Source organism: Pristiophorus japonicus, chromosome 1 (assembly GCF_044704955.1).
Source record: "Pristiophorus japonicus isolate sPriJap1 chromosome 1, sPriJap1.hap1, whole genome shotgun sequence".
Lineage (NCBI taxonomy): Eukaryota > Metazoa > Chordata > Chondrichthyes > Pristiophoridae > Pristiophorus > Pristiophorus japonicus.
The window spans coordinates 412,925,710-413,069,888 of record NC_091977.1 but is presented as its reverse complement, the minus strand read 5'-3'; positions in this window follow the sequence as shown (position 1 = coordinate 413,069,888).

Genomic DNA, 144,179 nt, shown 5'->3' with positions numbered 1-144,179 from the left:
CATGCTAAAACCTCCCCACTAAATCCCCTAATGCTTGGTTGGGACACACAGCACCCTTTCACACTATGCGGTGGTCTTAAAGATGTGTCGGCTGGGATAAATGCTCACCAATTACCCCTCTGGCTTACTCGCTGCTTCTCCAAATGAGGCATATCTTCTGGTTCTGTACCAATCTGTGGTATTCCAGTCCAGTTTCAAGGTCAGCTTTCCAGTCAAAATAGCGAGGCTCTCTTTGCTCGTAGATGGTGTTTCTTCTCTCCGTCCCAGACGGAGTGATCAGTCCTTGTGTGCTAAACGACACAAGCAGGCACAGAAGAGGGGAGAGAGAGAGAGAGAAATGGCAGCCTAAACCTGTCACTCTTATACCTACCAAATGCTTCTTCTCGTGCCAAAAGTTCACCTGTCCTTCGCCTGAGGCAACTAAGAAAACAAAATCATGTCTTTGGCCTGTTCCTTTGTTACTGGGCTGTTTCCTGGATAAGGCTCCAACCGTCTGGGTAGTCAAAAAGATTTCCTTTGTGTCTTGAGCGCCGACCAATTTTCTTGATGGGTTCCCATTACATGACAAAGGGTCCTCCAATAGGTTCCTTCCTGCGATGCTTTCCTGCATTCAGCCATCGACCCATCCCTGCCCACCTGATGTGTATTCCTGTGGAACATTTTTGGACCTGTCCCAAGTCATGCTGTTCTGCTCCTCTGCAGTAACAGAAAATGTGTCCAAAAGCAAAGTCCAAAACTTAAAGTCCAAACGTTTATGCTTTTGCTGTCAATGTTTTCGTGAAATTCTTATACCTCTTGGAACTGGACTTCCAGCCACAGAGCAGGGTGACAATGGTGCTGTCAGTGGCCATCAAGGTGACCATGGTCCTGCATTTTTTTGTCAGTGGATCCTTCCAGGCTGGAACATGCGACATAGCAAACATCTTGCAGTTCATCATCCATTGCTGCATCCAAATGCTCATAGATGCTCTGTACGCAAGGAAAGGGGTCTTCATTGTCTTTTCTCTAAACAGAAGCAGGAGCTAACTCACATGGCTTTGCCAGGAAAGCAGGTTTCCTCATGGTGCAGGGAGTCATCAACTGCACACACATGGTTTTGCGAATGCCGCATGTCAATGGTGAGATGTACCATAACCTCAAAAGGTACCACACACTTAATGTGAAGTCAGTGCGTCAACACGCCCTGGATCCAGGTCCTCAGGGCAAAACTTCTGGTAGTGACCACTTTGGCTATATGCTCCCACTGCCTTCTCATTTTATGTCTAGAGGGCCTGCTGGTCCCCTGCGGGTAGAGAACCTCCTTTCTGCCCCCCTGCACTAAGGCCTCTAGAGTTGCGTCCGAGAGCCTTGGTGCCCTTTCTCTGTCCTGTTGAGTCATTATTCACTCACATTGGCCTTCACAAGCATTTCCAGAAACTGCTGAATGCAGAATGCACCTCATCTTTAAGAGGTGCAGACTGCCTTTAAGAAGTGGAAGCTAGCTTTAAATAGGGCTAGCCTCATACAAACTTCAGCTCCATGCTGAGCACTCAGCTGCTCAGCAGCACATTGACTACTGGGTTGAGTGCAGCAATGATGGTAATTAGCAGGCAGTACAAAGGTTGCATGCTGCCTGCATTACTTTGAATGGGCACAGGACAATCGCGCATCGCGCCTAATCGAATTTTTAGCCCAGTGCCTCTCAGTTCATGAGTCTCAGCTTCAGCAAAGTGCACCACATTAGGATTCACAAATCTGGTTAATATTGTTTTAACCAAAGCATGGCTTTTTTCTTATACATAAATCACCTGGAAATTTTCAGCATAAAAATATATATTGTCTTGCTGTAGGTCACTCACTGCAAGGTCGAAGACAGATAAGCTCAATTCAAAAACCACACAACTACTTGGCATTTAGACATTAGCGAAATGTTTTACTTTTTCAACTTTAGCAGAGCTATTAAAATAGGCCTATAAGGATGAAATGGTTGTGGCATCATTCAGCAGCCTGCTGAAAACTGAACACTTTGTGCTGCAATTTTTGATGACAGTAAGACTAGTCTTTGTATATCACCTTTCACAATCTTTACATTGTCCCAAATGATTTGCAACCAATTAAGTACTTTGAAGTGTAGTTGCTATTATAGAAAATGTGGCAGCCAATTTGCACACAGCAAAGTCCCACAAAGAGCAATGAGATAATGATCAGATAATCTATTTTAGTGGTGTTGGTTGAGAGATAAATATTGGCCAAGAAATCGGAAAGAACTCCCCTACAAATAGTATCAGATAATCTTTTGCAATTGACATCTGCAGCTCCCAGAATTTGGCCCGAGGCCAAGTTTTGGATGAGACTTGGGTCTCTGGCTTCTGGCGGCATTCCATGTGCATTGCCTATTTCAAGCCCAAAAACAGATCAAAACTAATTTCCTGCCCTCTGTGTTAATAAGTTCTCCTGCTCTCTGTTCTTAATCTCTTACATTTAATCGTATCTATGGCCCTTCAACTACTGGAATCAGTCTGATTCTATCTATCCTGTCTCATTCTTTCGTAATTTTAAACATTTCAATCATATTGTCCTGTAATCTGTGTTGTTTGAACGAGAAATATTTTTTCAAGCCTTATTTGTTATTCCACATACCAGGCACCATTTTACTGAATCTCTGTGTAATTTTGCTATAGATTCAATAAGCACCCTACAGTGTGGAACCCAATACTGCAGACAGTACTCTAACTGAGTTTAAAAAAAAAGATTTAATATATGCTCATCATTATTTCTTGGCTTGGCTCCGTGGTCGCACTCTCGTTTCTGAGTCAGAAAGTTTTGGGGACAAGTCCCACTCAATGACTTGAGTGCATAATGTAAACTGACACTTTGGAGCAGTACTGAGTGAGTTAAAAGCCCATGGAACCCAAGGCAAAGTGGCACGTTGGATCCAAAATTGGCTCAGAGGCAGGAAGTAAAGGGTAATGGTATTTTTGTGACTGAAAGGCTGTTTCCAGTAGGGATCCGCAGGGCTCAGTACAAGGTCCCTTGCTTTTCTGTGGTATATATCAATGATTTAGACTTGAATGTAGGGGGTATGATTAAGAAGTTTGCAGATGATACAAAAATTGCTCATGTGGTTGATAATGAAGAAGAAAGCTGTAGACTGCAGGAAAATATTAATGGGCTAATCAGTGGGGCAGAACAGTGGCGAATGGAATTCAATCCGGAGAAGATTTGGATCAAAGTGTCCTCTTTGGATCTGGGCATGGTGCTGGAGGATTGGAGGACTGTTAATGTAGTACCCTTGTTTAAGAAGGGAGAAAGGGATAGGCCGAGTAATTACAGGCCTGTCAGCCTAACCTCAGTGGTAGGAAAATTATTGGAAAAAATCCTGAAAGACAGAATAAATATGCATTTGGAAAGGCAATGATTAATTAGGAACAATCAGCACGGATTTGTTAAGGGAAGATTGTGTTTGACAAACCTGATTGAATTTTTTGAGGAGGTAACCAAGAGGGTCGATGAGGGTAGTGCGTATGATGTAGTATATATGGACTTTAGCAAGGCTTTTGATAAGGTCCCGCATGGTAGACTGGTCATGAAGGTTAAAGTCCATGGGATACAGGGCAAAGTGGCAAGTTGGATCCAAAATTGGCTTGGAGGTAGGAAGCAAAGGGTAATGATTGATGGATGTTTTTGTGACTGGAAGGATGTTTCCAGTGGGGTTCCGCAGGGCTCAGTACTGGGGCCCTTGCTTTTTGTGGTGTATATCAATGATTTAGATTTGAATATAGGGAATATGATTAAGAAGTTTGTAGACAACACCAAAATTGGCTGTGTGGCTGATAATGAAGAGGAAAGTCATGGACTGCAGGAGGATAACAATCTACTGGTCAGGTGGGCAGAGCAGTGGCAAATGGAATTTAATTCAGAGAAGTGTGAGATGATGCACTTGGGGAGGGCTAATAAGGAAAGGGTATACACATTAAGTGGTCGGCCACTTAATAGTATAGATGAACAAAGGGACCTTGGAGTGCTTGTCCACAGATCCCTGAAAGTAGCAGGCCAGGTGGATAAGGTTGTTAAGAAGACATATGGAATGCTTGCCTTTATTGGCCAAGGCATAGAATATAAGAGCAGGGAGGTTATGCTTAAATTGTATAATACTTTGGTTAGGCCACAGCTGGAGTACTGTGTGCAGTTTTGGTCATCGTATTATAGGAAGGATGCGATTGCACTAGAGAGGGTGCAGAGAAGATTTTCTTGGATGCTGCCTGGAATGGAGAATCTTAGTTATGAGGATAGATTGGATAGGCTGGGTTTGTTCTCATTGGAACAGAGGAGGTTGAGAGGAGACCTCACTGAGGTGTACAAAATATTGAGGGGCCTGGACATCGTGGATACTAAGGATTATTGCCATTGGTGGAGGGGTCTATTATGAGGGGACATAGTTTTAAGGTGGTCGGTGGAAGGTTTAGAGGGGATTTGAGGGGTGGGGGCTTCTTTACGCAGAGGGTTGTGGGTATCTGGAACTTGCTGTCTGGAAGAGTGGTGGATGCAGAAACCCTCCCCACTTTTAAGAGATGGTTGGATGGGCACTTGAAATGCAGTAAACTGCAGGGTTACAGACCTAGAGCTGGTAATTGGGATTAGACTGGATGACCTTTTGTTGGACAGCGCAGATATAATGGTAAGTACTGCAGGGAATAGAATACGGCCAGGGTGATCTCCTGGACTAGTTTCGATCGCCTGGATGGGTTGGAGAGGAATTTTCCCAGATTTTTTCTCCCTAAATTAGCCTGGGTTTCTATCTGGTTTTTGCCTCTCCCAGGAGATCACATGGCTCCGCTGGGGGGTGGAGTATAGAATGTTTTCAGTATCAGGGATGTCACAGTTGTGTGAGGCGGACTGGTTGGGCTGGGTGCTCTTTGCATTTCTGTCATTGTTCATAGGTTTATATGTAACTTTTAGGGCTGCTGACCAAGGGCCGTGCGGCTCTTTGTCGGTCGTCGCAGACACGGTGGGCCGAAATGGCCTCCTTCTGCGCTGTAAATTTTTATGTTTCTATGTTTCTAAGTGTGAGGTAATACATTTGGGGAGAGCTAACAAGACAAGGGAATACACAATAAATGGTAGGGCGCTGATAAGGGTAGAGGAACAGAGGGACATTGGAGTGCAGGTCCACAGATCTCTGAAGTTTGCAGGACAGGTAGATAAGGTGGTTAAGAAGACATACAGAATACTTGCCTTTATTAACCAAGGCATAGAATATAAGAGCAGGGAGGTTTTGCTTGAACTGTATAAAACACTGGTTAGGCCACAGCTAGTGATGGTAGTACTGGTGACCACATTATAGGAAAGATGTAATTGCACTAAAGCGGGTACAGAGGAGATTTACGAGGATGTTGCCTGGACTGGAGAATTTTGGCTATGAGGAAAGATTGGATTGTCTGGGCTTGTTTTCTTTGAAACAGAGGAGGTTAAGGGGAGACCTTATTGAGGTGTATAAAATTATGAGGGGCCTCGATAGTGTGGATATGAAGGACCTGTTTAACTTAGCAGAGAGGTCAATAACCAGGGGACATAGATTTAAAATAGTTGTTAGGAGGTTTAGAGAGGATTTGAGAAGATTTTTTTTCATGCATAGTGTGGTGGGCGTCTGGAACTCACTGCCAGAAAGGGTGTTAGAGGCAGAAACCCTTACCACTTTTAAAAAGTACTTGGATATGCACTCGAAGTGCTGTAACCTACAAGGCTACGGACCAAGAACTGGGAAATGGGATTAGGCAGGATAGCTCTTTGTTGGACGGCATAGACACGGTGGATCGAATAGCCTCCTTTTGTGCTGGAAATTTCTATGATTCTATGATTCTACGATCTTGAACTGTGGAAGGTGCCGTCTTTCATTTGAGACTTTAAACTGAGGCTTCCGTCTACCCTGTCAGGTGGGCATTAAAGGTCCTATGGCGTTATTCAGAGAAAAACAGGGGAGTCCTCCCCATTCCTCTTGCTAACATTTATCCCTCAACCAACCTCACAAAAAAGTAGATAATCTGGTCATTATTTAATTGCTGTTCATGGGACTTTGCTGTACAACACTTCAGTGACAATGCTTCAAAAATACTTAATCTGTTGAAAAGTACTTTGGGATGTCCTAAGGCTCTGAATGGCTATATAAATGTAAGTTCTTTCTTTTACCTCTTGGCTTTACTTTCCAGCTTTATTTGTTACCAGTAATGGAGAAAGATTTACTCTGTCTGCTTGTTGTTGGAAAATCATTAAGATTTTTTATACTTATGCTTGCAATATTGTCATAAATAACCCACAGCGAAAATCCTCCCAAGCACATTTACAAATTTGCTACTAAAAATGAACAGAGGAAATCTTCCCTATTTGGTTCCCAACACTTTGTGTGTACTAATTGTTATGTTTTGATAGCATCTCTAAAGTAAACAAGATCCTCTGTTATAAAGTAGTTACTATAATCAAAATCTAATGGTTTCATGGTATTAAATGAGCTCCTTATTTTATTTGCATTATCAGATATAATCATCAGTACAGCCAATAGAAAATTCACTGTTTGCAGTAAAGCAAGTAGACTTGTATTTCCAAATTCCTGCAGAACATTTATTTCCAATTTATATCCAAGCTCTTAAATATTCTGCTTCTGAATTATTTGCAGATTTTTCAACAAATCTTTAATGCCTCCTGCAGTGCAAACCATGTTTTCTGAAAATTGCTAAATGTTAATGTTAAAGACCTTAACGTTATTCATCTTGTTAAGTTATAAACTGAAAGACAAAAGCATGTTGTAAATGGCTATTGCATAATAAATCAGTAGTTTTTAAAAGCGTCAATATATACACTTTGTGCTGTACATAATGATGAACTGTTGCACCAGTCAGGAACTATTGAGCAGGTTTAATGCTCAGAATAGATTCGTTTGGAAAAAGAACCATAAATTGAAAGCGACATTCTGTTTAGTCATCAATTGTATTAGATATTTTCTAAGGATTTCTTACACAGAGCAAATGGCAATATGATCATGCATCATTAGAATGGGATACTTTTAACATCTGTCAGCAGCAAATGGGATATAATCACAATGCAGAGCTGAAAAGAGAGTAGGGAGCTGCTTGAAGCAAAGCACCTGCAACAATCAATGCTGTGACCATGCCTTATTTCTCTGCCAATGCTTTATTTGCTAATATTAGTAGATATTATTTTCTACCACTGTCTAGTAGTTTTTTTTCACAAACTGACATATCCAAGTCTTTGGAAAAGCTCCTAAGTGCAATTTTTAAAGGTTTTTGTTAGTAAATGAATTCACCACTACTGATAGAGTTCTATTAAATCCAGACAAAGACTCCTCTTTGCTGGTTGTCAACATATGCGGGGAAAGAACACTATTTTGTGACATTATTAGTTGTGCCCTCAGTCTCAAATCAATTATGCCATAAAAGTTTCAAGTTTTTGGGCTAGATTTTCCATTATTTTGGCATGCATAATGCCCACTTAACATCCATTTTAATGCTGAAATGAGGTGTGACGCCCATATATCGTGCATTTAGCCACAAAATGGAAACTGATGCCCATTTTTCAGACACTTATCACCGAGCGTTACGTTCGACATGTACGTAACACCGGGAAAAAATAATACCGCCCGCCCACTTGTTTTGGGCGGAATCATCAGAATGGGTGAAACCAACGCCCATAATATCGCCCAGCGTTACATTCGGCACGTAATTAACGCCAAGATTCGATAATACTGACTGCCCACTTCATTTTGTCGTAAAGATCACATTTGCCGAAACTAACGCCCAAGTATATCGCCCAGCATCACGTTCACCCCTCGCACACATCTCGCCCACGATATTGCTCACCCAAAACACCGCTCTGAAAAAGTTGAACTGCTCTGAACTAATCACAACAATGTGGACGCCATTTTGTAAATCGCAGGTCGTTTCATTGAAAAGGCTGCTTCAACTTCAGGGGAGTTTGGATTGACTCTGGAGTTCTTCGCAGGTGAAGTGACAATCTTTTCAGACTGTGGACGATTGGGTTTTACTGTAGGTGGTTTTCAGTGTTGAAATTTATTGCTTTTGAACAATCGGCATTATACTTTAATTGGAATGGGGCCAGCCATTTCTCAGCCTGCATCGATTACTACGCAGATGCTGCAGAGTGCAGATGGCACAACATCTAATGCACAGCATTATGTGCCCATTCTAAGATGTACCAGACTGAGGAGGAGGTCCAGACCACACACACCCCGCACTTACAGGGAGAAGCGGTCTTACCTCGACTTATCCGAGAACACCTGCCTTCGGAGACTGCGCTTCCACAAAGTGGTGATCAGTGAAATATGCCAGCTCATCAGAGCAGATCTGCAGCCTGCCAGCACCTTCAGAACATCACTGTCCATCGAGGTCAAGATCACCGCGGCACTGTCGTTCTACACGTCCGGTTCCTTTCGGGCCTCCGCGGTCGACATTTCCCCTCTGTCTCACCATGCCACACATCGCTGCATTAGACAGGTCACGGAGGCCCTACACGCATAGGATGGACTTTATCAGCTTCCCCATTACCACGGAGGCTCAGACTGACAGGGCTGGAGCATTCTATTGCATTGCTAATTTCCCCAGGGTGCAGGGAGCAATACAGTGTACTCACATCGCCATGCGGGCACCTTCTCAGGACCCAGAGTTTTTTCACAACAGAAAAGGATTTCACTCCCTGAAGGTCCAACCAGTTGTCAACCACAACCAGATAATTATCGCAGTGAATGCCAAATGTCCGGGCAGCTTTGATGAGATTTACATCCTGCGTGAAAGCTCTGTCTCTGACATGTTTACCAGTCAGCTACAAGGACAATGCTGGATGCCTGGTGACAAACGATATGGCCGAGCCACCTGGCTGATGACTCCCCTGCGTGACACCTACACCAAGGCCGAGAAGCGATACAACAAGAGCCACAGAGCCACACGCAATGTGGTTCAGAAAACAATTAGTGTGCTTAAGCAGTGCTTTAGATGCCTGGAACACTCAGGAGAGGAGCTAAAATACTACCCTGAGCAAATAGTTCAATTCGTGGTCGTGTGCTCCATGCTGCCCAACTGGCTATCAGGAGGGGACAAGAATTACCAGAAGGGACTGATGGTCCACCTCAGGAGAGAGAGGAAGAGGAGGACGAGGGGTTGGACACTGAGCTCGGGCCAGACAATCAGGCTGACTATGCAACCATGTCCATGCCCCCCTCCAGACTGCAGGAAAGGGCCTGTGGTGGCTACATAGCTGCAAGACTCTTACGTCAGGAGCTGATAAATGAACGATTTGCCTGAATAAACATTGCTGTTATTGACAAAGCTGACACACTGCTGTGTGTGTGCAACTCAGACATCAATGGTGGGCATCATCTTGGTGCCAGTTAAAGTTTATGTTGATTCAAGCTAAGTTTTATTTAAACCTTTCATGTTAAGGAATCACCAGTATGTAACGGTCCAGCTATCTGAGACAATGCGCAACAAGGATATGTTGAATAAAAAACATTGAATATGACCATTGGTCTGAAATCATAAGTATCACGGGCAAAAACACCCCATCCCCACCCCAATTTTTTGAATATTAACATCAATCAAATGGTCAAAATGTCCAACAGCACAGAAGAAAAATGCAAACCAACAAGGTGGCCCCCTTCCCCCAAACATTACAATAAATTGCATACACCGAGATGGAGATATAACAAAGCCATTGTTATAAATGTGGACTTGTACTTACTCTATATAGCCACTAGAGGGGTCATAGCCTGGAGTCCCAAGGGATCCCATAATCCCTTGGGAGCACAGGTATTTAAGGAGGCTTCACAGGTTGGAGAGGCACTCTGGAGACCTGCAATAAAACACTAAAGCCACACTTTACTTTGAGCTCACAATGTTCAGTCTGACTCTTTCTCCATACACAACAACTGGTGATAAGATACAGATAATAAACCCAAAGATGCAGAGAACAGTGGCATCCTGGAGAAATTTTCGGAGAGAGAGGATTGGGAAACTTTTGTGGAGCGACTCGACCAATACTTCGTGGCCAACGAGCTAGATGGAGAAGAGAACGCTGCCAAACGAAGGACAATCCTCCTCACCCTCTGTGGGGCACCAACGTATGTCCTCATGAAGAATCTGCTCACTCCAGCGAAACCCACGGAGAAATCGGACGACGATTTGTGCACATTGGTCCGAGAGCATTTGAACCCGAAGGAAAGCGTTCTGATGGCGAGGTACCGGTTCTACACCTACAAAAGGTCTGAAGGCCAGGAAGTGGTGAGTTATGTCGCCGAGCTAAGACGCCTTGCAGGACATTGCGAATTTGAAGGACATTTGGAGCACATGCTCAGAGACTTTTTCGTATTTGGCATTGGCTACGAAACCATACTTTGCAAACTTTTGATTGTAGAGACCCCAACCTTGAGTAAGGCCATATCGATAGCCCAGGCGTTCATTGCCAGCAGTGACAATATGAAGCAAATCTCTCAGCACACAAGTGCTGCTACAAGTACTGTGAACAAAGTGATGTTGTTTTTGAATCATAACATACAGGGCAGGTCACACATACCTGCAGTTGCACGTCCGCAGATGACTCAGGGTCCACCATCAAGGGTGATGAATGCAAGGCCATGAACACCTTGTTGGCGCTGCGGGGGTGATCATCCTTTCCATTCATGCCGATTCAAAGAATATGTTTGCAAGGACTGTGGAACAATGGGACACCTCCAACAAGTATGCAGGTGAGTTGCAAAGCCTGTTAAACCTGCAAACCACCATGTTGCAGAGGAGGACAGATCCACGGAGAATCATGATGAACCAGACCCTCAGATAGAAGAGGCAGAGGTACATGGGTGCACACATTCACCACGAATTGTCCCCCGATAATGCTGAATGTTGAATTAAATGGACTCCAAGTGTCAATAGAGCTGGACACGGGCGCGAGCCAGTCCATCATGGGCAAAAAGGTTGTGGTGCAACAAGGCCTGAAGGCCAGTCTTAACTCCAGTTCACATGAAACTAAGAGCTTACACTAAAGAACTGATTCAGCGCACAAGCTACCACTCTGGGTGGTACCAGGCGATGGTCCCGTGCTGCTCAGCAGGAGCTGGCTGGGAAAGATACGCTGGGCTTTTTCTTTGCAAATAAATTTGAAAGGACATTACTGTGGAGGTACAGGGAGGTAATCCTCTCTCTCTCTATATATATATATATATATGTATACACACAAAAAAAGCTATTGCTTTTATTTATCTATCCAAAAGGAGCAATTTTAATTTCTTCTAGCCTGCAAGAAATCTGTCATGTTGAATTCCCCAGCCAGTAAAGGATTAACCTGGTGAGATATGTGATGGGAGCATTTCAGGCAGTTTTCATCACATTGCTTTTTTCACACTACTGGATGGTGATTCTGATAGTTCGGCAAAATATAAAGTTCAATATCAAGCTGGAGTAAAGCTTCAGACAGCACCGAGTATTTAAATTATGTTTCACTGGAAATGCAGGTTAATAGTGCAGCTTGAGAAAATACTATTAGCACAGTATTTATCTTTAACATGTTTGATAGATTCCGTACATTGCAGCATGAATACTAATTAAAAAAATATCTGGCAAATAAGAAAATTACTGAAGCAGCAAATTAAAACTAACGTGATACAGTAGCAATTTTCATAGGAACAGGAGTCGGCCATTCAGCCCCTCGAGCGTACTTCGCCATTCAATTAGATTATGGCTGATCTGAACCTCAATCTATTTACCCATCTTTTCCCCATATCACTTGATACTCTTACCCAATAAAATTCCATCAATCTCAATTTCAATTGATACAGCATTCACAGCATTTTGGAGGAGAGTCTTCCAGATTTCCACGACCCTTTGTCTGAAAAAGTGCCTCCTGATTTCACCCTTAAATGTTCTAGCTCTAATTTTAAGATTATACCCTCTTGTTCTGGATCCCCTCACCAGAGCAAGTAGTTTCTTTGTATTTATCCTATCGAATACCTCTATCGTTTTAAATACCTCAATTAGATCACTTCTGAACATAGAAACATAGAAAATAGGTGCAGGAGTAGGCCATTTGGCTCTTCGAGCCTGCACCACGATTCAATAAGACCATGGCTGATCATCACCTCAGTACCCCTTTCCTGCTTTCTCTCCATACCCCTTGATCCCTTTAGCCGTAAGGGCCATATCTAACTCTCTCTTTAATATATCCAATGAACTGGCATCAACAACTCTCTGCGGTAGAGAATTCCACAGGTTAACAACTCTCTGAGTGAAGAAGTTTCTCCTCAAATCGGTCCTAAATGGCTTACCCCTGATCCTTAGACTGTGTCCCCTGGTTCTGGACTTCCCCAACATCGGGAACATTCTTCCTGCATCTAACCTGTCCAGTCCCGTCAGAATTTTATATGTTTCTATGAGATCCTCTCTCATCCTTCTAAACTCCAGTGAATACAGGCCCAGTCGATCCAGTCTCTCCTCATATGTCAGTCCTGCCATCCCGGGAATCAGTCTGGTGAACCTTCGCTGCACTCCCTCAAAAGCAAGAACATCCTTCCTCAGATTAGGAGACCAAAACTGAACACAATATTCCAGGTGAGGCCTCACCAAGGCCCTGTACAAATGCAGTAAGACCTCCCTGCTCCTATACTCAAATCCCCTAGCTATGAAGACCAACATACCATTTGCCTTCTTCACCGCCTGCTGTACCTGCATGCCAACTTTCAATGACTGATGTACCATGATACCCAGGTTTTGTTGCACCTCCCCTTTTCCTAATCTGCCTCCATTCAGATAATATTCTGCATTTGTGTTTTTGCCACCAAAGTGGATAACCTCACATTTATCCACATTGTTCTGCATCTGCCATGCATTTGCCCATTCACCTAACCTGTCCAAGTCACCCTGCAGCTTCTTAGCATCCTCCTCACAGCTCACACCGCCACCAAGCTTAGTGTCATCTGCAAACTTGGAGATATTACATTCAATTCCTTCATCTAAATCATTGATGTACATTGAAAATAGCTGGGGCCCCAGCACTGAGCCCTGCGACACCCCACTAGTCACTGCCTGCCATTCTGAAAAGGTCCCGTTTATCCCGACTCTCTACTTCCTGTCTGCCAACCAGTTCTCTATCCATGTCAATACATTAACCCCAACACCACGTGCTTTAATTTTGCACACCAATCTCGTGTGTGAGACCTTGTCAAAAGCCTTTTGAAAGTCCAAATACACCACATCCACTGGTTCTCCCCTGTCTACTCTACTAGTTACATCCTCAAAAAATTCTCGAAGATTTATCAAGCATGATTTCCCTTTCATAAATCCATGCTGACTTGGACCGATCCTGTCACTGCTTTCCAAATGCGCTGCTATTTCATCCTGAATGATTGATTCCAACATTTTCCCCACTACTGATATCAGGCTAACCGGTCTATAATTACCCATTTTCTCGCTCCCTCCTTTCTTAAAAAATGGTGTTACATTAGCTACCCTCCAGTCTATAGGAACTGATCCAGAGTCGATAGACTGCTGGAAAATTATCATCAATGCATCCACTATTTCTAGGCCACTTCCTTAAGTACTCTGGGATGCAGACTATCAGGCCCTGAGGATTTATCGGCCTTCAATCCCATCAATTTCCCGAACACAATTTCCCGCCTAATAAGGATTTCCTTCAGTTCCTCCTTCTCACTAGACCCTCGGTCCCCTAGTATTTCTGGAAGGTTATTTGTGTCTTCCTTTGTGAAGACAGAACCAAAGTATTTGTTCAATTGGTCTGCCATTTCTTTGTTTCCCATTATAAATTCACCTGATTCTGACTGCAAGGGACCTACATTTGCCTTCACTAATCTTTTTCTCTTCACATATCTATAGAAGCTTTTGTAGTCAGTTTTTATGTTCCCAGCAAGCTTCCTCTCATACTTTATTTTCCCCCTCCTAATTAAACCCTTTGTCCTCCTCTGCTGAATTCTAAATTTCTCCCAGTCCCCAGGTTTGCTGCTTTTTCTGGCCAATTTATATGCCTCTTCCTTGGATTTAACACTATCCTTAATTTCCCTTGTTAGCCACGGTTGAGCCACCTTCCCCGTTTTATTTTTGCTTCTGATCGGGATGTACAATTGTTGAAGTTCATCCATGTGATCTTTAAATGTCTGCCATTGCCTGTCCATCGTGAACCCTTTAAGTATCATTCACCAGTCTATTCTAGCCAATTCACGTCTCATACCATCGAAGTTGCCTTTCCCTAAGTTCAGGACCCTAGTCTCTGAATTAACTGTGTCACTCTCCATCTTAATAAAGAATTCTACCATATTATGGTCCCTCTTCCCCAAGGGGCCTCGCACAACAAGATTGCTAATTAGTCCTTTCTCATTACACAACACCCAGTCTAGGATGGCCAGCTCTCTAGTTGGCTCCTCGATATATTGGTCTAGAAAACCATCCCTAATACACTCCAGGAAATCCTCCTCCACCATATTGCTACCAGTTTGGTTAGCCCAATCAATATGTAGATTAAAGTCATCCATGATAACTGCTGTACCCTTATTGTATGCATCCCTAATTTCTTGTTTAATGCTGTCCCCAACCTCACTACCTCGAAACTCAAGAGAATACAAGACAACTTTTCAATTCCAACCTTCTTGAGGAAAAGATCAACATTCCATTTTCTTTTTCGATACCTTTTTGTAATTGTGCACTAGCTTTTAGCGATATCTGTCCATCCTAAACCTCTTTGCTCCTCCACAGTTCCTAGTCTCTCATCATTAAGAAAATATTCCGATTTGCTATTTTTGGATCCAATGTGGATGACCTCATGCTTCCTCACATTGCACTTTATCCTCTCATTTAAACAGTCCATATCCTTTTATAATTTCCTGCTCATATCTACACAACTTACTATATGTCCTACATAGTGTCATTTGTAAACAATGCTCTATTTTTTCATCTAAATCATCAATATATATGGTGATAAACTGAGACCCCTGGGGAACACCTCTTGCCACATCCCACCAATCAGTGCATATTCCCTTCATCCCTATTCTCGGTCTTCTACCTCCGAACCAATCACTGACCTTCAGTTCCGTGCGCTCAGATTTTCACTTGCAGTTACTCACTCTTCAGCGTCGACAGACCCAGTACGTTACCTTCATGGGTGTTCATTACCAACCAGTAGCATGTTTAGTGCTGGGCTCAGCCCTGCCATCAGACTAATGAACAGGCAGCATGAATTTTGCGTGATGCCTGCACTACTATCACATGCACAGGCAGATCGTGCATCGCAATCCCTGCGCTCGTTTTTGTGCCTTATCCAATTAACTTCTCATAAGCAGCAAATTAAACTGCTATGATTTAGACATTGTAGCATTTTCTGGGGTGGTAAGTGAAGGATTTCAGTACTACGTATATGTGTACAGAACCTTAATACTTACGAGCCAGAATATCATCCCCTAAAATATGGAATATTCTGTGTATTAAATGTAAATTATTTGGAGCCTGATGTTTCATTGCTTTCCTATTCCCGCTGTTTTTGTAAACAGTGGTGTATTTGAAAAGCATCCAAAATCTTTCTTGCTGTCTTCATCTGATGAATAATGCACAGGTGGAGTAGAGATTAGACAAGAGTTCTAAGGCTCCCACTGACTGGAGAGAAAAGTAACCTTAATGAGTCTGAAGGTATCATTATGCAAATGTAAGAGAGGGTGACTATTATCTCAAAATGCACCTTGTAAAGTCTCAGACTAAACTAGATCATGACAAGTAGTTTCACAGCTGTCTAAAACCAATTTTCAAATACACAGGGGATCGTCACTTATTGCTTTCACTTATTGCACTTGGCAATAGATGTCAGTAATATTGTAAAGGCCTGTTAAAGGGGCACCAGCTTATTGAAGAAATGTTTTGCAAACCTGTTTTGTTTATGTACAAACAGTGCAATGTTGTGGTCAACCATTTCAGTGTGATGTACATTGTTTATGATTGTATAAACCCAAGTAGAAACTGAGTTGCTCAGGCTTTGAGGGCCAGGTTGTCAGGGGTTGCAGCTGCATATTGTCCACAGACCTAAATTTGGACATCGAGGTTTAAAGTTAACACTGGAGAGAAGACTACTTATTCTCCCTACATTTTAGGTCAATTAATGGAAGTATTTTGGATAAAGAGGTGAGTTTTGATACAATGAAGGATAGCTCCAAAAAGTAGATTCTACAATGCTAATTAACAGCCTGGGGGGCTAAATTCAACAGCCCCCAAATATGGACGTGGGATCATGATGCGTGATTAACCCACACCTGTTCAATGTGATGCAGGCAGCATGTTAATTTCATGCTGCCTGCTCATTTCAATGATTTCAACATGTAGCCAGCACTAACCGTGCTGTTCATTGGCTGCACGCATCAGCAGGGGGCCCAAAATTGTGAGAGGCTTGAACCAGTTAAAGCTAGCCTGCATTGCTTAAAGCCAGCCTGCAACTCTTACAGGGGAGGTGCATTGTGGTTGGATTAGAAGGTGGAAGTTGTTCTACAACTGATTCTTACCTGGAAAACACACAATAATGGCACAACATGAGAGACAGCGGGCTCTAAGATTTTCAAATGCTGTATTGCAGGCATTGGTGGAGGATAAGGATGTACTGTATCCACAGGGTGCCAGGAGTTTCTCCAGATACACGTTCAGAAGGCAGTATGAGCAGATAGCCTTGGTGATCACTGCTAGGAGTCAAGACCGAGGACCTGGGTGCATTGCTGCAAGAAGTTTAATGACCGCACACGAGTGGTCATGGTCAGTGAAATGCATTTTCAAATGCCATATCCTACAAACTGCACCACTAACCTCAGCCACTAGCCTCAGCCACTGCTCAATACACCACACACTATCACTCACCTACCAACAATCTCCAATCAGGACTGATACCTAACATTCACAACTTCACCTTCATACACTTAGCACTGCTGCAAACCTCACACCCACATCTCACAGCTTGCACACACTGCCCACTATTCAACCATGACAGCCACATCACCCAAACAGATTGCACAATGCTCACTGACACACATCCCTCTTGCAGAACAAAGTGGCACACATCCCGAGGCAGCAGCAGCTAATTGCTATGGGATAGGCATGCTTACATGTCCTTTCCCCCATGGAGGAGATGAGGCTGGCCATTATTGGAATGGCCATTGCTGAGGCTGTGGCCAGCAGTGGGGCTAAACCCATAGAAAATGATCGTATCCTTATACCTAATCCTACTTCTCACATTCTACTTAGCCCTCATCCCACAAGCTGCAGATGGTGTAAGAATGCACCTTTTGCTTCCCCCCTCCCCTCACCACAACCCTAACTTTGTGCCTTTCTCCTTTCAGATACCCAAGAACTGCAAACTGGCCAGGCAGTGGTGGAAGAACAGGAAGATAGTGACGATGTAGCAACACCATCACTTGATATCACACTCACAGCCACCAGCTCAGATACTGACCCTGTGTTTAATTTAGAGGATAGCACAGAGGCTGCAGCCACAACTGCAACTCAGAGCAGGGTGAGGACCGCATTGGCAGTGACTGTGAAAGTGACCGTGGCAATGAACTTTTATGCGTCTGGCTCATTCCAGGCTGGAGCTGGGGATATTTGCCACATTTTGCAGTTTGTTGTCCATTGTTGCATAAGGAAGGTCATTGAGGCTTTCTATTCAAAGAAAGCTGATTACATTTCATTCTCTCTTGCCAGAGAGCAGCAGGCGGAGCAAGCACATGGCTTTGCTAGGATTGCAGGCATCCCCATGGTGCAGGGTTCACATGTTCAGCTGTGCGAGCTTAAGAGAGGGTATTAGCTGGAGAGTTGAGCTCCAAAATGGCAGCGCTGGTGTCAAATCCATGTTGCACGCTGATTGACGTCACAATCTGCCTACTCTGCATACTTCTGACAGATTCTCACTGCGCCTGTGTTAACGCCCTCACCAATATGTGCGCACATGTATTGAACACCATTTTGGCACCCGTAGCGGCCAACCAATGGGTGCTACCGATCTGAATTTTGCAACCCTTTACATCTACTGATAGCTCATTGTCATTAGAATGATTATAGCTTAAAATAATATCATTCATTATGCTGTTCGAATGTCTGTGCAGAGTGTGGATTCCAATTATTCTACTTTAATTGACCTTTTCCAGTCTGTCAACAGCTCTAATATAATTCAGGTATTATGGATTAAATATCTTCACTGATAGTTATATGGAAATTACTGACAATGACTGTTTTGAATCTTCATCGTACACTGAGCTAAGGGACTTGGTGGCAGGAAAATATTTTGTAGTCACTAATTGCAAACAGACATACTGTAGAAATTTCCCATGTTTGCCTTTGATGTATTGTTAATTTTTTCTTTCTTTCTCTGCCTTGGTAATTGCTAGAATACAGCCCCTTGCAACCAGATGGGTACATTGACATAATTATTAATTTATTCAGGAAGATCAATAAAGTGCAGGTAATAACTGATTCAAACCGATCCAGCTGAACGGAAGACAGGGTAAATTGAAGCAAAATGCTATTCTACTTTCCGTTGATTTGACAGCAGATCCTTGAGTGGGATTTCTTATTAAATTTTCAGGCTGAGATCTAAAATCTCACTGAGACACTGCAAGAAACTGACTTCTGCATCAATAATTATATAATTTCTGGCTTACTCATGCGGCAGCTTAAAAAAACATATAAGTCAGATGTCACCAGTCCTATCATTCTTAATATAATGTATTGACAGATAAGATAGACTCAATGGATATTTTCCACACAGAATCACAGATACATGTACAAATGATGAGTTTTGTAACTGACATCTGGCTGAAAATATTAGACAAGCTCAACCAGTTTCACAGCTTTATCACAAGCTTTTAAATAGTGAACTGCCCCAACATAAGTATTAAATGCCCTAGTGCCCTGCATACTGTGTAAACTTGTTTTGTCTTGGCGATGGATGAATAGAACAAGAACTTGAACTCAAAATTCTGTGGGGTGGAGAGGAGGTGTGGGGAAGCGGGGTGGCAGAAGGGGTGGCATGAGGCTCAAACAAACAGATTGATCCAGTCTGACTTTTTTGCTGGTTACACTCAGATTTGAGGACATTTTTGTTTCCAAAGTCAAATATTACCACAATTGTGCAGTCACAGTGCACACACTTGGAAATAATTCTATACTGTAATTTTTTGCTCCAGCACTTTCCAAAGCAAGAAGTGACAGGCTCAGTTTAGGTTTCAGTTCAAGTGAACAAAAGGAGACAAAAAAAAACAAAAGCCGGGTAGAAATTGTACTTTGTGGCACCTGTTTTACAAGCATAAAATAAGCATTTTGAGGGCCAATTTCATAGACTAACATGCTACATTCCAACGACATGTGAAAGATATCTGAGCCAAAATTGGGCCAGTCAATTTTTCAGGTGCCTGGCAGCTGCCTTAAACAGACAATAAAATCTTCAAATCACTCCACGGCCTCACCTTTCCCTATGTCTGTAACCTCCAAGGTCTCTGCGCTTTTCGAATTCAGAATTTTTGTGCATCCCCCATTTTCATCTCTCCACCATTACAACTGTGCCATCAGCTGCCGAGGCCCTAAGCTCTTGAATGCCCTCCTTAAACCTCTCTGCCTTTGTACATCTCCCTCCTCCTTTAAGACACTCCTTAAAACCTAACTCTTTGACCACCTGTCTTAATATCTCCTGATGTGGCTCGGGGTCAAATTTTATAGCACTCCTGTGAAGTGCCTTGGGATGTTTTAACACATTAAAGGCATAATATAAAGTTGTTGTTTTGCGACCCATTACATATGTAAATGAAGGGCCCAACGCCCATTTTAGGACCCATTGGGCAGCACAGAGCAGGCACCGGGTCTGATTCCAATCAAACCTCTGACCCCCGACCCCCCAACCCCAAGTTGCCGCTACACCTCTCCTGCGAATGTACATTCAGATTTTTTAAATGGACAAGTTGCCTGTGGAGCTGCACAGGCACTGCCACTTATCAATTAATAGTCATCATCATCATAATAGGCAGTCCCTCGGAATTGAGGAAGACTTGCTTCCACTCTTAGAATGAGTCCTTAGGTGGCTGAACAGTCCAATACGGGATCCACCGTCCCTGCCACAGGTGGGACAGACAGTTGTTGAGGGTAAGGGAGGGTGGGACAGGTTTGCCGTGCGTTCCTTCCGCTGCCTGCACCTGTTTTCTGCATGCTCTCGGCGATGAGACTCAAGGTGCTCAGCGCCCTTTCAGATGCACTTCCTCTACTCAGGGCGGACTTTGGCCAGGGACTCCCAAGTGTTAGTGAGGATGTGGCACTTTATCAGGGAGGCTTTGAGGGTGTCCTTGTAACGTTTCCTCTGCCCACCCTTGTCTCGTTTGCCATGAAGGAGTTCCGAGTAGAGCGCTTGTTTGGAAGTCTCGTGTCTGGCATGCGGATAATGTGGCCTGCCCAGTGGAGCTGATCAAGTGTGGTCCGTACTTCAATGCTGGGGATGTTGGCCTGGTTGAGGACGCTAATGTTGGTGCGTTTGTCCTCCCAGGGGATTTGTAGGATCTTGCGGAGGCATCGTTGATGGTATTTCTCCAACAACTTGAGGTGTCTACTGTACATGATCCATGTCTCTGAGCCATTAGGGAGGGCGGGTATTACTACAGCTCTGTAGACCATGAGCTTCGTGGTAGATTTGAGGGCCTGGTCTTCGAACACTCTTTTCTTCAGGCAGCTGAAGGCTACACTGGCGCACTGGAGGCGGTGTTGAATCTCCTCATCAATGCCTGCTTTTGTTGATAAGGGGCTCCCGAGGTATGGGAAATAGTCCGCGTTGTCCAGGGCTGCGCCGTGGATCTTGATGACTGGGGGGCAGTGCTGTGCGGCGAGGACAGGCTGGTGGAGGACCTTTGTCTTATGGATGTTTAGCTTGAGGCCCATGCTTTTATATGCCTCAGTAAATACATCGACTATATCCTGGAGTTCAGCCTCTGAATGTGCGCAAAGATCATGTCCATTGTGCCCGTAGGGGAGAAATCCACACTGTGACTCCAGGAAGAGCTCCTTGGCAACAGGAAGATGATGGTTGAGGAGGACTCTAGCGACAACTTTCCCAGTGGCTGATAGCAGGGAGATTCCTCTGTAGTTGCCGCAGTCGGACTTGTCCCCTTTTTAAAAGATGGTCACGATCACTGCATCTCTGAGATCTCCCGGCATGCTCTCCTCCCTCTAGATGAGAAGAGATGAGGCCATGTATCCGCGCTAACAGCGCCTCTCCGCCATACTTTAGTGCCTCAGCAGGGATTCCATCCGCTCCCGTAGCCTTGTTGTTCTGTAGCTGTCTTATGGCTTTTCCTACCTCGAGTGACGTTGGGGTTTCACTGAGGTGGTGGCGGGTCGCATGCTGAGGGATGGAGTCGAGAACACTCGAGTCAAATGCAGAGTCTCGATTGAGGAGATCTTCGAAGTGCTCATTCCAGTAGGTCCTGACTGCCTCGGTGTCCTTGCTGAGTGTTTCCCCATTCTTGGCCAGCAGTGCGGTGGGGCCTTGGGAGTTTGGACCATAGGTGGTCTTGACTGCGATGAAGACTCCTCGCACATCATGGCTGTTGGCCAGTTGTTGTATCTCCTCTGCTTTCTTCATCCACCTGTTCTTTAGATCCCGGATTTTTTGTTGTACCTCAGCCTTGAGCCACCTGTAATGTTGCTTTGCTGCTCCCGAGTTGGGTTGTTGCTTAAGGCTCAGAAATGCTTTACGCTTGCGATCTATTAGTTCTTGGATCTGCTGATCATTCTCATCAAACCAGTCCTGGTGTTTTCTGGTTGAGTGACCAAGTGTTGGAGCTAGGTTGATGTCAATGATGGATCGGATTAGGCGGTGGTCCGTCCAACAGTCGTCAGCTCCTGTCATGGCATGGGTGATGTGCACATCCTTGCAATCCCTGGCTCGGACGATGACATAGTCGAGCAGGTGCTAGTGTTTGGAGCGAGGGTGTTTCCATGATGCCTTGTATTTGTCCCTCTGTCGGAACAAGGTGTTGATGATGAGAAGTTCATGTTCTAGACATTTTGTCAGGAGTAGGGTACCGCTGGAGTTGGCTTTCCCTACCCTCTCTCTGCCAATTACGCCTCCCCAGAGGGCAATGTCTTTGCCAACCCTGGCGTTGAAGTCACCTAGGAGGGTCAGTTTGTTGCCCACGGGGACGCAGGACAGGGATTTTTTGAGGTTGGGGTAAAAACACTCTTTGGTCTCATCCATTGTATTGATGACTGTGGCTCATTGGTTCCGGGATAGGGTAAGACGAAGAGTCATCAGGTATTCGTTAACCCTGCAGGGGGAGTCTTTGATGCGGTCAACCTGCTCGCTTTTGATGGCGAAGCCGACTTCGTGAAGGCGGTGTTCTTCCTCTGGTTTCCCTTTCCAGAAAAAGGTGTAACCTCCACCTTGTTCCTTGAGCTGGCCTTCCCCTGTCCACTGGGTCTCGCTTAGGGCGATGATGTTGATGCCAAAGCGTTTAAGTTCCTGGGCAACTATGGCGGAGCAGTGTTCCGGCCTGTCACTGTTGGAATTGTCCATGAGGGTTCTGACATTCCAGGTACCGAACTTCATGTTAACGGAGTGGAAGATGCCTGTGCATGAGTTCTTTTAACGTGGGGTGGACCGGCCACCACACAGGCTTAGCTGAGCAAGGTCTTGGTCAAGTGACAAGGGGGTCCAAGACGACTGGATTCCAGGCACTACTGTATGAGCCTAGTTGCCTATGGCGAGATGTTGGCCGCAAGCTTGGCGCCGAGAGGCGCTCTTGATGGTAGGTGGTCCGAGGCTTGGTTGGGGGCAGATATTAGGAAGGTCAGCTGTCCGCTGGAGTTCTGAGTGTGAGGTCAGCAAGGAGTGGGAGGGTGAAAGTGTCATAGCCGTGATGCTCACCAGTAGAAGAGGCCAGGTCACCAGTGGGGAAGGAGACGTCCAGCCGTCGACGAGGAAAGGCCCGATTGCCGCTGGAGGGATGAAGGCCCGCCGCAGGAAGGAGGGGTGATGTCCCGATCGCCTGGTTGGAGGCTCACCTGCTCACCGGGCGTCGTTGTGAGTAACCCGGTTTCAAATTGCAGCAGGTAATCAGGAAGGCGAATGGAATGTTGGCCTTCATTGCGAGAGGGATGGAGTACAAAAGCAGGGAGGTCCTGCTGCAACTGTATAGGGTATTGGTGAGGCCGCACCTGGAGTACTTGCGTGCAGTTTTGGTCACCTTATTTAAGGAAGGATATACTAGCTTTGGAGGGGGTACAGAGACGATTCACTGGGCTGATTCCCGAGATGAGGATATATTGAGTAGATTGATAGCTATGAAAAACAATGATGATAGATTGAGTAGACTTATGATGATAGATTGAGTAGACTGGGTCTTTACTCGTTGGAGTTCAGAAGGATGAGGGGTGATCTTATCGAAACATTTAAAATAATGAAAGGGATAGACAAGATAGAGGCAGAGAGGTTGTTTCCACTGGTCGGGGAGACTAGAACTAGGGGGCACAGCCTCAAAATACGGGGGAGCCAATTTAAAATCGAGTTGAGAGGAATTTCTTCTCCCAGAGGGTTGTGAATCTGTGGAATTCTCTGCCCAAGGAAGCAGTTGAGGCTAGCTCATTGAATGTATTCAAGTCACAGATAGATAGATTTTTAACCAATAAGGGAATTAAGGGTTACGGGGAGCGGGCGGGTAAGTGGAGCTGAGTCCACGGCCAGATCAGCCATGATCTTGTTGAATGGCGGAGCAGGCTCGAGGAGCTAGATGGCCTACTCCTGTTCTTAATTCTTATGTTCTTATGTTCTTAAATGACTGAAAATGATGCTAATAAAACACACCAAACTATTTTCTAGTTAGATTCGGGTACAGTATTCAATTCCTTCGTAAAAATTTTTAAAAGAATATAATTCTTGAAAGTCCCTCCATATTGTTTAAAAGTTTCTTCCGAAGTTTTAAAAGTTTTCCCAAGTTGTTTAAAAGTTTAGCCTGGGATGCGTTGGAACTGTCAATTTTGACAGTTCGCAAGTGCCGGATTTCAGCGTTTGCGTTGCGCGCGCCTTTACCCAGAACTTGCTTGGCCTCTTTGGGCATGTGCGCATATCATACATACCTGGAGAGGCTGTAATTTCAGGGCCATTGTTTTTCATAGCAGTTTGTTACAACTGAGTGGCTTGCTGGACCATTTCAGATTCACCCACATTACTGTGGATCTGGAATCACATATAGGTCAGATCAGGTAAGGACAGCAGATTTCCTTCCCTAAAGAACATTCAGTGTACATGATAGGTTTTATGACAATCCGTAAGTTTCATAGGCTCCAAGTTTCGACATGATTTGCTCCTGATTTTTAGGAGCAACTGGTGTAGAACGGAGTATCTTAGAAATCGGAATTCTCGCCATTTAGTTTGCTCCAGTTCTAGTCAGTTAGAACAGTTTCACTTTGGAACAGAATTTTTTTTTCAAAAGGGGGCATGTCATAGAAACATAGAAACAAAGAAAATAGGTGCAGGAGCAGGCCATTCAGCCCTTCTAGCCTGCACCGCCATTCAATGAGTTCATGGCTGAACATGAAACTTCAGTACCCCCTTCCTGCTTTCTCGCCATACCCCTTGATCCCCCGAGTAGTAAGGACTTCATCTAACTCCCTTTTGAATATAAGTCCGGCCACTTACGCCTGTTTTCAAAGTTTCGTCAGTGAAAACTTACTCCAAACTAACTTAGAATGGAGTAAGTGAAGATTTTTGTACGCTCGAAAAAACCTTGTCTACACTTTAGAAAATCAGGCGTAGGTTACAAATCAGGCGTTGGGAATGGGGGGAGGGGGGTTTAAAGGGAAGTTTACAAACATTAAACACCTCAGATTTACAAATAAAGAGCCATCATCAATAATAAATGATAAAAACATCAATAAATCAACCAATAAATCAATCAAAAAAAATTAATGAAAATTTTTTTTTTTTAAATCAATAAATAAAACATTTTCTATTTACCGACTGCAGCACCGGGAGCCCTCCAACAGCATGCTGGGATGCCCCTCCCCCCAGTGTGTCTCAGTCAGTGTCTCTATCTCTCTGTCTGTCTGTCTGTGTCTCTCATTCTTGTCTGTGTTTCTGACAGCGAGGGGAGGGGGAGGAGGGGGGGAGGGGGAGGAGGGGTGGAGGGGGAGGGATGGGGGAGAAGGGGGAGGGATGGGGGAGAAGGGGGAGGGATGGGGGAGAAGGGGAGGGTGGGAGGGATGGGGAGAAGGGGGAGGGATGGGGGAGAAGGGGAGGGATGGGGGAGAAGGGGAGGGTGGGAGGGATGGGGAGAAGGGGGAGGGATGGGGGAGAAGGGGAGGGGGAGGGAGGGGGAGAAGGGGGGAGGGGGAGGAGAAGGGGGGGGAGGGGGAGGAGAAGGGGAGGGGGAGGAGAAGGGGGGAGGGGGAGAAGTGGGGGAAAGAGATGTGGGGGAAAGGAGATGGGGGAAAAGGAGATTGGGGGGAAAGGAGATGGGGGGAAGGAGATGGGGGGGGAAGGAGCAGGGGGAGGGAGGCTGAACGGGCCGGGCCCGAGACTTCGGGCAGGGCCCGTCCCCAGCACGAGATTTACAGGTAGGTGGCGTTGGGTCGGGTCGGGGGGAGCGCGGGTCAGGGCAGTGGTGGGAGGGAGGTCGGTTCAGTTCGGGTCGGGGGGAGGGAGGGAGAGGGAGGTCAGGTCGGGGGGAGGGAGTCGGGTCGGGTCGGGTCCGGGGGCGGGGGGTGGGGGGGAAGCGGGAGTCAGTGTCGGGGTCGGGTCCGGTCCGGAGGCGGGGGGGCGGGAAGAGGGAGTTGGGTCGGGAGGAAGCAGGAGCTGGCCGTGGGAGGAGCCTTATGCACGCAGCCCCAGTGAGGCCATTCGGCCAGGGCTATCGGGGCTGCGTGCTTCGGGTCCCTCCCACACAGTTTCGGGTGCCTGGAGCTACTGCACAGGGACCTGGCTCCGCCCCCTACAGCTTGTGCTGCACTGCGCCGAGGGCCAGAGGACCAGCAGGGAGCCGGAGAATCTGAAAGTTTTTTTTAGGCGCACTTTGTGGCGCGAAAAACAGGCGTTCAGGTCGGGACTGCGCCGTTCTAGGCGCGGCTCGAAACTTGGGCCCATGGTTACCATTACTGATACTAGCTTTATATTATTCCAGATTTATATAATTAACTGCGTGGTGGAATTTGAACTCATGTCTCTGGATCATTAGTCCAGGCCTCTGGATTACTAGTCCTATAACATAACCCCAATGCTACTTTTCCCTTACCTTTTTCTGGATGCAATTGTGAAAAAAAGTGGGTGCAGAATCAGAGCTGTTACGCCCATTGTGTCCCCCTCCTGCACTGCCTCAGTGTTTGCTCTGGTCTCAAAATTATACTGCACCTGAACCAGATCTTGCCATTTAAATGTGATTAAAATTTCATTCGAACATAAGACATTCAATAAGATCATGGCTGATCATCAACCTCAACTCCACTTTCCCGCCCGAACACCAGATCCCTTGATTCCCCTGGACTCCAAAAATCTCTGGGGCTAAAATTCATCACACTACCGCCGAGCTACCTACCACCCAAAAATCCCAGTTTGGTAAAAAAAAACACCTACCACTGGCCTGCCACCCAACTACTGCCCAGCGGTAAATTCATCAGAGGAGTACAGCTGGCGATAGTCCATACTGCCCGCCCACGGGAAAATCCCCCAAAATGCCAGTTTCACCACTAAGATCGGCTAAGATCCATTTACCGCCCTCCAGAAAGATCTCAATTTTAGCCGATCTTGATTTATGACGGTCAATTTTGTACACAGTAAGATTCCACAAACAGCAAGTGAGATAAATGACTCGTTAATCTGTTTTTAGTGGTGGTGTTTGAGGGAGGAAAGACAACATATTTGACAATGCAGCTCCCTTACTACATTACTGAAGTGTCACTTGAGATTATATGCTGGAATGGGGTTTGAAGCCATAACCTTCTGACTCCAGGGCAACAGTCTTACCTACTCAGCATATTTAACATTAAATTAAAGACGTGAAACTGCATTTAACTAGATAACAGTACCACTTAGGCAACAGTTTGTCCACACTGAATTTGGATTATATATATTTAATGTAAATGTTCCAATTAGTATTTCTCTCTTTAAAAGATGATGGTGTTCAACTAGTGACTTCATACTGGCAGGCAACTCTTATTGATTTCTCTCATGGCAAAGATTCACTTAATCATGTTGTAATATCTTTTTACAAATGTATGATGTTGACAGCTACTTTGCCACTAGTGAAGAAATCAACCCTAACCCCAACCCTAACCCTTTGAGTAGCTCGCCATTTGTTTTTGCACATTCTCTAATAACTTCCCATACAGTGCCTTAGAGTAAATCTATTCCACGTATGTTAACAAACTTGACTATTTTTCCTGGCTGTGCTCTATGCATTGAATTGTCCGCATAATGATCTGTGAATTGAAGGGAAACACCAGTACTGACAGTGTTATATATGTGGACTTGTATTTACTCTGTACAGCCACCAGAGGGCTCATCCCCTGGAGTCCCAAGGGATCCCATAATCCCTTGGGAGCACAGGTATTTAAGGAGGCTTCACAGGTTGGAGAGGCACTCTGGAGACCTGCACTAAAACACTAAGGTCACACTTTACTTTGCGCTCACAGTGTTCAGTCTGACTCTTTCTCCATATACAACAAATAGCAACGAGATACCGATAGCGAACCCAAAGATGCAGAGAACAGTGGGCATCCTGGAGAAATTCTCAGAGGAAGATGATTGGGAAACTTTTGTGGAGCGACTCGACCAATATTTTGTGGACAACGAGCTAGATGGGGAAGAGAGCACTGCCAAACAAAGGGCGATCCTCCTCACCGTCTGTGGGGCACCAACATATGGCCTCATGAAGAATCTGCTCACTCCAGCGAAACCCACAGAGAAATCGTACAACGATTTGTGCACACTGATCCGAGAGCATTTGAACCCGAAGGAAAGCATTCTGACGGCGATATACCCGTTCTACACCTGCAAAAGGTCTGAAGGCCAGGAAGTGCCAAGTTATGTTGTCGAGCTAAGATGCCTTGCAGGACATTGCGAATTTGAAGGACATTTGGAGCACATGCTCAGAGACGTTTTCATACTTGGCATTGGCCACGATACCATACTTCTCAAACTTTCAACTGTAGAGATCCCAACCTTGAGTAAGGTCATAGCGATAGCCCAGGTGTTCATTGCCACCAGTGACAATGCGAAGCAAATGTCTCAGCACACAAGTGCTGCTACAAGCACTGTGAACAAAGTGATGTTGTTTTTGAATGGTGACGTACAGGGCAGGTCACACATACCTGCAGCTGCACATCCGCGGATGACTCAGAGTCCACCATCAAGGGTGATGAATGCAAGGCCATTAACATCTTGTTGGCACTGCAGGGGTGATTATCGTTTACATTCATGCCGATTCAAAGAGTACATTTGCAAGGGCTATGGAACAATGGAACACCTCCGAGTGTACAGGCGAGCTGCAAAGCCTGTTAAACCTGCAAACCACCATGTTGCAGAGGAGGACAGATCCATGGAGGATCACGATGAACCAGAGCCTCAGATAGAGGAGGCAGAGGTACATGGGGTGCACACATCACCACGAATTGACCCCGAAAATGCTGAATGTTAAACTAAATGGACTCCCGGTGTAAATGGAGCTGGACACGGGCGCGAGCCAGTCCAGCATGGGCAAAAAGACTTTCGAAAGGTTGTGGTGCAACAAGGCCTCAAGGCCAGTCTTAACTCCAGTTCGCACAAAACTAAGAATTTACACTAAAGAACTGATTCTTGTAATCGGCAGTGCTACCGTAAAGGTCTTCGACGATGGAGTGGTGCACAAGCTACCACTCTGGGTGGTACCGGGCGATGGTCCCATGCTGCTCGACAGGAGCTGGCTGGGAAAGATACGCTGGAACTGGGACGACGTCCGAGCGCTATCGCTCGCTGATGACACTTCATGTGCCCAGGTCTTAAACAAATTTCCTTCGCTGTTCAAACCAGCCATCGGGAAATTCCAAGGAGTAAAAGTGCAGATCCACCTAATTCCAGGGGCACGACCCATTCATCACAAGGCGAGAGCAGTACCGTACATGATGAGAGAAAGGGTAGAGATCGAACTAAACTGGCTGCAAACAGAGGGCATCATTTCACCGATCGAGTTCAGCGAGTGGGCCAGTCCTATTGTCCCAGTCCTCAAGGGAGACGGCACCGTCAGAATCTTTGGCGATTACAAAGTAACTATCAATCGTTTCTCCCTGCAGGACCAATACCCACTACCAAAGGCCGATGACCTCTTTGCAACGCTGGCGGGAGGAAAGACATTTACGAAGCTGGATCATACTTCAGCCTCCATGACGCAGGAACTGGAGGAATTATCGAAGGCCCTCGCCTGCATCAACATGCACAAAGGTCTTTTTGTTAATAACAGATGCCCGTTTGGAATCCGATCAGCGGCGACAATATTCCAGAGAAACATGGAAAGTTTACTGAAGTTGGTCCCGCACACCGTGGTCTTCCAGGACGACATCTTGGTCACAGGTCAGAACACAGTCGAGCATCTGCAGAACCTGGAGGAGGTTCTTAGTTGACTCAACCATGTGGAGCTCAGGTTAAAATGCTCAAAGTGCGTTTTCCTGGCACCTGGAAGTGGAGTTCTTGGGAAGGAGGATTGCAGCTGACGGCATCAGGCCCACTAATGCGAAGACTGAAGCAATGGGAATGCACCGAGGCCACAGAACGTGACGGAGCTGCAATCATTTCTGGGACTCTTGAACTGCTTTGGTAACTTCGTACTGGGTCTGATCACCCTGCTAGAACCACTGCATGTCTTACTACGAAAAGGGGGCGAATGGGTTTGGGGCAAAAGCCAAGAAAATGCCTTTGTAAAAGCGAGAAAGTTGTTATGCTCAAACAAATTACTTGTATGAATGATCCATTTAAGTGTTTGGTACTAGCATGTGATACGTCGTCATATGGCGTCGGGTATGTATTGCAACAAGCTAATGATTTCGGGAAACTGCAACCTGTTGCTTATGCATCCAGGAGTCTGTCTTAGGCTGAGAGAGCCTACAGCATGATTGAAAAAGAAGCGTTAGCTTGTGTCTATGGGGTAAAGAAAATGCATCAATACCTGTTTGGGCTAAAATTTGAATTGGAAACTGACCATAAGCCACTTATATCCCTGTTTTCACGAGAGTAAAGGGATAAATACCAACGCATTGGCCCACATACAGAAATGGGCACTCACGTTGTCTGCATACAACTACGCCATCCGCCACAGGCCAGGCACAGAAAACCGCGCCGATGCTCTCAGTAGGCTGCCATTGCCCACCACGGGGGTGGAAATGGCGCAGCCCGCAGGTCTATCCATGGTTATGGAAGCATTTGAGAGTGAGCAATCACCTGTCACTGCCCGGTAGATCAAAACCTGGACAAGCCAGGACCCCTTATTATCTCTAGTCAAAAGCCGTGTGCTTCACAGGAGCTGGTCCAGTGTCCCATGGGAAATGCAAGAAGAGATAAAGCCGTTCCAGCGGCACAAAGATGAAACGTCTATACAGGCAGACTGCCTTCTGTGGGACAATTGAGTAGTGATCCCCAAGAAGGGCAGAGACACTTTCATCAATGACCTCCACAGTACCCACCCAGGCATCGTAATGATGAAAGCAATAGCCAGATCCCACGTGTGGTGGCACGGTATCTATGCGGACTTAGATTCCTGCATTCACAGATGTAATACATGCTCGCAGTTAAGCAATGCACCCAGGGAGGCGCCACTAAGTTTATGGTCTTGGCCCTCCAAACCATGGTCTAGGGTACACGTCGACTATGCAGACCCGTTTTTGGGTAAAATGTTCCTTGTGGTTGTAGATGCGTACTCCAAGTGGATTGAATGTGAGATAATGTCGGCTAGCATGTCCGCTGCCACGACTGAAAGCCTGCAGGCCATGTTTGCCACTCACGGCTTACCCGATGTCCAGGTGAGCGACAATGGGCCATGTTTTAACAGTGTTGAGTTCAAAGAATTCATGACCCGTAATGGGATCAAACATGTCACATCTGCCCCGTTTAAACCAGCGTCCAATGGTCAGGCAGAGAGAGCAGTGCAAACCATCAAGCAAGGCTTGAAGAGGGTAATTGAAAACTCACTGCAGACTCGTCTATCCCGAGTCCTGCTTAGCTACCACATGAGACCTCACTCGCTCACTGGGATCCCATTTGCTGAACTGCTCATGAAAAGAGCACTTAAGATAAGGCTCTCGTTAGTTCACCCTGATCTACATGAACAGGTAGAGAGCAGACGGCTTCAACAAAGTGCATACCATGATAGCGCAAATGTGTTACGTGAGATTGAAATCAATGATCCTGTATTTGTATTAAATTATGGACAAGGTCCCAAGTGGCTTCCCGGCAATGTTGTGGCCAAAGAGGGGAGCAGGGTGTTTCGGGTAAAACTTTAAAATGGATTCATTCACTGGAAACACTTGGACCAAATCAAACTCAGATTCACGGACTATCCTGAGCAACCCACCTTGGACCCTACCTTTTTTGATCCCCCAACTTACACACCCTGGCAACCGGCATCACTGTTGACCATGAAGCAGAACCCATCATCCACAGCAGCCCTGCAGGGCCCAACACACCAGGCAGCCCAGCAAGGCCAACTGCACAGCAGCCCAGCGAGGGACCAACAAATGATTCAACAAAACCAGCTTTCACACCGAGACGATCAACCAGGGCAAGAAGGGCCCCAGATCGACTCACATTGTAAATAGTTACACTATTGACATTGGGGCGGGGCGGGGAGGGAAGTGTTATATATGTGACTTATATTTACTCTGTACAGCCACCAAAGGGTTCATCCCCTGGAGTCCCAAGGGATCCCATAATCCCTTGGGAGCACAGGTATTTAAGGAGTCCTCACAGGTTGGAGAGGCACTCTGGAGACCTGCAATAAAAGACTAAGGTCACACTTTACGTTGAGCTCACAGTGTTCAGTCTGACTCTTTATCCATACACAACAGACAGAATTTATGTCCGCCAATAATTTAAGTAGCACATTCACTTTTCTTTTATATTCCACTGCAGTAGTGGGATGAAAGGCCTGGCACTGTAGCATTTGCAGAGTTACATCCACTCCTGCTGTGATGTGAAATGCCAGTTTTTAAAAATTAAACATAGAAACATAGAAAATAGGTGCAGGAGTAGGCCATTCGGCCCTTCAAGCCTGCACCTCCATTCAATAAGATCATGGCTGATCATTCCCTCAGTACCCCTTTCCTGCTTTCTCTCCATACCCCTTGATCCCCTTAGCCGTAAGGGCCATATCTAACTTCCTCTTGAATATATTCAATGAACTGGCATCAACAACTCTCTGCGGCAGGGAATTCCACAGGTTAACAACTCTCTGAGTGAAAAAGTTTCTCCTCATCTCAGTCCTAAATGGCCTACCCCTTATCCTAAGTCTATGTTCCCTGGTTCTGGACTTCCCCAACATCGGGAACATTCTTCCCGCATCTAACCTGTCCAGTCCCGTCAGAATCTTATACGTTTCCAGGAGATCCCCTCTCATCCTTCTAAACTCCAGTGAATAAAGGCCCAGTTGATCCAGTCTCCTCATATGTCAGTCCAGCCATCCCTTGATTGCAATAAGGCAAGCGGCCACTACAATTCACTTTCTCACAATTGTATTCTAATGCTTTAAAGTAACAAAGGAGTAAGTGTGTGAGACCAACACCATTAACAGGCAGGCAGAGTCAGCATGGATTTAAGAAGGGGAAGTCATGTTTGACAAATTTGAGGATGTAACGAACAGGGTGGATAAAGGGGAACCAGTGGATGTGGTGCATTTGGACTTCCAGAAGGCTTTTGACAAGGTGCCACATAAAAGGTTGCAGCACAAGATAAAAGTTCACAGGGTTGGGGGTAATATATTAGCATGGATAGAGGATTGGCTAACTAACAGAGAACAGAGAGTCAGGATAAATGGTTCACTCTTTTGTTGGCAACCAGTAACTAGTGGGGTGCCTCAGGGATCAGTGCTGGGACCCCAACTATTTACAATCTAGATTAACGACTTGGAAGAAGGGACTGAGTGTAACATAGCCAAATTTGCTGATGATACAAAGATGGGAGGAAAAGCAATGTGTGAGGAAGACACAAAAAATCTGCAAAGGGACATAGACAGGCTAAGTGAATGGGCAAAAATTTGGCAGATGGATTACAATGTTGGAAAATATGAGGTTATGCACCTTGGCAGAAAAAAATCAAAGAGCAAGTTATTATTTAAATGGAGAAAGATTGCAAAGTGCCGCAGTACAGCAGGACCTGGGGGTACTTGTGCCTGAAACAGAAAAGGATAGTTTGCAGGTACAGCAAGTGATCAGGAAGGCCAATGGTATCTTGGCCTTTATTGCAAAGGGGATGGAGTATAAAAGCAGGGAAGTCATACTACAGCTATATAAGGTATTGGTGAGGCCTCACCTGGAATACTGCATGCAGTTTTGGTTTCCATATTTACGAAAGGCTATACTTGCTTTGGAGGCAGTTCAGAGAAGCTTCACTAGGTTGATTCCGGGGATGAAGGGGTTAACTTATGAGGAAAGGTTGAGTAGGTTGGGCCTTTACTCATTGGAATTCAAAAGAATGAGAGTTGATCTTCGAAATGTATGAGATTATGAGGGGACTTGACAATGTGGATGCAGAGAGGATGTTTCCACTGACAGGGGAGACTAGAACTAGAGGGCATGATCTTAGAATAAGGGGCCGCCCATTTAAAACAGAGATGAGGAGAAATTACTTCTCTGAGGGTTGTAAATCTGTGGAATTCGCTGCCTCAGAGAGCTGTGGAAGCTGGGACATTGAATAAATTTAAGACAGAAATAGACAGTTTCTTAAACGATAAGGGGATAAGGGGTTATGGGGAGTGGGTAGGAAAGTGGAGCTGAGTCCATGATCAGATCAGCCATGATCTTATTGAATGGCGGAGCGGGCTCAAGGGGTCATATGGCCTACTCGTGTTCTGACTTCTTATGTTCTTATGTAACAGGACACTGTGTGGCTGGTTTGATTTGATAGTTGAGGGAAGCTATCATCTCATGTTCCTCTGCAGCACTTCAAATTAATACATCAGACGTGAAGCTCTTTGGGCTGTCCTGAGGATGTACAAGGCATTATATAAATACAGATCCTTCAAATGAATCGTTGTCGAGGTGGAAGTCACTCCCGAGCTTTTCTGTGCATCCGCGGCTGACCACTCAGCCCCGATCGCAGGAAAAGTGAGTTCAGCATTGAAAAAAAACCACAAGAAAAAAAATCCCAAATCTCGCGCAATGCGCAGTACACGGCCTCCGAGCTTTCCCGAGTTGAGAGGCCTGTACCTACCGCCGACTCCAGCTACCACCTGCGACTGCTCACTGCCTCCCGCTGCCTGCTGCTCCCACTCCCGCCGAGAAAACTGGGATGAATCTCCCGCCCAATCAGCCCCAGCAGTAGCGGGCAGTAAAAAGCAAGGACCACCCGGATACCGCCCCATGTTACAAGTTTCATCTCTGCCTTAGATATTCTCTCGGGTACAGCAGCATTGGTCACTTCTGTTTTACTTTCAGGATTGTGCCAATTATACAATAGTGTAACCCAGGGTGTAACAATTGTACCCTTTTGTGATCTGAACTTGATATCGTATCTGAAAAGCTTTTGTAAGATGAAGCCAGATGAAGCCAGATATGAATTGTTAAACTGCTTTATTTTACAGACACACACATTTCTCTACATTATACTCCTTCTGCCATCTTACTGCCCACTCATTTAATCTAATTATATCCCTTTGCAGATGCTTTGTGTTCTCCCACCTAGCTTTGTATCGTCAGCCAGCTTGGATACATTACACTTGGTCCCTTCATCTAGGCCATTAATATAGATTGTAAATAGCTGAGGCCCCAGCACTGATCCTTGCGGCACCCCATTAGTTACAGCTTGCTAACCTCAAAAGGACCTGTTTATCCCTACTCTCTTTTCCGTCCATTAACCAATCCGCTATCCATTCTAATATATTACCTCCAATCCTATGGACCCTTATCATGTATGTGGCATCTTATCAAATGCCTTTTGGAAATCCAAATATCCTACATCCACTGGTTTCCCTTTATCTGCCCTGCTAGTTACATCCTCAAAAGACTTGAATAAATTTGTCAAACATGATTTTCCTTTCCTAAAACCATATTGTCTCTGCCTAATCATGTTATGATTTTCTAAATGCCCTGATACCATTTCCTGAACAATGGATTCCAATATTTTCCCGACGACTGATGTCAGGCTAACTGGCATGTAGGTCCTTGTTTTCTCTCTCCCTCTTTTCTTGAATAGCAGTGTTACATTTGCTACCTTTCAATCCGTTGGGACCATTCTAGAATCAAGGGAATTTCGAAGATCAGAACCAGTGCATCCACTATCTCTTCAGCCACCTTTTTTAGAACCCCAGGATGTAGGCCGTTAGGTCCAGGGGATTTGTCGGCTTTTAGTTCCATTAGTTTCTCTAGTACTTTTTTTCTACTTATATTAATTACATTAAGTTCCTCACCCTCATTAGACCCTTGGTTCCCCACCATTTCAGGTATGCATTTTACATCTTCACTGTGAAGACAGATACAAAATGTTTGTTTAACGTTTCTGCCATTTCCTTATTCCCCATAATAATTTCTCCTGTCTCAGCCTCTGAGAGACCAATGTTTATTTTTGCTACTCTCTTCTGTTTTAGATACTGTTAGAAGCTCTTACAATCTGTTTTTATATTTCTTGCTAGTTTTCTCTCATATTCTATTTTTATCAATTTTTTGGTCATCCTTTGCTGGCTATTGAAACTCTCCCAATCCTTAGGTTTACTACTAGCCTTCACAACATTATAGGCTTCTTCTTTCAATCTAATGCTATCCTTAACTTCTTTAGTTAGCCACAGATGGATAACTTTTCCCGTGGAATTTTTGTTTCTCAATGGAATGTATTTTTGTTGAGAATTATGAAATATTTCTTTAAATGCTAGCCACTGCTTATCTACTGCCATACCTTTTGATCTATTTTTCTAATCTACCTGAGCCAACTCGCCCTTCATACCTGGGTAATTTGCTTTATTTAAGTTTAAGATTCTAGTTTCGGCCTTAGGCAAGTCACTCTCAAACGTAATGTGAAACTCTATCGTATTGTGATCACTCTGTCCCAGAGGATCCCTTACTATGAGATTACTACTTAACCCTGTCTCATTACACAAAACAAGATTTAAAATAGCCTGTTTCCTGGTTGATTCCATGACATAATGTTCTAGGAAATTATTCTATATGCAAGCACTCTCTTAATAACTCCATGAGGTAGGGGTATAGCACTTGAACTGTACAGTCCTTTATTGCAGCTCCTAGAGTGAGGACACCAAGAGGTGAGTTCCCTTTTATACTTGGTTATTTGCAGTGTACAGGTGACCCTTAGGTCACCAGCAGCAGCATCCTCTGGTGTGCAGGTATGATATATACAGGGTGAAGATACATTCAGGTCTAGTGTTATAGTACATCATTGACATGCATACATAACAACACTCCCCCCTAAGCCTTTCCCAAGTCCTTATTGCCATGACATGGGGAGGTGATCAGTAGTGGGCTGTGGGAGGTTGTGGTGAGGGTTGTGTGGGTGCCAGGTGTGATCCCTATGCTTATGGCTGCATTTATCCATTTCCCCCCCCTCACACAAAGACCATGTGGGTGTCACTGTTGGAGGATTCCTCAGTGGTGGAGCCAGTGTAATGGGTAAGGTACATACATTGTAGAATGGGTAGGTGGTGGCGTTTGGTGGTAGGCAGGGCCACAGGGTGGTGTGGGCTCCTTGTCCTCCATTGGTGGTGGAAGTCTGGTCATCCCAGGTTCTGCCGGGAAAGCTGGAGGGTACTGGCCTCTCGTTCCTAATACTGGCCCTGGTGGCCAGGGGGTGTAGGGCCGATCTGAGGCAGGTTCCCAGTGGTGGTGGCTGTGCTGCCCATTGACCACTGTCCCTGCAGTGGGTCTGCTCCCACTGGGTGTGTGTGAGCCCTTCCTGGGGCATCACATTGGTCCCGAAAGCACAGGCTACACGGTCAGGTAACCCGCTGGACCTTGGGGTCTCCCATGGAGGATTTCCTCTGACATTGACATTATACTTGTAGAACCTGGTGTCATTTATCATTCTACCTTTAGCATGCATGACACATTGGCTCCGATCGCAACTAGCCGACTAAACATTGTTATCTCTCTTCACATTTTCACATTTTGCACTTACAACACTTTCTTGTGTATCGGTATCTCTGTACAGGTTTACATTTATCACATTAGCATTTCTGGCATCACTATTCAACGGTACAAGCTTGTTACTTACATCACTTTTTGAAGTATTCATTACATTTTTTCCATTAGCTTTTCCGGCATCACCATTTAACATTACATTTGTATACTTGCATTCATTTACTGCACTTTTAACTTTAATATCACTGGCATCGCTGTGCCTAGAGTGGAACTGTCCCTTTAATTGTTTTGGGTTGCCCATCTCCTTTAAGAGGGCCTTGCAATCTTTACCCCAATCCGGTTCACCGCTCGGTTCCGGGTATTGCTCTTTCAACTCTAGTGGTCTGACCATGGCCATCTTGATTCCAGGTTCTTTGCCTCGTGGTGTGGGCGTCATCTTCTCTTTCTCCGCGAGGTAGGCTGCGGTGATCCTTTACTCCCCAGGTTCTGCCACAGACGCTGGGAATCTATATCTTTTACACCGATCTTCTTCCCTTGGAGTTCTGCCATGGCCCGGAAGGTCAGGTCTGGTCGTTCGGGTTGGATCATCTCGCTGCAGTGTTGTGCAGTCTGTGTTGTCGCCATGCAGTCGAGCTGAACGGTAGGATTTCTAGGTGCTACAATGGATCCAAGTTTGGGGCCACGTGGGATGTCGATCGCTGGGGCCCGGAGGCCGTCGTCACTCTGACTGATTTGGACTTGCTTCATCCAACTTCTTCCCAGCAGCATTGGACCATCACCAGCAACGATCCATAAGGGGAGCTTGTACATCGCACTGCTATGGGACACCTGGACGTCTATGCTGCCAACGACTGGAATGGTGCCATTTGTGTAGGTGAGCAGTTTTATCTGGATTGGGGACAGTTTTGGTCATTCGGCGGGATTGTACCAGAGTTTCTCAAAGGCCGTCTGATTCATCAATGACTGACTCGCCCCTGTGTCGATCTCCATCGAAACTGGAACCCTGTTGATTTCCACTTCCATCTTCCATGGGGATCTCTCGGTGGAGCAGGTATATATTCCGTACTCCTCTTCCAGGGGCTGAACAGCTTCATCTTCATCAGTGCCAGAGCTCAGGTGATCGGCCAACTCTTCAGCGACTCGGTGAGTAAAACTTTTTCTACACGTTCGCTGAAGGTGACCTTTCACATTGCAGCCTTTGCAGGTATAGTTTTTGTATCGGCACTGGTAACCAAGTATAAAAGGGAGCTCACCCTTTGGTGTCCTCACTCTAGGAGCTGCAATACAGTCAATACAGTTCAAGTGCTATACCCCTGCTCATGGAGTCATTAAGAGAATGCTTGTATATACAATAACTGGCGACGAGGTTACGAATTTCCACGCACAACATGTCTAATCTAAGCAACTTAGATTAGACATGTTGTGCATGGAAATTCGTTACCTGCAGTGTACAGGTAACTCTTAGGTCTCCAGCAGCAGCACCCTCTGGTGTACAGGTATGGTATATACAGGGTGAAGGTACATTCAGGTCTAGTGTTACAGTACATCATTGACATGCATACATAACAGAAATTGTCCCGAATGTATTCCATGAACTCATCCTCCAGACTACCTTTGCAAATTTGATTTGTCCAGTCTATATGGAAATTAAAGTCCACCACGATTATTGCATTACCTTTGTTACAAGCTCCTACTATTTCCTGATTATTATTCTGTCCAATGGTATAGCTACTTTTACGGGACCGATATATTACTCCTGTTATATATATAAACCTATTAATACCATGTTTAACCACCAGAGGGCTCATCCCCTGGAGTCCCAAGGGATCCCACAATCCCTTGGGAGCACCTGTACATAAGGAAGCCTCACAGGCTGGAGAGACACTCTGAGATCTGTAATAAAGGACTACGGTCACACGTTACTTTCAGCTTACAGTATCTGGTCAGATTCTTTATTCAAGACATAACAACTCCTACCAGGGTTTTTTGTGTCTTGTTATTCCTTATCTCCAGCTATACTAATTCTACTTCCTGATCTTGTAAGATAAAACTTATCTGCATATTGTGATAGTGTTTTAATAATGCTTTTGTTTAATTATTATATGATAAAATTAACTAAAATGTGGGCAAGCTTAGCTAACCATGGTAAAAACTGAAAAGCAATGCATAATGTTAAATTAAGCCAATATTGTGTTGTCTGCTGTAATGTGCTGTAGCAATGAGAATATTCTGTTCTGTTAGAACCCAGGATGTAGTCAAGGACAGAACGTTAATTAAACATGAAATAAAACAAAGGTCTACAACATATTTCTTATCTCTAAAGTTAAGTAATATGAGATTGTCTGTGTAGAAGTTCTCAGAGAAAAACATCCCCTTCTGCAAAAAAGGAGGGTAGCGAGATAACATTTTGAAGGTTGGGGGACGTTTGCGTTAATAACGAGAGCATTGTAGTGACATGAGGCCCAGACAGCTGCAAACTATCACAGCACTTGAAAGGAGAATAAAGGTATAAGAGGAGCAGCTATTGAACCCTGAAGGCGGCACGAACACAGAGGAACACTGGAAACATAGAAACATAGAAAATAGGTGCAGGAATAGGCCATTCGGCCCTTCGAGCCTGCACCATCATTCAATAAGATCATGGCTGATCATTCGCCTCAGTACCCCTTTCCTGCTTTCTCTCCATACCCCTTGATTCCTTTAGACGTAAGGGCCATATCTAACTCCCTCTTGAATATATCCAATGAACTGGCATCAACAACTCTCTGCGGCAGGGAATTCCACAGGTTAACAACTCTCTGAGTGAAGAAGTTTCTCCTCAATCTCAGTCCTAAATGGTCTACCGCTTATCCTTAGACTGTGTCCCCTGGTTCTGGACTTCCCCAACATTGGGAACATTCTTCCTGTATCTAACCTGTCCAGACCCGTCAGAATTTTATATGTTTCTATGAGATCCCCTCTCATCCTTCTAAACTCCAGTGAATACAGGCCCAGTCGATCCAGTCTCTCTTCATATGTCAATCTCGGGAATCAGTCTGGTAAACCTTCGTTGCACTCCCTCAATAGCAAGAACGTCCTTCCTCAGATTAGGGGACAAAAACTGAACACAATATTCCAGTTGAAGCCTCATCAAGGCCCTGTACAACTGCAGTAAGACCTCACTGCTCTTATACTCAAATCCCCTAGCTATGAAGACCAACATACCATTTGCCTTCTTCACCGCCTGCTGTACCTGCATGCCAACTTTCAATGTCTGATATATCATGACACCCAGGTCTCATTGCACCTCCCCTTTTCCTAATCTGCCGCCATTCAGATAATATTCTGCCTTCATAATTTTGACACCAAAGTGGATAATCTCACATTTATCCACATTATACTGCATCTGCCATGCATTTGCCTACTCACCTAACCTGTCCAAGTCACCATGCAGCTTCATAGCGTGCTCCTCACAGCTCACACCGCCACACTGCTTAGTGTCATCTGCAAACTTGGAGATATTAAACTCAATTCCTTCATCTAAATCATTAACATATTCTAAATAGCTGGGGTCCCAGCACTGAGCCCTGCGGCACCCCACTAGTCACTGCCTGCCATTCTGAAAAGGACCCATTTATTCCGAGTCTCTGCTTGCTGTCTGCCAACCAGTTCTCTATCCACGTCAGTACGTTAACCCCAATACCACGCGCTTTAATTTTGCACACCAATCTCTTGTGTGGGATCTTGTCAAAAGCTTTTTGAAAGACTGGAGGAGAACTGCACTCAACAGAACACAGCAAAAGACAGCGCCACAGTCACTCAGCAGGCTCCCGTTGAGGTTTCAAGGAACAGTATGTCGATTATCTTCTTTGTACTGGAAGTAAACCACTTAATAAAATTTGTTGTGCTTATTTACAATATACTTGTACTCAGCGTGGTTTGTTGTGGTCACAAACTAGTCTCTTCTGTCGGATCAATTAGATCTTATAATCTTCTGAGCCAAGATCCTTTCTCTCTACTGTCCTTATGTCATCCTTTATTATCAGGGCTAACCCCCCCACACCCCTTTCCATTCTGCCTGTATTTGCGAAACGTCAAGTATCCTGGAACATTTAGTTCCCAACCTTGGTCACCACGTCTCTGTTATGGCTATTAAATTAAATCCATTTATCTCTATTTGTGCCACTAGTTCATTTATCTTGATAAGAAAGCTTCATGCATTCAGATAAAGAGCCTTTAATTTAATTTTTTTTCATTATTCCCTGTTACCCTTCCTGTCACTGCTTATTTTTACCCCAAATCGTTACATTGCTCTATTGCATTGATCTTCCTCTTTAGATTTCTAAATTTTCCCTCACCTGACCCCTACCTCCATTTTTCAGTTTCAAGCCCTATCGACAGCCTTAGTTATTCAATTCGCCAGGATGCTGGTCCCAGCCCGGTTTATGTGGAGCCCATCCCGACAGAACAGCTCCCTCTTTCCCCAGTACTGGCGCCAGTGCCCCATGAATTGAAACCCCTTCTTCCCGCACCACTCTTTGAATCATGCGTTTAACTCTCTGATCTAAGATTATTACCCTTGAGGTTCTGCTTAATAAATTAGACCCTAGCTCCTCAAACTCCATCAGCAGAACCTCATTTTTAGTTCTACCTATGTCATTGAATTATAGAATTTTACACAATGGAAGGAAGCCATTTCGGCCCATCGTGTCCAGCCAGCCAACAAAGAGCTATCCAGCCTAAACCTTTCCAGCTCTTGGTCCGTGGCCCTGTAGGTTACAGCACTTCGATTGCACCTCCAAGCACTTTTTAAATGTGATGAGGGTTTCTGCCTCTACCATCCTTTCAGGCAGTGAGTTGCAGACCTCCACCACCCTCTGGGTGAAGAGATTTCCCCTCAAATCCCCTCTAAACCTCCTATTGGTTTCTACATGGACCATGACAACTGGATCCTTCCCCTCCCACACCAAGTTCTTCTCCAGCCGCGAGGAGATATCCTTAACCCTGGCACCGGACAGGCAACACAACCTCCGGAACTCCCTGTCGCAGCTGCAGAGAACAGTATCCACCCCTGTGACTATACTGACCCTACCACTACCACACTCCATACCTTTTCCCCCCACTTGGATAGCCCCCTGTACCACTGTGCTGTGGTCTGTTTGCCCATCCTCCCTGCAGTCCTTTTCCTCATCCATACGTGTTGGACAGGGTCAAGGGCTGAAGCCCCTCCATCACTGCATCCTGGGTCCCCATACCTTCCTGACTCACAGTCACACCCTCCTGTCCCTGACCATTGCTTAACTCTAAAGTACTATTTAACCTTAAGAGTGTTACTGCCTCCTGGAGCAAAGTGTCGAGGTAACTCTTCCCCCTCCCTGATGCATCGCAATGTCTGCAGCTCGTACTCCAGCTCAACAATTCTGAGCCATAGTTCCTCGAGTTGCAGACACTTACTGCAGATGTGGTTGCTCAGGATCATGATGCTCTCCATCAACTTCCACATGCTGCAGTTATGCCACATCACTTGTCCTTCCATCTCTAATAATTAATTAGTTAATTTTGATGTTACATTTTCATTTCAATCTAATCACTGATTGGTCTAGCTCAGGAAAACAATTTATTCATCTGGTTGTTCATAAAAATTAAACTATCAGCTTATGAAAAGCTCATTATTTCCATTATTCGCCTTGGGGTTATTCTCATGCAATTATCACCAAAACCTCCCCTGCCACTACAGCTCTCCTTGTATCTCACACAAATGCTCTGTGTGAAATTATTTCTTTGCTAAAGTTCTTAAGACACTGTGTGAGTCATATTCATAGACTGCTCACATTATTGGCTTTTTAAATATCTTTAAAGACTTACAAATATGGTAGCATGAAAAGTTACAATAGGAAAGGCTTGTCTCTTCTTATCCTCTGGAGTTGCGGTAAACTCTCTTACCTTTTCTCCTGTGACAAGACAAATGTTAATGCATTTGCAATAAGATCCTGCATTTTTAGCTTCAAACAGCTTTACAGTGGTAAAGCCTGGTCCAAGTGTTGCATCACAGGTGGCATAAAAGCATGGTAACACCAGAGTATAAGGCTGGAAACAAAGATGGTTTCTGTTGAGGGAACACTTCAGAGACTGGACCTCATCCGGGTGAAATGCACCCGCGCTGTCTCAGTTGCTTTTCAACCGAGACCACCTCTGGTTCTTCGAATGAGCCGAGTCGGGTAGGTCTTAATTCAACAACACGTCTTTATTTCTCGAGCATGTGCACAGGAGAGGTATGGTTATCTACCACCACTTTCTCAATCAAATACAATTCTGCTACCAGTTATATAGGGATTACATTGTGTTTGTTCTGGGAGGTTTCATGTGCATACAGATACTATCTTTAAGTTTATAAGTTTATGGTGCACACATCATCATCATAGGCAGTCCCTCGGAATCGAGAAAGACTTCTTCCACTCTTAAAATGAGCCCTTAGGTGGCTGAACAGTCCAATACGAGAACCACAGACCCTGTCACAGATGGGACAGACAGTCGTTGAGGGAAGCGGTGGGTGGGACAGATTTGTCGTATGCTCTTTCTGCTGCCTGCACTTGATTTCTGCATGCTCTCGGTGATGAGACTCGAGGGGCTCAGCAACCTCCCGGATGCAATTCCTCCACTTACAGTGCTCTTTGGCCAGGGACTCCCAGGTGTCAGTGGGGATGTTGCCCTTTATCAGGGAGGCTTTGAGGGTGTCCTTGTAATGTTTCCTCTGCTCACCTTTGGCTCATTTGCCGTGAAGGAATTCTGAGTAGAGCGCTTGCTTTGGGAGTCTCGTGTCTGGCATGCGGACAACGTGGCCTGCCCAGCGGAGCTGATCAAGTGTGGTCAGTGCTACAATGCTGGGGATGTTGGCCTGGTCGAGGACACTAATGTTGGTGCATCTGTTCTCCCAGGGGATTTGTAGGATCTTGCGGAGACATCGTTAGTGGTATTTCTCCAGCAACTTGAGGTGTCTACTGTACATGGTCCATGTCTCTGAGCCATACAGGAGGGCGGGTATTACTACAACCCTGTAGACCATGAGCTCGGTGGTAGAGCTTGATGGTAGCCACACAATGACTTTGATGATTCATGGACCCTGTAATCAGGGGTCTATTAGTTGGTTTCCCTGCACAATGAAAGTCTCCCTCCCATACTTATCATGAGTTGTGTAATCTGTTCTCCCTATCGGTGCATGTCTCCTATCCTAACCTTTTCCTAACTGCCTCACTTATTTAATTGTAATGCGTTTAGCAGCTGGTTTCTCTACACTATCATTGAAGATCACGCCAAAAGCTTTTCTCTGGTGTTCCAGATTTATTTACCTAAGGCATCTTTTTAATCTGCCTTTGTGTCTTACATTTAGCTTACTTGACATATTTTCCCATCATTCTCTTCTTAAAGCTATGCACCAGGAGTCGGGAGCAGCGTCGAGGAGGTGCGTGGAGAGGCCTATAAAAGGCCGTGAGGTCGGACGATGCGTCGCTGAGTCGGGAGCAGTGTCGAGGAAGTGCGTCGCTAAGGCGTGCTTGTGCAGCTACAGGGAGAAGGCAAAAAAGAAGTAGAAAGAAATAGAAAAGTGACGTCACAGTGATTGGTAAGTAGTTTTTTTCTTTTTTCGCTTCTATATCAGTGAGTAACTTTTAACACTGTTGTTGCCAATTTAAGTTAATCTAAGGGTTAAGTCATGGCAGGAGAGCTCGGACATGTGTTATGCTCCTCCTGTACTATGTGGGAAATCAGGGACGCCTCCGGTGTCCCTGACGACTACGTGTGCGGGAAGTGTATCCGCCTCCAGCTCCTGACGGAATTGGAGCTGAAGGTGGATTCACTCTGGAGTATCCACGATGCTGAGAATGACGTGAATAGCACATTTAGTGAGTTGGTCTTACAGCCAGAGAGGGAATGGAAGACCAACAGGAAGAGCAGTGCCAGGAAGGTAGTGCAGGGATCCCCTGCGGTTATCCCCCTGCAAAACAGATACACTGCTTTGGGTACTGTTGAGGAGGATGACTCATCAGGGGGGAGCAGCAGCAGCCAAGTTCATGGCACCGTGGCTGGCTCTGCTACACAGAAAGTCAGGAAAAAGAATGGGAGAGCGATAGTGATAGGGGATTCAATTGTAAGGGGAATAGATAGGCGTTTCTGCGGCCGCAACTGAGACTCCAGGATGGTATGTTGCATCCCTGGTGCAAGGGTCATGGATGTCTCGGAGCAGGTGCAGGACATTCTGAAAAAGGAGGGTGAACAGCCAGTTGTCGTGGTGCACATTGGTACCAACGATACAGGTAAAAAATGGGATGAGGTCCTACGAGATGAATTTAAGGAGCTAAGAGCTAAATTAAAAAGTAGGACCTCAAAAGTAGTAATCTCGGGATTGCTATCAATGCCACGTGCTAGTCAGAGTAGGAATCGCAGGATAGCTCAGATGAATACGTGGCTTGAGCAGTGGTGCAGCAGGGAGTGATTCAAATTCCTGGGGCATTGGAACCGGTTCTGGGGGAGGTGGGACCAGTACAAACCGGACGGTCTGCACCTAGGCAGGACCGGAACCAATGTCCTAGGAGGAGTGTTTGCTAGTGCTGTTGGGGAGGAGTTAAGCTAATATGGCAGGGGGATGGGAACCAATGCAGGGAGACAGAGGGAAACAAATTGGAGACAGAAGCAAAAGACAGAAAGGAGATGAGTATAAGTGGAGGGCAGAGAAACCCAAGGCAAAAAACAAAAAGGGCTACTTTGCAGCAAAATTCTAAAGGGTCTAAGTGTGTTAAAAAGGCAAGCCTGAAGGCTCTGTGCCTGAATGCGAGGAGTATCCGGAATAAGGTGGACAAATTAACTGTGCAGAAAGCAGTTAAAGGCTATGATGTGGTTGGCATCACGGAGACATGGCTCCAGGGTGACCAAGGCTGGGAACTCAACATCCAAGGGTGCTCAACATTTAGGAAGGATAGACAGAAAGGAAAAGGAGGCGGGGTGGCGTTGCTGGTTAAAGAGGAAATTAAGGCAATTATAAGGAAAGACATTAGCTTGGATGATGTGGAATCGGTAGGGGTGGAACTGCGGAATACCAAGGGGCAGAAAACGTTAGTGGGAGTTGTGTACAGACCTCCAAACAGTAGTAGTGATGTTGGGGAGGGCATCAAACAGGAAATAGGGGTGCATGCAATAAAGGTGCAGCAGTTATCATGGGTGACTTTAATATGCATAAGATTGGGCTAACCAAACTGGAAACAATGCGGTGGAGGAGGATTTCCTGGCGTGCATAAGGGATGGTTTTTTAGACCAATATGTCGAGGAACCAACTAGGGGGGAGGCCACCTTAAACTGGGTGTTGTGTAATGAGAGAAGATTAATTAGCAATCGCATTGTGCGAGGCCGCTTGGGGAAGAGTGCCCATAATATGGTGGAATTCTACATTAGGATGGAGAATGAAGCAGTTAATTCAAAGACCATGGTCCAGAACTTAAAGAAGGGTAACTTTGAAGGTATGAGGCGTGAATTGGCTAGGATAGATTGGTGAATGATGCTTAACGGGTTGACAGTGGATGGGAAATGGCAGACATTTAGAGACCGCATAGATGAATTACAACAATTGTACATCCCTGTCTGGCGTAAAAATAAAAAAGGGAAGATGGCTCAACCGTGGCTATCAAGGGAAATCAGGGATAGTATTAAAGCCAAGGAAGTGGCATACAAATTGGCCAGAAATAGCAGCGAACCCGGGGACTGGGAGAAATTTAGAACTCAGCAGAGGAGGACAAAGGGTTTGATTAGGGCAGGGAAAATAGAGTACAAGAGGAAGCTTGCAGGGAACATTAAAATGGGCTGCAAAAGCTTCTATAGATATGTAAAGAGAAAAAGGTTAGTAAAGACAAACGTAGGTCTCCTGCAGTCAGAATCATGGGAAGTCATAACTGGGAACAAAGAAATGGCAGACCAATTGAACAAGTACTTTGGTTCGGTATTCGCTAAGGAGGACACAAATAACCTTCCGGATATAAAAGGGGTCAGAGGGTCTAGTAAGAAGGAGGAACAGAGGGAAATCCTTATTAGTCGGGAAACTGTGTTGGGGAAATTGATGGGACTGAAGGCCGATAAATCCTCAGGGCCTGATGGTCTGCATCCCAGAGTACTTAAGGAGGTGGCCTTGGAAATAGCGGATGCATTGACAGTCATTTTCCAATATTCCATAGACTTTGGATCAGTTACTATGGAGTGGAGGGTAGCCAATGTAATCCCACTTTTTAAAAAAGGAGGGAGAGAGAAAACAAGGAATTATAGACCGATCAGCCTGACATCGGTAGTGGGTAAAATGATGGAATCAATTATTAAGGATGTCATAGTAGTGCATTTGGAAAGAGGTGACATGATAGGTCCAAGTCAGCATGGATTTGTGAAAGGGAAATCATGCTTGACAAATCTTCTGGAATTTTTTGAGGATGTTTCCAGTAGAGTGGACAAGGGAGAACCAGTTGATGTGGTATATTTGGACTTTCAGAAGGCTTTCGACAAGGTCCCACACAAGAGATTAATGTGCAAAGTTAAAGCACATAGGATTGGGGGTTATGTGCTGACGTGGATTGAGAACTGGTTGGCAGACAGCAAGCAAAGAGTAGGAGTAAATGGATACTTTTCAGAATGGTAGTCAGTGACTAGTAGGCAAGGTTCTGTGCTGGGGCCCCAGCTGTTTACATTGTACATCAATGATTTAGACGAGGGGATTAAATGTAGTATCTCCAAATTTGCGGATGACACTAAGTTGGGTGGCAGTGTGAACTGCGAGGAGGATGCTATGAGGCTGCAGAGTGACTTGGATAGGTTAGGTGAGTGGGCAAATGCATGGCAGATGAAGTATAATGTGGATAAATGTGAGGTTATCCACTTTGGTGGTAAAAACAGAGAGACAGACTATTATCTGAATGGTGACAGATTAGGAAAAGGGGAGGTGTAACGAGACCTGGGTGTCATGGTACATCAGTCATTGAAGGTTGGCATGCAGGTACAGCAGACGGTTAAGAAAGCAAATGGCATGTTGGCCTTCATAGCAAGGGGATTTGAGTACAGGGGCAGGGAGGTGTTACTACAGTTGTACAGGGCCTTGGTGAGGCCACACCTGGAGTATTGTGTACAGTTTTGGTCTCCTAACTTGAGGAAGGACGTTCTTGCTGTTGAGGGAGTGTAGCGAAGGTTCACCAGACTGATTCCCGGGATGGCGGGACTGACATATCAAGAAAGACTGGATCTATTGGGCTTGTATTCACTGGAGTTCAGACGAATGAGAGGGTATCTCATAGAAACGTTTAAAATTCTGACGGGTTTAGACAGGGTAGATGCAGGAAGAATGTTCCCAATGTTGGGGAAGTCCAGAACCAGGGGTCACAGCCTAAGGATAAGGGGTAAACCATTTAGGACCAAGATGAGGAGAAACTTCTTCACCCAGAGAGTGGTGAACCTGTGGAATTCTCTACCACAGAAAGTTGTTGAGGCCAATTCACTAAATGTATTCAAAAAGGAGTTAGATGTAGTCCTTACTACAAGGGGGATCAAGGGGTATGGCAAGAAAGCAGGAATGGGGTACTGAAGTTGCATGTTCAGCAATGAACTCATTGAATGGCAGTGCAGGCTTGAAGGGCCGAATGGCCTACTCCTGCACCTATTTTCTATGTTTCTATGTTTCACCCACTAATTCTTACCCCAACAAGTCCCCTTTTTTGGCCATAGCAAACTCCTGTTTACACACGGTGCCAAAATTACGCTGTATTTTCCTTTCGGGCCATGGTGATCAGTCGGGCCTATCCAGTGCCATACATCCAACTCCATTACTCCTCCGGGCTGATACCCTGGTATTACTGCTAACTCTATTACTCTTACGGGCTGATACCGTGTTATTACTGCTAACTCTAACCTTTCCCACTTATTTACACATGGCGAATACACTGTCTCTATACCAACGAGATTTCCTCTAGGGCTCCCTTCTCCTTCCCTTGGGTTATCGTCTTGGTTCTCAGGGAAATTGCCTTTTCCTATTGTCGAGCTTTTTGCTGTTTCTGTAATATATGAGTTATACAAAGGAGATACACCGCAACCGGCATCTGAATTACCACTAGCACTTGAGATATTGTTCTTATCCACGGATGAATCTGCACGTTTACCCAAATCGCTACACTGCTCTATTGCATTGAAGTTCCTCTTTAAATTTCTAAATGTCCCCTCATCTGACCCCTCCCCCCATTTTTCAGTTTAAAGCCCATACGTCATCCCACCACGTTGTGGTCTTGATGTTCCTTATCTCATCTCCGATGTCCTCATTCTGTTGTTGAGAATCCATGATTTTCCTTCGCAATTCGACCAATTCTTCTGGTAGAATGGGTATTTTGTACCCGAAAGTTGATGTACTTAGAGAGTTCTCCTTCGATTTCTTCTGACGCCTGGATCGATACGGATTGTCGCTTGTGGATATCGATCAGCTCTTCTTGTTCAATCCTCACTGGTATTTCCGGGATAAAACAAAACATTGGGCTCTGGACCTTACACGTCCGATCTGCGTATTCAAAAGTTTTCTGGTTAGTGGTCACACAGTATTCTCCCATGTCCACATATGCGGCCCAAGTGTGCGAGAGGTGGGCCTCAATTGTTTCCATAATACATTTTATTTATCTTTCTGTTACATTAAATCCACATGCTGCCCTTGGGTCGAAACTTATTTTATGGGGGCAAATCGTTATTCCCTGGCGAGTAGTACACCCTTCCAACTTAGTCTCTATCAGACTGTCTGCATATTCCACTGCGTAAGGTAATATCTCATGGTACATTATATGAGTCTTGTCCCTAATAATCCCTATATTTTGAACACCATATATTTTCCGAGGTAGTGTTTCTGGTACAATTACTGGTATTGCCAATATCAATCCTAACACATTCCCACCATTCATTTACATTCAGTTAAGGTTCCGCACCATTCCTCTGAGTTGGCAGCCCAGGATTACTTTTCCCTGACGAGACAAGTTGGCCAGTTGCTCATTACTGATCCACAAGGGTACCTCACCCTTCTGTATTCGGGCTACGTTTTCCCTGGTCTGTTCTATCACTCAATTTCCATACGTGCCACACATGTCATTTCGTGTGGCTTTATCAGAGGCTTCATGATCCTCTTTCTGTTACTGAGGGAAACATCCACTCAAATTCGAAACTTAAAATGTTCTTAAAATTTAAAAAATACTTAAAATGGTTATATTCAACTCTACAAATGGTGTTGCTTTCTGAAGTCTTGTGCAGAGAGTTACCTTCCTTTTTCCACATTTTAAAAGTTACATTACATTCTATATTCCACGCATAAAAATAGCTTACACATTACAATGATTCTGTATTCCTCGCATAATAGCAGTCCCACTTTTTTTCTCCCCTGGTTACCCATTCTTGAAATTAGTCAGAAATTTTAATTTTTTTAAATACCAATATGTGAGTGCCTCATGTCCAGAACTAGAGGTTTCTCACACAATTTAAGCCAACCAGCATTTCACCGTGGCCATAATAAAAGTCTGGTTTTAACAAGTTAATTAACCTCAATAACTCCAATTAATTCAAACCAATATCAAACTAAGCAGTGCCAGTTGAAAAAAAACTAGACTTACTAAGACAAAATTTCCACGTGCCCTTTAAAAAACTTTGAACATTCTTCCTGAAAACATCAAAGGTTTTTACACAGGCTTTCACACACAACACATTTCATGACTTCTCAAACATCCATAGTAGCAAATTCTATTTTTTTTCTCACGGCACAAAAATTAGAAGCTTAAGTGTCGGTTTCACCTACTTCGACTCATAGAAATGCTTTTCTATTTTTTTCGTCTCTTAAACAGTTTACTGCCGTAAACACAATGCTTCCCTGCCATGCTTTGTACTCCCTTTTGGATCCCACAGGGTCTTTCTGCCCACCTTGTTTCACTGCAATGATCAATCCCCACATTACTCTTCCTCCCCCAAGGTTTTGTTGCACAATCTCACAAAAAGCTTTAATCTTTTGACTTCGGGTGCGTCCCTGAGCATTCGTCCAAGTCCCATTTCTCAGGGCTGCTGGTAACGCCTCCCAAGTTGTTTTCAGTCACATATTATTAATTATTCCATGCACATCCATATTATGCAGTTGTACTGCGGACTCCAAGTTAATCCAGAAGTCCCTATTGGGCGAATCCCTTGCCAACTTTCCCAGTCTCTTCAATACCAATATTTTTTCAGACGGAGAGAACGGATGATACTCTCCTACTACGTATGGGGCTGCATTGTCTTTTGCAGAACTCACCTCATCACTACCGGGACTGCTCTTAATGGGGGCGCGCCATTCTCTCCTTCTTCCTGGGGAACGCTAGACTTAACCTTATATTCCTCCTCATTGTATCCGGGTGGCTCTTCCTCCCTTATTTGCCATTCAAATTTACCACCTTTATTTTTCTGTACCATCTGATCTATCTGATCTTTCAACTGCTCTACTTCTTGTTCCAATTGATTTATTCGTGCCTCCTTTTCTTTTGATTCTATCCTTAAATCCTGTCTCTGTGTTTTTAACAGTGTCCGCGCCTTACTGGACTCAATGGTTTCTTTAGTGGCTTCTCTCAGACACTTGGCAGTGTATTCATAACACTGGCACAAGATTATTTTGATGGCATCGCCCTTGATGCTACCTTCCTTTAGCTGATCCCAAAATGCTCTATGTAGGGATGGTGTCCAGTCCGGATCCCAACCCAACTTCTTCATTTTAGTCTCGATCTTCTCATACTCATTTTTAGGGTCTTGGTTAGACTTTCATCCCCCTTACCGTTATCCTTTTCTGCCATTTTGCCCTGCCAGTTTAACTCTACCATGCCTGGTGCCTTTTTACACCCAAGTAAGTGCGTCCACTTACTGCCTGAGTGACTGCCTTCCCCGACCATTCTTATCCTATATTTCCATAGTGTGTCCAAACCTAACAAACACTCATTTAGGCTCTAGTAAGTATTCAAAAATGACTACTTACCCCCAATGATCTGTCCGCTCAGGTCGTCAGCTTATAATTCCTGCCAACTACGCCATCTGTTGAGGCAACATCTGAGAGACAGGACCTCGTCCGGTTGAAATGCACCTGCGCTGTCTCAGTTGCTTTTCAACAGAGACCACCTCTGGTTCTTCTAATGAGTCGAGTCGGGTAGGTCTTAATTCAACAACAGGTCTTTATTTCTCGAGCATGTGCACAGGAGAGGTATGGTTGTCTACCACCATCTTCTCAATCAAATACAATTCTGCTACCAGTTATATAGGGATTACATTGTGTTTGTTCTGGGAGATTTTGTGTGCATACAGACAGATACTGTCTTTAAGTTAATAAGCACACAATGGCTTTGATGGTTCATGGGCCCTATAATCAGGGGTCTATTCACTGGTTTCCCTGCACAATGAAAGTCTTCTTCCCATCCTTATCGCGAATTGTGTTATATGTTATCCCTGTCTGTGCATGTTTCCTTTCCTAAGCTTTTCCTAACTGCCTTGTTTATTTAATTGGAATGTGTTTAGCAGCTGGTTTCTCTACACAATCATTGAAGATCACTCCACAAGCTTTTCTCTGGTGTATCTGTGGATCCTTCCCTGCTGACCAGTCTGTTTTCAACAGATTTATTTACCGAAGGTATTCTTTTAATCTGCCTTTGTGTCTTACATTTAGCTTAATTGACATATTTTTCCATCCTTCTCTTCTTAAAGCTATGCACCCACCAATTCTTACCCCAACAGTTTCACTGGTTAGACAGTGTGAGCAGTGGTTAGAAAATTGCAAATTTGTCTGTTTGATTACTTTACCCCTGCTCTGAACTGGTTGTCTGTCAGTGGTTTGACAACTTCATTCTATGTGCAAGTCAAAATAATTGTTAATGGGTAGCATATAATATTCCTGGTTTCTTACACTGCAAATGCATTGTGCTAATCTCACTTATTTGTGATGGACATTAAAGGTTGACCAGGTTCTTGCCTTAAAGCTGCACTCTTCACATATTTTCTACCATATCATTTCAAATGATGGACATAGCTTCCAGAGCTCCATTTTCATTGAATTTAATTGAACAGGATGAAGAAGAACAAAGAAGAGATACCAACAATGTTATATGGCACCTGATGCAGACTGGTAGCATTGCCAGTATGTCATCAACTATATTTACAGCCCCAGGAATAGGTATCTGGCAATGAATGAGGAGAGCTGTCTCTGCAAATTTGAGTTCAGCAAGAGGGCAGCTACAAAGCTGTGCTATTAAGTTCAGTGAAACCTGCAGCCAAACTGGCAGTCAAGGTGACTACAATTTTTTTTCTATCATACTGTAGGCTCTTTCTGCTTCAGACAAACTTTTGGATGCATACGCGACAGGTTGAAGTTTCCCCAACTCATTGGCTTGTTGTAACACACAACCAATTCCATATGACAATGCGTCACAGGCCAAAACTAAACGTTTACATGGGTCATAATGTACCAGAAGCTTGTTCAAACAAAGCAGATTGGTGGCTTTCTCGAAAGCTCTGTCTTGCAATGTGCCCCACACCCAGTTGTTACCTTTTCTCAATAGCATTTTCAGTGGTTCAAGAATGGTGCGCACTTTAGGTAGGAAGTTACCAAAGTAGTTGAGTAGATCGAGGAACGAACGCAGCTCCATCACGTTCTGCAGCTTGGGTGCATTCTTGATGGCTTTGGTTTTCACGTCAGTAGGTCTGATGCCATCAGTGGCGATTTTCCTCCCGAGGAGTTCGACCTCCGGAGCCATGAAGATGCACTTCGAGCATTTAAGTCTGAGTCCCATTCTGTCCAAACGCAGTAGAACCTCTTCCAGGTTATTCAGATGTTCCTTGAAGTCACAACCAGTGATCAGGATATCATCTTGGAACATGACAGTTCTGGAAACAGACTTCAGTAGACTTTCCATATTCCTCTGGAATATTGCTGCAGCCGAGCGAATTCCAAACAGGCACCTGTGGTAAATAAACAGTCCTTTGTGCGTGTTAATGCATGCAAGTCTCTTCAATGTCTCGACTAACTCCTGTGTCATATAGGCCGAAGTCAAGTCCAGTTTTGTGAACGACTTCCCTTTGGCTAGCGTCGCAAACAAGTCATCAGCCTTCGGTAATGGGTACTGATCTTGTTTCAAAACCCTGTTGATCGTAGCCTTGTAGTCTCCACAGATTCTGACTGTGCCATCACTTTTCAGCACAGGAATAATGGGGCTGGCCCATTCATTAAATTCAACCGGTGATATGATCCCTTCACGCTGGAGTCTGTCCAGTTCAATTTTTGACCTCCTCCCTCATCATATACGGCACTGCCCGAGCTTTACGATGGATGGGTCTTGCATCTGAGTCCACGTGGATCTGCACCTTGGCTCCAGTGAAGTTGCCGATACCTGGTTCAAACAGCGAGGGAACTTGCTCAATACTTGGGCACATGTATCTTCCTCCGATGATAACGCCTTTATATCGTTTCAGTCGCATCTGATTTTCTCCAACCAGCTTCTGCCAAGCAGCGTTGGGCCATTGCCTGGAACAATCCACGGCGGTAACTCGTGAACGGCACCATTATACGATACATTCATTTGTGCACTGCCAATCACCTTTATCAATTCTTTGGTGTATGTACGCAGCTTGGCATTAACAGGGCTCAGCATGGGCCTCACAGTCTTAGTATACCACAGCTTATTAAATGCCCTCTCGTTCATGATTGATTGACTTGCCCCTGTGTGCAGTTCTATCGATACCGGTATCCCGTTAAACTTCACATTAATCAAAATTGGTTTACTCTTGGATATGAAAGAGTCTATACACTTTCTCCTCTGACATCTCGGATTGCGTATCTGGATCGCGCTAGTCTGACTCTCATCCTCCACGTGGTGTGTCACAGCTCGCTTGCTCATCTGCGGACACTTGCGCTGGAGATGCCCCACTCTCAGACAACCTTTGCAACTATATTGCTTAAATCAGCATTGTTGGTGCCGATGATATCCCCCACAATGCCAACACGGAGAAGTTGAATACATTCCCTCTGGTGGACTTTGGGCAGCCACAGGTTCCGCAAATGCAGTCGGATAGGCCCTGCCATGTGCCGCTCTGTCGAACGCCGAATCAATCGCATTTACAGTCCTTGCCGAGGTTCGGTTTTTCACCGATATTTGCTTTAAACTTCTGTCCGTCATCATACATGATTGAGCGATCTGGATGGCCCTTTTTAAATCCAACTCCTCCACCGCCAGAGGTTTGCGCAGGATCACCTTGTGGTTGATACCGATAACAAAGAAGTCCCGCAGCATGTCTGCCAACACCGTTCCGAACTTGCACGGTCCCGCTAGACGTCTCAGGTCGGCTACGAATTCCGCCGCGCTCTGGCCCTCCGATCGAATGTGTGTATCTCGAGATGATGATGCCGTCGTCTGGCTTGAAGTGCTCCAGTACCAATGTACACAACTCCTCGTATGTTTTCTCTGTTGGATCACTAGGCATGAGTAGATTCTTTATCAGACTGTAGATCTTTGAACCGCACACAGTGAGGAACATGGCCCGGCGCCGGTCTGCATCGTTGACTCCCTTCATTTTGTTGGCCACAAAGTACTGGTTCAAATGGCTCACAAAGTCTTCCCAATCTTCTCCCTCCACGAATCGCTCTAAAAATCTAATCGTGCTCATTTTGCAAACAAGGTTCTTGTATTCTCGTCGCCAAATGTTGTGTATGCAATAAAGGTTCAAACTGAGTACTGTTTAACTGAACAAAGTACAACCTTGTTTTTACTTTATTATGGCCCAAAGTGCCTGACTCACAAAATGGCTGGCCTTTTATATCAGAGCATCACCATGTACGTGCTGCTCAGTGGCCTCCAACAATGACACCATCTGGTGGCTACAAACAGCATGTACATACACGACACTAATGGACAAAACGGCGAGCAGGCGCTAAGTTTTTGCGCCACCGCAAAACCATTGCTGAAGCTTTCGGCCGGGCACTAGTTCTTCAATGCCCCGTTTAACACCGAAAAACACCTTTTTGTGCCCCGCCGAGGCACCAGATGGGGTGCAAATTAGCAGAAAATCCAACCTCATGCCTCTATTTATGAAGCCCAGTATCTGTATACTTTTTAACCGCTTTCTCAACCTGCCCTGCCACATTCAACGATTTGTGCACATATATCCCCAGGTCTCTCTGTTCATACACCCCTTTTAGGATTTTACCCTTTAATTTATCTTGCCTCTCCTCATTCTTCCTTCCAAAATATATCACTTTGCAATTTTCTGCGTAAAATTTCATCTGCCACATGTCTGCCCAGTTCACCAGCCTGTCTATTTTGTCTTGAAGTCTATCACTATAAGTGCTGAAACTTTGGAAAATTGCTGTCCAATTCATTTTACTGCACCTGAAAGTATTTGTAAAGCCTGCAGTAGTACTGTTAGTACTAAGGGAAGCTGTTTAATTTATTCTGCAACCACCCAGTCAATAAAATGGGTGTCCCAATTTGAATACCCTTATATTTAGCATCTGTGGAGGAGAAGGAGGAAGGGGAGGCAGATTCTGAGGCGGTTGACAAGCAGAGAAAGTACTACAGAAGTGACTTCTATGTGATTCCCCAGTGAAAGAAGTAAGGGTTGGAAATTCGATCTGCTGCTGCCCCTCCAAGCGCCCAGAAGGGGTGACAATGGCGGCGGAAAGTGTCATGTATGTAACCTTCATGTAACAACACTGCATACTATATACACCTAAGAAATGCACACCTTGACCACATGGGGTGAACTTGTGGGAGACACTCCTAGCTTGGTCTTTCAGGTATAAAAGGGAGAGCTCCACCCACCTTCATCACTTCAGTGCTGGCTAATAAAGGTTACTGGTCACAGAGTGACCTTCTCTGAAGTATGGGCCTCATGTGCATTTATGCTGTATAGTAAGGACATATTATTGGCGACGAGAAACTGGGATTTAAACCATGCAAGCATGGCCACTAGCAGCACAGACGAGAGGTACTGTGTTGGTGATGATTGGGACGATTTTATTGAGAGACTACAGCAAAGTTTCGTCACCAAGGTTAGCTGAGATGAACTGGAAATGGGGGGATGTGCACGCCATGTCATCTGTGGAGCGAAGTTCATGCTCAAAGATCCTACAGAAATTTGAGTCATTATTTCAACCTGGTGTCGGGACTTTCAAAGGTACCAAAGTTGAGATACGCATCACCCCGGACGCCAGACCAGTGCACCATAAAGCCAGAGCTGTGCCGTATGTGAGAGTGAGTTGGACAGGTTGCTAAGAGAGGGCTTAATTTCACCCGTTGAATTCAGCAACTGGGCAGGCCCCATCATCCCTGTCCTAAAAACGGATGGCTCAGTCAGGATCTGTGGCGACTACAAGGCCACTATCAACCGAGTGTCACTACAAGACCCGCTTCCGAGAGCGGAGGATCTTTTTGCCACGCTGGCAGGCGGCAAGCTGTTCACCAAATTGGATCTCACTTCGGCCTACATGACCCAGGAACTGGCCTACAACACACGTGTCCGTTTGGCATTCATTCAGCAGCCGCTATCTTTCAAAGGAACATGGAAAGCCTGCTCAAATCCATCCCCGGAACAATCATATTTCAGGACGACATCCTTATCACAGGTCGAGACACTGAGGAACACCTCCACAACCTGGAGGAGGTACTACGCCGACTGGACCGGGTAGGCCTGCAACTAAAGAAGTCCAAGTGTGTATTTTTGGCCCCAGAGGTCGTGTTTTTGGGCAGGAGGGTTGCCGCAGACGGGATCCGGCCTACCGAATCCAAAACGGAGGCGATTCATCGTGCGCCCATGCCCGGCAACACATCGGCGTTGCCTTCATTTCTGGGACTCTTGAACTATTTCGGGAACTTTCGGCCGAACTTAAGCACATTGTTGGAGCCGCTACACGTGCTCCTGCATAAGGGTTGCGATTGGTTTTGGGGGGACTATCAGAAATGAGCTTGCAATCGGGCGCGGAACCTGCTTTGTTCTAATAAGCTGTTGACCCTGTACAACCCCTGTAAGAAATTGGTTTTGACATGTGATGCACCATCCTATGGGGTTGGGTGCGTGTTGCAACAGAGCAATGATGAGGGCCAACTCCAACCTGTGGCTTATGCTGCCAGGTCGCTCTCCCAAGCAGAACGGGGATATGGGATGGTTGAAAAGGAAGCACTCGCATGTGTCTACGGGGTGAAAAAGATGCACCACTACCTTTTTGGCAGAAGGTTCGAGTTAGAAACGGACCACAAGCCATTAACATCCCTTTCGTCAGACAGCAAAGCTGTCAATGCCAAGGCGTCAGCTCGCATACAGCGATGGGCTCTCATGTTGGCTGCGCATGACTACACCATACGGCACCGGCCAGACACCGAAAATTGCGCTGACGCGCTCAGCAGGCTTCCACTGGCCACCACTGAGGGGGCAGCGGAGCAAAGTGCTGAGATGGTCATGTCTGTCGATGCTTTTGACAGCGCAGGCTCCCACATCACAGCCTGCCAGATCAAAATCTGGACCAACAGAGATACCCTCCTATCCTTGATTAAGAAATGTGTCCTGACTGGGGATTGGGCGCCCGCACACGGAACATGCTCTGAGGAGGTCAGACCGTTTCACAGACGGATGGATGAGCTCTCCATCCAAGCCAACTGCCTACTATGGGGCAGCTGGGTTGTCATGACCCAGAAGGGAAGGGAAGCATTCATCAGGGAACTCCACAGCGAGCATCCAGGCATCGTGCTAATGAAGGCCATTGCCCGGTCACATGTATGGTGGCCGGGAATTGACTCAGACCTGGAACACTGTGTTCATAGGTGCACGACGTGTGCCCAGCTGGGCAATGCCCCCAAGAAGGCCCCACTCAGCCCATGGCCCTGGCCCACCAGGCCATCGTCACGTATTCACGTAGTCTACGCGGGCCTGTTCATGGGAAAAATGTTCCTCATTGTTGTTGATGCGTACTCGAAATGGATCGAGTGCATCATATTGAATTCGTGCACAACATCCACCACTGTGAAGAGTCTGCATGCGGTCTTTGCAACCTAGGACTTGCCGGTCATCCTGGTGTTTCACTAGCTATGAATTCCAGGAGTTCATGTCGGGTAGTGGCATCAAACATGTCAGGACAGCACCGTTCAAGCCAGCCTCTAATGGCCAGGCGGAACGAGCGATCCAAATCATAAAACAGGACATGCTCCGGATTCAAGGATCCTCCCTTCAATGCCGCCTATCGTGCCTCCTGCTGGCCTACAGGTCCCAACTGCATTCGCTCACAGGAGTCCCGCCCGCGGACTACTCATGAAACGTACACTAAAAGCTCAGCTGTCCCTCATGCATCCAATTGTTGAGGGCAAGCGCCAGTCCCAAAATGAGTGCCATGACCGTAACTCAAAGGGGAGATGTATAGAAATCGATGACCCTCTATTTGTTCTTAATCACGCTTTGGGGCCCAAGTGGCTTGAGGGTACTGTAATTGGCAAAGAGGGGAATAGGGTCATAGTGGCCAGGCTTAACAATGGACAGATATGCTGCAAGCATCTGGACCAAGTAAAAAAAAGTTTCAGCATGGACACTGAGGAACCTGAGGAAGATCATGAGATGTTGCCCATACCACCACCAGTGAATGAGCAACAAGAACTTTCAACGGCATGCACAGTCCCTGCGGCCAGCCCGGATGAGCCGGAATCACCACAGAGGACAGAGACACATGCCAAGGCTCAACAACCAGAGCCCCAACTGCGGCGCTCCACGAGAGAGCATCGACCGCCCAAAAGACTTAATCTTTGACCCCACAAGATGTGGGGGGGAGGTGATGTCATGTATGTAACCTTCATGTAACTGTAACCTTCATGTAACAACACTGCATACTATATACATCTAAGAAATGCACACCTTGACCACAGGGGGTGAACTTGTGGGAGACACTCTTAGCCTGGTCTTTCAGGTATAAAAGGGGAAGCTCCACCCACCTTCATCACTCCTTGGTCCTGTGAATAAAGGTTAGGTCACAGAGTGACTTTGTCTGCAGAATGTGCCTCATGTGAATTTATAGTAGCGTGTTAGGCCACAACAGAAAGCACTTGCTCCCGGGCAGCCAGCTTCCAGCACATTCGCTACCGGTATCGACGGGGCGCCAAGCAGTACCGCCCGGGAGAGGCGAGCCGGTGTGCAATGCCCCGGTTGCGACACCGGCTCGATTTTTGTTTGCCGCCCGATCCATAATGCTCTGTAGTGCACCTTGGTGGGAACGCCTTTGAAAGCTGGCATTCCAAGCTGTTGTGGACGCAATGAGGTAAGTAATGTCGATCTCAGGTAAATGTGATTGATTTAAAACATTTTTTTTTGCGCTTTATGTTCTGGTGGCATGAGCTATGTATTGGGAAAGTTTGTGGTAGGTTTTTTGCAGGTTTTTTTCCCCCCCCCCAGGCCTCTGTTATGGCACTCTGAGGCCAGTTATTTAGCTTGGGATTTTTCCTTGTTCAGTTGGCTGAGCACCTTAAATGAAGTGTGCAATGCCACCCTTAGTGCCCCACTCCGAACTCCGGGTCCATTTGCTGGCACAAAATTTACTGCTCCACCCGGGACACTGCCCCAACTGAATTTCCACCCCAAAGTGTGCTGGTTAGCTTCAAAGTTTCAGTGGAGCTGTTTAAGATTCAGGGGCCCTTGTGCCTCTGTGTGTTGTTTCTTCAGAAGGCCCTGTAACTGGCTCAACCATGTCCACTGCTGTGGTGGATGGCTCATTATGCCTGTTTTTTGGCACACAGAATCATAGATTTTATAACAAATAGGGGGGAAATTCAGTCGCGCCTCATTTGGGCGGTAACCCAGATGGAGCGGTAATTTTAGCACCTTGAAAAAATTGGTGCCCTCCGCCCAGAAATTTGTCAGAATCGGTCGAAGAGCTGATAGGGGTGCTAAATCAGCCATTGCACACTACAGCTGGGGGCTTGGGCAATAAGAAAAGTTTGGTCGATAAATTTGGCAGTCCCTTTGCTTATGCGTGGAACTCCAAGTCAGACCCCGGGAACAGCCGAGTCTTAAAGGCGCGACAACTCAAGTTCGCACTTGCGCAGTTCCAGCTCCACAGTGTCTTCAGAGCGCGAAAATGGAGGAGCAAGAAGGATGCCAGTTTTCTCACCGCTTCTCACCCACCGCCCTTGATGCCTTGCTGGAGGCAGTGGAGAGTCGCTGGAGTGCCCTCCAGCCTGGAGGGGGACGAATGTCAGCGCCTCGGGATTTGACAAGGCTCTGAAGGGAGGTGGCTGAGCACATTACAGCCCAGAGCACGGTGCCCACAACGGTGACCCAATGTCACAATAAATTCAAAGGCCTTACTACGGTCGTCGGGGGGGGGGGGTAACCTTTCCATTCACCTTCCAATGCCTTCATGTGAACCTCACTCTCTCACACAATGTAAAGTCTATCCCATCTCTATCTCTACCAGACCTCATTGCTCAAACCAGCATGAGACCTCTCCATCGCCTCACCAGACATGCCCTGCCTATCCAAGTGTCTCTGACCTTCTAGCTGTTTAATCAGCCTGAGTCCACCTACCAGCACCTTTCAACTCTTCATATGCGGTTCCAGTCCGGAGCCTCATACTTACTGGTAGTTGCTTGTGCCCCAGACCCACCGTTCACACATCCACTGTGCAATGCTATGCAGCACGAAATGTCGATATCACACTTCGCCATATTACTTGCGATTACCCTACTGAGACACATGTGGCTCACAGCCACTAACAACTTTTTGCTTTTGTCATTGGTGATCAAACTTGCACCCAATCTGCGTGAGTTGCATCATTGCTGAGATGGCCAGCCATACCTCCAGGACTTCACCAAGGTGGAGGAGCGAGTGTCCGTCCTCATCGGCGCTGCAGTCGTGGCGGTGGAGGGCGGGGAGGCAGTGACGGCATGTGATTAAGACGGCTGTTTTGCGTGAGTCCCTTAGCATGGAGGCCACATGCCTTGCAAGATGTTGCAACCAAAATAACGATGCCTCCTCCTTCTTGCCTTCCTGACCCCTACCCAGCTGATAACCGAACTTCTGATGCTTTGTGCTTACAGATGATGAGCCAGAAGAGCACCAGGCTGCCCGTCAGCCGACGTATTCAGATGACGGGGAAGATGAGGAGGAGGTGGTGGAGAACAGTGTGCGGGACAGGACAGTTGGATTGAGTGGGGAGAGCACCTCAGTCAAAGAGGCCATCTTCCCAGGGTTGGCTGAACCTGAGGCTCCTGGCTCCAGTGGCCTGCAGCAACGCCCTACGCGAGGGGAAGCTTGGGAGGGGTGTAAGATTTCCAAATCTCTGGCATTAAATTGACAGCAAGACCGATTCTTTTAAAACAATTTTGAATAATTTATTAACCACACACACATGTACATCTATCAGCAGTTGTCAGCTATCTTACGGATCTACTTAGTTACAACAGATACAATGATGTTGCAATAATGATTTATAAAAAGGTATAAAAAGTTATACGTCACTTCCCTCTGGCAAAGCACATGGCCTGCTTCTTGGTCTGTAGAGCCGCGTGCTTAAGAAAAGAGAGAAGAAGAGACCAGCAATCTTTGGCTTGACTTATTATATCCCTTAAGGACATTGTTTCTCAGAAAGCCTCAGGACTGGGTCTTGCTTCCAGGGCCATTCCTGATGGGCTTCTCCTCATGTGCCTGTCTGGAGGCCCGGTGCCATTCCTTGATCAGGTTAATGGCTTTCCAATTACCACCTTTTCTAGTTTGGTGAGTTTCAAAGCCATGCTTCCTTTATTCTTTGAGCTCTGCCCAGCCAGAGGCGAGATGAACTTGGGGAAGTTATCCATATTGTTTCTTTCAACACTGTAGCCTTACCATATAATCTACACTTTTAACATTTATATATATATATGTGTGCACAGAATCAGTTTTATCATTACTAAATACTTTTATTCTTACAGGGGCCAACTCTCCAGAGCATAAATCGGCAAATGAGGACCTGGACTTGGAGGCTATGGGTGCATTGGCAAGGATATCGGCAAGCGTCGATGCACTTGCGTTGTATTGTATATGAATAAAGAGTCTGACCAGATACTGTGAGCTCAAAGTAAAGTGTGACCTTAGTCTTTTATTGCAGGTCTCCAGAGTGCCTCTCCAGCCTGTGAGGCCTCCTTAAGTACAGGTGCTCCCAAGGGATTGTGGGATCCCTTGGGACCCCAGGGGATGAGCCCTCTGGTAGTTAAACAAGGTATATATATAACACGTTGAATATGGGGGAGGCCGTAGCATTTGCATGTCGGGGGCCCATCGAGCTCATCCTTGGTCGATTACAACAGATGCTCGATGCCACAAGTGACCATGGGGTCCAAGACATGATGGCGCAGGCCATGGCTGACGTGGCAGTAGCCCTTGAGTGGCAGGCCGAGACCATGCAATACCTGCATTCTGCCATTTCGTCAGTGCATGCTATCTATTCTGATGCAGGGTCAAATTGATGCAACACAAGCACTGACTATTGCCATCATGTCTGGGGCCTCATCATTCCAATGGGGAGGTAACAGTGCCAAAGTAAGCCAGCAATCTGCGCTCCACCAGATTGCTCCGAATGCTGAAACTTTGCCCGGGGGAGTGGCAGGCTACCGTTCGAGATGGAACGTGATGTCCTCTCGGGACATCATTCGGTCTCCCGACACTGCCATTTCACCTTTGCAGCTGCTGCGGTCTGTACCCCAGCCATCCCACACTGCTGCCACCCATTCTCAGGCGGGGCTGTCAGCAGCCTGGCTTTCCAGGCCCAGAGCTGGTGCAAGGCGTCATGCTAGGCCATCTCTCCTGTCTCCCTTAGTGACACAGCAGCCCTCAAGTAATCTTGCTGCAGGCACTGAGGACCCATTGAGGAGGAGCAGTTGGTGAGGGAGGAGGGTGAGGCAGAGGGGTGGGAAATGTCTACCTAAGACCCACTGATGAAATGTGTGGCCATGGGCCCTATGTAGAAAAAGTGTAAATGTTATTAATCTGTTGTATTATTTGAAGGAACGGGTGCCCCATTGTGTTTTCTTTAAGGGGGGTGGGGTTTTTGGGTTGTATGAGGGGTGTGTTTGCAATAAAATGTAACGTTGAATGTTTCCTTCAGCCTCTGGTGTATACCTGTTGACTTGTAACAGAGAGGCGACATTATCGTGCCACTATACACGCTCATTATTAGCTACATCCTCAACTCACTCTATTTAAGTGAAGCATTCTCTTATGAGCCACCGCCGAATAGCCCTGTCACCGTCAACATTGGGGAGTATTAAAGGCTGCCTCCAGAGTGGTCCAGGCATCGGAATCACTGCTTCAGCACCCCATTGTCTGCTCTATGATGTTGCGGGTGGTGTCATGGCTTTCATTGCAGCGTTCCTCTGGCTCTGTGGTGGAGTTGTGGAGGGGAGTCATTAGGCAGTGGCCAGGCCATATCCCTTATCCTCAAGCAGCCAGCCTCGGCCTTGCTGTGGTGGCTGAATCAGTCGAGGCACAGTGCTCACCCGTAGGATAAAGGCATCATTTTGCGCTTCCAGGATAGCGAGCATTGACTAGTAGGATGTGATGCGTGTGATCGCACATCAGCTGCACATTTAGGGAGTGGTATCCCTTTCTGTTTCTGAATACTTCTGCATTCTGGAATGGTGCTCGCAAGACCACTTGCATGCAATCAATGGCTCCTTGGACCCTCGGGAAGCCCGCTATCCTGGCAAACCCACATACACGCTCATGCTGTTTCTCCCTGTTTATCAGGAAGGTAATGAAGTCCATTTGATGGGTGTACAGAGCCTGTGTGATGTCGCAGATGCAGCGATGTGCTGTGAATTGTGAGATGCTGCATATGTCCCCTGATGCAGCCTGGAAGGAGCCGGAGGCATAGAATGCGAATGCCAACGTGACCTTCACTGCGACGGGCAGCGCAGTCCTGGTGCCAATGTGAGGCTGTAGGTCTTTCTGCAGGAGATGGCATATTTCTGTAATGACCTCCTTTCGGAGGCACAGCCTTCTGACATGCCGCTCCTCAGACAGATCTAGGTACAAGCATTGCCACCGGTAAAGCCGTGGAGGGTATGGCCTCCTGCTTCCACATCGAGGGGCTCTCTTCCTTCAGCTACCGACATGGCCAACAGCCCTTCTCTCTCTACGACGCCTTGCTGGAGCATGTAGATGCGACGCTGGTAAACTAGTAATGCCCCCATTAAAGTTTTGGAAATAAGTTTCTCTCAAGCTGAACTGATATGTCTGTCTACCGCTGCAAACTTGGAGGTTCACTACTGTGCTATGTGTAAAAGTTGCACTGACTGTGACCTCCGACGGAAGCGATTCCTCATCCCTTTAAGTAGCCACCAGTTAATGACTCTGTAAACCTGTATCGACTGCTGTTGTGTATGCATGCCTGTTTACTGTGTGATGTCTGTTAACACTGTTATGCAACAGAATGTACCCTTACACTGTACACACCTTACCTGTACACCAGAGGGTGCTGCTGCTGGAGACCTAAGGGTTACCTGCACACTACGGGTAACCCAGTATAAAAAGGAACTCACAGCTTATTGTCCTCACTCAGGAGCTGCAAATAAAGGACTACAGGTCTACACAGTTTAAGTATCATACCCTGCCTCATGGAGTCAATATTAAAGGTGCCTACATACACTACAACTGGCGACGGGAACACGAGGTCACGAACCACAAGCTCAGCATGTTGAATTCTCAGCATCTTTCAGCAATTTACCAATGGGGAAGATTGGGACGCTTTTGTAGAAAGATTGGAACACTCACGGAGACTGGCTGCACCGTGCGACTTTGGTGACACTAAGGGACTCTAAACAGACGAGAGCAGTGCACCGCATTGATACTTCTAAGGGCAGAAATGCTGCCCCGAATCCCGCAACCCTGAGTCCGCCACATGGGGCAAACTAGCTAGCCCCGTGCTGGCGCTGTGGAGGAAACTACAGGGCTCATCAGTGCCGCTACAAAGACTATGCATGCAAAGAGAAAAGGCACCTTCAAAGGATGTGCAGAAAAAGCTTTACTCACCGCATCTCTGATGAGTTGGCTGATCACCGGGACTCTGACACAGATGAAGGTGAAGTTGCTCAACCCCTGGAAGAAGAGTATGGAACTCATACCTGCTCCACCGAAAGTTCTCTGTGGACGATGAAAGTAAACGTCAACGGGATCCCAGTTTCTATGGAGGGTGACACATGGGCAAGCCAATCTGCGATGAGCCAAACAACCTTTGAAGAACTTTGGATGAATCCCGCAAATCGACCTTGAACATGGATCCATTGCTGCATCCGGAGGTTCCCCTGTCCAGCTCGACGGCACGGCGACGATTCCATAGCACCACGGCGAAATCTCCAGGACCGAAGATCCAAACTCCACTTTCCAGGCCGAGGCAGGACTCCAAGAGGTGAACATCGACGAAAGAAATGGATTCCCAACATCCAGGATCTAACCTGTGGAAGAAAAGACCATCACAGCTACCTGCAGCAGGGCCAGAAATTGGCTGCAACACCACAAGCAGCAGAACCTAAAATCAAAATGTCCACGGCCATACCACGAGGAGCATTGGAGGAGCATCATGTGACACCGAGTGGCCAATCGGATTTGAAGGCTCCCTTAAAGGAGACTGGTAACCAAAAACATTTGAAGGGGAAATTTCAACTATTTGAGTACCCGGACTTTAAAGCTAAAGATGCAATTAAAGGGTGCAAGTATGAAAATGTCTGCAATGTAACCATGAATTATGATGCTGTTTTAACTAATGAGATGTGACTAATGAGATGAATGCAGGTGTCAGTAAGGATAAGAACAAGTTTATTATGCTTAACAATAATGTTAGAGAATGTGATGCCCCTTGCAGGTCACACACAGCCAGTGAGAGCACACCCACTACAGGGACAGTGGTCAATGGGCAGCCCAGCCACCACCAATGGCAACCTGCACCAGACCAGTCCTATAACTCCTGGCCACCAGAGCCAACACCAGGAGCATGAGGCCAATACCCTCCAGCTTCCCTGGGAAACCCTGGGATGATCTGACCCTCATCCCAATTGGTGGACAAGGAGCCCACCCAGTCTTGTGGCTCTTCCCACCACCCAACAACAAAGGTGGAAAAGGAGCCCACCCAGTCTTGTGGCCCTGCCTACAACTACAGTGTATACATGCCACCCACTGCTGCCGTGGCTAACCACCTGAGGGATCCCACAACAGTGACACCCACATGGTCTGTGTGTGAGGGAGGGGAAACGTACGAGGCCAGCCTCAAGCACAAGGGTCACACCTGGCAACCACACAACCCTCACCACAACCTCCCATAGCCCACCACTGATCACCTCCCCTGGGCATGACAATAAGCATATGAAAAATGCTTAGGGGGAGTGTTGTTGTGTATGCATGCCTGTTTACTGTGTGATGTCTGTAACACTGTTATGCAACACTGAATATACCCTTACACTGTACACACCTTACCTGTACACCAGAGGGTGCTGCTGCTGGAGACCTAAGGGTTACCTACACACTGCAGGTAACCTAGTATAAAAAAGAACTCACAGCTTATTGTCCTCACTCAGGAGCTACAAATAAAGGACTACAGGTCTACACAGTTTAAGTACCATACCCTGCCTCGTGGAGTCAATACTAAAGGTGTCTACATACACTACATCTGTTTTTCCAGAAGTTTTTCTTGGCGGCCACTAAATGAGACGGCTGCACCTAATTTCCCAGGACTGACGTCAGGATTGCATTGATCGCCAGCGCCAGGCGCTACTGGTTTGCACCCCCGGTGAGCCTCTAATGAATTTTCGGTCTGGGAATTAAATGTTGCGCTCCCGGTCGATAACCTCTTACGCTCTCATTAATGTCTCCTCTGGCCGCCAAATGAGGCATTAGTCTTATATCACAAAAGGAGGCCAATTGGTTCATCACAGTTGTGCTAGCTGTCAGAAAGAGCTATTCATTTTGACCCATTCTTTCCCCACACCCACTGCTTTGACAGACAGCAGTCTTATTCATGCCTACTCCAATTGTGTCCCTGCAGTCGGGTACTCCCAGTTTGAAGCATTTTATTACCAAGATAGGCTCAAAGAGCTGGGACTGTACACTTTAGAGAAGCGTAGACTTAGTGGTGATATTATTGAGGTTTATAATATGATGAAGGGAATAGATTGTGTTTATGTAGTCAATATGTTTCCATTCAATAGGTTAGGAAGGACGAAGGGGTCACAAATTCAAGATATGTAAGGCCAGAAGTAGGTTAAGTGTTTGGAGGTGGTTTTTTTCCCAGAGAATAATGGATCTGGGGAATAGGCTGCCAGCTCATTTGGTGGATGCTGATTCACTGAATTATATCAAATGCAAGCTGGACATAGGAACGTAAGAACATAGGAACAGAAGTAGGCCATTCAGCACCTCAAGCCTGTTCTGCCATTTAATGAGATCATGGCTGATCTGCAATCTAACTCCATATACCCGCTTTTGCCCATATCCCTTTGATTAACAAAAAGCTATCAATCTCCGATTTAAAATTAATAATTGATCTAGCATCAATTGCCGTTTGTGGTAAAGAGTTCCAAACTTCTACCACCCTTTGTGTGTAGAAGTGTTTCTTAATTTTACTCCTGAAAAGTCTGGCTCTTATTTTTAGACTATGCCCCCTAGTCCTAGAATCCCCAATCAGCGGAAATAGTTTCTCCCCATCTACCCTATCTGTTCCATTTAATATCCTGAAGACTTCAATCAGATCACCCCTTAACCATCTAAATTCTAGGGGATACAACCCTAATTTTTTCCCTCATGTGTTTATTTAGCTTTTTCACTTCATTATTCACTCCAACTAATCCTTGTGGTCATGAGTTCCACATTCAAACCACTCTCTGGGTAAAGTTGTTTCTCCTTTTGCATTTATTAGTAACTATCTTATATTTATGGCTCTAAGTTCTGGTGTCACCTGCAAGTGGAAATATCTTCTCTATGGCTACCCTATCAAACCCTTTCAGAATCTCGACCTCGATCAGGTCACCCCTCGGCCTTCTCTTTTTTAGAGAAAAGAGCCCCAGCCCGTTCAATCTTTCCTCATCGGTATTGTGATATTTTTGCAGAGACCACTAACACATGCACACACTATGTGATGGCTCCTTAACAAGGACTGTGTCACATGGCCTTGCCACATGACTTTTTATTGTTATTATATCAGTAGTTGTATTCCATCAGTAGTCCGCTAGGTGGAGCTCTATTACACTTCTCCCTCCTTATTGAAGAAGTAATCATAACAAATAATCATTATACATAAGTTGGATGGTATACATAACAAAATATATGAACTTATTTTCCCATATTTACAAATCAAACTAAACCACTGTTTTTTTGTTTTGTAGAGGATACCTTCATTCTTGAACAGAACTTTCTAATTTTCTTGTAGAAATTAGACTCTTTCTAGGCTGAGTCTGAGGAGAGTTTTTCTCCAAAGGCTGACCTTGATCGACATTTGGACTCTCTACAACTTCAGACTGTTTGAAGGCCTGACTCAGATTCAGACTTATATTCTGCCTTTCTCTTGACTTGTTTCTAGTATATCTGATGTAAGATTTGATACTGGTACTCTACTTGTAACAAGACTATCTGACTCATCAGAACTAATCGACTCTTTCCAATTTTCAACTCCTTCCACATCTGTGGGTAAAATATGATCAATGTGAACAAACCTAACCTGTCCATGATCAAATATCTTGACCAGATATGTGCGAGGGCCGCTTATATTCACGATGCTTGCTGGTAACCACTTTAACCATTTATGGTGATGGTTCTTCACTCTAACCTTCTGATTCAATTTCATACTTCTCTCTATTACTATACCTTTATCATGACTCTCTTTCTGTCTTAATTGTTTCTCTTCTACTGACTGTGCCAAGTTTGGCTTTAACAACGATTTGTGGTTGTCATTTGAGAAACAACTCAGCTGGTGTTCTACCAGTAGTTGTATGAGGAGTATTACGATAAGTAATCAAAAAAATTGTTAGTTTATGTCCAACGACAACTGCCATTTCCTTGGATTTGGATCCATCATTTGCTTGATGAGGGCACGTTTCATAATTTGTACTGTGTGCTCTGCTGCATCATTTGCAGCAGGGTGGTATGGTGAAACTTTGGTATGTTTCGCAACGTTTCTGCTCATGAACTGTGCAAATTCTTCTGAACAAAATTGCGGCCCATTATCAGACACAATTTCTTCTGAGAAGCCATATGAAGAAAACAATCTCCGCAACTTGTCTAGTGTTCTACTTGCTGTTATTTTCCGCATTGGAAACACCTCTACCCACTTCGAATGATTATCTATCACTATGAACAATTGTTGTCCTTCTAGCTCAGCAAAATCTACATGTAACCTTTACCACACACTGAGAGGCCATTTCCATGGATGTAATGGTACTGATGGTGGTTTCTTGCTTACCGATTGACATAATGTATACTGACTGACGATGTACTCTATAGCTTTATCGAAACCTGGCCACCATAAGTAACTACGTGCAACACTCTTGGTCAAGCACATTCCCTGGAGCTGGTCATGCAAGTATCTTAGCAATTTGGACCTGAACTTATTTCAGATAACCACCCTTGCACCCCACATAATACAATCTTTATCCACTGACAATTCATTCCTACGAACAAAATATGGATGAATATCTTCCTCTGATACCTGGTTTGGCCATCCATTTGCTATGTAATCATACACCTTTGACATAACTGGGTCATGTTTGCTCCACCAATCTCTTCAGCTGTGAATGGCAGCTCATCGATGTATAAAAAAATAGAACACTTCTTCCCTATTTATGTAATTTGTGATGGTGATGGCAACCTGGACATAGCATCAGCATTACTGTGATTAGTATTACTTAGATCTACATTAGAGATAATGTTCTCAATTTCTAGTCTTTTGAGTTCTTGCTCAACTTCTCCTGGAGTGTGTGTGGTATGAGACCTGGCTTACAGTAAACTGGTCATGCGTCCTTTTGCACTCTGACATTCGCCTTGAAGTCTTGGATTGGGCTGCCTGTTTCATGGAACACCACCAGATACTGATTAATGACGTTATCTTTCGATGCAACTGTGTTGTCTCAGGCATTGATAGCATGTCTTCAATTCACTGTTACCTTGGCAGGTTGCTGAGGCCTTGGTGCCCAACTGCATTTTACTTTTAACCTGCAAGCGATTCACTTCGGTTGTCTGACAACTGGAAATCGCGCAAAATTCTCGGGAATATTGGTCAGCCATATCCATCAACATAGCTGTCTGACAAGCTAAATCAAAAGTCAAGTTTGGGGTTGTCAACAATTTTCTTCTGATTGCTTCATTTTTCAAACAAAGCGATCACACAATGCTCAGTCTTGAAAGTTTCCAAAATGGCAATGAATGGCTAACTTTTTTAAAGCCACAATGTACTCACTGATATGCTCGTCATCTAATTGATTTTGTGTTACAAAATGATAACTTTCAGCAATATTCAGGGGGTCAGGACTGCAATGCTGTTCTAACATGGTTAGAATTTCTGTCAGTGCCGTGTCCTTTGGCTTGACAGCACAAGCACATTTTTCAGGGTTTCATACACCTCGGGGCCTGCTTCAGTCAAGAAATAGCCCATTTTCTTTCTAAAACCACCTGGTTATGGTTTTCATCATCGGGGACTTTGACAATACTATTCATGCTGAAAACATTTGTAGCCACTCCACATGTGCTCCGAAGGTCTCTCGGTCATGATGGAACTCACCTAAATGTCCTTTTATTCCCATAGCCACGGCCATCTGGACTCTGGAAACATCTTTTCTATCACTGACATTAAGCCAATTGGTCTATAGTACCCTGAGCTTGTTCTCTCTCCCTTTTTAAAGTATAGGAATCACATTCGCCGTCTGCCAGTCCTCCGGCACTATTCTCCTTTCTAATTCATTTTTATATATATGTAATAGTGCCTCTGCTATCTCTTCCCTTACTGTTTATATGCATGAATACAATCCATCTAGACCAATGGTTTTATCTGCTCTACATTTCATTAGTTTATCAATTATCTCTCCTGTTTCTATCATAAATGTATTTATATCCTTTTTGATCTCTTCTTCTATTGTTATGTCCAGCATGATAGTTTCCTTGGTAAATATCGAGGCAAAGTAATTATTTAGTATTTCTGCAATTTCGCTGTCATTACCTGTGAATTTATTATATGTATCCCTTAGTGCCCCTATCCCTATTTTGATTTTTCTTTTGTTATTTTTATGTGTTTGTAGAATATTTTGCTATTTCTTTTTATATTCCTTGATAATTTAATTCCAGTTTGTCTTTGCCTTCCTAATTGTTTTTTTAACTTCTTTCTTAACCGTTTCATTTTCCTTTTGTCATCCTCTCCTTTGTTGTCTATGTACTTTGTGTGTGCCTTTTTCTTTAGTTTCAATTTTGTCTTTATTTATCCCTGTTGGGATCATTACCGGATAGTTTGTTCTTGCTTTTTAGTGAAATATATTTCTGCTGAACACTATTGTTTCCATTGCTCTTTATTTCTTTGTTTGTCAGTAAATTTTTCTAGTTCACTTTCTCTAGTTCCATTCTCATCTTCTTAAAATCAGCTTTTTTCCAATGTATTACTTTTGTCTTTGTCTTACTTATGCCCATCTCAATCATTATCTTAAACCTTATTATGTTTTGATTACTATGGCCAAATAGTTCTGTATAGATTTAAAAAATTATATTCAGTTATTTAGAATTGGGTTAGTCACAGGTGGTGGACTAGACACTTGGTTCAAAATGCGTATTTTTTGTGATAAACCCATTTTCAGCAGTATTAATCAAACTGTACCAAGTTATCATCTTTAAATATATCAAGGAATATATTTTAAAGCAACATTTTAAAAAAATAATGTTATAAAACGTTGCCTAATTGCACTAGTTCATGGCAGAGTTTGCATTTGGTAATATGCAAATAAGTCAGAGCAGAAACTCAAAAATATAAAACACTTCTCAAAACTAGCACCATTTTGTGCTTTAATTTCTGATGGAACGCCAATTACTCCCAAAGCAGAAAATGTACTCCACTATTAATAATTTTGTGGCTGTGGCTGTAGCTGTAGTGTGTAGCTGTACTGATGTATGCTGCAGTTGCTATGAATGATACATCAGCTGATTATCGCCCAGATTATTGCCGAGCGTTACTTTCGTCATTTTGCCAATAATTCGCCCAAATGCTCGCTGGCCCAAAAAGACGCTGACGAAAAGTTGCAATCACCTGACCTTAACTTGGCACTATGGATGCCATTTTGTAACGGAGGATCTCTAATAAAAGGCTGCTTGAAGTGCTTGTCAGGAAAAGCAATTTGTGAGTGACTTTAAGGGCATTTTTGATTCTTACCAATCGTCTAATCACATGTGTATTTGTTGAGGGCAAATTAAGAAGAGAGCTTAAGGGCATTTAAAGTGATTTATAGTGATGTGGCCTGTAATTTCTCAACCAGTATTGATGACTAATCACATGCTGCAGAATAGAGATGGGAGAAGGTTTATTGAAGAGCATTATGTGCCCAATCAAAGAGGTGGCAGACTGCTCACGAGGAGGAGACATTACACCCAACGTATTTACAGGGATGAGCATCATACCTGGACTTGTCCGATAACACGTGCATTAGAAGGCCGCGATTCCGAAAGTAGGTCATCAGTGAGATATGCCAACTAATTAAGGGAGATGTGCAGCCTACTAGCACCATCAGGACCACACTGCCCGTTGAGGTTAAGGTTACTGCGGCACATTCCTTCTACGCATTGGGCTTCTTTGAGGCCTCAGCTGGCGACATTTGCGGTATCTCTCAGCACGCCACACATTGCTCCATTCGACAGGTGACTGAAACCCTTTACGTACGCAGGATGGACTTTATAAACTTCCCTATGACCAGGGAAGCAGAAAGTGAGAGGGCTTTGGGTTTCTCGAGAATAGCAAACTTCCCCAAGTTGCAGGGAGCAATAGACTGTACGCACATCACCATGCGAGCACCTTTACAAGGTGCAGAGGTGTTTCAGAAGCGAAAGGGATTCCAGTCCCTGAACGTGCAGCTTGTTGTTGACCACAAGCAAATAATCATGGCAGTAAATGCAAATTTTCCAAAGAGTAACCATGATGCGCACATCTTGCATGAGAGCACTGTCTCTGCCCCGTTTAAGAGTCAGCCACAAGATCACGGTTGGATGCTGGGGGATAAAGGATATGGCCTTGCCAGCTGACTCATGACCCTCCTGCGTTAGCCCCAGACAGAAGCTGAGAAACGCTACAATGAAAGCCATATAGCTACACGCAATATAATCGAAAAGACAATTGGCGTTCTGAAGCAAGGAGGCAACCCACAATACCACCCTGAGTAGGTCGCTGAGTTTATTGTGGTGTGCTGCATGTTGCATAACCTAGCTATCAGGTGAGGACAGTAATTGCCAGATGGGACCGCCGATCAACCTCAGGAGAGGGGGGGGGGGGGCAGAAGAGGAGGACAAGGACCTCGGGGAGGACAAGCAGCCTGGCGATGAACCCATGACCCCGTGCCCCCCACCGCCCCCCACACCACTGGAAAAGCCTTATGGTAGTTATGCACCTGCAAAACTCTCACGTCAGCAGCTCATAAATGAACATTTTGCATGAAGTTACGTTTGTGGCAGTTACAGTTGCGTTACGTTTCATCCTTGCCTGGCCTGGCCTGGCCATGGCCATTGTTTCCAACCATTGTATTGATGTTTTACCTCACATTGTTAGAAAACATTTCACTACAATTGTAAACTTAAATAAAACATTTTAATAATTTAACAGGTATTTTTTTTAAACAAACATATATAACACCCTCCCCAACAGTGAACAACATTTTTAACACAACAATATAACAACAACACCCTCCCAACATCCCCAACAGTCAACATTGAACCAATTTTTAAAAATAACAACAATAATATACGCCCCCCACCCCTCCCTACCCCTGTGGCCATGCTTCCCTCCTGTAACTTGACCCCCACTTGTTGTGAACCCCCCCCATTTCCACATAATCCCCGAGTAATGGGACCAAGATATCTTGCAGCAGAGCATCTCAAGGGCTGCTGCCGTGGGGGTGGGGAGGGGGGTGACATCGGCAGAATGACTTCAGTGGATGGAGGAGAAGACGTTTGCGAAGAAACATCTTCCAAGTCAAAAGGAAGTTCTTCTTCTTGTCTCACATCTGTCATGCTGGTTGGTGGTACGGCACCTTGGTATGCAGTGCCGTATCCCGAAACTACCAACCCACCGAGTGCTTGGTCAACACTATTTCGAAGCTTGGCCTTGACACTGACACCATGTCCTCATTGACATCCGCCCTTTGCAGCGCGTGCCTACCTTGCTGACTCAACCTCCGTGGGGTCGGCGTGGGCACTATGGCCTGCTGCAAGCCGCTTGGCCCCGCTACTTCATCCGTTGAGGATGACGTGGCCGCAGGTACCACAGATGAGACATCAAGCTCAGTCCCGTCCTCCTCCTCCTCACTTTGTTGTTCATCACCCATGGTGATCACGACCTGCAGCAGTACAGGTGTTGCTGCAGGGGCCCCCCGTTGCAACTGGGGAGTCTGGGGAGCTGGAAAATATAATTGAGATTATTAGAAGAGTAGGGGAGATATGAGAATGCTTGCGCTATGCAGGCGTATGTACGAGGAGCAACACTACCGCAATAAATGTTAACGAGAGACGTTACATATGATTAACATGAGAGTACAGAAGCTACATGCATAACATTACATCATTCATATATTATAATCAAATGGCATTAAATTACTTTAAATTACCACTGGTTTACCACTGCTTTACACATTATTCACAAAGCGCAACAACAGGATCTGCACCACCACGGGTGGCAGAACGATTATGGGTACCCACTAATGCTGCGGCACGTCCTCCAGATGGGTGAAAGGGTGCAGCTCAGCAGGCCCTCCTCGGTCTGCCTCTGCTCTGCATGATTCTTAGATATCCTCCTCTGCAAACGTGACAAGAGCATGGCATAAGCTAATTGACTAGCTACTATTGCGGAAACACAACAGATATTGTAATCAACAATTAGTCACCCCACATGCTATTCATCATTAATGTTAATGTTATATGCTAATATGGCTTGTATCCACAATGGATGCATGGTTATAACATCTACGTCCAGAGAAAATATTTAATAAGATCATGTTTATGAACTAATGCTTGACACCAAACATCTTGCTTGCAATCTCCAGGAAAAGCCCCATCCACGGGCCGTGCCATTCGGTGCCTGAGGGGAGGTAGGCGGTTTATTTGAATCGATGGAGGTCTCCCAGGGGCGGGGGCATCAGGACCACTAGTGAACTCGGCAATGACAGGATTGTAATGGGAGGGGGCATCGTGTCCATGGGCTGTGCTCGGAGACTTCCGTGTGGCCGGAGCTAATGTTCCAAAGTGTCCCAGGGCAGACAGTGAGCCAGGGCAGCTCTCCCCCAGTCCAGGCTGAGTTACTGTGTGAGTGACAGCAGCCGGAGAGACTCACACAGTCTGGGTAAAGCTGACCGGACCCCTAAGTGCTCAGTTGTGCCCCATCCACCAAAATAACCAAAAAGGAGAAGGTACCCAAGTTAAAGGGCTAGACTCTTCATATGTTTTGCATTGCTACCGCCCACTTAACGTCCATTTTAATGCTGAGATGCGGTATAATGTGCAGATAGCGCCCATTTCGCAAAAAAATGGAAACTAACACCCATTTATTGCTCACTTATCGCCCAGCGTTACTTTCAGCATATAGTTAACGCCAAGAATTAATAAAACTGCCTGGCCATTTTTTTTGCCGTAAACGTCAGAATAGACAAAACTAATGCCCATAATATCGGCAAGTGTTACTTTTGGCATCTCGCCCACATATCACCGAAAATATCGCTCGCCAAAAAAAGCGTTGAAAAAAAGTTGCACTCACCTGACCGTAACCTAGCGGTTAGGACACCATTTTGTAAATCGGAGGACTTTTCATATAAAAGGCTGCTTCAACTTCTGGGTGTTTTGATGTAATCTGGAGTTATTTTAAGGTGATTTGAAAATCTGAACAAACATCTTATCATACTGTGGACAAATTGAATTTATTTTATTTGTTGCAGTAGGTAAATTTATTGTTTGTGAACAATAGGTATAATACTGATTGTTATTGTAATGGGGCCTGTAATTTCTCAGCCTGTATTGATGACTACTCACATGCTGCAGACTAGAGATGGGAGAAGGTATATTGAAGAACATTATGTGCCCAATCAAAGAGGTGGCAGACTAAGGAGGAGGACGAGAACTTACACCCGACACGCTTACAGGGAGAAGCGGTCTTAGCTAAACTTATCCAACAACACGTGCCTTAGGAGACTGCGCTTCCAAAAAGAGGTCATCAGTGAGAGATGCCAGCTCATTCGGGGAGATCTGCAGCCTACCAGCACCATCAGGACCGCGCTGTCCATTAAGATCAAGGTAACTGCGGCACTTTCCTTCTATGCATCGGGTTCCTTTCAGGCCTCAGCTGGCGACATTTGCATTATATCTCAGCATACCACACATTGCAGCCTTCAACAGGTAACTGAAGCCCTTTACACATGCAAGATGGACTTTATCAGCTTCCCTATGACCAGGGAGGCACAGACTGAGAGGGCCTTAGGATTCTCCAGAATGGCAAACTTCCCCAAGGTGCAGGGAGCAATAGACTGTATGCACATCAGCCTGTGGGCACCTTTTCAGGATGCAGAGGTTTTTCGGAACCAAAAAGAATTCCACTCCCTGAATGTGCAATTCGTTGTCGACTACAAGCAAATTATAATGGCAGTAAATGCAAGTTTTCCGGGCAGCATCCACGATGCTCACATCCTGCGTGAGAGCACTGTATCTGACATGTTTACCAGTCAGCCACAAAGTCAATGCTGGATGCTTAGTGACAAAGGATATGGCCTCGCCACCCGGCTGATGACCCCTGCATAACACCCAGACAGAAGCTGAGAAGCGATACAATGAAAGCCACATAGCCACACGCAGTATCGGTGAAAAGACAATTGGCGTGCTTAAGCAGCGCTTTAGATGCCTGGGCCACTCAGGAGACGAGTTACAATACCACCCTGAGCAGGTAGCTCAATTCGTAGTAGTGTGCTGCATGTTGCACAATAAGGCTATCAGGAGGGGACAAGAATTGCTAGAAGGGACTGCTGGTCCATCTCAGGAGAGAGGAAGAGGAGGATGAGGAGGTGGACGCTGACCTCGGGTAGAAAATCAGGCTGACGATAAAACCATGTCCCCGCCCCCCTGTAGACTGCGGGAAAGGGCCCGTGGTGGCTACATAGCTGTAACCCTCTTATGTCAGCAGCTCATAAATGAACGCTTTGCTTAAAATAACGTTGGTGGTATTTACAAAGCTACAAGACTGCTGTGTCTGCAGCTCATACATGAATGGTGTGCATTACAATTTAAAGTTGATTCAAGTCACATTTAATTATCCCCTTTCATGTTAAGGAATCAGCAGTGTTTAATGATACAGCTATCTGAGAAAATGTGCAACAATATTATGTTAAATAAAAACATTGTAATGATAATGATGGTTTTGTGGCTGGCCATCTCTGAATTATTGTTGTAATGTAAATGTCTCTTGTGGAGAAGGGTTTTCGAATGTCCATTCCTCCAGACAAGTTAACTTAGTCTCAACACCCAGAAAACTCCAATAATCAAGTGGGCTTCCTTTGTTCCCTAGAGCTGCCCACAGGCTCGAATTTGTCTTTTAAAATCCAAAATTCGATTAAAGTTCATAGTTTCTTCCACAAGCACTTTAGGATTTCAAACTTTCCGGTCGATAGTCCCAAATTAAATTTCCTTTTGAATGAGCCCAAACACTGCGGGAGGGGGGTGGGGGGGGCGGGGGGGTGGGGGGTCTTGAGAATTTTGCATCCTTCAGTCTCCCCTGTTGACACTCCTCACTCTTGAGGGTCAATCAAGGTAAGCAAAATTCCTGCTCCCGAGAGTCAACCTTCCCTGCATTTATACTAGCTAAACATTCACATGCATCCCCCGTTGAAATACAATGCAATATACAGGCGAATACAATCACTATAATTCGGTTATAGCATAGAGGGGGTACGATGCCCCTCCTTTACTCGCTTTTCACAGTAAATTAACGGTATACAGTCAAACACCTTTGAAGTTCAGTAAAAATAAAGGTACATAGTCAAACACATTTTAAGTAGCTCTGTTACAACACTCGATATTTTGTGGTTTACAGCAGGTAAAATCAAACGCAAATTAAACATGTCAGTATGGTGTCACCCCTCCCTGCGTGATTCCCTAGTTCGGCCAAGGAGCATACAGCACCCTTTGGTGCCTGACCCAATGGCCTCTGTGTTTCACTCAGCAAGTGAGACACCATAAGTAAAGAATAATCATGAGTTGACAAATAACTAAAGTGTGGGAAGCGATTCTGATCCGACTAGGACTTCTATATTTCTGATCTCGAGAATCTTTCTCCCTATCTCAATTGTTTTCTGTTCTAGAGTGTAGAAGTGTTTTTGTGAGATAATTACAGTTTTTAGCAGAGCGGTAAGATGTTCGGGTAGAGGGGGAATTGCATAGCCAAAATGTACAACATAAACCTGCAGGTTTGTAATGTTTTCCTTCACAGTGAGGTGAACAGTGGAGGGTTCAGGAATGGGGACAATCCATTCCTGGGCCACTTGAACTGATGCCTCAGGTTTGAAGCAAAAACTGCTGTCACTCACCGGATACCAGAAGTGTTCATGTTGGTAGTGGGGCACACTGGTGGTGACACAATATGTCCCACCCCCTGTGTATGTTACCTGTGGAGGGACCTGGTCTTGTGCCATTACCTCCATGGTACAGTTAATAGGCTGTGCACCAGCAGCTTTAAACCCACACTGTGACTTTGAATGGGCATTCAAGTGCTGGGGGCACAGTATTACGTGTGCACCCCGGCTCCGGCACCCGGAAAGGTCAGTACCCGTTACAGCGTGCTCCCACTTTATGACATAGGGTGGGACCGCTGCAAAACGAATGTGTGCACCTCCCTGAATAACTCCAATGTTCCCCACCCAGTATACTGGTGCGGGTCGGGCTGTCCCACCCATGACCGGCATCCTTAGTACAATTCCCATAATGGTGTGGTTAGATTTCCCACAGTCTACTGGGACAGGGTAGGCTTTTGAGGCTAGGCGGAGCTGGCACGGGCTTAGTGAATTGCTGTACGGGTGGAGGGCTGCGAGATGCTTGTTCCTGATCTAAGAGAGGACTAAACCTTGTTTTAAATCCTCCAGGTTATTGCGGCCCTCGCCCAACAACCATGCCCATACAGTACGCACACCTCGTTCTGTTCAGCCTGGACCAAAGCGTTTCTATCTTCCCGTATAAGTACAATCACTGTCTGTGCATGTTTTTCCAGCTCAGCCACTATTTCTTTTAAATGGACAGTCTTAACCTGGTCCTCGTGTAGTTCTGAACCTACTACTGTTTTCTCTTGTTTCAGGATTTTTCTCAATTGGTTCTTTAAACCGTTTATCTGTGTTTGTAATGCTTTGTCATCTAGGCTATTTATTACAGAGGATCCCGTATTGTAGGCCGTGAAAACATCGTTTATGATTCCCCTTCTAGGTCTCCCCGAATCCATGGTGTCCCTAGCTTTTAGGGTGTATAGGTCTGCTTTGTCTACATTTCCAAAGTCTAACTTATAACATTTCTTGAACATGTTTCTAAGTAGGGCCTGGTATAGCAGCTCTGTTTCCTTCGGGCACCATGCAGGTAGGTGTACCTCGGTAAGGTTTAAAATTACTGAAGCTACTGCATAATGTACCCCCTGGTATAACACCTTTTCGGTTGGTACCAATACTAATCCGTTCCCAGGTCCCTTGGTGGTAGGACACCTTTCTATTACTGTGTGTATTGGCGGGGTTGTGGGCAGGGGTTTCTTAGGCCCCAAGTTTCCACATGATTTGCTCCTGATTTTTAGGAGCAACTGGTGTAGAACGGAGTATCTGAGAAATCGGAATTCTTGTCATTTAGTTTGCTCCAGTTCTAGTCAGTTAGAACAGTTTCACTTTGGAACAGAATATTTTTTTCAAAAGGGGGCGCGTCCGGCCACTTACGCCTGTTTTCAAAGTTTCATCAGTGAAAACTTACTCCAAACTAACTTAGAATGGAGTAAGTGAAGATTTTTGTACGCTCGAAAAAACTTTGTCTACACTTTAGAAAATCAGGCGTAGGTTACAAATCAGGCATAGGGAATGGGGGAGGGGGTGTTTAAAGGGAAGTTTACAAACATTAAACACTTCAGTTTTACAAATAAAGAGCCATCATCAATAATAAATGATAAATACATCAATAAATCAGCCAATAAATCAATCAAAAAAAATTAATAAGAAATATATATTTTTTTAAATCAATAAATAAAACATTTTCTACTTAGCGACTGCAGCACCGGGAGCCCTCCAACAGCGTGCTGGGATGCCCCCCCCCCCCAGTGTGTCTCTGTCAGTGTCTCTATCTCTCTGTCTGTCTGTGTGTGTCTCTCATTCTCTGTCTGTCAGTGTCTGTGTTTCTGACAGCGAGGGGAGGGGGAGGAGGGGGGTAGAGGGAGAGAGGGGGGGAGCAGAGGGAGGGAAGGGGGAGAAGGGGAGGGAGGGAGAAGGGGGGAGGGGGGAGAAGGGGATAAAGGGGAGATGGGGGGGAAAGGAGATGGAGGGGGGAAAGGAGATGGGGGGGAAGGAGATGGGGGGGGAAGGAGAAGGGGGAGGGAGGCTGAACGGGCCGGGCCCGAGACTTCGGTCAGGGCCCGTCCCCAGCACCAGATTTACAGGTAGGTGGCGTTGGGTCGGGTCGGGGGGGTGGTGGGAGGGAGGTCGGTTCGGTTCGGGTCGGGGGGAGGGAGGGAAAGGGAGGTCGGGTCGGGGGGAGGGAGGGAGAAGGAGGTCAGGTCGGGGGGAGGGAGGTCAGGTCGGATCCAGTCCGGGGGGGGCGGGGGGCAGCAGGAGTCGGGTCGGATCCATTCCGGGGGGAGGGGGGGGCAGCGGGAGTCGGGTCGGGTCGGGTCCGGGGGCGGGGGGGGGGAAGCGGGAATCGGGTCCGGTCCGGGGGCGGGGGGGGAAGCGGGAGTTGGGTCGGGTCCGGAGGCGGGGAGGGGGGGGGGTGGGGAGCGGGAGTCGGGTCCGATCCGGGGGCGGGGGTTGGGGAAGCGGGAGTCGGGTCGGGTCGGGTCCGGGGGCGGGGGGGGGCGGGTGGGGGAAGCGGGAGTCTAGTTGGGTCGGGAGGAAGCAGGAGCTGGCCATGGGAGGAGACTTATTCACGCAGCCCCAGTGAGGCCATTCAGCCAGGGCTAGGGGCTGCGTGCTTCGGGCCCCTCCCACACAGTTTCGGGCGCCTGGAGCTACTGCACTTGCGTGCCCACTGTAGCGCGCATGTGCAGAGGTCCCGGCACTGTTTTCAGCACAGGGACCTGGCTCCGCCCCCTACAGATCCTGCTGCGCTGCGCCGAGGGCCAGAGGACCTGCAGGAAGGTGGAGAATCTGGAGGGTTTTTTTAGGCGCACTTTGTGGAGCGAAAAACGGGCGTCCAGGTCAGGACTGCGCCATTCTAGGCGCGGCTCGAAACTTGGGCCCTTAATGTGTGCTCTTAGTTCGGTGGCGTTAATTGGGAGTGAGGAGTGTGGGACCGCGCACCCGTGTAGGCTAGAATCCCACCCCATCCCTTCCCCTTCATCTTGCCATTGCCTGGCGAAGGCGATCGATATGCCTGCGAGCCAAATACTCTCTGATCCCCACATGCAAACGTAAGTTCTTTGTTCGGATTCCCACCATTTGTTCCAACACACTTTTACTCCTCCCCGTGTCCCCGTGATGGTGCCGTACGTATCATTACCGAGTCTTTCCCAATCCGATTTCTGGTCCCATGTGTCCTTGCTGAGTTTTCTGAGCTACCACCATCTTCCCAGGGGAATGTTTCCTTTGCAAGTCAAACATACACGTTTTCCCTCTGTAACACTGACTCGGGCAGCGATGATCCGTATCCGGGGGCATGGAACTGAGGCCTCCCTGTCGATAAAACCTTCCTGGCTGGAGTAGCGGGTAGAATTAGATCCCAGCCACCCTGGCCACCTTCCCTTGTGAGTGTAAACGGCGAGTTCTTCCACACCTGGGGTGCCACCCCCAGCGGTTACGATCGGTGCTCTTTCGCCTGAGCACCTATTAATGAGGGATTCTTCCACATCTCCTCAGTCGCCGCTGCTCATCCTTATCAGGAACAGGATCCTTCTCATGCTGCTCTCTTTCCTGTAGGGGCACATAAAACAGATTGTCTAGCCCTGAGAAAGTTCTCTGGCTTGACAAAGGTGACCGAGTTCCAATTTGGGCTCTCTTCCTTTCAGACATAGTATCGTCTTTAATCAACTGGCTGTCTCATTCAGTTCCTTGTGGACTGATATCTGTTTCTAACCTTATCTCACAGCCATTTTGCTTGTTATCTCACCGGTGCTTCCCTTAATAGTTATACCGGTAGATTCTTCTTACTCCCGGGTATCACCCGGCCTGTACCTCTTTTAATAGCTGCACAGGTAGATTCTTTTCATTACCCCAGCAACTAGTACATATATTCTTCTCATTATACATAATCTTATACTACTCTAAATCACTCACTAGACATACTTAAATTCATATTGTCCTATATATGTACATCTGCCACCCGTCTCTGGGTGGCCAGGTTAATTCCTGCCTTCTTTCTTTCTTCTTCTTCCGCCGGGTGTCCAACAAGGTCGGTAATAGGTCGGCCTGTACCTCCGGATCCAGAGTGTCCTGACCGGAGGTGGGTTCGAGTCCCACAGTATTGGGGGAACGTCCCCTCCGGTGCTGCAGCACACCGCTCCTTCGGGGGGTGGCTGCTTGGTTTGTTTCTTCCCCTGAGGGCTCTGCCTGGCTGAGGGCTACGGTCTGGGGACTCTCACTTGGTGGCTGGTCCACCGCTATCTCTTCTGAGGGTCCCTCGTTGTCCAAGGCTACCGGCTGGGTGTCCTTGCTCGCGGGCTGGTCTCCGACCTTAGGTATCCTTTTACGGCTGGTCCCTTTCCCGGGGCTGAACCATTTAAATTGTAGTGCTGGTGACCATAGTGTCTTTGGCCGCGGTGCGCGGGGAGTCCTTCTTAAGGCTCTGACTGCTGGAGGTGCGTCCGAGTCTCAAATGATTGGAGGACAGCTCCTCCAGTAACACAGTCCACCGCCCCTCTAGGTACAGTCTGTGGGTCTGCCACGTCCCCTGTGGGAATTCCACAGTCGGGGGCTGCTAACTGGGGGTCCCTGTCTTTAGTACGGTTTACAGTTTTTGGCTGTCCCTTACATTTTTCTGCTGTCCCTGGGCTGAAAAGTTTGCACTGATTTATGTGGAACCACTTTGTTCAGCGGGGCAATTTTATGGCATAGACCATGGGGCTTGCCTTATCAACAATATGGTATGATCCCATGTACAGTGCCTCAAAGACCCCCACTCTAGCATAGTTCCTCACCATAACCTTGTCCCCTATCTCCCACTCGTGATGCTTGCGGGGTTCTAGCAGCAGTTGGTTGCTCCGATGCTGTTTTCCCATGTTGTTAGCAGCCTGCCAGTGAATCTGTTTGAGGTGTTCAAACAGATTCCTGACGAAGCTGTCCCGGTTCGCTTCCCTAAGCTGACCTTCCGTGAGTACCGGGGCTAACACATGGGTGGGGGTCTGCATGGCTCTGCCGGTCATGAACTCGTATGGGGAGTATCCCGTGCTCTTTGACTGGCTGGCCCGGATCCCCATGAGGACAATGGTAGGACCTCTACCCACCCTTTGGGTGAGTCCCCTGTCTCTTTGCGCAGCCTTTCTTTGATGGTGTGGTTTAAATGCTCCACAAGCCCTGATGACTGCGGGTTGTGGGCGACATGCCATTTTGCTTTGATGCCGAGCACCTTAAGGATCTCCTGCATCACCTGCTCGGTGAAGTGACTTCCTTGGTCGGACTCCATATATCGTGGTAGTCCCCATTTTGAGAACACTTCTCTGACCAGGATTCTAGCTGTTCCCAGGGCAGTGGCAGTTCGGCATGGGAAGGCTTCCACCTATTTGGTGAATACGTCCACCAATACGAGGCAGTACTTGTAACCTCCCTGGGCAGTGGGTAGGGGCCCGATGTAATCGATTTGAATCGACTGCCAGGGTCCCTCTACCTTCCTGATATGTCCTATAGACACCTTTCTTTTCTGGGGGTTGGGGTTGTTGGCCGCGCACACCGGACAGCTAGCACAGAACTCGCGGACATCTTCACTGAGTCCTGGCCACCACTCTGCCAGTTCCGCTCGTTGCCAAGTGGTCTCAGGTCCAGTGTGTCCTGCTCCTGGACCCTCGTGGGCCAGCTGGAGGAATTCTGTCCGGTGTTGTTGCAGTACTACCCATTGCTCCCCCCTGAACAGCATGCCTTCTTTAATGGCAATTGCTGCTGTGCCGTATGGGCCATCTATCCTTTCCCCTTTAGCTAGCGTGTTCAGGACAGTTTTGAGGACGGGATCTTGGGTTTGGACTGTTTTTAGGTCTGGGGACAAAGCTATCCTTGTCTTCCCTGCTGTCCCCATCCTGCCCCTGACTGCTGCGATGGACCCTAGGTTGTACGGATCCCAGAGTTTGCCCATGCTTGGGCAACACGTCAGCCAGCTGGTTTCTCTCGCTACGGGGTTCGGTGGTGGAATGTGCCTTCACTTTATGTATGTAGATATTCCCTTCCTCCCCTACGGCTTTCATGATCTTTTCCAGTAGGGGCCTAATTGCCAGGGGTCTCCCGTCTGCGGATGTGTATCCACGGCAGGCAGGACCAGATAGCCAGGTACACTGTACATGAATTGCATGTGAACATACTGTCTGAGCAAATCGTGTATGGGGTAGGGAATTCTTCGGGGAGTGTGACTATGTACACCACCGCAGACAGTTCAGTGTGCTGGGTGCTCATAGTGCTAGGGAGTTTAATCACCAGGGCAATGCCTGCCTTGGGGTCATAAACTCCGCAGCCTATGAGTCGTTCACCCGCAGATACCGTGCTTGAACCGTCCACATAGATCTCTCGGCCTGTGGGGTGTAGCCCAGCCCGAAAGCCTATGTTAATTTCCCATACCCCTTCTAAGGAACACCGGTGGGCTGCCCTGGATAAATCATGTTGGCTGCGAGTCTTGGCTTGCAGAGACTCTTTACCATTAGGTCCATTTGAGAGAGGAGCAGGGTCCAGCGAGCAATACGGGCACTGCTCACTGTCCAGTCCTTGATTCTCCCATCCAGGAGTATTTGGGTGGGCATATGTTGGGTAAGGAGTGTGATAGGTGACCCCCCCTGTGAAGAGCAGTGATCTTTTCACAGCCCAGTGAGTGGCTAGGAGGTGCCGCTCACAGTTGGAGTATCCCTTCTCCACGTCCGTGAGTATCCTGGAGGAGTAGACCACTGGCCTCAGCCGGCCGTGCCACTCTTGGAGCAGTACTGCGCTCAGGCTGTCCCCACTGGCTGGTACCTCCAGGAAAAACTCTTTACCCCCATCGATGGCCCCTAGAGTTGGCGTGGTCTGCAGGTCTTTCTTGAGTTGGATAAATGCTGCCTTGCAACCCTTTTCCCATTCCCACTCTACTCCCTGTGTAGGAGTCGGAGCAGAGGGGCTGTGGTGGCTGCATAATCCTCAATGAAATCTCTGCAGTACCAGGTTAGCCCAAGAAAAGATCTTACTCCTGTTACTGTGTTGGGGTAATTTCTGCACTGCTTCCCTTCTAGCTTTGTCAATGGCTCTTTCCTCAGCGCGCACAGCCAGTACCAGGAATTTGACTTCCTTCAGGCTGATCTGTGCCTTCTTGGGGTTTACTTTAAACCCTCCTTCTTTCAGCAGCTCCAGCAGTTCAGCCAGCAGTGGGCCATACTCCACCCCCTCATCGGTGAACAGAAGCAGGTCATCCACATACTGTACTAGCTACTGGGGTCTGCTGAAGCTCTTTAAACAGTTGGCCATACACTGGTGGAAAATACTGGGGATGTTGTGGAAGCCCTGAGGGAGACAGTTCCAAGTGTATTGCTGTCCTTTAAAGGTAAAACCAAACTTGTACTGATCTTCCCTTCTTAAAGGTATGGACCAGAACCTGTTGGAAATATCCAGCACCAGGGTACTTCCAATGAGGTCGGCGACAGCAGCAACAGTTGGTGCACAGGTGGGGATGTTATGGTTGAGTACTCAATAGTCCACCATGGCTCTCCAGGAGTTGTCCGGTTTCTTAACCGACCACAATGGAGAGTTCACATGGGTAGCTATTGGTCTCAATACCCCCTGTTTAACCAGAGAACCCAAGGCTGTTTCCATGTCTGCCTCTGCCACCCTGGGGAAGTTGTACTGTTTCTGTGGTCGGGTCATGGGGTCCCCATCTATGCTAACCTCAACCCCGTTTATTCTCCCACAGTCGTGTTTGTGAGTGGCAAAAGCTGCAAGGTTTTTCCTCACATATTCTTGGTACTCTATCAGAGTGTTACTGACCAGTGATTCAAGTCGTAACCCTCCTTTGGCTTCATGGTGCGCACCGTCCCTTTTCCCTGTTTTCCCAGGATAACCATCACCTCACTCTCCTGTCCTGTACAGACTGACCCCCAAAGATAGTGGTTTCTTGAATCCACTAGGATACCGTGGCCTAGGATGAAGTCAGCCCCCAGGATTCCTCTCCCTTCCTGTTCCCACTTCATCAGGACACAAGTCCACTTAGTGTGGAGTGTACCTAAATGAATGGAGAGTGGAATGGAGAATGAGCCAGTCTGTTCAGTGCCTGTGAAACCCACCAAGCTGTAGGGGACCCCTTTAGACAGAGGTGAGGCGGCGGGGTTAGCTGCATAGACAAGGGTGCTTGAGGCACGGTCCAGCAAGTGATTCCTTTCACCTTTTCCACCTCCACCTGAATGGTCGGTCTCCCCCACGCATCATACTCGAGGGAACACAGATGGACAGGCTGTGCCTGTCCTAGTCACGGTTTTGGTTGGGAGGGGGCAGATGTCATTTTGGTACCATTGGCGGTGGCTACCTTCCCAGGGCCATCTAACATGGCTCGGAGTGCGGTTAGAAAGGTAGTGAATGAGTGGGGAGTGACTGGCTTATCTGTCTCGGCCCTTTTGGCCGGGGCTGGAGAACTCTTTCCTGCACTACTTTTCCAAGGATTTCTACAATCCTTTCTCCAGTGCCCACCTTTTCCAAACCCGAAGCAGGTACGTTTTGTATCGGAGAGGTTGCTCCCCTCGTGGCACCATACCCTCTTATCCTGGCTAGATCAGATTTCGTGAACCCTTCCCTTTTGTGGGAACTCTTCCGTCCCTCTGCCGTTTCTGTAAGCTAGGGTCAGCTGCCTAAGCACTCCCTGTTCGGTGGCTTGGGGATCTCTTGGGTCGAACCAGGCCTCAGCCTTGGTTCTTATTTGGGGTAAACTGTTAGCTACTAGGCTTCGGAGCTAGTGTGCTAACTCATCCGGGCTTAAGTGATCTCTGTCTATGTTTCCACTACAGGCGCTTTGGTACACAGGCCACAGTCGGTCTGCGAAAGCCTGTGGGGTTTCCCTTGTGAGCTGCACTGTTTTCTCCACTCTGGAGAAGGGACTTCTGTCATTGCAGCCCATAGCTTCTAAAATGTCTTTCTGGATGGCAGCAAATGTTCTCCGTCCTCTTTTGCTCTCAGTAGAGAGGGACTGGTACAGCTTGCTATCCAAGGATAGAAGGAGCATCTTTGCCATTTCTGCATCATCACACCTATTAATATCCCCTGCCTGTTCCATCTCCATAAAGTGAACTGAGGGTTCTCCCTTTGGAGTTAGCTTTCCCAGGTGGCTTATCATAGCCCTCAGCTGTTGGGGAGTGTGGGGGACCACAAACTGACTTTCCAGGGGCCCTGGACTCCTGGCAAGGGTTGGCGGGCCAAACTTCTATTGCCGGACCGGGCACATCGGCCCTGGTTCTGGCTCTTCCTGTTCTGGCTCGCCTACCCCTCCTCCCTGTTGCCAAGCCGAGCTAAAACTCAGTGCCACAGGTGGTGGTGGTTCACTACCCCTGTCCGCCCTGCAACTGATTTGCCCCTCCTGCTGCTGCACTGGTGTAGTCACCGGTGCTACAGGTGGTGGCCGGGTAGTTTCCTCCTTCTCTTCCAGGTTTATCTGGGGTGTACCCGGGCTTATTAGGCATACCATGCCTTTTGCCTTGGACAGAGCAAGGTTTAGACTTTTAATTTGTTGCTGGCAGAGACCGTGGTCTCCCAATTCAAACCCATCAGTGCTAGCTACTTTATACGCTGCTTGCACATCTTTTAAACTTTCCTGGAGCTCTTTTACTTGTTGGGTGAGGCAAGTGCTTTCCTCCCTCAGTGACTTTCCATTACTTTTGACCTCGGTAACCTGACATTGAAAATAGTCCTGACTGCTTTTAGACCTTTCCATTATCTGGATTTTCCTGTTTTAGCTTACGGAGTTCTCCCCATAACCTTTCTTCTGCCATAACCCTTTCCTGATAGTTCTCTGTGCATTCCCATAACTCTGCCTGTAGTCTCTCATTGGCTTTATCTAGGAGTTGGACCTGTCGCTGTAGACAGACCAACCAAATTGCCTTCTCTACTGCTTCTTTCTGATCCTTGCTTGCTGTCCACTGGGCTGCAGCGTCAGCTGGATGCTCAGCGCGCAATACACTAAGCACCCATTCCTTAGTGACATTCACTTTCTTATACACATAGGAGGAAATCCTCTCTTCCATCTTGGTTCTTTGCCCCAAACCAGCACTCTCCGCATCACACCCCTTGTACCAGAGGCCTGCCGTGATCGCCATTTTGTAAGGGTTGGTCCTGGGGGTCAGGTTCACCTCTGACCTACTTGAGCAGTTCAAATCGCTCCCACTCCCTTGGATTCTAGACTCTGGGTTTATTTGGGAGATGTGATAAAGTGCAAAGGACAACTGGTTTGGTGCAAAAGAACTTTGATTTTATTAAAGACAAGAAAATACAATGTCAAACTTATAATCACTCTAATAAAGAACAATACTTACACATTCAAAGGGGGTTACAGTAAAATTACACCTCCCACCTCCCAATACCTAATTCTAGGTAGGTTAGACCCCAGGGCAGGCAGGGACTATGCTTACCGATCCTTTATGGTCAGTTAGCGGTAGTTCACAATTTCAGCGTTTGTTGGATTCTATAGGTTCTGCTTGCCGTACCCCAAACGTCGGGGTTGAGTCCGTTGATGCAGTAAGGCACGTTTTGGATCTATGGGGTAAGTACCTAGTTTTCTTTGTTAGAAATAGGTTCAAAGTCTCTTTAGGTAATATTTTCACCTGTTGGTTGTCAGGCCTTAGATTGTAAAGTGGAAGCTTTTCGATTCTTCGGTTTCTTCCCGTTGGAGTTTTGTTTTGAGTTTGGTCGATCGCGGTGGTTTTCTGTTGGGACCACGTTGGCTTAGGTCAGTTGCTGCCACGATGCCGCTGTTCTTCCTTCCTTCAGGACTTCAGGACTTCAAGGCTGGAGAAGTTAGTTTACAACTATCGCGTTGGTTTCTCTCCCTTCTTGATGACATAAGCGTGGTCTCAGATATATGGCAAAGTGTGTCAACTGAGGTGGGAGCAACTTTGTAGCTACCTAGCAACCTAACCTCTGTTAAAAACAGGGGCCAGTTATACGGTTTGCGCTGTTCTAATCTTCGCGCCAAATCAGCTCAGGATTCTATGTTTAAATTTCTTTGTAATATTTTGGCGGGCTGGTTAAAAGTTAATATGTCTTGGGTGGGTTGCATTTGTAAATCTATTTCCTGATGGAAATATTAGCTTGGTAATCGCAATGTCCTTTTGTGCTTGGTTTTTCGCATACAGACTGTAGTGGGCCCTTTGTTCTTATTCATGTTGAAGATGGCTTTTCTCAGTTTGGTTTTGTGGCTGGCCATCTCTGAATTATTGTTGTAATGTAAATGTCTCTTGTGGAGAAGGGTTTTCGAATGTCCATTCCTCCAGACAAGTTAACTTAGTCTCAACAGCCAGACAATTCCAATAATCAAGTGGGCTTCCTTTGTTCCCTAGGCCCGCCCACAGGCTTGAATTTGTCTTTTAAAATCCAAAATTCGGTTAAAGTTCGTAGTTTCTTCCACAAGCACTTTAGGATTTCAAACTTTCCGGTAGATAGTCCCAAATTAAATTTCCTTTCGAATGAGCCCAAACACTGCGGGGCGGGGCGGGGGGGGGGGGTCTCAGGAATTTTGCATCCTTCACCTCAGTGGCGAGGCCAACCTGCAGCTCAACGGGCGAGATTCGGGGCTCCTTAACCAGAAGCACGATCCACGGCAGACGCAGCTGCCAGATCATCACCTCGCCTCAGTGCTGTTGGCAGTGACTGAGCTACAAAACATAAATGAGATAAATAGAGGAGAAGGGGTGCTCGGGTCACAGTGCGATTCAAACGCTACACACAGCATATGCATGAGAACAGCAGTACCGCTATAAAAATAATCACAGACATCACATTTAATGAACATAACCAAATTCTGCATTACAATGATTTTCACGAGCTCATCATTAATTACATAACACTTTCATTAATCATCTATCATATATTGTATGGATATGAGTGGGTGTGGCATCTATTGAATTTACATCACGCAATGGTGTATACTTCATTCGCGTGGCATAGCATCTGGTTCTGCTGCTGCAAAGGTAGACGATTGGTTGTGGATCGCCACTAGTGCAAGCGCCTGCTCCTCAAGGTCCATCAGCTCACTGAGCACTGGTGGGCTGCCACCTGTGCGTCGCTGCTCGGCCCTATTCTTTGAAATTTTCTTCTGCAAAAGGTAACAACAGCACGACATGGCATAAGATCATTGCATAAGTTCATTGCTAGGTACTGTCACAGATACTGATACAACACATAACCGACAGATGTTATAATAATAATAATTATTATTATTAATAACCTAAACACGTACACCGTAAATGTAGGACTTGAGTAAAACATTACCTGTCTAACTGCAATACATCATATCTGAATTTATTTATTCATTACACTTACAATTCCAATTATATAAACATATAAGTAAATGTAAATCAATGTAATACTTACTCTTTCGGAGCTGACAAGGTCGTTCCAGTACTTGCGGCACTGTTTGCCCTCACGCACCTCGTGCATCACCAACGAGACCACCTCAGCAATTTCGGCCCAAATCTTCTGATAAACCTTCAGGGTAGCTTCTCATGCCCACCCTGGGTCAATTGACCCCAACGTGACTCCACCTCCTGCAGGAGGGCAGCTTTGCCTCATCCGAGAATCTCCTTACTCTTTTTCGACCTCCCCTCTCCATTTCCTCTCCAACCTCACTGCCCTCACCAGCCTCCTCTGCCTCCACATCGTAATCACTCATCTCCTCCATGCCTTCCAATTTAAAAATATTTTTGTGACAGATATTTCTGTCTAACAGAACTAAATAGTGCTATTTTTAAGGAGTACTCCTCATAAAAATCCTTCCAACCTCTCACAATAGCCAAACAAACCACAAACACCTACACAACAAACCCACACAGCTTTCTCTTCCTCTCTGCTCTCTCTCTTTCTCTCTGCTCTTCTGTGCATGTATTGATGATCCCTGACCTCCTAAAACGTGGGAAAAGACCGTTGCTATGGCATTGCTATGGTCGCCGACATTTTACGACAGAAGAAAAAAAAATACCGATAATGCCCATTTCACATCGCTCCCGCTAATTTTATAAAGTGGAAACCAGTGGCTTTGAAAATGGGCGATAATCCGGCGATCTCAAAACCCATAATAAATGCTAACGCTGGAAATAACACCCAATTTTGGGCGTTCTGCACAATAATGGAAAGTCTAGCCCATAGACTTGCTCACAGCACACAAAAATTCTCCTGCTAAACTAAAGTGGTAGAAATGCCGAATGTTTGTGGTCTGTCTGTTTCCAGTCATTCCTTTGGCCACAATTTTTGATCAAAGCTTTTAATTAATAATCATTAATACTGTTGATTAAATGTAAGACACCTCAGCAAAATGAAACTTAAACGGTGCAAGATCCAACCAAATCTTAGCAGGGAATCTATCCAAGATTACCCAGCTTAATTACAATCTGGCAGATTTAAATTCTAATTAATGAGTCAATGCATCATTACAATTTAAAATGTAATTATTGAATACTTACTCTTGCTGATGCAATGAGACTGTTCAACCGCTTGCAACACTGGTCTGTCTCATGTCTATCGTGGGCTACCGATGAGACCAGGGAGGTGATATCGTCCCATATTTTTTGATAAATGCTGGGTGGAGGTTTCCCACGCCCACCCTGGGTTAATTGGCCCCACAGAATTTCTACTTCATTCACCGGGGTCTCATTAGCCTCATAAGAGAATGCTTTCAGCCTCCTTCTCCCTGAAAGCTCCTGCTGCATACTATCATCTGTAGATTCTTCATTTGACATTTTACAAACTGCACACACTTCTTTCCGCCTTCCTTCTCTCTCTCCTTCTCTTTCAGTCTTCTGAGCATGTGCAGATGACCCCTGACCTCCCGAATCGCGGGAAAAGTTTTTTGCTGAAAAAAAAAACGTGCATGAGCAGAACGACCATTGCTATGGACACCAGCCTTGCACGATTGAATACATCGCTAAGGCCCATTTCACATCGCTAAGGCTATCGCTCAAATTAAAAAGGCAAAACTAGCTGTTTTTAAAATGGACAATATTGTAACTATCCTGAAAAATAAAAAAAGCACTAAGGCCAGAAATATCACCCATTTTTGGCCGATAGCAATCATTGTGGAAAGTCTAGCCCAAAGTTTCACACAAGTGTTCATCTTGCAACTCAGTCATGTATCATGCAGCTGGATGGATTTGGAATAATTTGCATGCAAAATTCCTTTAAGATTTTGGTTGTGAGTTCCGACTTGCATTTATGTTGCTGCTGCAGTATTGCTAAGCAAGATAAGCTTCACGAGGGCTGTAAGATTAAATAAATGTTCTGGAGGGTGCAGATACAAAAGATAAACAGATTATGAGGAAACACTTTGTGGTATGTATATCTGGGGTAGCTACTTGGTACAGCAACCCAGGGTAGCCTATTTTTCCTCAGGTCTGCAATTTACATCCAGGTCCTCTGGGTGTTAGTTGCAACATTCACCTTGTTTCTGCAGCTAGTCTTGTATCAATCTTTTCTATGCTTGGTGCCCCATCATACTGAAGAGGCCAGCCCTCGCTTGACTCACTTCACCCAGCATGAATTTTATTGCAGGTAACAACTACACTCTGTAATATCAGCCAGGCTGCAGTATGGGCACGGATGTATTCAGTTTTACAAGTTACTGGATTCCTATATTCCAGGGACAATCAATGGTACCCACTTTGCTTTGCAAGCTCCACCAGAAAACCCTCTCAACTTCCTCCAGAAATGATACTACTCCCTCATTGTACACCTTGTGTGTAACAACATATGAAGGATCCTACACATATGCTGAAAATTGCCATGATGCATCCATCCTTCAGAATCCAGCCCTCCCTGCCCACTTCAAAGAAGAAAATCACGTTAATAGATGACTTGTGGGCGATAAAGCCTACCTCCTGCCTTTGTGGATAATTATCCCAGGAAGAGTGGTTTGAACAGAAGTGGAGGAGCATTACAACGAGGTACATATCGCTACAAGAATGGTCATCAAGAGGACATAAGCAGGCTGCATTCACTGCCTGGACAAGTTGGGAAAGGGCTCTGCAATATTCTCCAGCTTGTGTCTCATACTTAATTGTTGTCTGCTGTGCCCTGCACAACTTTACCACACAAAATGATCTGGACTTAGCGAGGTGACCAGAACTGCTTTGCAGGCAGACATACATGGGGGAGAGCATCACGATGAGCTGCACTCAGAGGAATCCCCAGTAACTGCTACAAGCACATTCCAACATTAAAATCCTCTTCTCTTTAACAAAGTCTACTTTTGACATTGGTACCTTGCCTTCTTCTCCTCCACCTTCAAATAAGAGACCAAACTTTCAATCTAATACCCATCCTAGAACATGACAATACATCAACGCTCTATTGCCCTTCAGGAACATGCTGATTGACTGAATAAATCAGCACCAAATAACTGCACCTTTTTCTGTGTGACTTTAACCTTAATGAATAAAGCATGACAAAAGTGCACATTCTGATATATTCCAAAAGTCCAAAGTGAACATAAGCCAACTCACACTTTCCACATACTGTGCTTCCCCTGCTGGCTAAACATGCCTTTCTTTCTCTTATTTTAGGGCTTCTCATTGTTGAAACTTGAGGTTCAGTATCACAAGAGCTGGTTGGCTGCTCATGTTCTGTAAAAGGGTCATGGGTCCAAGGTGCCTCTCTTCCTATGGCAGCTGGACTTTGGTCAGGACTGCTGCTGGCCTCATCTTTGAAGCTTCTTCCTGGGTAGCTTGGTGTAGCTTAGGTTCCGTTAGTATGGTGCTCTGAGGAGAAGGCTGGAGACCTGGCAAGTGCTGCTTTCCTGAGAGACACCCTGCTTTACCATTTCACTGAGTCGTGCATCTGTGTCCCCACAGATCAGCAGAATGACTGACTTAATGACAACTATCAGATCCTGAAAGCCCTGAGAAACAGCAGCCTCATCAAAGCTGTTGTGGTCTGGGAGCTGGTGAGCAGGGCACTATTTCCTTCCCGAGCACCACAAGACCTGCAGTCTGTTCCTTATTTACCTGCTGCTCCAATCTTCAACCTGAACTGCCTTTTTAAAAGCTACACTCCATGCACCCTAGCATGTTACTCAAATTTTAGTCGGGCTTTATACCAATCCCACTCAATGGATATGCAAGTGAGCTCACTCAGGAAATTATGGTGGAAATACTTTTCCAAACCATCAGGGGTCACCACTCATTCACTATTACTCATACAACCGGTACTACTCACCGCGTGAAATTTCTTGGCCAATTTTTTAAAAATCAGCTTACAGCAAATAACATTATTATTTAGGCTCTGACATTTTATTTATTATATTGTTAAACCATAAACATACTAAATATGGAAAGCATTTTGGAAACTACGGTATTTTCACAAGACTTAATTTGTATGTAGTTGGTTGAGAGTAAGAAATAAATGACAGAAAGAAACATTTTATAATGTACTGAGCCTACTTAATTAAATCAGCAGAAAGCAAGATGAAATGCTTCAATATTTGGAGTTTGAATTGAAACAATTGTTTGTTCGAATTAAATCTCACTATGGCTGATCTCACTGATTGTATTGAGTACTTTATACAAATGTAGAGATAGTTACCTAAAGTAATCTTAACTTTTTGAAATGTAAGGTTGAATGGCCGTCCCCTCACTGCCTGGCAATCCTCTGTGAAATATTTCAATTGATCTCATACCATCTTTCATCTCTGGTGGTGATTCATCCCACGTTACTGGTGGGACGGAAACCTAGATTTATGCAATTCTGGTAAGAATATCCCATGTGTTTCCCTTTCATCCATTGACCCTTGAATTGAATTTTATGTTTTCAAAGAACACAATATGAAACAACTGTTTTTTCCAAGAGCTATGGGACATCTTGACCTTTTTTTCTAGTTGCAGTGAATCATTTATGGTAAGTAGGGGATCAGCAGAACCACTGTCTTGTTTTCAGGGATGTGGGATGTGAGCGATGAAGTTGTACAGTAGGCATACGATAACATAATGTTTATGGACTGGTAACCCAGAGGCCTGGACTAATGATCCATAGAAGTGAGTTTAAATCCCACCATGACAGCTGGGGAAATGTAAATTCAGTTAATTAAATAAATCTGGAAATAAAAAGCAAGGGGCTAGACATTTCACTTTTTTGCATCGATACCACCCACTTAATGTCCATTTTAACGCTGAAATGAGATATAACGCCAGATATCACCCATTTAGGCACAAAATGGAAAATAACGGCCACTTATTACTCACATATTGCCCAGCGTTACTTTCGGCATGTAATTATCGCCGAAAAATAATAATACCACCCGCCCTCTTTTTTTGGTCGTAAAGATCAGAATTGCCGTTACTAACACACAAAATATCAATGAGTGTTACTTTCGGCATCCCACACACATATCGCCGAAAATATTTATCGCCAAAAAAAACGCTGCGAAAAGCTTGCTCTCACCTGAACTAATCACAGCGATATGGACGTCATTTTGTAAATCACTGGTCGCTTCATTTAAAAGGCTGCTTCAACTTCTGGGGAGTTTTGATGAACTGTGGAGTTATTTTAAGGTGATTTGAACATCTGAACAAACATCTTATACTATGGATGATTGGAATTTAGTTTAGAACTAGATTTTTCACTTTTATGCAGATCGGCCAAAAATGGGTGTTAATTCTGGCGTCAGCGGTAAATATGGGTTTTCAGATTGTCGGATTGTCACCCATTTTCAAAGCCCCTAGTTTCCATTTTTAAAAATGTGCATTACCACAAATGAGCTGAAATGGGCGTTCGCGTTAAATCTCTGAACTTCTGCCATAAAGTGTCACCGTCCTTAGCAACGGCATGGCAACACTCGTTTCCCGCGATTCAGGAGGTCAGGGGTCATCATTACTGTTATATATGTAAACTTGCATTTACTCTGTACAGACACCAGAGGGCTCATCCCCTGGAGTCCCAAGGGATCCCATAATCCCTTGGGAGCACAGGTATTTAAGGAGGCCTCACAGGTTGGAGAGGCACTCTGAAGACCTGCAATAAAAGACTAAGGTCACACTTTACTTTGAGCTCACAGTTTTCAGTCTGACTCTTTCTCCATACGTAACAACTGGTGACGAGATACAGATAGCGAACCCAAATATGCAGAGAACAGTGGGCATCCTGGAGAAATTCTTGGAGGGAGATGATTGCGAAACACTTGTGGAGTGGCTCGACCAATATTTCGTGGCCAACAAGCTGTATGGGGAAGAGAATGCTGCCAAACGATGGGAGATCCTCCTCACTGTCTGTGGGGCACCAACGTATGGACTCATGAAGAATCTGCTCACTCCAGCGAAACCCACGGAGAAATCATATGATGATTTGTGAACACTGTCCCGAGAGCATTTGAACCCGAAGGAAAGAGTTCTGATGGCGAGATACCGGTTTTACACCTACAAAACGTCTGAAGGTCAGGAAGTGGCGAGTTATGTCGCCGAGCTAAGACGCCTTGCAGGACATTGAGAATTTGAAGGACATTTGGAGCACATGCTCAGAGACTTTTTTGTACATGGCATTGGCCACAAAACCGTTCTTCGCAAACTTGTGACTGTAGAGACCCCAACCTTGAGTAAAGCCATAGCGATAGCCCAGGTGTCCATTGCCACCAGTGACAATGTTAAGCAAGTGTCTCAGCAAACAAGTGCTGCTACAAGTACAGTGAACAAAGTGATGTTGTTATCGAATCGCAATGTACAGGGCAGGTCACACATGCCTGCAGCTGCACGTCCGCAGAAGTCTCAGAGTCTACCATCAAGAGTGATGAATGCAAGGCCATTAACACCTTGTTGGCGCTGCAGGGGTGATCATCGTTTCCATTCATGCCGATTCAAAGGGCTGTGGAACAATGTTTGCAAGGGATGTGGAACAATGGGACACCTCCAACATATGTGCATGTGAGCTGTTAATCCTGTTAAACTTGCAAACCACCATGTTGCAGAGGAGGACAGATCCACGGAGGATCTCGATGAACCAGAGCCTCAGACCGAGGAGGCAGAGGCACATGGGGTGCACACATTCACCACGAATTGTCCCCCGAAAATGCTGAATATTGAATTAAATGGACTCCAGGTGTCAATGGAACTGTACACAGGCATGAGCCAGTCCATCATGGGCAAAAAGACTTCGAAAGACTGTGGTGCAACAAGGCCTCAAAGCCAGTCTTAACTCCAATTCGTACGTAACTAAAACTTACACGAAAGAACTGATTCCCGTAATTGTCAGTGCTACCGTAAAGGTCTCTTACGATGGAGTGGTGCACAAGCTACCATTCTGGGTGGTACCAGGCGATGGTCCCACGCTGCTCGGCAGGAGCTGGCTGGGAAAGATACGCTGGAACTGGGACGGTGTCCGAGCACTATCGCCTGCTGACGACACTTCGTGTGCCCAAGTTTAAACAAGTTTCCTTCGCTGTTCGAACCAGACATCGGGAAATTCCAAGGAGCAAAAGTGAAGATCCACCTAATTCCGGGGGCATGACTTATCCATCACAAGGCGAGAGCAGTACTGTACATGATGAGAGAAAGGGTAGAGATCGAGCTAGAGCGGCTTCAACGAGAGGGCATCATTTCACTGATCGAGTTCAATGAATGGGCCAGCCCAATCGTTCCTGTCCTCAAGGGAGATGGCACTGTCAGAATATGTGGCAATTACAAAGTAAATATCAATCGTTTCTTCCTGCAGGACCAATACCCACTACCAACGGCCCACGACCTCTTTGCAACGCAGGCGGGAGGAAAGACGTTCACGAAGTTGGATCTGAATTCAGCCTCCATGACGCAGGAGCTGGAGGAATCATCGAAGGGCCTCACCTGCATCAACACGCACAAAGGTCTTTTCATTTATAACAAATGCCCATTTGGAATTCGATCAGTGGCGGCGATATTCCAGAGAAATATGGAAAGCTTACTGAAGTCGGTCCCACATACCGTGGTCTTCTAGGACGACATCTTGGTCACAGGTCGGAACACAGCCGAGCATCTGCAGAACCTGGAGGAGGTTCTTAGTCGACTCAACCACGTGGGGCTCAGATTAAAACGCTCGAAGTGCATTTTCCTGACGCCTGAAGTGGAGTTCTTGGGAAGGAGGATTGCGGCGGACGGCATTAGGCCCACCAACGCGAAGATGGAGGCAATCGAGAACGCACCGAGGTCACAGAACATGACGGAGCTGCGGTCGTTTCTGGGACTCCTGAACTACTTTGGTAACTTTTTACCGGGTCAGAGCACACTGTTAGAACCACTACATGTCTTACTATAAAAAGGGGGCGAATGGGTTTGCAGCAAAAGCCAAGAAAATGCCTTTGTAAAAGTGAGAAAATTGTTATGCTCAAACTAATTGCTTGTGTTGTATGATCCATGTAAGCATTTGGTACTAGCATGTGATGCGTCGTCATATGGTGTCGGGAGTGTTTTGCAATAAGCTCATGATTTCGGGAAACTGCAACCGGTTGCTTATGCATCCAGGAGTCTGTCTAAGGTTGAGAGAGCCTGCAGCATGATTAAGAAAGAAGCGTTAGCGTGTGTCTATGGGGTAAAGAAAATGCATCAATACCTGTTTGCACTAAAATTAGAATTGGAAACTGAACATAAGCCACTCATATCCCTGTTTTCCGAGAGTAAAGGGATAAATACCAACACATCGGCCCTAATCCAGAGATGGGTGCTCACGTTGTCTGCATACAACTATGCCATTCGCCACAGGCTAGGCACAGAAAACTGCGCCGATGCTCTCAGTAGACTGCCATTGCCCACCACGGTGGTAGAAATGGCGCAGCCTGCAGATCTAGCCATGGTTATGGAAGCATTTGAGAGTGAGCAATCACCCGTTATTGCCCGGCAGATCAAAACCTGGACAAGCCAGGACCCATTATTATCCCTAGTCAAAAGCTGTGTGCTTCACGGGAGCTGGTCCAGTGTTCCATTGGAAATGCAGGAAGAGATAAAGCCATTCCAGCAGCGCAAAGCTGAAATATCTATACAGGCAGTGCAAACCATCAAGCAAGGCTTGAAGAGGGTAACTGAAGGCTCGCTGCAGACTCGCCTATCCCGAGTGCTGCTTAGCTACCGCACGAGACCCCATTCACTCACTGCGATCCCACCTGCTGAACTGCTCATGAAAAGACCACTTAAGACAAGGCTCTCATTAGTTCACCCTGATCTACATGGACAGATAGAGAGCAGGCGGCTTCAACAAAGTACATACCATGAAAGCGCAAATGTGTCACGCAAGATTGAAATCAATGATCCTGTATTTGTATTGAATTATGGACAAGGTCCCAAGTGGCTTCCTGGCACTGTTGTGGCCAAAGAGGGGAGCAGGTTGTTTCGGGTCAAACTTTCAAATAAACTCATTCACCTGAAACATTTGGACAAAATCAAACTCAGTTTCACGGATTATCCAGAGCAACCTACCTTGGACCCTATGTTTTTTGATTCCCCCAACATATACACCAGTGGCAACCAGCACCACGGTTGACCACCAAGCAGAACCCATCACCCACAGCAGCCTAGCAGGACCCAACATACCAGGCAGCTCAGCAAGACCAGTTGCACAGCAGCCCAGCAAGGGCCCAACAAATGATTCAACAATACCAGCTTTCACACCGAGACGATCAACCAGGGCAAGAAGGTCGCCAAATCGATTCAGATTGTAAATAGTTACACTATTGACTTTGGGGGGAATGTTGTTATATATGTAAACTTATATTTACTCTGTACAGCCACCAGAGGGTTCATCCCCTGGAGTCCCAAGGGATCCCATAATCCATTGGGAGTACAGGTATTTAAGGAGTCCTCACAGATTGGAGGGGCACTGTGGAGATAAAAGACTAAGCTCACACTATACTTTGAGCCTACAGTGTTCAGTCTGACTCTTTCTCCATGCATAACAATTACCATGCACACAAGAGGAGACAGAGAGAGAGGGAGCAGAGAGGAAGTGAAGGCTATTGTGGGTGTGGTGTGGGTGCTTGTTTGGCTGCTTTTGGAGGTAGGAGGGAGAGTTTCGAGCTTTATACCAAATTATGAGAAAAAAATTAGCTGTTACCAGCCAGATATTTTGTCGAATTTGGTGCCTATAATGGAGGGAGTGGAGGAGGTGACACAGCACGCTATGGAGACTGATGCTGGCGAGAGCAGTGAGTTGTGAGAGGAACAAATGGGAGGAAGAAAGAGAGCGAGGAGGTTCTTGGTCGAGGCAAATGTCTCCCTCATGCAGGAGGCCGAGTCATGCTGGGGTGATTTGACCCATGGAGGGCGTGGGAAGCCCACCCCAAAGGCCTTCCAGAAGATATGGGCCGAGATAGCCGAGGTGGTCTCGTCGGCGACCAATGCCGCAAATGATGGATCGATCTTGTAGCTTCCACCAGAGTAAGTATTACACTTATTTACATGTACTTATATATTTAAATAATTTGATTTGTAAGAGTCATGAGTGACTATAATCAAATGTGAGGTCTTTCACTTTTACCAGGAATGTTGTACTCAAAGCCTGCAGTCATGGCTTACGTCTTTAGGTAAAGAATGATAATTATCATAATAATCATGAATACATCTGTTGGTTATGTGTTGTATCAGTCTTTATGACAGTACCTAGCAATGATATCACGCAATGATCTCATGCCATGTCGTGCTGTTGTTACCTGTTGCAGAAGAAGCTTTCGAGCAATAGGGCCGAGCAGAGGCGAATGGGTGGTGGACCACCAGTCATCATCGACCTCACTGATATCGAGGAGCGGGTGCTCTCACTCGTGGGGACCCACCCCGGTCGACCATGCAGGCAGCTGCAGAACCTGAAGTGATGCCACATGAGTAAAGTATACACCATTGCGTGATGTGAAGTCAATAGATGCCACACCCCCTCATATCCGAACAATAATATATGATAGATGATTGCTAAAAGTGACCTCTAAATAATGCTGGCCTCATGAGAATCATTGCAATGCAGAATGTGTTCATGGTCATGAAATGTAATGTCTGTGATGATTTTGATAGTGGAGGTGCTTTTGTAGTGCATATGCTGTGTAGCGCTGGACTCACCTTGTGACCTTAGCACCCCCTTCTCCTCTAATAACCTCATTTGTGTTTTGCAGCTCAGCCAGCAGCGCGTCCCAAGGCAAGACCACCGAGCCGAGAAGGTGGGGGCGTGTGGCCAGACTCGCCGGACGATCCGACATCTGGTGCTGAGGAGTTCAGATTCTCGCCCCTCAATCCGCTGTGTGCATTCTCAACGGATGACAGCGCGGACTTTGAGGAGCCTGCATCACCAGTCTCCATAAGACATTTGAGCCCAAGGCCATCTAGTTCTCCTCCGGCCATTCCCACCTCCACTCTGGAGGCGCTCCTCAGGCAGTGCCTCATGGGGGGATGAAGGCAGAGCCGTTGGTTGCACGGATACAGGAGTGGGGGCTACTGAGGTGGGAACATTCTCGGATCCAGAAGCAGGATCTTGCTCCTGCCTCTCAAGTGTCGTTGGCTCTGGGGGTGCGGAACCTAGGGGTGGAGTGCCGTGCTCCGGAACCACTGGGAGGCCTCCAGGGCCTCCGCCATCCATGGAATGTACTCCATCATGGTGCAGGAGATGCTGGCCACCTGTCGGGATATACCCCCCAATGCCTGTAGGATCTGGTGACTACTCTACCTTGTCACCACTCTCATCTGGTACTCGTGGGCCCAAGCACCTTACCACAGGGCAACCTATTTGTCCCAGGAATTTGAATCCCTCCCTACTGCACCACTCCTCAAGCCACGTATTCATCTGAGCTATCCTGCGATTCGTACTCTGACTAGCACGTGGCACTGGTCGCAATCCTGAGATAGTCCCCGCAAATTCTAACCATACCATCCTCCTTGAGTACCGGAACAATCGGACTGGCCCAGTCGTTGCATTCCACCGGCACGATAATGCCTTCACGTTGCAGCCTATCCAGCTCGATTTCTACTTTTTCACGCATCATGTACGGTACTACCCGAGCGTTGTGGTGGATGGGTTGCATACCAGGAACCAAATGGATCTGCATTTTCGAACCCGAGAAGCTTCCAATGCCTGGCTCAAATAACGATGGGAACTTGCTCAGAACCTGGGTACATGAGGCATCGTGGATGGACGAAAGCACTCGGATGTCATCCCAGTTCCAGTGGATTTGTCCCAGCCAGATTCTGCCAAACAACGTTGGGCCATCCCCTGGTACAATCCACAGCAGGAGTTCATGTACTGCTCTGTCGTAGGAGACTTTGACTTCTGCACTGCCAATTACAGGGATTAGTTCCTTGGTGTAAGTCCTTAGTTTGGTGTGAATGGGGCTAAGCTCGGGCTTGTGTGCCTTTTTTCCCCACATCCTATCAAAGGCTTTTTTACTCATTATGGACTGACTTGCCCCGTGTCCAGCTCCATAGATACTGGAATGTCATTCAGTTCAACTTTCAACATTATTAGTGGACATTTCGTAGTGAACGTGTGTACCCCATACACTTCTGCCTCCTCAGTACGAGTCTCCAATTCAGCCTGATCCACTGTAGATCGATCTTCTTCTGCAACGTGGTGGTTTGCAGGATTTGCAGCTCGCCTGCCCATTCGTTGGAGGTGTCCCATTGTTCTGCAACCATTGCACGCATAGAGCTTAAAGCAGTATTGATGGGGCCGATGACCACCTCCGCAGCGCCAACAGGGTGTTAGCTGCCTCGCATTAACAGTTGACGGCGGCCTCTGGGTCAATTGAGGTCGGGCCACAGCAGCCGGCATGTACGTTTCCCCCTGTACATTTCTGCTCAAAACCGACGTTCCTTTATGCACAGTACTGGCCGAAACTTCTTTGTTCTGCGAAATCTGTTTGGTGTTGTCATTGGTGGACATAAATGCCTGGGCTATTGTTGTGGCTTTATTTAGATTCGGAATTTCTACAGTCAACAGTTTGCGAAGGATTGTCTCATGTCCGATGCCCAGTACAAAAAAGTCTCTGATCATTTGTTCTAAGAATCCCTCAACTCACAATGTCCTGCGAGATGCCTTAGTTCGGTGACCTAGCTCGCCACTTGCTGGCCTTCCGATCGTTGACACATGTAGAATCGATATCTTGCCATCAAACCGCTTTCCTTAGGATTTAGGTGCTCCCATACCAGCTTACACAATTCTTGATAGGATTTCTCTGTTAGTTTTGCCAGGGCCAGGTGATTCTTCATGAGGCCACAGGTTGTTGCCCCACAGACAGTTAGGAGGATCGCCCTTCATTTGGTGGCGTTCTCGTCCCCTTCCAGCTCGTTGGCCATGAAGTATTGGTCGAGTCTTTCCACAAAGGCCTCCCAATCATCCCCTTCTGAGAACTTCTCCAGGATGCCAACTGTTCTTTGCATTTTCGCGCAGTTGTTCATTACCTCGTCGCCAATTGTTGTACTCATAATAAAGGATGAGACTGAGTACTGTATGTAATGAGCAAGTGTGATCTTAGCTCCTTTAATAAGATTCCAGAGTGCAGGTACCTCGTGGGTGGCCTGCTTATATACTGTGCTCCCAAGCGATGCTGGGATCCCTTGGGGCTCAAACAGTGGGCCCTCAGGTTACAAAGGGTACATAACAGTAACTGCCTGAATTATTCAAATGAAGTGACTTTCCCACACCCCACAAACTGGCAGGATCAGCACTGGAAGTCACAGGCAGGCACATCCCAGTTATTACATCGAAAGTAGGCCTGAGGGAGGGAGGGAGGGAGGGAAGGAAGGAAGGAAGGAAGGAAGGAAGGAAGGAAGGAAGGAAGGAAGGAAGGAAGGAAGGAAGGAAGGAAGGAAGGAAAGGAAGGAAGGAAAGGAAGGAAGGGAAGGAAGAAGGAAAGAAAGAAAGAAAGAAGGAAAGAAAGAAAGAAGGAAAGAAGGAAAGAAGGAAAGAAAGAAAGAAGGAAAGAAAGAAGGAAAGAAAGAAGGAAAGAAGGAAAGAAAGAAAGAAAGAAGGAAAGAAAGAAAGAAAGAAGGAAAGAAAGAAAGAAAGAAAGAAAGAAAGAAAGAAAGAAAGAAAGAAAGAAAGAAAGAAAGAAAGAAAGAAAGAAAGAAAGAAAGAAAGAAAGAAAGACATTTATATTGCACCTTTCACGACCACTGGACGTCTCAATGCGCTTTACAGCCAATGAAATACTTTTGGAGTGTAGTCATTGTTGTAATGTGGGAATTTGCACACAGCAGGCTCCCACAAACAGCAATGTGATAATGACCAAATAATCTGCTTTTTTTATGTTGATTGAGGGATAACTATTGGCCTTCGAAATAATGCCATGGGATCGTTTACATCCACTTGAAAGAGCAGACAGGGCCTTGATTTAACGTCTCATCTGAAAGAGGGCTCCTCTGACAGTACAGCACTCCCTCAATGCTGCACTGGTGTGTCAGCCTAGATTTATGTGCTCAAGTCCCTGGACTGGGTCTTGAACCCACAACCTTCTGACTCAGAGGCAAGAATGTGGGCTCCATATTTAGAGAAAAAGCTCAACCTGAATAAACATCATAATCAGGCCCATCTACATAAATGAAACTTAAAGGTAGCAATAACATGCTAGAGAAAGCTGCAAGAAGAGGGCACAATGTTAAAGAAAGAACTTGCATTTCAGGTCTTTAGGACATCCTAAAGTGCTTCATAATCAATTAGTTATTTTGAAGTGTAGTCACTGTTATTGTGCAAGCAAATATGTATTCAAGGGGTGAAACTTTCGCTTAGGTGTGGGATGGGGGTAACAAGTGGATTGGTTACCTCTTATACATGTTGCCCAGTCTTCCTTTCCATTGACTTCAATGATTGAATCTGTTTTTGGAGGATTTGGTTGACGGAGGAATATTGGCTAGGATATCAGGAACACCACCTGCTCTTCAAATATTGCTATGGGATATGCTATGAACAAACAGGCATGGCCTCAGGTTAATTTCTCATCTATAAGATGGCACCTCCAACAATGCAGCATTCCCTCTGTATTGAACTGAGTTGTCATTCTAGATTATATGCTTGAAGTCTCTACTGACACTTGACTCCATAACTTTCCGACTGAGAAAGAAGAGTATTATCAAATGATCTTGCATATTTGCTCGCCATGTCCAAAATTTTAAAATCTATTTAATTTTCTCTTTGATTGTTTCTATGTTTATCTAAAATAATCTATTTATGGACTATTATACATATATAACTTACACACCAAACCCAGGTAACCTGAACAGCTTGATTATTTATGGCTCAAATAAATTTCCATGCAAACTCCCCAGAGACCTACCTATCAGCAACAAGTAACAGCCTCATTTTAAGAACATTTCCGGTTTTGGAGTTAGGACTGGACCTTGTTAAGCTATTTATTGTGTAACCAAATCTGGTGTCAGATAAACTGTATGACTATTTGGCAATTAAAAGGCTCCTAAAATTGCATCCCAAAGCACAAATCTTAATGAAAATTTTCCTGATTCCAAGCATCACCACACAACCTTTATATTATCGATAAGAACTTTAAGACAATAAACTGCCCAATTTATGACAGTAAATGCATTACACTGAGATTACAACAAATAAAGATGGATTTTGCATTTGTTACTCTTAGCAGCTATACTAGAAAGAAGCATAGGGTGAAATGTAGAAGTTCCATTGCATTTCTGAGAGTGCTGCATTGTCAGATGTGCTATCCCTTGGATCAGACATTGAATCGAGGGCCCATCTGCAAATATTCCATTACATGACTGGAAGAAGAGTAGAAAACTCTCCTGGTATCCTAGTAAATTCTTTCTCCTTCAACTAACATCCCCAAAAACAGATTAACTTTGGCCATTCAAGTTGTTGGTTGTGGGAACTTGATATGTAATAACACCACAATGGTGACATCACTTCAAAATGTTTAATTGTTTGCGAAGCATTTGGGACAGCCTGAGAAATGCAATTAGATTTTTTAAATGCAAGTAATTCCTCTTCTTCCTTTCCTTCAGGCTAGACATTTTTTTCTTGCTAAATAGTTGGGTGTAGAGATTCGGTACCCCCGAAAATGGGCACAGGGATCACGATGCGATAGGAACGCACGCAGTGCGGAGGACTGCAGCTAAAATTTGTGCTGCCTGCAAATTAACATGATTTTAACGTTCAGCTGAGTGGTGAATGTGGTGCTGAGTGGTTGAATGCTCAGCAGAGGGCCTAAGATTGTGTGACGCTAGCTCCAATTAAAGCTAGCTTGCACTAATTAAAAGAAGTCTGCATCTCTTAAAGGGTAGGTACCTTCTGCCTGCAACAGGTGCTAGAACTGGCTGCGAGGATATTGGAGAAGAAATTTCTAATGATGGCACAACAGGGGAGAGAGCATGCACTTACTTTCTTGGCTGCAGCAGTGGAGGTCTTGGCCCAGGAGGTCAACTCCAGGAGAGATGTTCTCTTTCCATAGGGGGCTAAGAGACCCTCCATGAGACTGCAGTGGGAGCAGATAGCCAATGTGGTCAATGCCAGCAGTATAGCCACAAGGACTTGGACCCAGAGCAGGAAGAAATGTAATGACCTCACATGAGGGTCAAGCTCAATGAATTCATCTTCAAATGCCATAATCCCACCATCTGCACCACTAACCTCACACACTGCTCAATGCACCACACCCCATCACTCACCTATCAATGATCTCTACCAATCACGACTCACATCTTACATTCATTGCTTCAAGTAATAAGTGACCTCCCTATTCTTCCAACCAAAATGTAATACCTCACATTTATCTGTCAATTATATGCTCATTCTGCAAGTTTATGAATGTTCTCCTGTAATTTGTTGCAGTCCTCCTCAGTATTGACTATCGCCCCCAATTTGGTGTCAACCGCAAATTCAGAAATTGCGTTTTTGATTCCAGTCTAAATCATTAATATAAATTGTGAACAACAGAGCTCCCAGCACTGATCCTTGTCGAACACCACTACCCACCTTGTGCCACCTTTTACCTCTATGCTCTGTTTTCTGTCTTGAAGCCAGCTAGCTATCTATTCTGCTACTTATCCCCTGACTCCGCATTCTCTGACCTTGTTCATCAGTCTATTATGGGGTACCTTATTGAAGGCCTTCTGAAAATCTAGATAAATTATATATACTGAGTTACCATTGTCCACTCTCTCTGTTACCTCTTCAAAAAATTCAATGAGGTTGGCCAAGCTTTTGAAATCCATGCTGACTATTCATTATTATATTTTTGGTTTCTTGATGTTCTTCTATTTTCTCCATTAGTATGGATTCCATTATTTTTCCGACCACCAATGTTAAGCTGACTGATCTATAATTCCCTGGACATGTTCTATCCCCCTTCTTAAATATAGGTTTTACATTAGCTATCCGTCAGTCCTCTGGCACTACAGCTTTTTCTAATGAATTATTAAATATATATAGTAATGCACTGTAAGCCCCTTTCATCACTGCTAAACCTAGCCATGATGGCAACAGTCTGTGCTTGCATGACTTCAGTCTGAGCTTCCATTGCAGCACTCAGAATTTGGGTGGGTTCTGCTTGTGCTGCTATAAAAATTTGGACTTCGTCCATCAGACGCAGTATGATGGTTGGGTTCACAAGTGCATTAATGGATCTGCCCAGCCCTTCCAGGCTGGAAAGGATGGGCTCCAAACTTTGCCCAAAGCTCTGTGCAAGGCTGGAGCTTGGCTCCTCCAAGCTCCTTGGCATTGCATTCAGGCTTTGTAGTAGGCCTGTCAATGCACCAAGAATTTCATTGTGCTTACCTATCAGCATTCATTTGTGGGCCTCCCCATTCGAAGTCTTCATCTGAGTCCTGTGCAGAAAAACTTGCATGCAACCTCACCCGCGAGGAGCTGGCACCCGAGCACCCCTTTCCCCCTGCCCTGTCTGCAAGCCAATTGTGCCCAGTGTCTCGTCACATGCAGATCCCACATCAAACCTATCCTCTAAAGTACGTGGAGTGTCAGTATCTAAGCTGGAGGCTAGGAGTGTGAAATTGAGTGATGTTGTTTCTTCATTGTGATATATTCCTTATAACATCACAAACACACAGACTACAAGATGGCTCTCCAGGAACTTGCCATGTGACCTTGGCACATGATGTTTTTATTGTTGACATCAATAGTTGCATTTCCACAGTAGTTCACTATGTGGAGCAGTAATCCACTAGGTGGCACTCTATATTACACTTCTCCCTCCTTAATAAGGAAGTAATTATAACAATACAATCATTATACATAACTTGAATAGTTATACACAACAAAAGATATGGGGTTTGAACCTCCACTTTTTTTGCATGCTTAACGCCCACTTAATGCCCATTTTACCACTGAAATGATGGACAACGCCCATATATCGTCCAATTTGGCACAAAATGAAAACTGAAGGGCATTTTTAGGAAACTTATCGCCGAGCATTACTTTCCTCATGTGCTTAATGCCAGGAAAAAATATTACTGCCCGCCCACCTTTTTTGGGTGGAATCATCAGAATGGGCGAAATCAATGCCCATAATATCACCCAGCGTTACATTCTGCACTGATTTAATGCCAAGATTCAATATTAATGTCTGCCCACTTTTTTTTGTCATAAAAAGCATATTTACCCAAACTAGCGGCCATAAGATAGCCCAGCGTCAATTTCATCACCTCGTACACATATCGCCCACAACATCGCTCGCCCCAAAAAACGTCCACAAAAGGTGGCACTGTTCTGAATGAACACCAGCGGTGTGGCTGGCATTTGCAAAATCCCACTCTTATGTGAGGAGCTGATATCTGAATGATTTGCCTGAAAGAGCGTTGATGAGAGAGACAATGCTGACACAATGCTGTGTGTGTGTGCAGCTCAGACATCAATGGTGCCCATCATCTTGGTGCTAGTTAAAGTTTACATTGATGTTAAGTTGTATTTTGTATTTACCACTTTCATGGTAAGGAATCACCGGTGTGTAATGGTGCAGCTATCTGAGACAATACGCAAAAAGGTTATGTTCAATAACAAAAGTTTTATACCAACATTGGTCTGAAATCATAAGTATCACAGCCAATAACACCCAACCCCCGCCCACACCCCACTTTTTCCACCATTGTCATAAATCACATGTTCAACATGTCCAGCAACACAGAATACAAAGGCAAACAGGAGCGTGGTCCCCAGCCCCCATACATTGCAACAAATTGCATACACCCAGATGGAGATATAACATAGCCATCACCTGCGGACATGCACCTCACTTTCCTTCCCCCCTCCCCTTCTTCTCCCCGTCTCTACTCCTTCCCCTCCTCGCTCCATGGCGCCTGGTTGAGGAGCTCCTCAGGCGGTGCCTCATTGAGGGGGATGAAGACAGATGTGGTCGTTGCACAGGTACAGGAGCCGGGGTTGCCGAGGGGGCAACATTCTCTGATGCAGAAGCAGGATCTTGGTCCTTGCTCTCATCTGTCATTCGCAGTGGTGGTGCAGAACCGAGGGGTGGAGTGCCACGCTTGGGTACCACTTGGAGGCCTGTGGCAGCAGTGTTCCTGGCTATCGCATCCACTGACTCCGCCATCTGCGGAATGTACTCGGTCATGGTGGCAGAGATGGTGGCCAGCTGTTGGGATATGCCCCCCAATGCTTCGATGAGCTGGTCACCAATGTCTACAGTCCTCCTGGACAACTGTACCATCTCTCTGCTGTCATGTGATGCTCGTGGAACAGACCTGCCACATCCACGAGGCCTCCGCTGGGTCGGCACTGTCCTGGGGACAAATGGGGTGCCCTGTGGCGAGGTGCTTGGGCCCGATACCTCCAGAGTGGAGGCGGGAATGACCAGAGGACCACTAGATGGCCTTGGGGTGGAATGGCTTCTGGAGCGTGGCGATACAGGTTCCTCGAAGTCCGTGCACTCATCCGTGGAGAACAGATCCAGCGGATTGACGGGCGAGAATTGGAGCTCCTCAGTACTAGATGTAATAGGATCATCCGCCGACTCCTGCCCCGCGCCCCCACCTTCTGCAAAATACAAATGAGGTTATTAGAGGAGAAGGGGATGCTAGGGTGACAAAGTGAGTCCAGTGCTACACACAGCATATGCACGACAAAAGCACCACCACTATAAAAATCATCACAGACATCACATTTCATGACTATCAACACATTTGCATTCCAATGATTTTCATTGGGCCATCATTATTTCTATGACAATTTTAGAAATCATCTATCGTATATGATTGTTCGGATATGAGTGGGTGTGGCATCTATTGACTTCACATCATGCAACGGTGTAAGCTTTACTCACGTGGCATCACTTCAGGGTCTGCAGATGCGTCCGTGGGTGTCCAAGTGTGCTTCCCCACGAGTGCGAGCACCCGCTCCTCCACCTCAGTGATGTCGCTGGGGACTGGTGGCCCCCCACCCGTTCACCTCTGCACGGACCTCATCGTCAATAGCTTCTTCTGTAAAAGGTGACAGGACGACATGACATGAGATCATTGCTAGGTACTGTCACAGACACTGATACAACACATAATTATTTACATTATTATTATGAAAATTATCATTCTTTACCTAAAGATGTACACCGTGACTGCAGGCTTTGAGTAAAACATTCCCGGTAAAAGTGAAAGACCTCACATCTGCTGATAGTCACTCATGACTGTTACAAATCAAATGATATAAATATATAAGTACATGTAAATCAATGTAATACTTACTCTTGCGGATCCCACAAGGTCGTTCCATTGTTTGCGGCATTGGTTGCCCTCACGCACCTTGTTGGTCGCTGACGAGACCACCTCTGCTATTTCGGTCCATATCTTCTGGTATGCCTTTGGTGTGGGCTTCCCACGCCTTCCCTGTATCAAATCACCCCAGCGTGACTCGTCCTCCTGCAGAAGGGAGGTGTTTGCCTCATCCGAGAACATCTTGGCTCTTTTTCAGCTCCTCGGCCAGCTCACTGTTGTCTCCAGCGCCAGTCTCCACAGCGTGCTGTGATGCCACCTCCTCTCTCTCCATTACAGGCCAAATTCGGGCAAATATTTGGCTGGTAACAGCTACTTGTTGTTTGCCTATTTGCTGTGAAACTCTAAAGTCTCCCTCCTTCCTCCCAAAGCAGCCACACCACACCCAGCGATGCCTTCAGTCCCTCTGAGCTCCCTCTCTCTTTGTCTCCTCTTCTGCGCATGTCATGATGACGCTTCACCTCCAGCATCGCGGGAATCGAGCATTGCCATGCCGTTGCTAAGGATGGCCAGACTTTGTGGCAGAAGGTCAAAAAAATTTAACGATGCTGCCCATCTTATATTGCTCGCGGTAACGCCCATTTTCAAAAGTGGAGACTAGGTGCTTTGAGAATGGGCGAGAAGCCAGCGATCTGAAAACCCTTTTTAACCACCCACGCCAGAAATAACGCCCATTTTTGGGTGATAAGCACAAAAGTGGAAGTTCTAGCCCATGGACTTAATTTGCCACATTTACTAATCAAACTTAACCACTGGTTTTCTGTTTCAAAGAGGATACCTTTGCTTTTGAACAGAACTTTCCAAACTTGGTGTCAAACTTATACTCATTCTAGTTTGAGCCTGAGGAAACATTTTCTCCAAGGGCCACCCTTGATTTACATTTGGACTCTTTACAACTTCAGGCTGTTTGTCTGCCTGACTTGGACATAGTCTAAAATTCTGACATTCACTTGGACTTGTTTCCACTACATCCTGTTGTGTATCTGTAAAGCATGCACTCCCATGTTCCACCATGAAGTCTCAAGGGATCCCAGCATCCCTTGGGAGCACTGTATATAAGCCGGCCCCGAAGGCCTGTTCCTCATTCTGGAGTGTCTTATTAAAGACTGAGGTCACTGTTACTTTAACCTCCCTGTGTGCAGTCTCATCTGTGTTAGGAACACAATAATCCAACACAAAGATTCAGCAAACTGTGCGCATCCTGGAGAAGTTCTCGGAGGGTGAGGACTGGGAAGCCTATGTTGAACGGCTAGACCAGTACTTTTTAGCCAACGAGCTGGACAAAGAAGGAAGCGCTGCAAAAAGGAGAGCGGTCCTCCTCACAGTCTGCGGGGCACTGACCTACAGCCTCATGAAGAATCTTCTGGCTCTGTGAAACCCACAGATAAGTCATATGAGGAGCTGTATATACTTATGTATCTTAACCCAAGGGAGAGTGTGCTGATGGCGAGGTATCGGTTCGACACATGCCAGCGATCTGAAGGTCAGGAAGTGGCGAGCTACGTCGCCGAGCTAAGTCGATTTGCAGGATAATGTGAATTTGATGGCTACCTGGAGCAAATGCTCAGAGACTTTTTTTGTACTGGGCATTGGCCACGAGACCATCCTACGAAAACGTTTGACTGTAGAGACACCGACCCTCAGTAAGGCCATTGCGATAGCACAGGCGTTTATGTCCACCAGTGATAACACCAAACAAATCTCTCAGCACACAAGTGCGAGCAATGTTCATAAATTAACTGGAACTGCGTTTGCGAGCAGAAATGTACAGGGCAGAACCCACGAGTCTGCAATGGCCAGCAGGCCTCAGGTGACCCAGATGACTCAGAGTCCCCAACAAAGGATGAATGCAAGGCAATTCACACCTTGTTGGCGTTGTGGAGGCTTCCATTCAGCCTATTCATGCCGCTTCAAAGGGTATGTTTGCAAGAGCTGTGGAACAATGGGGCACCTCCAACGAGCTTGCAAATGAGCTGCAAGCTCTGCAAAACCTGCTAACCACCACGTGGCAGAGGAAGATCGGTCCATGGTGGATCAAAGCAATTTCGAGCCTCAGAGAGAGGAGGCAGATGCTGAAGTACACAAGGTGCACACATTTTCGATGAAATATCCACCTATAATGCTAAACATAAAATTGAATGGCTTACCCGTAGCCATGGACTGGACACTGGCACTAGCCAATCCATCATGAGTAAAAAGATGTTTGAGAGACTGTGGTGCAACAAGGTATTCAGACCAGCCCTGAGCCCCATCCACACGAAACTGAGAATGTACAGCAAAGAGCTTATCACCGTCCTGGGCAGATCACCTATGAGGGCACGGTGCACGAACTGCCACTCTGGGTTGTTCCGGGCGATGGCCCCACACTGCTTGGAAGGAGCTGGCTGGGCAACATCCACTGGAACTGGGATGACATCCGAGCACTATCACATGTTGATGAGGCCTCATGTACCCAGGTTCTTAACAAATTTCCTTCCCTTTTTGAGCCAGGCATTGGAAACTTTTCTGGGGCGAAGGTCCAGATCCACTTGGTCCCAGAGGCATGACCCATTCACCACAAGGTGCGAGCGGTACCTCACATGATGAGGGAGAGAGTGGAAATCGAGCTGCAATGCGAGGACATCATCTCCCCAGTGGAATTCAGCGAGTGGGCCAGCCCGGTTGTTCCAGTATTCAAAAGTGATGGCACGGTCAGGATTTGCGGCGATTATAAAGTAACTATTAATCGTTTCTCACTACAGGACCAATACCTGCTACCTAAGGCAGATGACCTATTTGAGGCGCTGGCAGGAGGCAAGACATTCACCAAGCTCAACCTGACTTCGGGCTACGTGATGCAGGAGCTGGAGGAGTCTTCGAAGAGCCTCACCTGCATCAACACGCACAAGGGACTGTTCATTTACAACAGATGCCTATTTGGAATTGGGTCGGCTGCAGCAATCTTCCAGAGAAACATGGAGAGCCTACTCAAGTCGGTACCACACACGGTGGTCTTTCAGGACGACATATTGGTCACGGGTCGGGACACCGCCGTACACCTACAAAACCTGGAGGAGGTCTTCCAGCGACTGGATCGCATAGGGATGCGGCTGAAGAGGTCAAAATGCGTCTTCATGGCAACAGAAGTGGAGGTTTTGGGGAGAAAGATCGCAGCAGATGGCATTCGGCCTACGGACGCCAAGACAGAGGCTATCACAGAATGTCACAGAGCTGCGGTCGTTCCTGGGACTCCTCAACTATTTTGGTAACTTCCTACCGGGGTTAAGCACCCTTTTAGAGCCCCTACATGTGTTATTGCGCAAAGGTGAGAACTGGGTATGGGGGAAAAAATCAAGTAATTGCTTTTGAGAAAGCCAGAAACATTTTATGCCCCAACAAGCTGCTTGTATTGTATAACCCGTGTAAAAGACTTGTGCTAGCATGTGACGCGTCGTTCTATGGAGTCGGGTGTGTATTACAACAAGCTAACATTGCAGGGAAGTTGCAACCTGTCGCCTATGCTTCCAGGAGCTTGTCTAAGGCTGAGAGGGCCTACAGCATGATTGAGAAAGAAGCATTAGCGTGTGTGTGTTCGGTGTAAAGAAAATGCATCAGTACCTGTTTGGCCTCAAATTTGAGCTGGAAACCGATCACAAGTCCCCCACATCCCTCTTCGCTGAAAACAAGGGGATAAATACTAATGCCTCAGCCCGCATGCAAAGGTGGGCATTCGCGCTATCAGCGTATAACTATACCATCGGCCACAGGCCAGGCACCGAGAGCTGTGAGGATGCTCTCAGTTGGCTACCATTGCCCAGCCTGCAAACTTATTGATGGTGGCGCAGCCCGCAGACTTGTTTCTGGTCATGGAAGCGTTTGAAAATGATAAATCACCTGTCACGACCCGCCAGATTAGGACTTGAACCAGTCAAGATCCTCTGCTGTCCCTTGTAAAAAACTGTGTACTGCATGGGAGCTGGGCCAGCATCCCCGTTAAAATGCAAGAGCCAATCAAGCCATTCCAGCGGCGAAAGGACGAGCTGTGCATTCAGGCAGACTGCCTGTTGTGGGGCAACTGCGTAGCGCTGCCAAAAAAGGGCAGGGAGACGTTCATCTCGGATTTCCACAGCACACACCCGGGTATAGTAATGATGAAAGCGAGAGCCAGATCCCACGTGTGGTGGCCCAGTATCGACTCTGACTTAGAGTACTGTGTACGACAATGCAGCGTTTGTGCTCAGTTGAGCAACGCACCCAGAGAGGTACCACTAAGTTTGTGGTCCTGGCCCTCCAGACCATGGTCAAGGATCCATTTCGACTATGCGGGCCCGTTTCTCGGTAAAATGTTCCTGGTGGTGGTGAATGCTTTTTCAAAATGGATTGAATGTGAGATAATGTCGGGAAGCACCGCCACCACCACCATTGAAAGCCTGAGGGCCATGTTTGCCACCTACGGCCTGCCTGACATACTGGTCAGTGACAACGGGCCATGTTTCACCAGTGCTGAATTTCAAGAATTCATGACCCACAATGGGATCAAACATGTCACCTTGGCCCCGGTTAAACCAGCCTCCAATGGGCAGGCAGAGCGGGCAGTACAAACCATCAAACAGAGCCTTAAATGAGTCACAGAAGGCTCACACCAAACCCGCCTGTCCCAAGTACTGCTCAGCTATCGTACGAGACCCCACTCGCTCACAGGGGTGCCCTCGGCTAAGCTACTCATGAAAAGGACACTTAAAACCAGACTCTCGCTGGTTCACCCCAACCTGCATGATCAGTTAGAGAGCAGGCGGCAGCAACAAAATGTAAACGATAGTCGCGCCACTGTATCATGGGAAATTGATCTGAATGACCCTGTGTATGTGCTAAACTATGGACATGGTCCCAAGTGGATTGTGGGCACGGTGATAGCTGAAGAAGGGAATAGTGTTTGTAGTCAAACTAGACAATGGACAAATTTGCAGAAAGCACCTGGACCAAACGAGGTTGCGGTTCACAGACTGCCATGAACAACCCACAGCTGACACCATCTTTTGCGAGCCCACAACACACACCCAAAGGATCAACGACACCACGCCGGACCAGGAAATCGAACCCATCACGCCCAACAGCCCAGAAAGGCCAGGCTCACCTAGCAGCCCTGCAGGGTCAGCAACACGCCAGCCCAGCGAGGGCACAGCCAACACACCAGAGCAGACATTTGTACCGAGGCAGTCCACCAGGGAAAGAAAGGCTCCCGACCGCCTCACCGTGTAAATAGTTTTCACTTTGACTTTATGGGGGGAGTGATGTTGTGTATCTGTAAAGCTTGCACTCCCATGTTCCGCCACCAGGGAGCTCATCCCCTGAAGTCCCAACGGATCCCAGCATCCTTTGGGAGCACTGTATCTAAGCCGGCCCCTAAGGCCTGTTCCTCACTCTGCAGTGTCTTATTAAAGACTGAGGTCACTGTTACTTTAACCTCCCTGTGTGCAACCTCATCTGTGTTAGGAACACAATACATCTGATGTAGGATTTGCTACCGGTACTCTACTTGTAACATGACTATCTGACTCATCAGAAATAATCAAATCATTCCAACTTTCAACTCTTTCCACATCTGTAGGTAAAATATGATCAATGTGAACAAACCTAACCTTTCCATGATCAAACATCTTGACCAAATATGTGCGAGGGCCACATCTCTTCACTATTCTTTCTGGTAACCACTTTAACCATTTATGGTGATGGTTCTTCACTCTAACCTTCTGATTCAATTTCACACTTCTCTTTTTTACTCTACCTCTATCATGAGTTTCTTTCTGTCTTAATTGTTTCTCTTCTACTGACTGTGCCAAGTCTGGCTTTAACAACGAGAACCTGGTTTATGGCTGTCGTTTGAGAAACAACTCTGCTGGTGTTCTACCAGTAGTTGTATGAGGAGTATTACGATAAGTAATCGGAAAATTTGCCAATTTGTAGTTCAACAACAACTACCGTTTCCTTGGATTTGGATCCATCATTTGCTTGATGAGGGCACGTTTTACAATTTCTACTGTGCACCCTGCTGCACCATTTGAAGCAGGGTAGTACAGTGGAACCTTGGTATGTTTCACACCATTTCTGCTCATGAACTGTGCAAATTCTTCTGAACAAATGTGTGGCCCATTATCGGAATTAATTTCTTCTGGGAGGTCACATGAAGAAAACAATCTTCACACATTTTCTAGTGTTTTACTTCTTGTTATTTTCCGCATCGGAAACATCTCTACCCACTTCGAATGGCTATCAATCACAATGAACAATTGTTGTCCTTCTAGCTCAGCAAAATCTACATGTAACCTTTGCCACACCCTGGGAGGCCATTTCCCTGGCTGAAATGCTACTGATGGTTGTTTCTTCCTTACTGATTGATATGTTGTACACTGACTAAAGATGTACTCTATGGGCTGGACTTTCCACTTACATCGCTAGGGCCCAAAAAATGGGCGATGTTCCAACCTGAGCAATGTTTCAGTTCTCAGGATCGCTGGCAGATCGCCCATTTTTCAGTTCACAACTTTCAGCTTTTTTTTTCCGGCGATAGTCCAGTGATAGCTCAGCGATGTGGATTGGGCCTTAGTGTGCAAAATGGGCCCCAGCGATGTGGAAGGCAAGGCATCCGTAGCAACGGCCTGTCTGCGCATGCGGTTTGTTTTTGCAAATACATTTTCCCGGGAGGTCAGGGGTCATCCAGGCATGCGCAGAAGGTAAGGGGAGAGAGAGAGAGAGAGAGAGAGACAGAGAAAACAAGAGAAAGACAGATGAGAGGAGATAGAGAGAAAGAGAGAGAGAGAGAGAGAGAGAGAGAGAGAGAGAGGGAGAGAGAGAGAGAGAAGTGAAAAGCCCTTCTCTGATGAGGTAAATGAGGCCCTTGTTAATGAGGTCCTCAGCCGGTGGGGCCAACTTACCTAGGGTGGGCGTGGGAAATCTCTACCCCGGGCATACCGCAAGATTTGGGACAAGATCGCCGACGTGATCTCATCAGCATCCCACAGGTGAGGAGGTCAACCAGTGCTGCAAGTGCTGGAACAGCTTGGTTGCTTCGGCAAGAGTAAGTATGAAATATATTTTAAATTGTAATGATCCACAGAATATGTAAATCTCCCAGATTGAAATCAAGCTGGTTATTCTTGCATATAATTCCTGCTAAGATCTGGGCAGGGCTTGGAACCTGTGTGCTTTTTAAGACTTTTTGTTTAAATTTGGCACCGTCTCCTTTTAGGTTACGTTGGTGGATGGCGCACGACTGAGCAATGAGGAGTCTGGTGACCTTTGCCCAGATTGTGTCAGTCTCTCAGGCTGCTGTCACTTACACAGTGACCCAGCCTGGACTGGGGGAGAGCTGCTCTGACTCACTGTCTGCCCTGGGACATGTTCAGACATTGGCTCCTGTCATTCACGAACAGTCCTGATTACCTCCCCATCACCCCCTGAGGGCCCTCATGGAGATTGTAGTCGAGATATTTTGTGTCCAGCATTAGATCCTAAACACGATCTTATGAAATATTTTATCCAAACATTGATGTTATAATCATGCCTCAATTGTGGATACAAACCATATGAGCATATAACGTTGAAACCTGTTGTCTTTCCATGATGGTAGCGTCAATTAGCTTATGCCATGCTTTTGTCACATTTGCAGAGGAAGATATCTAACAATCGCTCGCAGCAGAGGTGCACCAAAGGAGGCCCTTCTCAACTCGTCCTGCTCACCGACCTCGAGGAACATGCGGTGGCACTTGTGGCCACCCATAGTCGCTCGGCCACCACCCGTGGTGTTGCAGAACCCTCCCTTGCGTCACGTGAGTAATGTGTAAATCAGTGTTAAAGTAATGTAACGTCATTTGATTATAATCTACGAATGATGTCATATTATGCATGCAGCTTCTGTGCTACTCTCAGGTTAACAACATAAGAACATAATAAATAGGAGCAGGAGCAGGCCATCTGGCCCCTCAAGCCTGCACCGCCATTTGATAAGCTCTTTGCTGATCTGATGTAGGGCTCAGCTCCACTTCACTGTGTCATGTATGTAGACCATGTACATAGTCACATAAGGTGTGCCACCAGAGGGCACTGCTGTGGGAGACCTGAGGGTCACCTGCATAGGTGTGCAGGGCCCAGTGTAAAAGGCTATCTACCATGCTTGTGCCTCACTCTAGCATTACAATAAATGGGACTAAGGTCACAACAGCTCAAGTACAATACTTGATCTCGTGGAGTCATTCATAAGAGTATTAAAGACATAACAACTGGCGACGAGATTACGAACTTTCACACAAAAATGACTAATGGTGCATTAGAAAAGTTCTCAGAGGGTGATGATTGGGAAGCCTTTACGGAGTGGCTTGACCAATATTTCGTAGCAAATGACCTGGTAGGCGATGATCTGGCCACACTGGCAGATAAGCGCAGAGCTATCCTGTTGACCAGTTGTGGGCCGCGATCTATGGCTTGGTGAGGGACTTGCTTGCACCAGAGAAAACAACGACCAAGTCATACAAGGAGCTGAAAGTGCTAATTCAGGACCAACTCAAACCAAAGGAGAGCATCCTCACGGTCAGGCATTAATTTTATACACACCGCCGCTCCAAGGGTCAGAAAATCGCGAAGTACGCTGCCGACCTCAGGAGGCTGACAGGACCGAGTGAATTCGGTGCATCCCTCGCCGATGCGTTGCAGGATGTCTTCGTAATTAGCATCGGTCATGAGGCCCTTCTTCACAGGCTACTGTCTGCCGAAACCACCGTCACTCTGCAGAAGGCCATCAGCATCAGCCAGACGTTCATGACCTCAAGCTGCAGCTCCAAGCAGATGATGACTCACTCTCAGAACGCAAACCCGGCAAGTACTGTAAATAGAATGGCGCCTTTCACAGGCAGAACTGTTGAATGTGAATCTGCCCAGGGCAGAGCGTACAGGCCTCCGAGTCCTTTAACTCAGAATCCGCTGAGGGGTGCAACCTTAAGTCGAGTAGCACCATGCTGGCGTTGCAGTGGTAATCACAGGGCTCATCAGTGTCGGTTCAGTGACTATGTGTGCAAAGGCTGCTGCACAAAGGGCCACCTCCAGCAAATGTGCAAAAGAGCTGTGACTCACCACGTGGAAGAGGAGTCAGCAAATGGCTGTGAATCCAGCGCGGATTACGAGGAGATGGCTAGATTCTAGATTCTCACAGCCATGATGTCGACTGCCGTGATTCCCAGGGATTCTGCCACTGAAGCTGGGATGGTGCCCTCGCTTCCAATCTTCCTCCCTAGGAGTCCTGCCACTGAAAGGGGAAGGTGCATTTGGGTCATCTCGGCCAGATCATTGCCACGCAGTCGTGATGAGCGGTCTGTGCCTCGGGGACTGCGTGGATCCCGAGGCACAGATTGTCCTCCAGTGATATTGAAAGTCGAGATAAATAGCGTTCCAGTCTTCATGTAATTGGACATGGGGGCGAGTCAGTCAGTACTGAGCCAGGAAGCCTTTGAGAGGCTATGGAACGATCAAGCTGAATGACCCAAGCTGGTCCCGGTTCAGGAAAAGCTGCGCACCTAAATCAAGGAACTGATATCAGTTGTTGGTAGTGCGGATGTAAGTGTATCCCATGATGGCGTGGTGCACAATTTACCATTGTGGATTGTTTCAGGTGATGGACCAACGCTACTTGGAAGAAGATGGATGGGGAAGATTCATTGGAACTGGGAAGACTTCATCCCTCCAGTGATCAACATCCCCCGTGCTCAGAGGCAGAGCAAGCCCCCACCTTTGGTTGGACAAGGTACCAAAGAGCAGATCCACGCAGTCCCCAAGGCACAGACCGCTCATCACGACTGCGTGGCGATGATCCGGCCGAGACGACCCAAACGCACCTTCCCGGTTTCAGTGACAGGATTCCTGGGGAGGAAGATTGGATCCGAGGGCACCTTCCCAGCTTCAGTAGCAGAATCCCTGGGAATCATGGACAGGAAAAAGATGGCGTTCAATCCACGAGGTGCAGCGCTAATGGAGCAACGACACATGGTTCCACGCAAGGAAGATGATTGGGGTAATAGTAGTAACGCCATTTTAAAGGAGGCCAGCAATCCGCCATTTTTGAATGAATTGCTTGAAATTGGTAACCAATGTAAAAGTCCAGCTGTAATGAGCAAAATGTTGTTGAGCGCAAATTGCAAATTTGCAAATCGGGTGCAAATTACAATCAGCCAATGTAGAGGCGAACACCTAACGGTTGTATACAGGTCCAGCGGGCTACCCAATGCTGTAGCCTGCGTCCCCGGGACCAGAACGATGTATCATAATGTGTCCCCACAGCTGACAGAAATAGACAAGCCGCAGAGTAAACGATCCCCGGAGAGCAGAGGCACTGGAAGTGATACCCTCCCTCAGATCGGTTTAACATTGCAGGCACCCGATGGCATGAACTGCCAGGAGCCAGAAACAGTAAACTGCGCCTATGCTCGCAGTCGGCTACTGTCGCCCACCACATGGGTGGAAAAGGCGCAGCCCACAAACCCACTCGCCACTACGGCAATGCCCAAGAGCGAAGGGTCATCCGCAATGGCTCCTCCAAATGGGACCTGGACCAGCCAGGTTCCCAAACTAGAGAGTGCTCACAATGGTGCCTTCAAGGAAAGTGAGTCAGCAGTCCCCTGCGAACTGCTAGACAAGACGAGGCAGCCCCACTGTCGCTTAGACGAAACTCTCACTCACTCAGACCGCTTCCCAGGGAGCAGCAGCAACACTGTGTAAACGAAAAGGACAGGAAAGTCACAGACACATCAGCTGTCTTTTGGCCTGCCCAACACAAGGACTAATGGCAAGAGCGCTGAGCTCCGGCAACTGGAGCAAAATGAGCTCACCTCGCCCACAGATCCAATAGCATGGGGCGCTGCACCACCATCAGACAACCCAGATCTCATCCAGCCGTGCTGGAACTAGACTGTCCTTGTGTACCTGTACTGATATACCTGTACTGATCATGAACTTAAAGAAGGCTAACTTTGAAGGTATGAGGCGTGAATTGGCTGGGATGGATTGGCGAATGATACTTAAGGGGTTGACTGTGGATGGGCAATGGCAGACATTTAGAGACCGCATGGATGAACTACAACAATTGTACATTCCTGTCTGGCATAAAAATAAAAAAGGGAAGGTGGCTCAACCGTGGCTATCAAGGGAAATCAGGGATAGTATTAAAGCCAAAGAAGTGGCATACAAATTGGCCAGAAATAGCAGCGAACCTGGGGACTGGGAGAAATTTAGAACTCAGCAGAAGAGGACAAAGGGTTTGATTAGGGCAGGGAAAATGGAGTATGAGAAGAAGCTTGCAGGGAACATTAAGACGGATTGCAAAAGTTTCTATAGATATGTAAAGAGAAAAAGGTTAGTAAAGACAAACGTAGGTCCCCTGCAGTCAGAATCAGGGGAAGTCATAATGGGGAACAAAGAAATGGCGGACCAATAGAACAAGTACTTTGGTTCGGTATTCACGAAGGAGGACACGAACAACCTTCCGGTTATAAAAGGGGTCGGGGGGTCTAGTAAGGAGGAGGAACTGAGGGAAATCCTTATTAGCCGGGAAATTGTGTTGGGGAAATTGATGGGATTGAAGGCCGATAAATCCCCAGGGCCTGATGGACTGCATCCCAGAGTACTTAAGGAGGTGGCCTTGGAAATAGTGGATGCGTTGACAGTCATTTTCCAACATTCCATTGACTCTGGATCAGTTCCTATGGAGTGGAGGGTAGCCAATGTAACCCCACTTTTTAAAAAAGGAGGGAGAGAGAAAACAGGGAATTATAGACCGGTCAGCCTGACATCGGTCGTGGGTAAAATGATGGAATCAATTATTAAGGATGTCATAGCAGTGCATTTGGAAAGAGGTGACATGATAGGTCCAAGTCAGCATGGATTTGTGAAAGGGAAATCATGCTTGACAAATCTTCTGGAATTTTTTGAGGATGTTTCCAGTAGAGTGGATAAGGGAGAACCAGTTGATGTGGTATATTTGGACTTTCAGAAGGCGTTCGACAAGGTCCCACACAAGAGATTGATGTGCAAAGTTAGAGCACATGGGATTGGGGTAGTGTACTGACATGGATTGAGAACTGGTTGTCAGACAGGAAGCAAAGAGTAGGAGTAAATGGGTACTTTTCAGAATGGCAGGCAGTGACTAGTGGGGTACCGCAAGGTTCTGTGCTGGGGCCCCAGCTGTTTACACTGTACATTAATGATTTAGATGAGGGGATTAAATGTAGTATCTCCAAATTTGCGGATGACACTAAGTTGGGTGGCAGTGTGAGCTGCGAGGAGGATGCTGTGAGGCTGCAGAGCGACTTGGATAGGTTAGGTGAGTGGGCAAATGCATGGCAGATGAAGTATAATGTGGATAAATGTGAGGTTATCCACTTTGGTGGTAAAAACAGAGAGACAGACTATTATCTGAATGTTGACAGATTAGGAAAAGGGGAGGTGCAAAGAGACCTGGGTGTCATGGTACATCAGTCATTGAAGGTTGGCATGCAGGTGCAGCAGGCAGTTAAGAAAGCAAATGGCATGTTGGCCTTCATTGCAAGGGGATTTGAGTACAGGGGCAGGGAGGTGTTGCTGCAGTTGTACAGGGCATTGGTGAGGCCACACCTGGAGTATTGTGTACAGTTTTGGTCTCCTAACCTGAGGAAGGACATTCTTGCTATTGAGGGAGTGCAGCGAAGGTTCACCAGACTGATTCCCGGGATGGCGGGACTGACCTATCAAGAAAGACTGGATCAACTGGGCTTGTATTCACTGGAGTTCAGAAGAATGAGAGGGGACCTCATAGAAACATTTAAAATTCTGACGGGGTTAGACAGGTTAGATGCAGGAAGAATGTTCCCAATGTTGGGGAAGTCCAGAACCAGGGGACACAGTCTAAGGATAAGGGGGAAGCCATTTAGGACCGAGATGCGGTGGAACTTCTTCACCCAGAGAGTGGTGAACCTGTGGAATTCTCTACCACAGAAAGTTGTTGAGGCCAATTCACTAAATATATTCAAAAAGGAGTTAGATGAGGTCCTTACTACTAGGGGGATCAAGGGGTATGGCGAGAAAGCAGGAATGGGGTACTGAAGTTGAATGTTCAGCCATGAACTCATTGAATGGCGGTGCAGGCTAGAAGGGCCGAATGGCCTACTCCTGCACCTATTTTCTATGTTTCTATGTTTCTAAATGTACTACACAAAAAGAAACACAACTGTAATCCACCCAACAAATGTACCAAGATGTAAATGTAAAACCCATGTGATGAACTTGAATGCAACTTGCATGTAACGGGCCATTAGTATCATCTCTGTGTGGGGGGGAGAATGGAGTAGTCATGGACTCACAACCAGAAACCATGGGGATCTCAAATGGCAACAAATCTCACTACCAACACACCTAAGCTAGAAGCAACCCTCCAATGGTCAACCAGGAAGAGCAAAGCCCAGGTCACCGTCAATGTACAAGTCAATTTGCATTAGAGACTTGGGGGGAAGTGATGTCATGTATGTAGACCATGTATACTAACTGTATAGTCACATAAGGTGTGCCACCAGAGGGCACTGCGATGGGAGACCTGAGAGTCACCTGCATAGGTGTGCAGGGCGCAGTATAAAAGGCTGCCCACCATGCTTGTGCCTCACTCTGGAGTTACAATAAATGGGACGAAGGTCACAACAGCTCAAGAACAATACTAGACCTCGTGGAGTCATTCATAAGCGTATTAAAGACATAACACACTGATCGCTCCCCATTAACTTTCACTCCCTTATCATTCTGTCTATCTCTGACTGAGCCAGCCTCCACAGCTCTCTGGGGCAGTGAATTCCACATAGATGTACTACCATATGTACTACCATATTCTGTATTAATATCTAACGTCTCTCGGTCACATTTATTGTACTAGTATGCCAGCACAGTGCAAGAATCATGTGTACCCTTCTGTTCTAATAAGCTCAATAAGCTCAATTGTGTTTTTCAGGTCACCCATCACCAGAGGAGCAAAGGGAGGCCACACCTGCACCTGCACCTGTCTCTGCACCTGCCAACTTGCAGGTGGTCATCACCATGGGTGCTGAGGAGGAGGAGCAGGAAACCACCGAACCAGAGGAGGATGCCCCCTGCGGCCACTTCGTTGTCTTCGACAGAAGAAGTAGCGGGACCAAGTGACTTGCAGCAGGTGACTCCAAGGCGTACAGTGCTCGCGTCGACCCCACAGAGGTTGAGTCAGCGAAGTCGGCACGCGCCGCGACAGGCAGATCGAATCGAGGGCATGTACAGACTGTGCATGGATAGCATCGCGATAAGCCGTGAGCTCCTCCAGGCGTTTGGTGGGTCCACGGGGAACATTGCCCGGATGTCCGCTCGCATATCGGAGGATATGCAGCAGATAATCATGGAAATGCGTGAGCAGGCCGCCGCCATCCATGCCTTGCGGCATGCGAGACTAGTGGGAGACGGCACTTCACTCCAAGGTATCGTCCTACCAACCACCAGCACAGATGCAAGTCAGGAGGAAGAATTTCCTTCTGGCTCAGAACTCGTTTCCTTAGAAACATCTTCTCCTCCACCACCCTCTGAGGGAATCATGCCACCATCACGGCAGGGAGACTTGGTCTCGCCTGCTGCAAATTGACCTCGTCCCGCTACCCGGAGATTCAAATGGGGGGCTAAGGCATGGCGGGGTAGAGGATCTGGGGACAAGCATGGCCGCATGTAGGGAGGGGGGTGTTTTATTGTTGTTATTATAGTTGTGTTCTTATTGTTGTTGTTTTTTTAATTTATTGTTGGCTGATTGTTGGGGGGTGGAGGGGTGGGTATTACAATTCAAAAAAAGATAGTTACTGTGTTAAGTTATTAAAACATTTTATTGAATTTTACAATTGTTGTACATTGTCTTCTAATAACGTAAGGTAAGGTAAAACATGAATACAATTGTTGGAAAACAATGGCCAGGCCAGGCCAGGCAAGGATGTAACGTAATGCAACTGCAACTGTTGTCTTTCCGTAACTGTATCTGTAACTGTAACTGTCACCAATGTAAGTTCATGCAAAGCATTCATTTATGAGCTGCTGACGCAAGAGTTTTGCAGATGTGTAACTCCCACGGGGCTTTTCCAGTGTTGCCGGGGGATGTGGGGGCATGGGTTCATCGCCAGGCTGATTGTCCTCCCCGAGGTCCTCATCATCCTCCTCCTCCTCCTCGTTTGCCTCTTCCGCCTCTCTCCTGAGGTGGACCAGCAGCCCCATCTGGCAATTGTTGTCCTCTCCTTATAGTTAGGTTATGCAATACGCAGCTCACCACAGTAAACTCAGCGACCTAGTCAGGGTGGTATTGCAGGCTGCCTCCAGAGTGGTCCAGGCATCTGAAGCGCTGCTTCAGCACTCCAATTGTCTTTTCAACGATATCGCGCGTAGCTATATGGCTTTCGTTGTAGTGCTTCTCGGCTTCCGTCTGGGTATTACGCAGGGGGGGTCATGAGCCAGCTGGCAAGGCCATATCCTTTAACCCCCAGCATCCAACTGTGACCTTGTGACTGACTGTTAAACAGGTCAGAGACAGTGCTCTCTCGCAAGATGTTCGCATCATGGATGCTGCCTGGAAAATTAGCATTTATTGCCATGATTATTTAGTTGTCGAAAACAACGATCTGCACATTCAGGGAGTGGAATCCCTTTCGGTTATGAAACACCTCTGTATCCTGTAAAGATGCTCTCAGGGCGATGTGCGTACAGTCTATTGCTCTCTGCATCTTGGGGAAGTTTGCTATTCTCAAGAAACACAAAGCCCTCTTGGTCTGTGCCTCTCTGGTCATAGGGAAGTTTATAAAGTCCATCCCGCTTGTGTAAAGGGCTTTAGTCACCTGTCGAATGGAGCAATGTGTGGCATGCTGAGAGATACCACAAATGTTGCCAGCTGGAGCTTGAACACAGCCCGATGCATAGAAGGAAAGTGTTGCAGTAACCTTTACCTCAACAAGCAGTGCGGTCCTGATGGTGCTGATAGGCTGCAGATCTCCCTTAATTAGCTGGCATATCTCAGCAATGACCTCCTTTCGGAAGCGCAATCTCCTAAGGCACGTGTTATCGGACAAGTTCAGGTATGATTGCTTTTCCGTGTAAGTTTATCGGGTGTAAGGTCTCCTCTTCCACATCAGTCTGTCATCTCTTTCATTGGGATCTACAATAAACCCATCTTCAGTCTCCAGCATGTGATTATTCACCTATAATGGTAGAAAAGTTACAGACCCCATCACTATTGCTATAAAGGCCCTAAATGTTGTCCTCAATAAATAGAAATGTGGGCAGATGAGTCAGTAAGGCCCTTAAAATAACTCACAACTTAATTATTCTCATAAGCCCCTTTTTCAAGCAGTCTTTCACTACCTCCGATTTTCAAAATAGCGGTCCGCAGTGCCGAGTCCTGCTGAACAGTGCCCACTGGGGGCAGCTTTTAGCCAGTGATCTCCAGCGATCTTCTCAGTGAGCGATCAGCCTGGTGATGTGTGAGCGATGTACTGAAAGTTGCGGTGGGCGATCACCTCGACGATGTGAAATTCTTGTGTGCCAAAAGTTGGACCAACAATCTTTGAGCGATGTTCCGGCCCAACTTTCCATTTTTTAAGTAGAATGGGTGATAGCCTGGCTATTTGGGCGATAGCCCAGCGATCATCAGTGGAAAGTCCAGCCCTATAGCTTTATCTAAACCTGGCCACCATAAGTAATTGCATATAAAAATCTTGGTCAAGCACATTCCCAGGTGCTGGTCATGCAGATCTCCCAATAATTTGGTCCTGAACTTATTTGGAATAACTACTCTTGCACCCCACATGATACAATCTATAGCCACTGACAATTCATTCCTACGAATGAAGTCTGGATGAATATCTTCCTCTGATAAAAAAAGAAAAAGCTGGAAGTCTCAGCGGGTTAGGCAGCATCTGTGGAGAGAAAAATAGAGTTAACGTTTCAGGTTGATGACCCTTCATCAGAAATGTGTAACATAGAAACATAGAAAATAGGTGCAGGAGAAGGCCATTCGGTCCTTCGAGCCTGCACCACCATTCAATAAGATCATGGCTGATCATTCAATTTCAGTACCCCACTCCTGCCTTCTCTCCATACCCCCTGATCCCTTCAGCTGTAAGGGCCACATCTAACTCCCTTTTGAATATATCCAACGAACTGGACTCCACAACTTTTTGTGGTAGAGAATTCCATAGGTTCACAATTCTTTGCGTGAAAAGGTTTCTCCTCATCTTGGTCCTAGATGGCTTACCCCTTATCCTTAGACTATGACCCCTGGTTCTGGACTTCTCCGACATTGGGAACATTCTTCCTGCATCTAACCTGTCCAATCCCGTCAGAATTTTATATGCTTCTATGAGATCCCCTCTCATTCTTCTAAATTCCAGTGAATATAAGCCTAGTCGATCCAGTCTTTCTTCATATGTCAGTCCTGCCATCCCGGGAATCAGTCCTGTGAAGCTTCGCTGCACTCCCTCAATAGCAAGAATGTCCTTCCTCAGATTAGGAGACCAAAACTGCACACAATACTCACTATGAAGGCCAACATGCCATTTGTTTTCTTTACTGCCTGCTGTACCTGCATGCCTACTTTCAATGACTGATGTACCATGACACCCAGGTCTTGTTGCACCTCTCCTTTAACTAATCTGTCACCATTCAGATAATATTCTGCCTTCCTGTTTTTGCCACCAAAGTGAATAATCTCACATTTATCCACATTATATTGCATCTGCCATGCATTTGCCCACTCACCTAACCTGTCCAAGTCACTCTGCAGCCTCTTAGCATCCTCCTCATAGCTCACTCTGCCATGTAGCTTAGTGTCATCTGCAAACTTAGAGATATTACATTCAATTCCTTCATCTAAATCATTAATATATATTGTAAATTGCTGGGGTCCCAGCACTGAACCTTGCGGTACCCCACTAGTCACTGCCTGCCATTCGGAAAAGGACCCGTTTATTCCCACTTTTTGCTTCCTGTCTGCCAACCAGTTCTCTATCCACGTCAGTACATTACTACCAATCCCATGTGCCTTAATTTTTCACACTAATCTCTTTTGTGGGACTTTGTCAAAAGCCTTTTGAAAGTTCAAATACACCACATCCACTGGTTCTCCCTTATCCACTCGACTACTTACCTCCTCAAAAAACTCTAGAAGATTTGTCAAGCATGATTTCCCTTTCATAAATCCATGCTGACTTGGATTGATCCTGTCACTGCTTTCCAAATGCGCTGCTATTACATCTTTAATAATTGATTCCAGCATTTTCCCCACTACCGATGTCAGGCTAACCGGTCTATAATTCCCTGTTTTCTCTCTCCCTCCTTTTTTTTTAAAAGTGTGGTTACATTAGCTACCCTCCAATCCATAGGAACTGATCCAGCTGCCATGGAATGTTGGAACATGATGACCAATGGATCTACTATTTCAAGGGCCACTTCCTTAAGTATTCTGGGATGCAGGCTCTGGGGTTTTATCAGCTTTCAATCCCATCAATTTCCCTAGCATCATTTCCTGACTAATAAGGATTTCCCTCAGTTCCCTCAGTTCCTCCTTCTCGCTAGACACTCGGTCCCCTAGTATTTTCGGGAGGTTATTCGTGTCTTCCTGAGTAAAGACAGAACCAAAGTATTTGTTCAATTGGTCTGCCATTTCCTTGTTCCCCATTATGAATTCACCTGATTCTGACTGCAAGGGACCTACATTAGTCTTCACTAATCTTTTTCTCTTCACACATCTATAGAAGCTTTTGCAGTCAGTTTTTATGTTTCCTGCAAGCTTACACTCACACTCTATTTTCCCCCTCCTAATTAAATCCTTAGTCCTCCTCTGCTGAATTCTAAATTTCTCCCAGTCCTCAGGGTTGCTGCTTTTTCTGGCCAAATTATATGCCTCTTCCTTGGATTTAACATTATCCTTAATTTCCCTTGTTAGCCATGGTTCAGCCACCTTCCCCGTTTTATTTTTACGCCAGTCGGGGATGTACAATTGTTGTAGTTCATCTATGTAATCTTTACATGTCTGCCATTGCCTATCTACATTCTACCATTTAAGTATCATTCACCAGGCTATCCTAGCCAATTCACGTCTCCTACCATCGATGTTACCTGTCTTTAATTTCAGGACCCTAGTCTCTGAATTAACTATGGCACTCTCCATCTTAATGAAGAATTCTACCATATTATGGTCATTCTTCCCCAATGGGCCTCGCATGACAAGATTGCTAATTAATCCTCTCTCATTACACAAGACCCAGTCTAGGATGGCCTGTTCTCTAGTTGCTTCGTCGACATATAGGTCTAGAAAACCGTCCCTTATACACTCCAGGAAATCCTCCTCCACAGTATTGCTACGAATTTGGTTAGCCCAAGCTATATGTAGATTAAAGTCACCCATGATAACTGCTATACCTTTATTGCACATATCCCTAATTTCCTGTTTGATGCCATCCCCAACCTCATTACTGCTGTTTGGTGGTCTGTACACAACTCCCACTAAAGTTTTCTGCCCTTTGGTGTTTCGCAGCCCTACCCTTATAGACTCCACATCATCCAAGCTAATATCCTTCCTTACTATTGCGTTACTCTCCTCTTTAACCAGTAACACTACCCCACCTCCTTTTCCTTTCTGTCTATCCTTCCTGAATGTTGAATACCCCTGGATGTTGAGTTCCCAGCCTTGGTTACCCTGGAGCCATATCTCCGTAATCCCAATTACATCATATCCGTTAACAGCTATCTGCGCAGTCAATTCATCCACCTTATTACGAATGCTCCTCGCATTGAGACTCAGACCCTTCAGGCTTGTTTTTTTAACACTCTTTGTCCTTTTAGAATTATGTTGTAATGTGGCCCTTTTTGATTTTTGCCTTTGATTTCTCTGCCCTCCACTCTTACTTTTCTCCTTCCTACCTTATGCTTCTGCCCCCTTTTTACTTCCCGCTGCCTCACTGCATAGGTTCCAATCCCCCTGCCACATTAGTTTAACCACTCCCCAGCAGCACTAGCAAACACTCCACCTAGGACTTTGGTTCCAGTCCTTCCCAGGTACAGACCGTTCGATTTGTACTGGCCCCACCTCCCCCAGAACCGGCTCCAATGTCCCAGGAATTTGAATCCCTCCCCCATGCACCATTCCTCAAGCCATGTATTCATCTGAACTATCCTGCTATTCCTATTCTGACTAGCACATGGCACTGACTAGCGCATGAGGTCATACTTTTTAATTTTACTCCGAGCTCCCTAAATTTAGCTTGTAGGATCTCATCCCATTTTTTACCTATATCATTGGTACCTATTTGCACCATGACAGCTGGCTGTTCACCCTCCCCCTCCAGAATGCCCTGCAGCTGCTCCGAGACATCCTTGACCCTTGCACCAGGGAGGCAACATACCATCCTGGAGTCTCGTTTGCGGCCGCAGAAACGCCTATCTATTCCCCTTACACTATAGCTCTCCCACTCTTTTTCCTGCCCTCCTGTGCAGCAGAATTACTCCTGGTGCCATGAACTTGGCTGCTGCTGCCTTCCCCTGATGAGCCACCTCCCTCAACAGTATCCAAAATGGTATATCTGTTTTGGAGGGAGGTGACTTCAGGGGACCCTTGCACTACCTTCCTTCCCCTGCTCTTCCTGATGTTCACCCATTTCCTATCTGCCTGTGTAATCTTTACCTGTGATGTGACCAACTCACTAAATGTCCTATCTACGACGTCCTCAGCATTACGGATGCTCCAGAGTGAATCCATACGCAGCTCCAGTGCCGCAGTGCAGTCTGTCAGGAGCTGCAGCTGGACACACTTCCTGCACACATCGTAGCCAGGGACACTAGAAGTGTCCCTGACTTCCCACATAGCACAGGAGGAGCATGAAACGGCTCTGGGCTCTCCTGCCATGACTTAACCCTTAGATTAACTTAATTTGGCAACAATGCCAAAGGTTTCCTACTGATAAGAAAAGAAAAAGAAAATGAAAAAAATACTCACCAATCAACTAGCCAATCACTTACCTGCTTGGCTGTGACGTCACACTTCGATTTCTTTTTACTTCTATTTTGCTTTTTGCTTTTTGACCCTGCACCAGCTTGCTTCTCCCGACTGTTGGGCCCATTTTATGGACCTCGCTGCTCCCGACCTGCTCCGCTCCAACCTCCGCTGCTTCTCCCTTGCCACTTTGCCCTGGATCCCATGGGCTATTATTTTCGTGACCAGTCTGCATGTGGGATCTTATCAAAAACTTTGCTAAAAATCCATATACACTACATCATACGCACTACCCTCATCGTCCCTCCTGGTTATCTCCTCGAAAAATTCAATCAGGTTAGTCAGACATGACCTTCCCTTGACAAATCTATGCTGACCGTCCTTGATTAATCCATGTCTTTCCAAATGAAGATTTATGCTGTCCCTCAGGATTTTTTCCAATAATTTTCTCACCACCGAGGTTAGGCTGACTGGCCTGTAATGACTCGGTCTATCCCTTTCTCCCTTTTCAAACAAAGGTACAACATTAGCAGTCCTCCAGTCCTCTGGTACCACACCTGTAGGCAGAGAGGACTGGAAAATTATGGTCAGGTCCTCTGTTATTTCCTATTTTGCTTCTCTTAAAAGCCTGGGATACATTGCATCCAGGCCTGGGGATTTATCCACTTTCAAAACTGCTGAGCCCCTTAATATTTCGCGGCTCACTATATTTATCATATCTAATGTTTCACACTCCTTCTCCCTCATTGCAAAGTCTGCATCGCCCCTCTCTTTTGTAAAAATGGATGTAAGGTATTCATTAAGAATCCTACCCACGTCTTCCCACTTTCGCCTCCACAGACAGATTTCATTTATGGTCTCTAATAGACTCCACCCTTTCTCTACTTTCCTCTTGCTCTCATTGTATTTATAAAACATCTTTGGGTTTTCCCTTGGTTTTACTTGCCAACACTCTTTCATGCTCTCTCTTTCCTTTCCTGATATATTTTTTAATTGCACCCCTGCACTTCTTACACTCCTCTAGAGTTTCTGCAGTGTTGAGTTCTTGGTATCTATCATAAGCCTCCCTTTTTTTCTTTATCATACCCTGTATGTCCCTTGACATCTAGGGGGCTCTAGATTTGATAGCCCCACCCCTTTTTTTTTACTTGCTCTGAACCCTCAGGATCTCCTCATTGAATGCCTCCCACTGCTCTGACACTAATTTACCATCAAGTAGCCGTTTCCAGTCCACTTTGGCCAAATCCCATCTCAGCTCAACAAGATTGGTTTTACCCCAATTAAGAACTTTTATTCCTGGTCCCTCATTGTGTTTTCCATAACTGCCCTAAATCTTATTGAATTATGGTCACTAGCACCAAAATGCTCTCCCACTGATACCCCTACCACCTGCCCCTCTCCATGCCCCAAAACCAAGTCCAGAACCGCCCTCTCCATTATTGGGATGGTTACATACTGGCTAAAGAAGTTCTCCTGAATGCATTTTAGGAATTCTGCACCCTCTGTACCATTCACACTACCTTTTTCTCAGTTAATATTAGGGTAGTTGAAATCCCTTGCTATTACAGCTCTATAGTTTTTGCACTTTGCAGCAATTTTCCCACATATTTGTTCTTCTATCTCCCTCCGACTGTTTGTAGTGTGATCGCCTGCCCCTTTTTTGTTCTTTAATTCAACCCATATGGCCTCGTTTGATGACCACATTCATTCTCACAGCTGTAATAGTTTATTTAATTAATACTGTGATATCCCCTCCTTTTTTACCCCCCTCTCTATCCCATCTAAAACCCTGTAACCAGGAATGTTGAGCTGCCATACCTGCCCTTCTTTCAGCCATGTCTCAGTAATAGCTATAATATCATACTTCCAAATGTCTATCTGTGCTTTCAGCTCATTTGCCTTATCTCTTATACTCCTTGCATTGAAGTATATATCATTTAGTGGTGCCAAACTCCCCTGTTGTCTATTTTATAGCCCTTGTTCCCTCTGTCTTCCAAGTTCACTTTCTACTTCTACTTCTTTGCTGCCCAATTCCAGCTTTACTTCTCTCCCCACTGAATCTATTTTCCGGTTCCCATCTCTCTGCCAAGCTAGTTTAAACCCTCCCTAACAGCACTAGCAAAACCTGCCACGAGGATACTGATCCCGGCTCTGTTGAGGTGCAACCTGTCCGGCTTGTACAGGTTCCACCTCTCCCAGAAATGGTCCCAATACCTCAGGAATCTAAAGCCCTCCCACATGCACCATTTCTCCAGCCATACATTCATCTTCTTTCTCCTCCTATTTCTGTATTCACTAGCACGTGGCACCGGCAGTAATCGGAAATTACTACCTTTGAAGTCCTGCTTTTTAATCTAGCTCCCTAAACTTTGCCTGCAAGATCTCAACCCTCTTTCTACCTATGTCATTAGTGCCGATGTGGACCACAACCTCTGGCTGTTCTCCCTTTCCTCTCAGAATGTCTTGCAGCCACTCGGTGACATCCTTGACCCTGGCACCATGGAGGGAATGTACCATCCTGGAGTCACATCTGCGACCTCAGAAACACCTGTCTGCTCCCCTGACTATTGAATCCCCTACCACTATTGCTCTTCTATTCTTCTTCTCCCCTGTGCAGCTGAGCCACCTGTGGTGCCATGGACATGGTTCTGGTTGCACTCTCCAGAGGTGCCATCACCCTCACCAGTACTCAGAACAGAAAACTGCTTGGAGAGCGAGATGGACTTGGGGGACTCCTGCACTACCTGCCTAGTACTCCATTTCTGTCTAGTGGTCACCCAATTCCTCTCTGCCTGCACATTCTTAAGCTGCAGGGTGACCTGAAATGTGCTATCCATGAAATTCCAAGTCTCGTGGATGCACCGCAGTGACTCCAGCCGCTGCTCAAGCTCCAAAAGCTCGAGTTGCTGCAGCTGGAGACACCTCCTGCACACATGGTCGTCCAGGCTGGGCGAAGCTTCCAGGACTTCCCACATGCCACAGGATGTGCACTCCATGGGACTGAGCTATCCTGCCATGCCTCTAGTTAATAAACTTTCTTCTCCCTCTTCTATGAATTCCCACTCTTTCCAAATTCCCAAATAAACCACTCTGTTTAAGTGCACTCCATTTAAGACCTCTCTGTGCAGACCACTCATGTATATACCTTTGACATAACTGAGTCATGTTTGGTTGCTCTACCAATCTCTTCAACTGTGACTGGTAGTTCATCAATGTATGAAATATAGAACACTTCTTCCCTATTTGGTGTAACGTGATGGGGATGGCAACCTGGACATAGCATCAGCATTACTGTGATCAGCTGATCATTTGTGCTCATATGTATATGCTGACAAAATCAAAGCCCATCTCTGCATTCAGGCTGCAGCTAAGGTTGGCACTGGGGACTTTGGATGGAGAATTGCTGTCAGGGGCTTATGGTTCATAACGATAGTAAACTTACAACCAAACAAGTATTTGTGGAACTTCCTGACCCCAAAAATCAATGCCAGAGCTTCCCTTTTGATCTGGGCATAATTACACTCACTGGCACTGATATTGCATGAAGCAAAAGCAATTGGTCTCTCCTCCCGACTATGTAGTACATGAGAGATCACTGCCCCAATTTCATACGGTGAGGTGTCACATGTTAGCTTGATCTCCTTAGATACATCATAGTGAACTGACATGGTATTCTCTACTAACTGGCTTTTACACTCCTTGAATGCTGTGTCGTATTCTTCTGACCACTTCCAATGGACCTGTTTTTTCAACAGCTCATTCAGTGGATGTAATACTGTAGCTAAATTTGGTAGGAACTTCACATAATAGTTCAAATGACCCAAAAATGATCGAAGTTCAGTGACATTCTTGGAAGTGGTTGTATTTCTGATTACTTCCAGCTTTCTCTTGATTGGATGTAGACCATCTTTGTGCACTCTGTGCCCTAAGTACTCCACTGAGTTTTGAAATAACTCACACTTGTGAGCAGTCACTCGTACTCTGTGCATCTCTAGCCAATTGAGCACTTCAGTAAATACGTTATTATGGATTTGGCTGTTCGGTGCTGAAATGAGTATGTCATCTAAATAACATACTTCCCCTTCAATGCCTTTCAAAATCTGCTTTATCATCCCTTGCAATATGCCAGGGATGGTAGACACTTCAAATAGTAGCCTATTAAATTGATATAAGTCTAGATGAGTATTTATAGTCAAACATGACTTGGATTCCTCATCTAATTCAAGTTGTAAGTAGGCATTTGTGAGATCTAACTTTGAAAAAATGTGACCATCTGTCAGCGTTGTGAACAAATCCTCTACATTTGGCAATGTATTGGGTAGATTACCCTCTAGAAACTGGCTTATAGTTACTTTATAATCACCACACAACCCTACCTTACCATCTGACTTAGGTATAACAACAATGGGTGTAGCCCAATTATTTAGATCTATCTTAGAGATAATGTTCTCAGTTTCTAGTCTTTTGAGTTCTTGCTCAACTTTCTCCTTGAGTGCCTTTGGTACGGGACGTGGCTTGCAGTAAACTGGTCTTATGTCCTTCTGTACTCTGACACTTGCCTTGAAGCCTTGATCGGAATGCCTGTTTTGCGGAACACCTTCGGACACTGCTTGATGATATCATCCTTCAATGCAAATCTCGTTTCAACACAAAAAATCTGATTCCAATCCAGCTGCAGTGATCCCAACCAATTTCTACTTATTAAGGCAGGCTTGTCTCCTGACACTACTCGGAGAGGTAAGCTCTGAAACTGATCCTTGTATTTCACCGGTACAGTGATACATCCGACCAAAGAGATTTGCTCTCCTGAGTAGCTTCGCTGGTCTACTTTCGTCTTCTCCAGTGGAAAATCATTCAACTTATCGAGATATAGCGATTCCGATACTACGCTCATGGATGTACCTGTGTCAATTGCCATGGGTATCCTGGTTCCTGCAAAGTCTACTTGGATGATGATACATCGCGAATCTTTGTTAGATACCCTCATGCTCCTGATGACATTTATCTCCAGAACCTCCTCATCCTGTTGTTTCTTTTGAATGCTATGTAGTCTCTGGTGATTGCTACTTCTAACATTGAACATCGGTTTACTCTTCAGTCGGCGTGTCTTCGCAAGACGCCCAGTTTTCTTGCAGTAGAAACTCTCTGCCTTCACATATGGACAGCTTTGAGCAATGTGTTGTCCCAGACATTGATAGCACGACTTCAATATATTGTTATCTTGGCCAGTTGCTGAGGCCTTGGGGCCTAACTGCCTTTTACTTTTGAACAGTAGGTGATTCACCTCGGTTGTGGTGAGGGTTGTGTGGTTGCCAGGTATGACCCCTGTGCTTGAGGCTGGCCATGTATGTTTCCCTTCCCTCATACACAGACCAAGTGGGTGTCACTGTTGTGGGATCCCTCGGGGGGAGGGGGGTGGTGTAGCCACGGCAGCTGTGGGTAGTGTGTATACACTGTGATGTGGGTAGTTGTGGGGTGGTGGGCAGGGTCACAAGACTGGGTGGGTTCCTTGTCCACCAATTGGGATGAGGGTCAGGTCATCCCATGGTTTGCCAGGGAAGCTGGAGGGTATTGGCCTCATGCTCCTAGTGTTGGCATGGTGGCCAGCGGTTGTAGGGCTGGTCTAGTGCAGGTTGCCATTGGTGGTGGCTGGGCTGCCCATTGACCACTGTCCCTGTAGTGGGTCTGCTCCCACTGGCTGTGTGTATATCCTGCAAGGAGCATCACATTCATTCCAAAGATCCAGGCTACATGGTCAGGTAGCCTGCTGGACCTAGGGGTCTCCCACAGAGGGATTCCATTGGCATCGGCATGGTCCCTGTAGGACCCAATGTCCTTTGGCAGTGTCCTACCGCTATACATGACACCTTGGCTCTGATCAGACATAGTCAAGCCTGCATTATACATTCTAGCATTTGCATCACTTTTGGGTGTCCTGGTTTCAACAGACATGGTTACATTAGGCATTTCACATTCTCTATCATTATTGTTATGCATAATAAACTTGTTTTTAAACTTACTGACACCGGCATTCATCTCATTAGTCACATTAGTTAAACCAGCATCACAATTCATGGTTACATTGCATATGTTTTCATACTTGCACCCTTTAATCGCATCTTTAGCTTTAAAGTCCGTGTACTCAAATAGTTGAAACTTCCCCTTTAAATTTCTTTGGTTACCGGTCTCCTTTAAGGGAGCCTTCAAATCCGATTGGCCGCTCGGTGTCACGTGATGCCCTTCCAATGCTCCTCATGGCATGGCCACGGCCATTTTGATTACAAGTTTTTCTCCTCATGGTGCTGGTGCTGCAGCCATTTCCTGCAGGAGGGCTGTGGTGGTCTTTTCTTCCTTAGGGTCACTTCACCTGATGTAGACCGGGTTCATCCAATTCCTGCCCAGCAGCGTGGGACCGTCGCCGGCTACAATCCACAAGGGGAGTTTGTTCAACACGCTGCCCTGGGAGACCTGGACATCCACGCTGCCAATGATTTGGATTTTACCCTTGGTGTAGGTGAGCAGCTTCGCCTGGACAGGAGACAGTTTTGGTCGAGTGGCAGGATTCCTCCAAATTTTTTCAACGGTCATTTGGCTCATCACAGACTGGCTCGCCCCTGTGTCAATTTCCATGGAGACTGGGACCCCGTCGATGTCCACTTCCATCATCCACGGAGAACTTCCGGTGGAGCAGGTAAAGATTCCATACTCTTCTTCCAGGGCTTGAGCAACTTCCTCTTCATCCGGTTGATCAGCCAGCTCATCAGAGACGCAGTGAGTAAAGCGATTTCTGCACATTCTCTGAAGGTGCCCTTTCTCTTTGCAGCCTTTGCATGTATAGTCTTTGTAGTGGCACTGGTGGGCCCTGTGGTTTCCTCCACAGCGCCAGCACGGGGCCATCCAGCTTGTCCCCTGTGGCAGACTCAGGGTTGCGGGACTCGGGGCAGCATTTTTGCCTTTAGAAGTAGCCATGCGGTGCACTGCGTTCGCCGATTTAGAGTCCTGAGTCAGTATTCACCTGGAGTCGACGGCCGAAACCATGTAGGTCTGGCTCACTTGGATTGCTTTCTGCAGGGTGACTGTGATGTCAGCCAAGAGCAATTTGTGTAGGAGACCTTCGTGGCCGATTCCGATGACAAATATGTCCCATAGTGCTTCATTAAGGTGGTCGCCAAAATCACACGGTGCAGCTAGTCTTCTTAAGTGTGCAGCATACTTGGCAATTTCTTGGCCCTCAGGTCGCCGGTAAGCATAGAACCGGTGCCTGGCTGTGAGGATGCTTTCTTTCGGTTTTAGTTGTTCCTCATAGCTTTTGGTGGTTGTCTTCTCCGGGGCTAGTAAGTCCCTGATGAGACAATAGATGGTGGGACCACAACTGCTAAGCAGGATGGCCCTGTGTTTGTTCGGTAGTTTAGCCCATCCAGGTCATTGGCTATAAAGAAATGTTCCAATCTTTCCACAAAAGCATCCCAATCTTCCCCCTCTGTAAATTGCTGGAAGTTGCTGAGGTTAGACATTTTGAGCGTGTACTTCATGACCTCGTATTCCCGTCGCCAGTTGTAGTGTATGTCGACACCTTTAGTAATGACTCCACGAGGCAGGGTATGATACTTAAACTGTGTAGACTTGTAGCCCTTTATTAGCAGCTCCTGAGTGAGGACAACAAACTGTGAGTTCCTTTTTATACTGGGTTACCTGCAGTGTGCCGGTAACCCTTAGGTCTCCAGCAGCAGCACCCTCTGGTGTACAGGTAAGGTGTGTACAGTATAAGGGTACATTCAGTGTGGCATAACAGTGTTACATACATCACACAGTAAGCAGGCATGCATACACAACAGAATGGATAGCTTTTTTAAAGCTACAATGTACTCATTGATACTCTCATCAATGAATTGATCCCATGTTCCAAAATAACAACTTTCAGCAATTTTCAGAGGCTCAGGACTATAGTGCTGGAATCTCCGTCAGTGGTGTGTCAATTGGCTTGACAGGAACAAGCACACTTTTCAGGGTTTCATACACCTTGGGGCCTGCTTCAGTCAGGAAACTAGCCCGTTTTCATTATCGGGGACTTCACCGATACTATTTGCAGTGGAAAACATTTCTAGCCGCTCCACATATGCTCCAAAAGTCTCTCAGTCATGATGGAACTCACCCAAGTGCCCTATTATTCCAATAGGCACGGCCATCTGAACTCTGGCAATGTCATCAGTGTGCTTGGATTTTTAGCTGTGCTGCAAAAGAGAGCCTCTCAAAGTCTCACTTTTGTTTGGCTGGATAATCCACCAACAAAAATTTCAGCTAGGGAATCTGATTATCCTATCCTACATCACCAATGTGATATATTCCTTATGACATCAAAAACACACAAACTGCAAGATGGCTCTGCAGGAACTTATCATGTGACCCTTGTCACATGATGCTTTTATTATATACATCAGTAGTTGCATTACCATAGTAGTCCAGTAGGTGGATCTCTGTATTACATTCTTGTTCTTCACTCTCATCACCCTCTTCTTGTTCAACCACTGGATGAACAGCCTGGATTTCTTGGATGTCTGAATTGACAAGGGTCGGGTTGTGTCGAGGGGAGGGGAGGGGAGGAAAGCAAGAGTTGCATGCTTACACCATGTGCAGATTGTAAATCAGAAGAGATTGTGAGATGAGGTGGAAGCGGGATGTGAGAAGGAGGATAACGTATGAGGATACCGGCATCTTGTATCCTTTCAGTCACGCTACTGGCCATGGGCTCAGACTTGCCTCTGCCAAGAATGGTCAGCACCATCTCCTCCGAGGGGGTGAGGAGATGCAGGCAAGCCTGTCCCCTGCCGGTTAAGGTCTGCTGATGCCGGTTATGCACCATCTTTTCTTGCAAGAGAACGGGAACTGTGTCAGTGAGTGTGGTGCAATGTGTTTGGGTGATGTGCCTGTCATGGTTGAACAGCTGAAGTGTGCTCAAGCTGTGAGATGTGGGTGTGCGGCTTGCAGCAGTTATAAGTATGTGAGTATGAGGTGAGCTCTGCCACCTCTTGTAACCAGACCTGCCACCTCACTCCAGGGCAAAGACCGTGCTGCCAGTGGCTGTGCAGGTCACTGTGGCCCTGAATTTCTTCACATCAGGATCCTTCCAGGCTGCAGCAGGCATAGGATTACATACATAGGATATGTAGGATATACAGCACAGAAACAGGCCATTCGGCCCAACCAGTCCATGCCGGCGTTTATGCTCCACTCGAGCCTCCTCCCGTCTTTCCTCATCTAAATCTATCTGCATAACCTGCATTGCATGATGATTGACATCATAACCAGAAATATGTCATAAATGTTAGAGTAGCAATTTTCTGTATTCTTCCCTGATTTCCATAAGTGTACATTGAACAAAAAATGCGACTTGGATTAGAACAGATGGCCATGGCATAATAAACATTTAATAGTCATAGAATTGTTAATTTCATTTAATTTTTAAATCTGGAGCTATTTGCTTTCAGGTTTCAAGCATCTGCACATCAGACAATTCAGTCATATAATTACATCATCTATTTACATATAATATAAACTTGGTTCCATTTACAGTTTACGCTGTTTAAAATTTAAATAAATTCAGTAAAAAAATCTCATTTAAAAAAATACAGATTAAACATAAAGAGATCATGTAAACCATTTCTACACAAGCACTGAAATAAGGCTCATAAAAGCAAACGGAACCTTTCAACTGCAGCTTGTTTTCATGAAACTTCAACAGGAATAATCTGCATTTTCAGTACTCCAGAGCTATTAATCTCTAAATTAATAAAAGAGCTATAAATCACTGTCATTTTACAAAAAAGACTTGTCAGAAAACCTCAGAAAATTCTAATTTTAAATAACTAATTTTGCAGGGATTTCAGCAAATGTCTTATCTATTTCTGAATTCCAAATTAATTTAACTAAGATCTAAAGCACAATTTACAACAGAAAGCAAATAATTACCCTACATCTTCACTCTGACTAAAGCAATGGAATTCCTTGCAATTCCTCTTGCTCAACAGTAGCATGAACGGGACTGTTGGAGAACTTACACACCTTCCCATAATTCATGATTACCATCGGTCAACACTAACAATGTTACACAATGGGGACAAACAATGTGGGGAGAATTCTACCTAACATGCAATTTGCCAGAGTTTGAATAAATGAGACATATGATCGATGATGAATATTTAAAGAGCTGGATTTCTGTACCATGATAAAATAGACAGAAGGCATAAGAGCCTGGCAATTATTGACATTAACAGTAACACATGGGTTATTTAGAGTTTGCTGATCAGTACTATTGGATGTATGGAGCAGCCTATAATTCCTAACCGTTTATGACACCCTTTCAAATTCCTGTTTAGAA